Raw genomic sequence first — 141432 nt, 5'->3', positions numbered from 1 at the left:
ACATGGCCTGTGTAGCCCTTTGAGACCGTACCTGTGATTAAGTATCCTGTCATCGCCGCCGCGTTTTAATCATTTGCGTAATAGTCTGGAACCTCCACCCACCGTTCAGAGGGGCGTAATCAAGGGCACGGAACCAAACACCTCCAGACGCGATTGGATACAGGCTAAACCAATCAGAGCATAGCTCGTGGCGTAGCGCCGAGGGCTGCGTCGGGTAATTTAACGTTCACCCAATTATTTCAGAAGTACACACATTGGCACACACATCGTTCTGAAACAACGAAAGCCTTGAGTGCAGATGTTTGTTCTGCTTCTAGAGAAAATAAACGGTCCAGTTTGTTAAATACTTTCTCGGATTCAACTGACCGTCAGCTGACCAAGGCAGCCATCTTGGTCATCTAGCCAATCCTATCAAACTCCCCCCATCGTACCAAACGGTTGTGATTGACCCGGGTCCACTTCTCCTGTCTGAACGGGAACGGGGGGCCGGACCATCTGCCGGAGCAAATTAAACATGAGCTCTCCGATTTGTCTGGTTCCCAGGCCTGTGATTACGGGATTAACAAATAAAATGTACTTGACTTGAGTGACATGGACCCCCCCCACCACCACCACTGTACAGATGCTGACCTGATGGGCCGTACTAGACTTCATCCTCCATTCACTGAACACACCAATACCTCGGTTATCTATGCTGCAGTTGAACTTTGGTGAATTTCATCAGTAGTCACCTGGTGGCTCACGATTCACCTCTAGTCGGGTAATCCAATATGGCAGTTGAAGATTAATTTGTTGTAAAATTGACATCAACAAGATTATAATCAAAGGGAGGCTCTGTAATGTCTAGCCAGAAATGAAAGCGGTCGGTAAACACGACTTAAAGTGACATCCTAGCGTGCTCTATCATTCTGTGTTTTCTCCCATACCGGGACATCCGTCCCATCCATCATCTCAAACGCCTTGAAGGGTCCCAAGCGATGGGGAATACGTCCAGGGGTAGTGAGACTGAACTGCTACCCTCGCCGTATCCGCTTGTGTGTCTCTTCCTCAAGTTCGCCCGTGATTTATAGCCAGACGTTAGCAATAAAAACTAATTAGCCTGTGCGGTGCAACTTAAAGGGGGGAGGGCCAGGCGCTGCAGTAGTGGCTAGGGGGTTCGATTCCCAGCCGTGCTCCCCAGTCGCCTGCTTCAAGGCATCGTTGAGCAAGACGTCTAGCCCCCTGCCCGCTCCTAAATGATATATGTCTCTCGGTTCCACGTCGTTTTGAATAAAAGCATCTGCTAATAGAATAAAAAGCGAACTGATAAGTAATACAATTGGTCCCGCCCTGAAACCCTTCAACAGCCAGAGCATCCGCAGGAAAAAACAAACACCTACCGGCCCCCGGCCTCCCCAGCAACAAGTGAGTGGTGCTGAGGCTGATTATTGTCATGCGGGCCAGTGCTGCGCTCTCCAGGCTGATGGATGGGAGGGTTCGAGCAGCCAGAGTAATCACTCTGTCAGGAAACACTGGATGCTAGAGGTCGCAGGGTTAAATGCATGGAGGATGCACACACACACACACACACACACACACACACAAACGTACACAAATACACACACACTCAAAAACTCACACACACACACTCACAAACGTACACAAACGCACACACACTCACGCGCACACACACAGACTCACACACACACATACACACACACACACACACACACACACACACACACACACACACACACACACACACACACACACACCCACACACACACACACATAGACTCACACACAGCCTTAAGTCTTAAGCGGGTGACTGGAGAGATTCGGATGCTACTGCACTCGAAGTGGGAAGCCATTGCAGTTGTTTGTGCTTCACTGCCGCAGTTCAGTGCTCGCCTCACTAGCGTCTGCAATTGCCTGAAAATCGCATTTCCTGCATGGCCACATGATCTCTGGTCAACTGTGCTTGGGAGAGTTTATTTTTAATGTGTAAAACAGGCCAGCTTGCCGTTGAGCAGTGGCGGAAATATTCCCAGGGCTCGCGCTAAGGCGGTCAGACAGGGGAAATACTGTACGTGCCATTTCTGCGTACATACATCCATAGCACTGGCCGGCCCCACCGGGAATTGAACCTCCAACCCTTGGCAGTGTTATCTCCACGCTCTGCCAGCCCCCGCTAGAGAAGGCGTGGTACAAACAGGGAGTCTTGCATCAATTCGCCACGCTTGCTGACGGCTGGAGTGCTGAACAGGATGTTGACACGGCAAATTAGATTGATTCTGAGTGTAAAAATGTGCTGATCACCATTCCTTTCTTCCACGTCTCAGCCAATCAGTGGGCAGCGCCTGGCAGACCGTAGCGGACCACGTGAAGCAGGAGAGACACACTGTGCTAGGACTCTTCCCCAACACAGTTTATCTGTTCATCGTCCGAGCTGTCAACTCGTACGGCCTCAGCGACCCCAGCCCCATCTCAGAGCCGGTCAGAACCCAGGGTGAGTGGACCGGTGCTGGGGAAGACCAACATCTCTTATTAGTGTTGGATAACCAGACACAGAACAGAGGGCTGGTTTACTGCCACTTTATTCATTATGTGGTAACAAAGTGAATGCATTATTCATATCTTTACAATAGTCAGTAAAACAATAGATCGTCATCACCTACATTTACATTTAGGGCATTAAGCAGACGCATTTATCCAAAGTGACTTACAATAAGTACATTTGTCATAAGAAAGATAAACCAAGTACTAACATTCGCTAGCTGAACCCATTCCCTGTATGCAACAATACTAGCTAGGATAAGATGCCTCACAATGCTAAGTATACATTTTTAAGTGCAAGGAAGTACAACATACAATAAGTGATTCCATTAAGTGCCATTTTATTTAATGCAAAGCAGATTTTCTTTTTTATATAAGATAAAATAAAATGAAAACATTTGCTTAGCACAGACCCTGGCATCTGGCGATGTCAGCCCGTGAGGCTCTGACGTCTCCCCCAGTCCTGAGCAGCGTGCCAGGCTGTGACTCTGGGCGGTGGTGAGCTGCCTTCAGCCTTCAAGCCTGGTTACAGGAAGGCGCTTGTGTTGTGCTTTCAGACGGCAGCCCCACCGAGCAGGGAGTGGACCACAGGCAGGTGCAGAAGGAGCTGGGCCAGGTCTCTGTCTACATGCTGAAGCCCGTGGTGCTGTCCCCTTCCAGCGCCAAGATCTCCTGGACCGTGAGTAGAAACATCTGCTAGGGGGGGGCTCGGCGTCGCCGCGCGTTTCGTTAGCTCACCTCCAGGGTTACCTTCTTCCCTGTTTACACTGTTTATGTAGATTTGAATCCCCCCCAATTCCATTTACATTACATTTACATTCAGGGCATTTAGCAGACGCTTTTATCCAAAGCGACTTATGATAAGTACATCAGTCAGAAGAAAGAGAAACAATATTCTGCTGTCGGTAAAGTAATGATGTTCATAGAACTATGTGACAAGCAGTGCACTGACAATCACCAGGTTAACCCATTCCCCGTATACAACAAAGATAGCTAGGATAAGATGCTACACAATGCTAAGTACTATTTTCAAGTGATATCTGGATGTTTAATGTATGTTAATGTCAAATGTATGTATTTATCGATGTGTCAAATCTCATTATACGATGTCATCATGACCAGGTTGAACCATTTATTCTTCGACCGCTGCTGCGTTTCTAACTCGTCTCGTGTGCTGTGATTGGTCAGGTGGCGCGCCAATCGCGCTACGTGCAGGGCTACCGCGTGTTCTACCGGACCATCGGCAGCTCCTGGTTGGTGCAGGACGTGGAGTCCGCCCCGGAGCAGAGCACCATCCTGGCCGAGCTGCGCGGCAACACCGAGTACGAGGTCAAGATCCGGCCGTACTTCAACGAGCTGCAGGGCGTGGACAGCCTGATGGTGGGCCTGCGGACCCCCGAAGAGGGTGAGGAGAGACGGAGACTAGGAGGAGAGAGAGACAGAGAGAGAGACAGACAGACAGAGAGACAGACAGTGAGACAGAGACAGAGAGGCAGAGACACAGAGACACAGAGACAGACAGAGAGACAGAGAGACAGAGAGACGGAGACACAGGGAGACAGAGAGCCAGAGAGGCAGAGAGACAGACAGAGAGACAGAGAGACAGACAGACAGAGAGACAGAGAGACAAAGAAACAGAGAGAAAGAGGGACAGAGACAGACAGAGAGACAGAGACCGCTCTGCTATAGGAGGAGAGGCAGGGAGACAGAGAGACAGAGAGACAGTGAGGCAGAGAGACAGACAGAGAGGCAGAGAGACAGAGAGAGAGGCAGAGAGACAGAGAGACAAAGAAATGGAGAGACAGAGACAGACAGAGAGGCAGAGAGACAGAGAGACGGAGAGACAGAGAGACGGAGAGACACAGAGACAGACAGAGAGGTAGAGAGACAGAGAGACGGAGAGACAGAGAGACGGAGAGACACAGAGACAGACAGAGAGACAGAGAGACAGAGAGACGGAGAGACGGACGAGACCGCTCTGCTGTCACTGGAGAGGTATACCCTCCACACACAAAGGCTGTGTCCTCTGTAGCACAGTGTGTGTGTGTGTGTGTGTGTGTGTGTGTGTGTGTGTGTGTGTGTGTGTGTGTGTGTGTGTGTGTGTGTGTGCATGAGGGGGATTGTTATGGGTCCGTCCGATCGGATAGGCAGATGGATGGGTGAATGGGTAGATGGATGACTAGGTAGATGGATGGATGAATTAATGATTGAGAGAGAGAGAGAGAGAGAGAGAGAGAGAGAGAGAGAGAGAGAGAGAGAGAGAGAGAGAGAGAGAGAGAGAGAGAGAGAGAGAGACTGATTCACTGACTAGCTGACTGACTGACTGAATGACTGAATGTCTGTCCCTTTCTATCTGATAGACAGATAGAAAGGGACAGATAGATAGAAAGATTGAGAGATAGACAGAAGGATATATATATATATATATATATATATATATATATATATATATATATATATATATATATAGAGAGAGAGAGGGTGAGATAGAGAGGCATGACTTGCGTATTATGCCATCATCAACTGACCTTTCCTTCCCCCTCTCTCTCCCCTCCCTCCCCCTTTCTCCCCCAGTGCTGTGCGTGCCCCCCCAGGCCGTGTCCGTGGTGCAGCTCAGCAACAGCTCAAGCATCAATGTGTCCTGGGAGCCCCCCCCCCACAGCACCCTGACCGGCATCATCCACGAGTACCGGGTGAGACCCCCTCCCTGACTGACTGATGACTGACTGAATGACTGACTGATTAACTGACTAGCTGGCTGACTGACTGACTGTCTGCATGATTAACTGACTAGTTGGCTGACTGACTGAATGACTGAATGACCGACTGATTAACTGACTAGCTGACTGACTGACTGAATGACGGAATGACCGACTGATTAACTGACTAGCTGGCTGACTGACTGAACGACTGACTGATTAACTGACTAGCTGGCTGACTGACTGAGAGACTGACTGACTGAGTGGCTGACTGACTGTCCAACTGACTGGGTGCCTAATTGAGTGACTGACTGACGACCCCTCAAACTGCTAATGTCCCTGAACATGCCATGCATATATATATATATATATATATATATATATACACATATATATTGTAGCGGGCCAGTGTGTGTGGGATTTCCACGCTACCAAGTCGAACAGACAAAATGACACAACACAGAGAGCAGTTCCAGTGCAGAATGGTTTATTCACCTAGCAAACCAAACCAGGGTGGGAAAAGGGTTGTCCACCTCTTCTGTGATACAGTCCAACACTTTCCACATATCTCTTTCCCTTAGGCCGTTCCGTGCTTCCAGGCGATCACACAGATCCTGCCTGTCCTGTCCTGTCCTGTCCTGTCCTGTCCTGTCCTGTCCTGTCCTGTCCTGTCCTGTCCTGTCCTGTCCTGTCCTGTCCTGTCCTGTCCTGTCCTGTCCTGTGCTAGCCCTAGCGCCAGCTCTAGCTCCAGTTCCAACTTCTCCTCACAAGTCTGTTTGCTAGCCCTCTTAAGCCCCAGCACCCCTGGTTAACGATCCGCAGGCTTGCCTCATTAAAAGGAGGAATTCCATAAATGGCTTGGGGGTGGAGCCAGCAGGTTGCCAGACCTACCACTCCCCTCACTCCTCCCTGGCGGCTGCCCAAATATATACTGTATATATATATTTATATATGTGTATAAATATGTGTGTGTGTATATATAGATGAACTGTATATGCTGTTACTATATTAATAGGGTTGAAGCTGGGGTAAAATGCATTTGTATATCATGGGGTTCATTGAAATGCGGGGTCTATTTTGAATAGAGTGGATTAACAGTCATCACTTGCTATTATCTGACCAATGAGCAGTTGACTGTTGAAAGGGAACCAATTTGGTCCTGATATTGTTGACTGAGCACACAGTGTGTGCCCGTCAACTGTTTTGCAGGGGGGGAGGATGACAGAGAGGGAGAGAGAGAGAGACAGAGGGAGATAGATTGTGGGGCAGAGAGAGAGAGAGCGATTGAGATGATTATCTGTCCATTAGTGTGAGAACAGCAGGCATTACTAATCGCTCCATCATCGATGTGAGAAGCATCCACACCGAACACACATTCTGTATTGCTTTCTGTTCCTGTCACATTACTCAACTCATCATCATATTACTACAACAGATCTGGATAAAAAGAAAGCGCAATTTGACCACAAAGATAGTCTTTGTCCCTGTCTGAGAAGGTTCCTAGTGCTGTCTGTGTATGTTTTGGTTCGCTCTTTTTATGTGTAGTTTATGTATAGTCATGTTATTACGACGGAAGGTCTATTAGGGGGAAGATTAACATCATTAACAGCGCCGTGTACAATTATGTTTACTACGTACATCCACAGAGCCACTATGCCTTTGAGGCGAAAAGCGCTGAGATGCAGTCATGCTCAATTAAAGATGATATTGTTGAGCTGAACACACGTGATTTCAAATGCACGGTGAGGGACTTCAAAGTGAGACGTTAAGAAACTATAATGGAGAAGAAATACCTGGACTGTTAGCGTGGAATAATCTGTTTCTTACCGAGGGTGAATAGTGCAACAGGTTGAAACGCATGCAAAGTGGGTGATGCAGTTGAGATGCCATCCAGAAACGACATTTCATCTACTTTCATTTAAACTTGGCTGCCGGCCATTATTTCCTTGGCCGTCACTAATTCATTTCCCTCCATCAAATTGAAAAAACGAAAGAGGATGTTGCTTTCATGGAGTATGAGCTTGTAAACCCCTTTTTTCAGCCGCTAACTGTGATGAACGGCTGGGCAGAAATCCTTGACTTTCCTTGACATCAACTGAAAAACGTTTACAAAATGACAAGTGACATCCATCATGTCCTCCCTTAACCTGATATCAGCAAAGGTCACGGGAAACATTGAGTTGTCTTTGTGCGCGGTACCTCAACCACATACTACATCACCCACCGCCCCCAAAAAAGATATCTCTGACCAAGGCCGTTGCCAGGGTTAGAGATAGTGTGGTCAGGGGGGAGGGGGGTTATGTTGGGGAGGGTGGGGGGGGGGGGGGGGGGGGGGGGACACACGGCGGACACAAAGTAACAAGCCTCAACCGAATTAAGCATTTACCCACCTCGGAAAAAGAGCTCAACCGCTAATTCTGCATACAGTTGCATTTCGGTTCGAATTTCCTTCTCATCTCTGCAAAAAAAAAAAGGTCCTCGGCTGGACCTCGACGACCTCATCGCTGGCTACGGGTGGCATGCTGACCTCTGACCTCTGCTGACCCCTCCTTCCCCCTCCTTCAGGTGTGGTGTCTGGGGGCCTCGGAGAGGGGGGGCCAGATGAACCGCACGGTGGACGGGGCGGTGCTGTCCATCCTGCTGACGGGGCTGCTGCCGGGGGTCCGCTACAGCGTCATGGTGGCGTCCGTCACCGCTCTGGGCGAGGGCCCCCCCAGCCCGCCAGTCGACCTGCTGCTCAGTGAGTGTCACGCGGCTGCCCTTGTTTGCTGATCCCTCCTGCTTTATTCCCTTCTCAGTCTGTCAGGTGCTCCTGATTCGGGGCTGGAGCTGCTACTGCTACTGCCGCTACTTATGGCGTGGCCTGTGTTCCCCCACTGGGCCTCTCACCATTGGCAGCTCCTGTCGTTCTGTTGTCACTTTGTCCTGAGCTGTTTGGGTTCCGTGAATGGAGGGCTGTCAGTATAGGCTCATTTTGTGTTTCTGTTGTTAGTTAGAGAGTCTGGGAGTTGCAGGGTAGGAGGAGGAAGTCGTGGCTTCGACGGCCCAATGCGCGGCTGGCCCAGGCTTCCTCCATCTTTTTGTTTGGGTTAAACAGTCCTCCAGTTGTCGGAGTTTGGGAACAGCATAAGCTTAGTAATGTGTCATTATTATTTAAACTTTAATTCTGGTTCGGTGCACGGGGGGTCTTCAGATCGCCACAGAGACTTAATTCAATGAATTATCATTATTAATTATTAGTATTATTATTACGATTTGTGAATGAATTAAGTGCTGGTGTATGGCTGTGTTAAATGTGGGGGCGAGGAACCAGAGTTCAAACCTCGTTATCTGCTGACCCTCGACCTCGAACTGAGATTTGTGTTGGATGAAAGCATTGGCTAAATGGCACAACAATACGGTATTTAACTTGGTAAAACAAACATTTAACATGAATTATCAATAATGAATTCAATGATATGTCATGTTGACCTCGATATCTTTTATACACCCGACGCTCGCAGCCACCATCTCGGGATAGAGCGATGACTCACCCTGCTCTCTCCTCCTCCTCTCACCCCCAGGTGCTCCGGGGTCCGACCGGACCTCCGTCCCGGGGGAGACGGAGCGGGCGGGGCCGGGCCTGGGGGAGCAGATCACGGGGGTGGTGCGCCAGCCGGCCTTCATGGCGGGGCTGGGGGTGGCGTCCTGGGTGGTGCTGATGGGCTTCAGCGGCTGGCTGTACTGCCGCCACCGCCGGAGGAAACAGCTGGGCCACTACACCACCTCCTTCGCCTACACCCCTGCAGGTGGGGACGGTTCGGCGTGGGTGTGAAGGAACATAGACGGAGGTTTTAGGTGGAGGGTGGTGTGTTATTTTGGGTTTGTGGGCAATGGCTGTTCTGAATCATGCGTTCCAGCGTGGGTCTTTAGCGTTTCCTTTCTCTACTTTTTGTTGTCATTAAACATGGTTTCATGTTGTTTTTGCAGCCTTAACTGCCCATGAATACGGAGACAAAAGAAGGGAAATGATGTGTAGTGTTTGAGTGTATTACTCATTTTAATGAAACGTACATCTGCTCTCAGAACTGCAGACTCAAACAGTGGAGCGTGCATTTAGGTCACCGGCGTACGCCTGATGTAAAATCTGTGTACTTAATAATTAAATCCCAGCTGGGACAGACAGACTTGCTCATTGTGGCCTTGAGAGAAAGAGCTGCGTTTGAAGATACCCAACCAGACTTTAAACTGCCAGTTTGTTCCCTCTTCTGTCCTTCCAGTCGGTTTTCCTCATGGAGAAGGATCCGGAATCATCAACGGAGGGTACAGTTCCCTGTCTCGCTAAATAATACAATATGTAATATAAAACATAACAGTTATATACAATAGAACAGTTACACATAGTACACCATTTACATACAATATAACAGTTACACACAATAGAACAGTTACACAACAGATACTCATCATAGAAACGTTACACAACAGTTTCAAATAGTAGAACCGTTACACAACAGTCACACTTCACCTGGAAAATGTTTTGATGTTTTCCTCTGCTCCCTGTTGTTTGTTCCCAGGCCAGGCATGTTGGGATCAAACATGGGCACCTACCCCTGGCTGGCCGAGTCCTGGCACGCCTCGAATCTAAGCCAGCAGAGCAAGGAGTCTGTCTACCCCTGTTCCAGCAAGCTGGGGCCCCCAGATAGATACTTCACCGGTAAAGGCACAACACAAGCAAACCAAACAAGTAGTATATGAATCAATGGTTATGAGGTGATTCATGATTACTGTCAACAATCACACGGCAGGGGATGATTGCGTTGAACATTTCGCCGGTAACTTCATTAAAAAAGGAATGTGTTCCACTGCACAAAGAGTTGATAGACGCAAAAACATCAGCAACAAACAAATAACTAATTGGTACCGCTACTAATACAGACAATACAACAAAGAACACAACAAACACACAAAAAAACACAAGAACTGCAACGCCAACTGAATTATAAATAAAGCGTTCATTTCCTACTGGGATTCCCTACCGTTGGGGGTAGGAAACGGGCATCATTAGGTGAAAGATGTTTGGAAAAGTTAAAACGTAAACTTATGTACAGGCGGCATTCAGGGGGCTTGTTGCTCAGGAGGTAGAGCGAGTTGGCTGTTAACCGGAAGGTTGCGAGTTCAATCCCCGGCTCCTTCTAGCTGGGTGTCGAGGTGTCCCTGAGCGAGACAGCTCTCCCTAGCTGCTCCTGAAGAGCTGGCTGTCGGCCCTTTCATGGTTGACAACGCCATCGCGAGTGTGAATGTGTGCATGAACGGATGAATGTGAGGCAGTACTGTAAAGCGCTTGGAGTGGCCACTGGTTAGAACAGCGCTGTATAAATGCAGTCCGTTCACTCGGCGCTCCGTATCCCGACCCTCCTCTCCCCACACAGGAGGCGGCCTCCACAACTTCCCCAGCGCCCAGTCGGAGAAGTACAGCTCCAAGTCCAGCGACAGCCCCATCTACAGCACCATCAACACGGCGGCGGAGGAGGACCTGCTCACCTACTACGACACCTACTCCAGCGTGCCCTACTCCCTGGGCCCCGACCCCTACGCCAGCACCCCTGTGCTGACCCACAGCAGCCTGGCGGGGCTGGAGCAGGGCCTGGACCAGTGGACCATCCAGGCCGGTCAGTCGGGGGCCGAGTACGCCAAGCTCCAGTACTCCCGGACGACCAGCGGTGGGTTTTGTCAATATTGTTATATTAATAATATAACAATATTATTAATATTGTTAGTGCGTGCCACTTGGTTCTATGAACATCCTAACTGTACCGACAGAGATATATTGTTGTGTCTCTTTCTTCTGGCAAATGTACTTATTGTACGTCGCTTTGGGTAAGCGTCTGCTAAATGCCCTAAATGTAAATGTATTGATCCCTAATGGGAAATGTGAGCTTGACCGTGGAAAGTACAGGACAGTAGAACTTGTCTAAACTGTGTGGCTGTATACACCATACACTGAGAGTAGTAGACATGCAGATGCAAGAATAAATGTAAACTTAAATGGTTTGCAATGTTTGTTGTAAGGTCTTCATCAAACTCTGACACCCCTGGCCTCTGTTGCTGTGGGCCTTTTCTCGTCCTTTGACACGGGTGGTGTTTTTCCTCTCCTCTCTCAGCCAAAAAGGTGAAGCAACGTTCCAGTCGGCCATCCAAGCCGGCTACCCTGAACTGGGTGGATGTGCTGTCACAGCCCCTCCCCGCGGACAGAGACCTGGGCCAATGCCAGATGAACCCGCAGGACTGTCTCAGGTAACCGCCAGAGCCATTGTCAAGCCCACACATTGTCCCAAACAGGGAGGTCGAGGTGGAGACAAGAGGAGGAACGCCCTCGATCCTGTTACCAGGCTCTGTCTTTGTGCTTATGTCCTCAGGGTAATTATGAAATTAAAAGCTTCTGCTCTGTTTACTTTACTTACTGTTTTAACTTCCCCTCCATAACTAAATGACTTAATTCTGATGGATAGGAGATCAGCCTAATCACGCTGTATGCCTCTAACGCTTCGCACATTGCGCCCGTGTGTGTTTGTGTGCGCGCATGTTTGTGTTGATGTGGTGGGGGTTGTGGTGAGAGGGGTCTGGTTGGGTCTGTGTCTCAAACCACGGTGTGTGTCTGCAGGCTGTGTGTGTGCTTCTGCAGGTTTGTGTCTCCGGGCTGTGTGTGTGTCCGTAGGTGAGTTGTGTGTATGCAGGCGCGTGTCTGCAGAATGGGTTTGTGTCTGAAGGTGTGGGTCTTCAGGGTGTGTGTCTGCAGGTTTGTGTCTACAGGCTAGGTGTGTGTGTGTGTGTGTGGGTGTGTGTGTGTGTGTGTGTGTGTGTGTGTGTGTGTGTGTGTGACGTGTGTGTGTGTGTGTGTGTGTGTGTGTGTGTGTGTGTGTGTGTGTGTGTGTGTGTGTGTGTGTGTGTGACGTGTGTGTGTGTGTGTTTGTGTGTGTGTGTGTGTGTGTGTGTGTGTGTGTGTGTGTGTGTGTGTGTGTGTGTGTGTGTGTGTGTGTGTGTGTGTGTGTGTGTGTCATCTGCAGGTTTGTGTATACAGGCTGGGTGTGTGTCTGTATTGTGCATGTCTGCAGGCCGTGTGTGTAGGGGACTGGCTGTGTGTCTGCAGGCTATGTGTGTGTGTATGTCATGGTGTGTGTGTGTAGGTCTGGGTGGGTGTGTTTATGTCGTGGGGGCTGTTTGTGGGTCCTGGTTGGTTGGAACTCCTCATTGGGGTTACAGAAGGAAACGTCTGCTCTAACGAGGCGTGACAGATTCGATTGTGGGCCTTGCAGGGCAGCTATGGGGTTGTGGGGGGGCTGTTCTGAAGTTGTGGTCCGCCCTTTATAATAACATCCGCCGCCCCTCTGACAGCCTCCATTAGTAGGGAGCGTCGTAGCGACACGGCCGCCATTTAAAACACCGTGGCAGACCTGAAGAAGACAAAGAGGTTGTTCCCCACCTCCTGTTACTGAGTTACCGCTTTACACCAAGACTTGTGGAAGGTTTTTGTATTTAAAATGTCCTGTTTGAATTATTCACTTTGTTTATCAATAATATAATTCATGAACTGCTTTGTTATCAAAGTGAAAATTAGAGATCCTGCGATATATTCTTTATAGGAGGCATCTGAACAGCCTGTGTAATACCTCTCACTCTCTCTCTCTCTCTCTCTCTCTCTCTCTCTGTCTCTCTGTCTCTCTCTCTGTCTCTTTGTCTCTCTGTCTCTCTCTCTGTCTCTCTCTCTCTGTCTCTCTCTCTCTCTCTCTCTCTCTCTCTCTCTCTCTCCCTCTCTGTCTCTGTCTCTCTTTTCTCCTCCTCCTCCCCCTCCCCCTCCTCCTCCTCCTCCTCAGCACCGACGAAGACGAGGAGGACTGGTGCCCCCCCCTCCCGGCCCGTACCTACCTGATGGACGAGGAGCTGGCCCTGAGCCTGCAGCAGTCCGCCGCCTCCCCCTCGCCCTCCCTGTCGCCCTCGCCATCGCCCTCGCCGCCTTCCCCCCTCCCTCCCCAACGCCGTCGGCCCGGCGACCATCCCCCCCGGCAACGGCCCCTGGACCTCCTGGCGGCGCACCACCCTTCCTCCTCCTCCGCCGGCGCCGCCACCAACGCCTCCGTCACCCAGTCCAACCCCGACCTGTTCTCCCCCAAGGAGGTGCTGTCCGTGGGCGAGCTGTACCACACCCTGCGCTGGCCCGGAGACGCGGAGGGGGCGGCGGACGCAGGGAAAGGTATTGTATAATTCAGCAGCGGTGTGTGGCTAAGTGAGGCAGCGCCACCCCCCCCCCCCCCCCCCCCTCCACCCAACCCAACCCCCAACCAACCCCGGCCCCCACCACAAGGGATTTCCCAAAAGTTTAATGCACTGCCAACCCACGCCATGCATAATTCATGGCTACGAGGTGACCTAAGAAGAGAGCGTATTCGCGCATGGAGCATACATAGAGTTCCATTTGTTTTAGTCCCGCCCCCCTCGCAGCCATCCCCCTCCTTGGAGCTGCTCTCGGAGGATGACATCATGTGTTCCTTACCGTCAGGACAATCTTCTCTCTTCGCTGCAGAGTTCAACCCCGCAGTCCAGGCGCATAAATCTAGACCCAAGAAGAAGCCCCAGAGGGACGGCCAGCAGCAACCGAGGAGAGAAGTACACACCCAAGCAGGTAATTCACACACACAAACACACACACACACACACACACACACACACACACAAACATGGACAAACATGCACATACACACTCACACATACTCACACAGAGACACACACATACGCGCACAAGCACACACACACACACACACACACACACACACACACACACACACACACACACACACACACACACACTCACAGGCACACACACACACACACACACATATACACGGACAAACATGCACATACACACAGACACACACAGACGCACGCACACGCACACACAAACACACACACTGTGTTTCACCAGAATCACCATCCTGACTCAGAAACAATGCATAGACAACATGATATTTATTTTTGCTTGTGAGCCAGGATTCCATTGCTAATTCATATTCACACAGACCAGTCCCATCCGCTACTCTGATGGCTACCTCGCCTGCTCCCTGGTCGGCACACACAGTGCATTCTGCTACAGTTTCTGTAGTAGGCAGATCTACATAAACCACAGTGCGTCATGTTAGGAGTTGCTAACGCCTCCGTCCATCTATTCACTATGCAGATCTACATTATCCACAGTGCATTCCGCTACAGTTTCTGGAGTATGCAGATCTACGTTAACCACAGTGTATTCTGCTAGTTTCTGGAGTATGCAGATCTACGTTAACCACAGTGTATTCTGCTAGTTTCTGGAGTATGCAGATCTGCGTTAACCAGTGTATTCTGCTAGTTTCTGGAGTATGCAGATCTAGGTTAACCAGTGTATTCTGCTAGTTTCTGGAGTATGCAGATCTACGTTAACCAGTGGATTCTGCTACAGTTTCTGGAGTAAGCAGATCTACGTTAACCAGTGTATTCTGCTAGTTTCTGGAGTATGCAGATCTACGTTAACCAGTGTATTCTGCTAGTTTCTGGAGTATGCAGATCTACGTTAACCAGTGGATTCTGCTACAGTTTCTGGAGTATGCAGATCTAAGTTAACCAAAGTGTATTCTGCTAGTTTCTGGAGTATGCAGATCTACGTTAAACACAGTGTAATCTGCTACAGTTTCTGGAGTAAGCAGATCTACGTTAACCAGTGTATTCTGCTAGTTTCTGGAGTATGCAGATCTACGTTAACCAGTGTATTCCGCTACAGTTTCTGGAGTAAGCAGATCTACGTTATCCAAAGTGTATTCTACTACAGTTTCTGGAGTATGCAGATCTACGTTAACCACAGTGTAATTTGCTAGGAGCTGCTAACGCTTCCATCTCTCCGTCGTCTATGCAGATCTCCCCCCTCCGCCCACCCCCCCGCCCACAGAGCGGTCGGACGCGGCGGGCGGCGGCGGCGGCCGGGCGACCGAGGGCGATCTGGCGGCGGCGAGCGGGTCGCCCGCCGCCCAGCGGAGGCGCGGGTTGGTCTCGCCCCAGAAGAGAGGGCCCTCCAAGTGGCTGGCACAGGGTACGTCCGCGCCGGCAACACGCTGCAACTTTTATGGGATGACTCCTAGCGCCAATCCCACTCGGCCGGCGTGCGGGGGGGAAGCGGAGCAGTTCTGGGAATGAATTTTTTATTTCGACTCACTTTTGTCGCACGCAGAGGATCTTTCGAGTTTGACTCTTGAACTGGTCGGTCTCCTGTAGAGAGCAGTATTGTTCTTTTTTGAGGGATCTGTGAGGATGATGTGTGCTGTGATATGTCTATAAACGGCTGTTGTTGTTATCTCTGCAGTCCTGAATTGTGATATATTATTCCATGTACCGATCGGTGTAGAAAACACTGTACATTATGAAATACATTACAGTTAACAACATCTGAACGAACTGAATATACAATAGATTATGTGAGACTATGTGAGTCACTATCTTTCTACATCAATGCATTAAATTATTTCAAGTCATTGACCTTCTTTAAACCGCCATAGAGGCTCAATATTCGAGATTAGTGATTGTTTCTTTGTCCTCATTTTCAGATGAGAACGTGATCCTGTGCGGTCAGTCCTGCGCCCTGCCCAAGGTCCAGTCCTCCAGCTACGGGTCCCTCGGTGGGGCCCCTGTTCGGCCCGCCACCAGTCCAAGGGCCCCTGGCTCCGCCGAGAAGAGGAGAGATGAGGTGACGCTTCCGAACTGATCCACTGCAAGAGTTTGCACCCGAGCACACATTGTGGCGGTGCTGTAGAAAAAAAAAGCTTTTTCGCTTGTTTCCCCATTCATTCGCAGACAAAGGAAAAGCTGAAGAGTGCTTTCATAGGGGGAGGTTGATATCTAACACCGACCATCCATTCAGAGTCATAGAGTCAGACAATGGCTTAAAAAAAATACCAAAAACAAAGTTTTCACTAAATATATGACTATCGCAAAAGAAACACATTCATTGTATGTTATTTAACGACACGGTGTGAAGACCTGATACAATTTCGTAGTACGATGTATCAGAGGTGAGATCATTTAGCTTTATATTACCACATAATCTTTTTCTATAAATTAAATCCGGCCACGGCCAAAGTCCATATCAATCAGTAACACACATCTTTAGTCATCAGTATCACAAGGGTCTATCTATCAGTTACATACACAGTCTATCAGTAACACACAGCTTTAGTCATCAGTATCACAAGGGTCTATCTATCAGTAACACACACAGTTTATCAGTAACACACACAGTGTATCAGTCACACACACAGTGTATCAGTAACACACAGCTTTACTCATCAGCATCACACTGGTCTATTAATCAGTAACACACAGCGACAGTCTATCAGTAACACACAGCTACGAACAACAGTAGTATCACACTGGTCTATTTATCAGTAACACATAGCACCGTGTGTCAGTAACACACAGTTTGTATCCATCAGTAACACAAAGTAACATTCATCAGTAACACACAGTCTATCCATCGGTAACACACAGTAGTATCACACAAGCCTGCCTCCGGGCTCGCTGTCGCTCCTCTAATTACGGGCTTTGCTTGTTTTGCTTGCAGAACCTCATTTAAACAGAAACTGATTATGTGACTTGATGGGGCGCCTCTTCTATCCTCTCTGGCTGCTTTTTCGTGAAAACCCATCAGCCTGTTGCCATGGCACCCTGAGAGAAGCGGGAAGATGAAACGGAGGGAACACGCCATGGCTTGCCACCTGCCTTTTTTTACTCACTGCTGTTATTTATATTCAATTTTGGATTTGATAATTTATTCTATTTTTTTGTGTGTTTGTTTATTTATTTATTTATTTATTTATTTTAGCTCTGCCACTGCGTGTATATTAAAAACATCTTGCAATGTGTAAAAGATGTAATCAAATGTGCTACAAAAATGATAAATGACAAAGAAATACAGTATTTTTAGAAAAAATGGACAGAAGTAACTTTTACTATTGTACAGCAAGATTATTGAATGTAGCTTACGTTTGCTGTTTACTAATATGTATTTTTTTTATGATAGATTAAAACATATGGCAAATGGAATAAGTTGCAAAACGCCACTGTGTGTGTGTGTTTGTGTGTGTGTGTGTGTGTGTGTGTGTGTGTGTGTACGTGTGTGTGTGTGTGTGTGTGTGTGTGTGTGTGTGTGTGTGTGTGTGTGTGTGTGTGTGTGTGTGTGTGCGTGCATAGGTTTGTGTTCCCCTGTGCGTGCACATTTGTTTGCGTTAGTGTCTGTTAAAGTTTATATTTGTGTGTAAATGCGTGCTTTGTCCTTCCTAATCACCAATGTGATAGTTCTGTCGAGATTTGTAAACTGTACAATAAAAGATTTGTTACAAAACCGACGCATTTGTTCCTCATCGTGTCCTACAACTGCCCTAATGGTTTTCTCCAGCATGTAAGACATAATGGTATTTATTATCGTGGGCATCTCCCTGCTCGAGGGCTTTCAACTTCTCCCCTATTGAAGACACCGCGCATTGTTTCACGACCAGAGCAGCGGGCAACGTGAACTGGATTCAAAGTATTTATTTATTTATGACATAAAACTGAGTGGATGTGTGTTGCGTTGTGTTAAATCAGTTGCATCACCAACGGCACAGTACAAATAAGAGAGATGGGGGGGGGGGGGGTAGGGGGGGATGGGTTGGCCTGACACACATCAGGAGAAGCACTTGGTTTGAGCTGATTGATAAAGAACGATCTTAGTTAATTATCCTGCATAGTGACATCCAGACCATGTTCAATTAATTACAGAATTACAGACGTTTATGTTAAACGTTAGATTTGAACCGGTTTTTACTAAATGGTCGCACACACATTAAAGGAGCGATTTGAATGTACAGTACTTAGTCATCAAATAAACATGATTTGTCATCAGAGATTAAGGAAAGTAAGAAAAACCGCCATTTTCTCCTTAGAAGTGTCCCTTCCAGGTCGAAAGGCTTGTTTTTGATTTTGTGTTATGATTCACTACTCTACCCTGAAAACCCTGCCAGATATTACCAAAATTGTCACAAAAACACAGTGTGCTGCAGTAATGGAAGTAAAGTAAACAAGCCATCTGGATCAAAATTTTACTAAATTCTACCCGACCTTACAGCCTTATAAGAAGTACCTTGTTCAGAGCCATGCTCAAACACAGATATATCGTGGTGTTACAATTAAAAGATGGAGACAGCTGAAAGCCCAGAAGGATTTTAAGAAGGACTCCACATGAGCCAGTGTATGATTTGCAAACGATAATTGCATTGCAAACTAATATGACGAGTGAAAACTCTCTCCAAAATAATAGATTTGGACTGCAGTATCTATTCAAAAGCTCTGTGTTCGTTAAAAAAAAAAAAAAAACGTTGATGAATTATGTGTATCTTGCTTGACTCCCCCTGTCGAATTGGAATGTTAAAGATGTTTTATGGATGTTTAAGCATATTTGTTATTAAAAATGTCTAAGAAGTCACGGACAATTATGGGATAACCCTCAGAATGGGTAGCCATTGGCCAATGACCACAGAATCCTACCAGGAAGAAGGATAAGGAAAAGCTAATGCACTTAATGCAATGCATGATTAAAAGGCTTATGCAATATACATGTGCGCTACTTGATCAAACACTGTGTATGTATCTACAGTAAATGTGTGTGTGTGTGTGTGTGTGTGTGTGTGTGTGTGTGTGTGTGTGTGTGTGTGTGTGTGTGTGTGTGTGTGTGTGTGTGTGTGTGTGTGCTTGTGTGTGCCTGTGTGTGTGTGTGTGTGTGTGTGTGTGTGTGTGTGTGTGTGTGTGTGTGTGTGTGTGTGTGCGTGTGTGTGTGTGTGTGTGTGTGTGTGTGTGTGTGTGTGTGTGTGCCTTTGAGTGTGTGTGTGTGTGTGTGTGTGTGTGTGTGTGTGTGTGTGTGTGTGTGTGTGTGTGTGTGTGTGTGTGTGTGTGTGTGTGTGTGTGTGTGTGTGTGTATGTGCGTTTGTGTCTTTTTGACTAACATTACATTGTTTGAACTCTAGATTACCCACTGGGACAATCCATAAACTGAATGCTTCCTGTGCGTCTCAGAATGAGATTATTAACATGAGCACAATAATCTATTCGGAATGGGTTTGGGAGAAGTATTTATTGATTTTAATTTCAAAGAAAGATGAACCTGCCCCTTTTTTTTTTTTTCGGTAAATAGGAAGACAAATGTTCCATCAGGCCAACACTTTTCCTTTGTGGTTTTTGCTTGTTTTCGACCCCATAGTTTATGGTTTATAGTGTATCTGTGCTGTCCCCGGTGTCCAGCGCCGTGACAGGGATGGGGTGAGGACGGATTTAGGAAATGAATAAAGCTTGTTTACCATTGAAACAAAGCAATAGATCAACAAAACGCTATCTTACGGACAGATTTCATTTCCCGAGTGGGTTACTGCGTCAAGGATGACTATGCCAGTGGACCAACCCAGTGACTGTATCCTTCCATCTGTGGCGGCAGAGATTAATGCGTGACAATCTGATAATCCTGGAGCAGTCCTATGTGTTTTTCCCTGATAGAAAGGCACAGCCTAGTGGTCATATGGAGGTCCTACCTTATTATTTTAACTCATGGGAATGTGTGGCCAAAAGTGAATGTCCAAGGTCACAAGGTCTACACTATCACTTGAGAAAGGTTTTAATGTTGTTTCTCAGTGTTTTTTGATTGTTTTAATATATATATATATATATATATATATATATAAAATAATAAAAAAACATTATTATATGATATCAAATATATCCCAGGTCATAATTTATTTGTCATTACAATTCTAAATGACTTATGCTATGGTGATTAAATGCCTTGTTTGAATTGTATCACTTTTATTTAAACATAAAATGGCTGTGATGGCTCATTGGGAACATAGTTGAGTACATAGTGCACTACCATGTACTATTTACTCTTGAGACGTTTAGTAGACACTTTAATCCAAAGCGATGACATTGAATTCAAATACTTTAAGGAGCAGTTACGGCCATCTTGCTCAAGATGCCCACAGATAGATCATGGACATGAGGCATCGAACCCAGACTATTACAGCTGAAGGCCACCATGCCAGCTCTGTCTACTGTTCATGATAACCCAGGTTCTTACAAACAAGGTCAAAAACCATAAAAGTGAAGTTAATCTCAGATAATTATTTGGGGTAACTAAAAATGTATATTGTACAAGTCTTATTTTCCTATTTGGTGTTATTCTGTTGTCACTTACTTGTTAAGTTATTTTATCAAATTGCAACAATAAACGTTTGCAGCTTCGGCGTGGTGGAGGCCTGTTGCACATCATCCGCTTAGCTGGGGGGGCCGTGTTACGCGGTGAATCGAAAGCCATGTGTCATCACTATCATAGGGGACTTGCACAGCGCTTTAACAATTTTGTATTTTCAGCAAATTCCCCAAAAAACAAAACTGATCCCCTGTGATTGGCTGGGACTCTGTGCGTGTCCCCCTTTGTCCCGACAGGCAGTGTGTTCGCCCGGTTTCCTATGCCCAAACAAAACTTGTCCACCACCCCGAGGCAATACCGCGCTCCGCCGTGCGTTCACGACCCACGTCATTCAGGAGATTCTCACGTTTACCGTGAGATAACGAAATAAGGTAGACGGTCAATTTATGATTTTTACATGCATTTCACATTCTTGTGTGTGTCATCAATTTTGAAGAAACATTCTTTCTGTGTCATTCTTGTAAATTATTCTTTCAATTAATTTAGAAATGATTTAGGGGCCTACTGTGACCACCTTTTGGCTGTGCAATCCCTTCTCCCCATCTAAACACAGAACAGAGAGAGCCTATAGTGTGTTCTCTTTTTAATTCACGTCCTTCTATCGTTGGCTCGTTTGTTGGCAGGATGTACAGCTTCATGGGTGGAGGGCTGTTCTGTGCCGGCATGGGGAACATACTCCTCATGATCTCCACGGCAACCGACTACTGGATGCAGTACCGTCACTCCAACAACTATATGCACCAGGGCCTCTGGCGATACTGTGTGCCTGGGAAATGCATGACACACACAGATAGCATCGGTAAGGAAGAGTGTGTTTGGCTGACTAGAAGTACTGGTGAGTAGAGTGGCTTGGCTGGTAACCGGAAGGTTGCTGGTTTGAGCCCCAGCTCCTCCTGGCTGAGTGTCGAGGTGTCCTTGAGCAAGACGCCTCACCCTAACTGCTCCGGACAGGTGTGGCGTATAAGCTATGGAAAGGAATCATGATGGCAACCCACCATGACTCCAGAGGAGCCTGGACTTTCTTCTCCAGAAGTACTATCAATAGATCCCTTGGCTTGTCTCTTCCCAGAGTACTGTGTTCAGACCAGGCTTGGAGTGTCAGTCGAAACCAGTGCCGTGGGGAGGTCTTTGAGGTGGTACCGCAGAGAAGGATTTTACCAGAAGATAGAATTAATTTCACCTGTTGGCCATCCGAATGCTTAAATACAATCACTCTGCAAATACAAAAACATAGATAAGCTTGACACAGTCATCAGACATTTGCATCTGAATGTTTTTAGCCAAAGCTAATAGATGACACTTGTGGGGCTTTTGGTTGAAAATAATTATTACCATACATGAATCTCATAGCGGTCATCTCAGTGCCATCTTGGCCCTAAGCGAGCTGAAAGCGGGATTCAGACCCCAGCATCCGGTCATCATCAATCTGCAAATGGTTAGAACCAAGATGGCCACTAGGTGAATATAGGGCCGATAGTGTAGTAGGCTGAACGACAGCTTTGACCTCTCCCTGTGCCGCTCCCGTCCCACAGCTTACTGGGACGCTACCAGAGCCTTCATGATCCTCTCCGTGCTGGCGTGTTTCATTGGGCTCGTCATCGGCGTCATGGCCTTCATCCACTACTCCTCGTTCGATGGATTTGACAAGACCTTCGCAGCTGGTATCTTCTTCTTCATCTCATGTAAGTGATTTTTGGGGAACGTCTTCCATCAAAAAGTGGACCTCTCAGCACTGTAAACAGTGTTGTTGATGTTGATGGTGGGAATTTTGTTCGCAGGCTTCTTTGTACTGCTGGCGATGGCTGTATACACAGGGGTCACGGTGAACTACTTTGGGAAACGCTATGGAAACTGGCGATTTTCCTGGTCCTACATTATGGGCTGGGTGGCCGTGGTACTCACTTTCTTCTCAGGTGTGTATGACAATGGCCGCTCTTCATCACTAGGAGGTGCTCGAACCTCTTGTTCATGTTCAGTTTGGCTTAAATTTGTATCGGCATTGAATATCAGTGTTGGTCATTACTGGTGATGTTAATCGTGTTATATGATTATTTTCAGGTATCTTCTACATGTGTGCCTACCGAATGCATGAATGCCCAAGAAACACCAACTCGCGCTGAGCTGTGCCAAGGCATTTCACCGTTCCTTCCCTGGTCTTTTAAATTATGACTTTAGGAGGAAGCATTTTGTTCTTGGACACACACGATTTGCTTTAATCTAGACGACTTGCAAATATGCTAAATAAATGAGAATAAAAAAATATAATGGTTTGTCATCATTTTGGAAAAAGAGTTGAAAATTGTTAAGATGGACTGTATAAAATCTGTCATGGTGTCAGTCTCGCAACAGGAAGCATGTTTGTGATGTCATGAGCATCGAGGTCAAAGGTCACATAAATCCAAATTTGTCTGTCATTTTGAAAAGCTACATAGAATAAACTTTTAAGGGTATGTTAAGCACACAGCGTATGATAGTGATAAACAATTTAATACCAATTCTGTAACTTAAGTCGAAGAGGTGGAGTGAACACCATTTCCCCATTTGCTTACAAGAAACACCAAAAACCCATTTAGGCACCAAGACACTCTGTGAGTCATTGAATTTGGCTTTGAATTAGTCGACATGTCCGGATCATAAACTTTAGTAGGGCAATTTTACATTCATTCCGTGTTTTTTTTCTTAAAATATCCCAACAGTCTTCGGTAACATCCAAGGCTTAACACATCAGCACAGCATCCAACACAAAGACAAAGACATAACATACTCTGAGCCTTGTCTGGATAAAGCTCAGAATACACCCATTGTTGTGGTAGTGCAATGAAAGGAATGAAGGGAATTGAAGGGAATTTTAAGAAAAGGTTAAAGTTGCCCCTGTGTTCAACTCTCTGTGGTTTGACTAAACAAAAGATTACATGGAAGAAGACACTACTTTCGAGACACAAACACAGGTCATTTCATCGTGAGACCAGTGTGGGCAGTGTGGCCAGCATGGGATCAACTGTAATGTCGGGGAGCAACATCTGCGTAGATATAACAATAAATATTTGGTTAAACTATAAATTATATCAGACACATTTCTTCTCCCAACAAGCTGTTTGACGCCCTGCATCGTTGACACCGCCATCGGTGTGTGCATTTGTGAATGTGTGAATGGCTGAAAGTTAGGCAATGTTAGGCGCTATATAAATGCACTCCATTTACTCTAACGGAGGAACGGACAACTTGGCGCACGCCAGGTAAACCCTACTTGGGCCTTTTCGCACCGTTTCCTTGTTCACTTTACGCTGAACATGTCTGGAGACATGACTAATGACTAATAATTATATATATATATTTTAAAGAACTTAGACAACCAGAATTTGTTCACCTCGGCGGTTTGGAGGAGGGAAACACAGTTAGCATCAGGACGATCCAGGGGATGTTCACCTCGGCGGTTTGGAGGAGGGAAACACAGTTAGCATCAAGACGATCCAGGGGATGGCGGTTTGGAGGAGGGAAACACAGTTAGCATCAGGACGATCCAGGGGATGGCGGTTGACGAAGAGGAGGACGGAACCGAGGAAGACTTGAGCCATCAGACAGAGCACAGGTGAGTGAGACAGATGTGTGGAAACGCTGGATGCTTCATTGGTTCTCAATCGCCTCTCAAATGTCGTATTACAACCGAACACTAACGGGCTGAAACGCAAGTGAGAAGCGCCAACCCCAAGTAGCTTTGTGGGCGGTTCTATGGCGATGTTGTTATTTTACCGGTGGATATATGACTCTTGCGCCCGACGCAAACCCAAAAAGGGTTGGTCTGAAGTAGCCTTATTACCCGTAGGTGTGGTTTGGGCGTAACGTGCAATAAACCAATGAGAGTGCCATCTTCCATCCCCTTTAAGAGCCATGAGCACATTTCAATCTGACGAGTTGATATTTTGACAGCGCGTTGGCAGTCTCTGATGAGACAGATCCATGGCCACATGAATTTTATACTTCCAATGGCTCAGTTTATGGCCAAATAATATGGCCCAATTCACACATGGAATAGCCTTTTCTTCCACAACTTCAGAAATACTGAGTCCTCAAATAAATTCCGGCAAGAAAACTTAACACACATATGATATGCGGTAACTGTCTATTTAATGAATACGCAATACATTAACAAATGTCGTTTTTATACCAGTATTGTATGAGTTATCGTTATCGACTTGTGTTTCTAATATGCATGTGTCCCCCCGTTAATATACATTGCAATGGACTGTATTATGCGTTACGTGTTTAGTTTGCGTGTGTTTAAAAAGATGGATGCACACAAGCGCCCCCGCATTCATTAATTGTTTTTAACACTCAGTCGCGGTAAAACAATGTTTTCTCACGATCAAATACTCATCAATCCAAAAAGTTATGGGCTTGTACGCAATGTCTGTGTTAAGAAAATATGTGTTTGCTGTACGGTGTTTGCAGATGCATTGATTTAAAAGTACAACTTATTACCGCTGTATCGGCTGTTCTTTCCCATATAATTTACCAAGAATGTGTGGCTAGGTAGATGAGAGAAGCAAAGAGTATGCGCGAGGTGCACAAGCAACATTATGCATGCGCCTTTTAATAGCATGTGAACAACGTGCCACTGCCTTTAAACCAGGTATTTCCTGGTTTGTGGCGGAATTGTTTTCTGAAACTGCAAAATAGCACCAGGGAACGTTTGCGCCACAACACACCTCCTCCTTTCGCCGAACCGCCCCTTGGGGCGCAAGATCATTCCCTAATTTAGCAACGCGTGGCGTGGAGGGAAAAGAACGCTCTGCGCCAGTTGCAAATTAATAACGATACATGCGTCAGTGCAGAAAGTAAATTGCGCTGGATGCAAGATAGGGCCGTGTGGAAGAAAATTTTTCCTAAGAAAATGTTGGTGTCGGATTGAAGCAGTAAATATCCACGGTCAGGGCTAACATAATTGAGCACCGCTTCTCGCTCGGACAAAGGTCGCCAATATTTCGCAGTGATGGCCGAAGCGAACACCTGGATGAGAAACTCGTTCGGCAATCGAAACCTCCATAATGCCAGAGGACTTCAGTGTTGGGGAGCAGGAGATTTCAACAGAATTGTCATGCAACGAAACATTGAAGTCTGCTTTCAGAAGTCGACCTAGGTTGGACTTTTGGAGACAGCAACACAGCAAATACCGTAAGCTTTTTTTTTTACCGTAACGCCATTGATCTTCATACTGAAAAGTCACACACATGTAACATCAGTGCTTTCTAATTTTCTAGCATCTTCTCAACTAGAATGCAATGTACTCGCTGTGAATTTGTGTTAGTAATAAGGTAACACTGATTTGATAGGACACCTTGAATCTTCCCTTAGGGTATCGATAATCATAATAATGAAAAGATCCTTTCATTATTTTGCACAAAAGGGCCAAGGGAACTACAATGAGATCTTTATCACTGGATTTAAAATCAGAAAAGTGAAATGGTGTCATCAGAGGATTTACAAATCTGACCTCGGATTAATATCTACATGGCAGACTGCTCAGACTCACTGTCTCACTATCTTTCAAAACATTTTTGTTTCTACCAATCATGTTGCTGGATGCAGGGATTTGTAAGTGTGTGATATGATTGTTGAAAGAAAATAAACTCGGCCAGAACGAGTAAACTCTATAAAATTGTTTTTTAAGTTTTCCAGTAAACACCCTATCAAGATCGGCCAGTGTAGCAACACATTCATTAAAATCCCTGTCCGAAAGCTACATTCACTCGTGCAAATTAGTTTTCATTTGTTAAATATCTCCGTAATGAAACAGGACATAAGGCGTTACTCCGCCCCTTTCGTTTTTGGTTTCCGGCCCAGGTTTGTGTAATCTCTCCTAAGAAGTTTGGCTGTAACATAGTAGGATTAAAATGGCTTGACCAATAAAAAAAAAAATAATGAACTTGAAATGGTGAGGGGGACTTGGTGCCGTGTCTGTTGTTTGTTAATTATTCACAGATAGTCCAGACTTGTTTAGTCGTGGTGAACTAGGAGTACTCCACTCCCCAACTGGGGGCCAATGGCCCACAACACACAACACACAAGCCCACAACACTTGTAGAACAGTGCAGGGAATGGATACGTCACAAAACAAGCTAGAGAAATTACAAATATCACATCCAATAATCAGCCGACCCCGGATAAGCGGTTGAAGATGAGGGAGGGCATCCGATAATCAGTGTGCAAACAAGAACAATACAAATGCGTGCAATAAAAGTTTTTTTTTTAAAAAACATTTTGATTTTTATTCACAAGCTCAAATCCTACAAACTGCCCTGTTTATTTGGGTAAGCCAATCAAATGTGTTTGGATTGTGTACCCCGCCCCCCTGAACCTTCCAAACATTAATATACCTTGCTTTATGACTGAGTTAATGCTTATTTCTGGACTGCATAATAACACAAACTGGAAGTAAATTTTGGATGGTTGTTCGTAAAAACATACTTGAATCCACTTAGTTAGAAATCAAATGTTTGTGTCATAGAATTATGTGTCAAAGATAAAACTGTTTTATAAAAGCCATATTCAATCTTCTTCTCAGTGTTGCGTAAAGGTTTTAATATTTTTGGCATTTGCAAATTCCTGTGACCTTAATATTTGAAGAAGACAAACAGCTCAGGTTACTCTATTGTCTATGATCATCCCACTCACACCCTTTTGCTCCTCTGTGGCACATATAAATGGATGGACAATGCAACTGATATTGTATCAAGAAGTAACAGAAGAATAACAGGTGAGTCAACTGGTTGCGAGTAACTGCGCCGCAAATGTTGACCTTTTTTAATCTATTTAAATACGTCTCAGTTTAACTATTTCTGTTTTCATTATATTGCTATCTGTTTTTTGCTATTGGGCTACTTTTACTTGCATTTGGACCAGACATGATTTGATTACGCGTCAGTTTAGTTCTTTAAAATCCCTACAGCTAAGGATTGTTTAATATGTCATTATTTACATTAAACTGATTGTATTTGAATGTAAGGATATTGTTTATTGGGAGTCCCTCTCTCACAAAACAACAGTCTTTTTTTCTTTCTTTCCTCGCTTTCTAGAACAATGTGGCTGTTTATCCTTGTGCTCCAGCTTTGGTTAGTGAACGCACAGGAGACACTGCCGGATTCACCGTGTCTTACGCATGTAACAAACAGACCTCCAGGTTCGTAGTAGTCTCCACAATTGAAGAAACAAACATAATTACAATAATTACATAATTACATCAAATGTATTCCTATTTATGTTTTTCAATTACTTTATTTTGCTTACTAGAAAATGACGACATAGAGGTGACCTGTAACCCAGAATACATGGAGTTGAGCATCTTTATCTGCCCTATTTACCAATCTCTTTATGACGAAAATAATATGGCTCTGAATGGAGAGTTTGGCAAGGAAGTGTGCCGTGGGATACCAGACTGGGATGCCGATCCGCCTGTACTGAGATTCAGAGTCTCCATGAATGAAAGTGAAGAAAGTTACTGCAATTGCTATACCGAGGTACTCGGATAAGACCGTTTTATGCTTGTTCCACATTGAGAACAGTAATAAATAGAAAAAAATAGAACTGTCTCCATTATGATGGTGAGACCGATGTCTTACAAATGTGTGTAAACCATAGTATATGAAAAAGATTTAAAAAGAACGCCGGCATTATCCCTTAACATAATTGAAACTGCACCTTTAAAATAAAAATGTGAAACCAGACTTAACAATTATTGTTGACAGGTAATCACTGAGATCGGTACAGGACTGTTTTCCGACTTCTCAAATGTACAATATGTAAAAGTCATGGGATCCATCGCTTCCCATGACCCTTCTGCTGGAGTCATCACATATCGGAAGCAGATAAAATACCAGTTTCTTTGCCAATTTCCCTTGCAATATTTGGTGAACCACACGGAACTTGCAGTGTGAGTACACCGACCCAGTTGGGGGGTCATTTATTTTAATAGTGTTCCATTATGCATATTGTAATGTAACATAACTGCTGGGTGTTCTGTTCTAAATGTTTGTATGTATCTGTGTTTATTTATTATAGATTGGGTGTGAGTTATGCCGTAAATGAGAATAACGGTAGCTTCATCAGCACTTTGAATATGGCACTATACAGCGTAAGTTTTGCTCTAGCCCTTCGGCTCAGTATTCCTGTCAAGGATTTGATAGCCTGATAGCATTCCTTCTTTTCTGTGGAATAGGATGAAAGCTACACCAATCCCCTAGTTGTTCCAACTTCGGGGATAACCCTGAAGACCAGGATTTTTGTGATGGTTAGGGCGACAAATTTAACAGAAAGGTAATTCAGGGATGGTTCCATCCCTAACATTAATGATAGATAGATACTTTTGTGATTTATGATTGTCTGTACTTCTTTCCTTCCTTCCTAAGGTTTAATGTGCTACTCGACCGATGTTTTGCAACTACCACTGACTCGCCCACAAACAACACCTTTTATGATCTTTTCGTAGGGTGAGTCTTCTTATCGGCTATGCAGTATATTTTTATTTCTAACTTTGAAACATTGTTTCCATAGGTCAGTGTTTCGCAAAATGTTACTATCAGAGCAGGAAATTTAACCGCAAAACATTAAATTAATTTATTTTCATAGATTCTGCAATTCATGAAAACGTTAGCTGGTTGCACAGCCAGAACACCTTTGGTATGTGAACCAAATAGATTTAGGCTGGATTTGAGAGGATAGCTGCAATCCTCTGCCTTTGGAGAGAAACTGACACACTTCCTTGTGGACAAAAGATGTACTGCAGATGAAAACAATCAAAGACTTGGCCAATGTATTTGGCGACTCAATTCAAATCCTTTGTGACCCACCGGCAGGGTTGCGACCAAGTTTTCCGAAATGCTGCTCTAGGTCAGCCTTAGTGCTTTTGTTCTGTTCCTGCCAATGAGCAATCCCAAGACTTATGTGCTTTTTCTCATTCAAGATGTATCAAGGATGGACAAACAGTGGTGGGCTCGAACGGGTTTGAGCAGACAGCATTCTTCTCCTTCGAGGCATTCAGATTTGTGGAACACAATAATGATACTGTCTCCAGGTTCTTCCTCCACTGTGTCACCCGGCTTTGTGAGGTGGACAACTGCCCCAATTTAGTGCCTGTAAGTAGCACAGTAACAATCAGATTGACGGATAGATCAAACATACATATCAGACAGACAGACATCAGACACCGACATACAGATATATGGAAGGCATCAGACAGCATACACAGGCGTATCAGTCAGACAGATAGAAACACAGACAGACAGACAGACCTGAAATTCCCCTGAATGTTATAGGAATCTGTTTTTTTTAGAACTGTGACGAAGAATCAAGGAGTGATACCAGGTCAGGGGGAGATACCACCGACGACCCGCCACAGGATTCCGTTGACGAACTGCCGCCAGCGGTAGTCAGCTCTCCCGTTATTCTGGTGTCGCAGTTTACCAGTGAGTCCCAAAGTACAGTTGTTCAGTACAAAAACATCTCTCGGCGTCATTCAGTGTGGACAACAAAGAATAAGACATCATGATTGTTAAACTCCTAATGTATGTGGTGCAACAAACCTGCATTACATGTGAACCTGCATTTGAAGCAACCCCCCCCCCCCCCCCGACCCAGCAGGGTGGCAGCTGGAAGACTGTAGAACTAGACGTAGAACTAGGAGTCTCAGGTTCCCACACTCCCTCTCTCATGTGTCCCTAATGAATAATTGAGCGTGGCAAAAATGGATAATCCTGTAGTCAAAATATTAATGCATACATATACAGCCATGTACAAATTATTTTAACACAATGTCCTCCTCTGTATGTGTTTTAGAGTCCTCAGCTCCTCGGGCGCAGATCAATGCACTGAGAAGCACCGCGATTGGATTAGGGATTGCTTTTAGTGTCCTCACTCTTCTCGCGGTGTCCGTCGTCCTGATCCTCAGGAGAAGGAAGAATAAGAAATAGACGCTTTCGTCTGTTTCAACCGTTCCCCTTTCTGTACTCTTTCTGTATCGCTCTCATATAACTGATGTATCTTTCCATCCCTAATATCATACAGCTAGGAAAACAGTGACCACAGAGAGAAAGGGAGATTTATATGATTTTATTAAATATTTTGTTGTTGTACTATACAGATGTAGGCCGTTTTGGAGGCATACCGGAAAACAATCATTAACATACAAATATAGTACATAAATCCGATGTATAGTGTGAGAAAAATGGTCTATATTTTTTATTATTGAGGTTTTAAAATGCATTGATGGGGATTCAAACAATGACAATCAAATAAAGTTTTTTGCTCTTATTTGATGATAGCGTTTGATCGATTTGCACAACCCTCTACTGTGTTATATCTATTAGCGTGAAATAAGCCCAATGACTACAATTGGGCCACTTGAGCATTTTCTATTGACATAAACTGCATTGTCTTTGCTCAGTAAAAATAAATCACAGGTGTGTATATATAATTGAAACTCTTTACTTCCACTTGTAAATATATTCCACAAAAATAAATCAGAGACAAATAAATAATTATATTATGTCATATGGAATGGGTTATTGTACTGTGACTACTTTGGACGAGCTGGCTGTCACCTTGCACGGTTTACCCTGCCAAGGCACTTTGATAAAAGCGTCTGCTAAATGCCCTAAATGTAAAAATGTCAATGCCATAACTGTATTATTCTCTAAACCGGCTTTATCTTAGAGGAGATCTTCTCTTAACAAGTCATAACGGCTTCTCATTTCAGTGCTGTTTTGGCGGAGGTCAGCCTCCTTAAAGGGAGCAACTCCTCCACCCATTCATTGGGGGAAGCCATCATTCGCTCCCACAGCCTCACCTCACACAGACTCGAATCCATCCAGTTCACCACCGCACCATAGCTTCTGCCTACATCGAGAAAAAGAGCAAACCACTTTGATTAATATCTACATTATACTTACTACGGTGATTAGTCGTTCAGCAGATGCTTATATTATAGCAACTGACTAGAGTGGATTGAGATACATGTCATGTTTTGCATGTGTACCTGTGCCAAGGCCTAGTCTTAAGCCCCCAAGCAGATTGCTAGCCAGCCTGTCGCGGTCCCAGACTGTCAGTTCGACACAGGCTTCCGTCAGGTCTGCTTGTTTGATGCCGTCGTAGACCATTGTGTGGTTAAAGATCGGATTTGTCGTTCTGCGCAATACCCGCGTCTTCTGACGGCCTTTCCGACTTGTGTCCGGCAGCACAAAGCTTTAAGAATGAAGGAAAATCAGAAAAAAATACAGAAATTGGAAAATACTGAACCAGTTAACCAATACCGAACCATTTAATTAAAGCAAATCTGCAAAGCATGCAACCAAGTACAAAGTTCCAATCCGTGGAGGAATCGATGGTACAGATGAAGAACGCCATACCATTTAACATAAGGATCCATTGTGGCTCGGATCAGAGGAAGGTTGTTGCACTCTTTCACCCAAATGTGTACTTCACCCGTGGGTGGGCCGTGCATCATCACAGCTGTGCAGCAAAAAGCACAGAGAAACGTTTCAATACCAGACCATAAGGTAATGAATCTAATATACCTAATTCTGGTCTCGAGTTAAAACCTGTTTATAAACGACACACTGACCCTTACTGGTTGTCACTTGTGGGAGAAATCGTATTGCCAGTCTCATCTCGCCTCTGTTGTCAGAAGGCGTCACACTGGACGGCATCTGACAAAGATAGTTGTGATGATGAAGACTCCATTTTGTAACCAATCGATCAGAAAATACCACAGACATTATCTTTACCATTATTATACAATATATCCATATAGTAATTGCACTTGGGTAATTAACTGGTTGTTGTCATTTGAAAGATGGTGTGTCTTTTAATGTAAGCTTTGTCAAAGACACATATCTGTCAAGGTTAATAGGTGAATGATAAAACATTACACCCATTATTCCCTTTTGTTTTATCAAAATATTCTGTCAACTTCAAATGTATTCTCAGTGAATCTTGTGTGGGTAGTACGTAAATCTCCTCGCAGATTTTGTCCATATCGTTGTGTGTCTGTTTTGTCCATATCGTTGTGTGTCACTCATGTTTGTGAGTGCTAGTGTGAAGGCATTTGTATTTTCCTGAAGCAGATTGTGTGCTTCATGCGTCATTGCTTTTGTCCTCTCTATGCGTGTGTGTCCGTATAGATGTGTGAAGGGGTTTGTTCTGTACCCGGGCTCTGAGGTCCAAGTAATTCATCTGGGTGTGGTCGAAGTCCCAGGTAGATAGGTCCAGGTCTACCTCACCCAAGAAGCTGTTCTTGCCAAACGTATCATGATGCCACACTGAAAGAATGAGCGTCTGGGTCCTCAGATACTCCTTGTGAACCCGATACTGTAATGGAGGCACAAAGGAGCCATTTGTGGTTGCTTCTTTGCATGGCATTGTTCGAACAAGCGATGTTATTAGTTCATTTCAGATCTGGCGAATGCGCACAACACGCCCGCGATACTCACCCTCAGGATTTCATTGAACGTCGGGTTGAGTGTCTTCTTTTTCACCGCAGTCTTCCTCTTCCCGAGACTGGCTTTGTCCGGGACAAGATAACTTTTCACGTATCTAACAAAAGAAAAAAAAAAAGATTGTAGCGATAAGCTTGATTAAGAACACTGAAACAATTCGGGTTTGTTCTGATTTGGGCCACCAGTGTTGTTACTAAGGTTTAAAATATGGAAACAGAAAAAATAAATCAATAATAAATATATTTAGAGATATATGTCTCTATATGTGTACTCACGGGTCGGAACGACCCCTTTTTGGATCAACAGCCGCCAGTCCTTGGCACTGCGCCACAAAGATGTGGAACTCTGTGAGCTTCTGGACATAGTTGATGGAGAACTGGATGTTTCCAGTGACGTCCACATTGCCAATTTCCCCGCTGTACATGGTCATCACACTGCCACTCCGCTGGGGACAAACAGGCAAGCACAAATAAATACACACACACACACATACACATCACATCGTATTGAGTACCTGTTGCTGTAGGTGAGGTTTGAATTAGAAAAGGTAAAGCAAGAAGCAATTGCCTTGCGTTTATTTGTTGCCTAATCGATCAAGATAGATGGGAATGGATACTGGGAACAAAACAATCCCAGCAGGCTTATTTGAGTTTACCGCAGGTGAGAGGAATCAAGAGCATGCTTTGACCAGCTGCACCCGCTGGGCTTACCTCCTTCTGGAGAAAAGAGGGCACTGATTTGCTCATGTTTTTCATATGATCTGGATCGGAGAATGAGGCCGTGGAAGCAGTTGAGATGGATGTGGCTGTGTAACAAAAACAAAAAGGTTTTTAATTAACTTGACATAGTGACATTCCTAATTAAAAACAATGTTAACCAAATGTTCACCATTCTTGCTTCGTCTCATATCACTTGGATCTGGTCTTCGTTCTTGCCCTGTAGAATACAATTATATAATTGTATTGGATGCACTAAAAATGCCAAATTATCCAAATCTATATAAATAAATACGTTTTCCTTACATGTAGAAGAGCCAAATGATGTTATGTCCTCCAAGCTCTTGGTCTTATTTTTAAGTTCAGCTCGTCTGAGAGCTCTCTTCACGGGGTTTTGGTCCTCGCTGTCGTTCTCCCCTAAACAAACACACAATCAAAACAGCCAGACAACCAGTGAGTCTTTTTAAGTCATTGAATTTCAAAGCCTCTTTAACATGTTATACTGCCACAACAGGTTGGTATGCCGAACACAGCCTAGTGACACTATGCCATTTTGTTTAAGGACAATATTGATTACGTTCCAGAATAATGTTGAAAATCTAATTTCAACATAATTCTATTCCTTTCAGAACTCTTTATACCTCTGAAGATGTATTCTTTGTCACTTAATTTGATCCCTCGGGATTAATAAAGCATTTCTGAATCTGAAAAACATGGCATCTTCAACATGGCCTTTGATGAGGGTCATAATCCCCAGGTGTGGTTCACTTTCTATTCTTTTATGTATATATATTGCATCCAAATAAAGGTACGGTTCAATGTCACCACTCAGTACAGTTGGTGAAAATTTACTGCACAATGAAGCCAACACTTATGCGCTGTCCAGCCCACAAATCAAACAAGGAGGATAAGGAATTACACGTAATGTTGACACAAGAGAGAATTAATGTCCTGCCAAGAGAGGCAGATATAGATGGATCATACAAGGATGTCCCTTGATACATCCTTCTTCATAACGTTGACACAGCACCAGTCGTCAGTATCTTCAACATTCAACAGTTTTCAGCAAGATTCAACCCTCTTCAACACTGGACTTTATTTATAAAGACAATAAGATGAACAGATTATAGATGTCCCAGGAAGACATGGTTTTGTGCGTTAACGTTTCATTGGTGTTCATATTTTATAATGCATGCATATTCAGGCATTGCAGGCATTGCTTAAAGATATAATTTTTGTAGCTGCTAATTAACTGTATTAAATAGCATTAAAAGCTGCTTACAATTGGAACTGGTCCTTGAGTTGCTCCGGGTTTCTGATGCTGTGCTGCTTAAAGACGATTCTCTTCCTGTGTCTGAACTGCTGTTATTCACCCGCTGGGATGCTTTGCCTCCCGTCCTGCCATAACGCTCCTCTGAGCCCACCGGGGAAGTCTCTCTTGCCGGACCACACAGGTCAAAGTCATAGGCCTTGCCGTCTGACCCCTGTTCGCTCACAACCGGGGCAAGGGAGTTATGGACGCTGGACTTCTCGGTCATGCCGAGGTAATGCCGATAGTCTCGCGGAACAAACGCACGAGCCCGCAATGCTTGAGATTCGGAATTAACCGACGGTCTCCGGGTACTTGAGACTCTGCCGTCGCTTTGCCTTCTGTGTTGAGACTTGTCAGCACTCTGTCTCATTACTCCTTCTTGAGACTTTTTACCACAGTCTTGTTCTTTGCTGACATTCAGCGAGAACATGCTGGTGGAACGGCGCATGGCACTTGTACGGCTGCTTATGTTGCCGAAACTGTCGGTCCTCGCCTTGGGAGACTGTATCTTCTTTCCAACGTTGCTTTGCAGCTTGGTTGAGGTTTCCTCCTCTCTAGGATTTTCCTTCAATTCAATCCGGTTGTCTTTGTGCTGACCGGAATTAACCGGTCTAAAGCTGCTCTTCTCTGTGACAGCAGAAGGCTGCAACTCTGAACTCAGGGACTGTGAATCTAAGATTTCTCTATTTTTGTGGGTATTGGCCTTTTCAGCCATAAACGAGCCCCTACGACTAAAATTGGAACTACCCCAAAATTCACGGAGATTGTTAAATTGTGAGCTATTTGTGCCAAGACTTGGGTTTGATGTTTCCTGTCTCTGTGTAAAATTCAGCATATTCCCATTGGAATCTTCTAGGTCATTGTCTGTATCCTTGCCCATTGACCTTAGGTTATATTCAGACTTTGAAAATCTTTTAGATTTAGAAAGATTTGAAGTAGAGATCATTTTGCCATCACCTCCATCTTTGGATTTAACATTCAACAACACTTGTTTGTTCATTTCCTTCTCCCATAATGACTTAAGCTCCCTTATCCTCTCTACTTTGCTTTCCTGACGTCCGAGCGGAAGTCTTGAAGTGACTCTATTCTGCATAAAGTCTTTTTTAGGAGCCATGCCTGTTTTCACAGCTCCATCTTCAATTACTTTGCTTTTTGTGTCTTCATTTCCATGACTCTTCGTTTGCGGCTTAGTGGTTGAAAGCGCATTGCCTCCACTCCGCTTGTAATCCATTGACGGGCTGGGAATCGCCTGACGGAGTTTGTCATGGTCTGGAATGTCCTTCATTTGCAGGGTTGTCTCTAGTGGAGCCTTGAGGAACTCATCCTCCTGTGGGGTTGTTATAGAGGATGATAATAACGTCAATGACGGTTTGTCTGGTAGGGGGCTTGCTCTGTATTGAGAGGCTTTCAGAGCAGACTGCAGGTCATTCTCTGAACCTCGTCTGTCGAGGACTTCGGGGTTTGTTTGTAATATTAAAAGATCTGCTGCATAATTAGGCCGATCCTTTCTAGTGTTATTGGGCTTATTTCTATGGTTTGTGAGTGAAGGATAAATCAGAGGTTCGGGATGGATGGAGGTATCTTTCTTATTTGTGTGATCTGGCTGTTTGTGTTTAATATCCTCTGTTTGGATGTTATGCCCACTACTTATGAGGAAATCTGTCTCTCCTTGGCTGTTAGATGTGGGTGTCTGTTTCGTTTCGTTTTTGAAAGTGCTTTTATTATATTTTACTCTCTCAGGGGCAGAAGCCAAATGTTCAACTATTTGATCATTTGTTTCTTTTTGCCTCAGTTCATCCATTTGGAGGATTTCAGGTTTCTGCCGTTTGTCACTGATCGCTCGGTCTGATATGATATTGAGGATTTTGGGACCTGGTAACTTGGCATTAGATATTTTGCCTGCCAAATTTCCATCTCCCTTGTCCTCGATGCTCAGCGCCTTTGCTTCTTGCCTTGCATTCTTCTTCACATCTTCTCGCACCACTCTCGACTCCCTTTTCTTTTCCATATTCTCCTTCACTTCATTTGACTCCTTGACTAAGTGGTCTTTCTTCATCTCGACTACGTGAGATCCATGATCATCCCTCATTCTGTCTTCAAGGGTTCCTTTAACCTTGACATCCTCCTTCCTGTCCAGGTTAATCACGGTGGGTTGGCTGTCCTCTATGTCCAGCCAATCATTGCTGTCCGTACTGCGGCTGAACCACTCCAGGACCTTGGCTATGGAGCCCTCCTCCCCCTCACTGGCAGTGGAGATCTGATGGGATAATTTGGGCTTTGGAACGGACGACGGAGCCGTGTGCTGATAAGCCTTCTCAATTAAATTGAGGTCATAGCGTACAGGTTGATCTGAAAAGAAATTAAGTTTGGAAATAATTATACCATGAGGATAATACGGAAGGTGCCTACACAAGAAAAGCTGTTGTTCGGCTTACCCACAACGCTTTGCGTCATGCTTAGATCTTCATCTCTGGGTGCTGAAGCACTGGATGATCCACCGTTGCTGACTTTCCGCCTCTCTGGTTCCTTTGTTTCATTTGTAGACAGAGAGGTAGTGAGGGAGTCCCCATATTCCTTTGGCTTTGCATCCCTGGTCTTTTTCGGGCTGACTCTTCCGATGGCATTCGGCCCATCACGCTTGGTGTTTGCGATATTACTGAAATCACAGAAATAAAAATTTAACAGTGTTAACGGCAACTTCTCACTTCAACTGGTTTTAGTTATGTATAAGTCTATATCATTTGTGACTGACGTTTCCGGTGTTACAGAAGGAATGTTCTTTGTCAAATCTTCAGCTGGCTCCTCTTTACGGAGCTCCTCAGTGGGACGCTGAAGAGACTTAGCAGCAACAACATGAGGGGAAAACCGAGACACCTGAGACACTTCAGTTCCCTGAGCAGGTGATTCCACGCTTCTGTCACTGGAGGGGCTCGCCACAACGCTCTGGGAAGCATATTTGAGGCTCAACCTTGGTGCCGGGACCATGACCTTTGTGTCTCCGGGAAGGTCGTGCCCAGGAGCATTGTTAGACAAAGTGCTGCTATGCCTAGAGGCAAATGTTCTCATCTTGGGCACAGGTCTGACACCTGTAGAAGACGCTTCAGAGGTGAGAGAGCCCCCTGGTGTTGAGTGACATGCAGTTGGATCCTTCAAGGGAGCCATGGGTTCTATGGACAGAGAGCACAGAAGACAGCGATGAAGGAACAGTGACACGGGATTAGTATTACTTGCAAACACCTTTGTGCAATGGTTTTGTCTATTCCCTCCCTCCTTTCATGAAATGCCAATGGCGGTAGTGTACATCCCTTGCACATATCCGTGACCATTGTGTGTGGATTTTATTTTTGTGTGTCTTATTATTTTCCTCATGTTTATCTAAAATATGGATCCAGACCTGTGTCAGGTGACTTCTGAGGCCTCTGGTCCCCAGTGACGATAGGTTCTTCCGTCTTTTCATTCGGTTCCACAACAATAAAGGAAGCACGATTAAAGGGGTTGCGTCTCGGCTGAAATCAAAGGCAGGGTAACTGAATGACAAAGAAGCAACCCCAAATAACCTTTGTCTAACAGTAGCTATTCGCTTCACATTAATGCCTACCCTTCCTGGCGACTGGGATGCTGCCTGGGTTTGGTTGCTCTCTGCATCCAGAACTCTATAAGATGGATACATAGGTCGATTATATTAGTATGAGTATGAGTAATGGCATATCATACGGCATCCTGCAATGGGGTCAGCTGCAACTACTCTATTGTACTGGGTTGCATTCCAAGGTTGTACCGCCTATGTTGACTTACTCACCAAGCAAACACACGCAGGTAAACAGAGTGTACTTCAAATGTTTGCTATATGAAGTCGCTGCTCCAATTAATCCCACTGCAACAGGTGACCTGACGGAGGGAGTTGCGTCTAACACAGTTGCTCCAAGTTTACTTCACTGTTTTCGTGACTCTTTGAGGTTATGGTGTGCTTGATACAATTTGTACAATATCTGTATGATCATGTATGAGCAGCTGGTAGATTAAATTCATAATTTTACTAAAAGAAAGAAACAGTGAAAGAGAGAGGAAATAAAGGAAAAATTAATTAGATGAAAGACAGACAGGCAGAGGTTTACCTCTTCTTCACAAGAAGGGGTGTATCTAAGAGTCTGGCAGGTTTCGGTGGGGGGGCTAGGCTGTGAGAAACTCTTGGACTGGATAAGCTGGGCTTTACTGAGGCCTCTGCCGTAGACAGGGTCAAATCTTGATAAAAAAAAACAGAAAAAGAGATGTGTTATGTACAGCGATGTCAGTATTTCATCGAGCAATACTGTGTTGGTACCATATGACCTGTTTTATATTTTTATAATTGGTTCATAAATAATCAGCGAAGGAGAATAAACCTTAAGAAAAACTCCAGGTGAATCTAATGGTTGCTCGTGGCATTGGTTGCTACTTCCGTCATTGTATCCCGTCTACGTACCTACGTTGCTTTTTCTCCTCTGTTTCATGGATGCCAGTATGATTTCGGACCCGTGAATCCTGTCTTTGTGTCTCCGAGACTTTTCCTCATAAAACCATTCTCCTGTGAGGTACTTGAGTTTGGTTTCCGATTGCTTGCCCCGATCCAGTAATTTCTGCAGATTGCTGGAGGAAAGAAGCACCCAGATGGCCTGTATAGTTAGAGTCCACTCCACAATAACTGCACATTATATGATATATACTTATAACATACTATATGTTTTCCTTTACAATCTATTGATGGTTATCAATAGATTCATCGCAAATTGTATTATTTAATTCTTTCAATGCATAAAGTCTTCAGAAAATGACACCAGTTGGATTAATTCCCGTGAATACAAATGAGCTCAAACATCAAAGTTAACAACAGCAAGGCAAATTGTTCCGTATGAGCTGCTTTCTCAAAAACAAAAAACCGGACGACAAAAACTCTAGGTTATTTCCCACAAAATGTATCATCGTGATTTGGTAACAGTTTCAAATGATTTCAAAGATAGCGACTGGAGCCTCTGCCTCCAATCTGTTTGAAGTTAATGGGAATCATGTGCCCGGGAATGACCATTCCGGCTCATCGTTTCCTTATGAAAGAAAAAGGCCAGTGGTCATGTGAAATACGGGTAGCACATTAGACACACGATTGGCCTAATCCTTTTACACTCTGTACAGAACAGCAATTCACTCTAGAACTGATGGGGGCTAATTCCATTACTTGGAAGCAAAGGCAAATAGCTTCGTGCTTTTCTAAAATCAACAAAAGATCTCCTGAAAAGACAATGCTGCTGTTGACTTTGGGGATTGCTACCTTTTATTTTTTACTTTGTATTCATTTAAGCCTGCCACAGAAGTGTATGACTGTATTTAACCTCACAATCAATCTGAACCTCTTGTTTTTGCTTTAAAGTGACTTATGGTAGGTTAAATAGGCCTACGGTGTCAGGTCATTCTGTTTGCAGACTTACTGCATATGGATTCAACAGAACTTCTGTGTGGCTGTGACATGTTTTCCAACTATATCGCTCCATATCTTCTTAAAAGCAAGGTAGTTCTCGCTCTCTCTCTCTCTGTTCTGTTTAATTTGTTTTCATTCCAGCGAGGCTAAAACAATCTTTCACCCAATGCGTCGAGTTAAAATACACTGTTATCGAATAGTCTCATGTGAGGAGGTTATTTGGGCGATAAAGGCCGAATTAGGTTATTCTATTTTGGCCACGCAAACATCCCCCCGTCTACCCTACCCCTTTTCAGTCTAGGATGTTTTTTTTCTTCTCATGCAAGAAAAGAAGTTGACTCTGGGGGGATTGCTGTGATTGAAGAAAGGACGTAACTATGCAACACTACTTAGACAGGAAACTATCCCTAGACGCGTTGGATGAATTGTCTTTAGATCCACGGCCATTAAGAGCAGGGGGTTGTGGTGAGGTGGTGGTCTTGGTAAGAGGGGTTTTCTACAGGTAGACCTCCGAAATTGGGGATATAATACAGTATTTTCTTGCGGACGTGTTTTATCCAAAGCAAATTACAGTGAATTATGTTGATGTTGTAGAGGAGCAGGTTGGGGTTAGAGTCGGTAGGGATTTGACATTGGCGGTCAAAACCCAAGAACCTTTTGGAGGGCAGTGAAAGGCCCTAGCCACTAGACCCTCTTGCCCCATTACATGGGTATGAGGTTAATCATGAATGTGACGTGATGGATGTACCTGACCCTCTCCTCCTCGTGTCTCTTGAGCTCTGTGTCTCTGTTCAGCACCTTCAGGATCCTCTCCTGTTCCTCGTCCGTGAGGTGGCTCAGGTCTATCATGATGCCTCTCTCCTTGTCCTCCACCTCCTCACAGGCAGCACAGTAGATTCATAAACCAGAGCTCCAGCGTTAAACCACCGGTGAGGTGGATCAAGAAGTCTGTAAGGGTGTTAGAGTGAAAAAAAACAGAACAGTTGTTTTGTCGTCAAAACAATATTCTGTGGTTCGGAAATAGTGATTCAGAAAGCAGGAAATTATGTGATCTCTTACAATGTAATTAGTAGTTATATCTTGTCACATGGCTTAGTCGTTTACGCAAACAGTTCCTAAAAAAACAACAACTATAAAAACATTTCTGTCTCAATTTTCCATGTCTTTAAATAATAAAAAAGCAAACAAAAACTCAAGAAAACTCTTTCAAGGTTGGCTGGTTGCAGTAGCATGTAAGCAGTTCATTAAACAGTGAAACAATGAACTATTCGTTAAACGGTCCCCTTAATATTATATTCGGAATGCTTCTGTAGCCCACTAGAATAAACTATTCAAACTCTTAGAGTAAAAGAACAAATGTCGTTTTCGACTTATCTGAACAAAACTACAACTAGAATCTACAATTATAGCCTCATAATACAAAATGTACTGTCATGAATCCTGAAACAATGTAGCCTGATAAGTAGCATGATAAAAAAAATGAAAGAAAATGTCTCTGTTGTGTGATCCATTCTTCTGTCGTCAGTCGAGCCGATAAACGAAAACAAAATAACAAGAAATATTTCCAGTCGTACAGGTGAGGTTAGTTATAGTTACTTCACTATCAAATGCATGGTACCTTAACGCCACATTGTAAAAGTCGTGGCTGTAAAACATGGGACCGTTGAAAATATATATCTTGCAGTGACGCACAATAACAGCAAAAGACTAATGGGCCATCTTACCTTAGTTCTGCAGAGTTTGTGTCTACTGTCTGGAGACAGATGGCACACGGATGTAATAATCGCTTCTGTAGCCATGCAGCAGTCAGCTGAGCGCCACTGTACAGAAGAACACACCCCTAAACGTTAACGAGATTCTTCCTGTTCGCAAAGCAATGCCATTTATTATGTGACCCATGTTTGGAAAAGCAGTGTAGTGAGCGTAAGAGTGTATGAACTGTTATAGATTAACAACCACCTGAACACATACTGCATGGTTTGAAATAATAGGTGAGCAAAGGGCGCACATCGTCCAGCAGGTGTCCCTAGAGTTGGGAGTTTAACTGTGTTTGTCAAGTGGGTGGGTCACCTTTGGTATCCAAAAGGGAGGCGTGCATAATCACGGTGTGTCATTAAGAAAACTCATTTTTCTCTCAGTAATTCGACTGTGTGAACATAACGTGAGGATAATGAACCAAAATTATGGAAGGATAAATACATGAGATGGAAGTCCTTGCCAGAGGCTTTAGTGACGCATTTGTTGTCTTTTCCTAAATCAAATGTAAACAGACGGCCTACCGTGCTGTCTAGTGAGCAAACGGTTAGGTAATCCCATCCGTCACCTGAACAGGTCAGGTGACACTGGCAATGATTAAATGTATTTTAATATCAAACTGTAAACGTGCCTCTGGGGACTATAATAGGACCAATAATGTTCCAAATGTGATTAAAAAAAAAGGCTATCCCTCACACACAAACAAATAACACATGGACATCATCTGTGGAAGCTGCTCTTTATTTGAAAAAGAAAGAAAAGACCTCAGTCATCGTTTTGCTACACATTCTAATTACATAAAGAAAAATAGCTGCGTTAAGACCAACGCAGAGAATCCTGAATCCAACTTAGGTAGAGTCAAATTTGATTGAATTGCTTTCATATTTCATACATCTTTCCATCCCCGCTGAGTGAACAGTCATTATTTTTTTAATATATACAAAGAGCACCGATCAACAGTGCTCCGCCCCGCCCTGTTCCACTGGATCTCTATACAATTAAATTTACATCCAAACTGTGACCCCTTCCTCCATCCCGACGTCCCACGACCATATTCGGCCTTTCCCCTTCCGCCGACTCCTCCAGCGGGGGTCGGCGAGAAGAGGGGCGTGGCCGACGCAGAAAGATGTGTGCAACATGAAGACAACTCTTTCACATTCAGAGTAAAAGGCAGCCATGAGTACGGTCAGTGAGTCAATGGCATGCCAAGCTTAAAGCAAAACGGAGCCCACCCATTTCCCCATTGTGATGCTTCTGATATCGTGGATGACGTATCTCCCCCCCCCCCCCCTCCCCGCTCCCCACTAGACAGAAAATGTTTCCATTGCAAAAAACCCTAGGCACAGAATTGTCTATATACTGTAGGTAACTGACTCAAACTCTACACCCTGCACTCGAAGTACAACGGAGATGGTGAAATATTTTTATCTAGTAAAAATTGTCCTTAACACAAAAACTGGAGAATATTTAGTGCTCTATCATTCCGCTTAATAGGTGTAATTTAATATAATAGCTATTTTTTTTTTACTCTACCTCTCAATAATACAGTCTGAGATCCATATTTAAAGGTGAAGCAACCCCACAGGTGTTCAATGTAGTGTACATTTTACAGCCCCAGCCCCGCCCCCCCCCCCCCCCCCCCACCCCCAAAGTCTTAAATCAATAATCATAAATAAATACAAACAACACACAAGGAATGTCTACTGTAAACACGGTAAAAAAGACAAAAACTAAACAGGTGTAAACGTCATTAGCATCACTACTCGGTGACAGTTAAATTACCGGAGGAGGAAATCGATGATGATGACGATGATGGAGTTCTGATGAAGAAAGGTTAAAAGGGGACTCCGCTTGATTTTCCCGCCACATCCCTCCTCCTCAGCGTCACCCCTTCCCCCCCCCCCTCCCCCTCCCTTTCCCGCTTAAGGAGAACAACAAGCTTTTTTTTTTTGTCCAACCAACACCGTATACATAAACATGATAAACAGTTTCTCAGCACCCATAACTATCTTTACAGGTTACACTGTAAAATGGGTGAGGAGCGACCCTCAACATTGGGGAGGGGAGGGGAGGGGAGGGGTAGAGGGGGAGAGGGGAGCAGGTGGAGGGGGCGGTTGGACAGCAGCATCACTTGAAGTCTTGGGGACAAATTTGCGTAATAATCGAACGGGCCAGCAGGGGTTTTGTCCAATATGTCGTTCGGAGACGGTTGCCATGGTTTCGGACAGTCATTGCCGACCACTCTGTTCGTGACATGTCTTGTATTCGAAAGTGTGTGTGTGCGTGTGTGTGTGTGTGTGTGTGTGTGTGTGTGTGTGTGTGTGTATGTGTTAATGTGTGTGTGTGTGTGTGTGTGTGTGTGTGTGTGTGTGTGTGTGTGTGTGTGTGTGTGTGTGTGTCGGTGTGTGTCGGTGTGTGTGTGTGTGTGGGTCGGGTTGGAGGAGGTTTCTCTGAAGAGTTGGACAGCGTCGTAGACAGAGCCCGGCACTAAGTGCTTGGTCCTCACAGAGACTCTCCCAGCCACCATTACATGAACTGCATCTGGGGAGAGGGGAGACATTAGGTCACACTTATTTAATAGACATTGGCTGATTTCTTATATGGCTTAATCAATTGCGTACCATTTTCTTTCGTCACAAATGTGACACAAAAATTGTGATAGGGTTTTCTAAGTCTAATCAATTAATGTATAATATGGCCAATAAGACTAGCTAGCAAAGTTGTACATTGATCATTGTGTTTGGATATTAGTTGGATATTAGTTGAAAATGTAGTGGCTTTGTAATAGACAATGATCTGAAATGTTCCAAAACGAGAATAAAACACAAACGAAAACACAACCAGGTGAGACATTAACGATAACGATAAAACAAGGTTTGAGTAAAAAATGTGGAGGTTGAAAGACAGGAAGTAACGAGGAGAAACGAAAGGAGAGAAGATAAAGAGCATGAGCAATCCCATGCGTTCGAGTGCGTCAGCGCGAGAGAGAGAGAGAGAGAGAGAGAGAGCGAGAGAGCGAGAGAGCGAGAGAGAGAGAGAGAATGAGCGAGAGAGAGAGAGAGAGCGAGAGAGGGAGAGAATGCGTGAGAGAGAGAGAGCGAGAGAGAGAGCTGTACCTAGAGAGAGACGGGTCTACAAGAAATCCTTGAGAGAGAGCTGTGCAAATGGGTCCTGTCCCGGAGCGCGGAGAGGACTCTGGCTGGAGGGACTAGAGGCCGCAGAAGGCTACGACAGCAGGAAAGAAGGAGGAAACGAGGGGGCATAGAGGGGGGGAGGGAGAGGGAGGCGACGGGGAGGGGGGCGACGGGGGGGCAACAGCAGTCAGTTAAAAATACATATGTATAAAGGGGGCGGAGCCAAGAGATTAGTCAGGAGTACGGACGCCATGGTGACAACACGAGAAGACAGAAGGCAGAAAGGAAGTGAAGGAGAGATAAACAAGGGTAGTCAAGACGAAGGACGGATGGACGATCCAGCGCTTCCTTCTCCGGAGGAGGGAATAAAGGGGCCCAGTGTTGGGGTTAGCGTCGGAGGCCACATCATACACACTCACACCACCACACACACTGGGCTGTCACCACGATGGGATCATGACACGTGACACCAGTGAACACAGGGCAAACGAACCGGTCAACGATGGACAATCCTGGCCCTTTTTTTTTTTTAACAGACGTTCACCACGGCAACCGAACGTGTGAAGGTGTCCTGAGCCAAAGTGCTCACTCGTACCTGCGCGCTGGACACAGAGCCGAATGGGTTAGGGGGCCGCATGATGGGCTGGCTGTACATCATGGTGGATTGGGTCATCATCCCCATGGAGCCCATGGGTGGGGGCTGCGGCAGAGGGAGGGCAGAGGGGGGGGGGAGGTTAGTGCTGATGTTTTACATTTCCCTGTGTTTCTCTGTGTCATCCGATCCTGGTTTTATGACGTTGCATTGTAACGGAGCCTTGTTATTTGTTAGCATGAAAAGTGGGCTTTAGAGTTGGCTTTTGTCAAAATAATGCAAACAAGACTTAATTTGTGCAGCCCTTAATCAAAGGTACAGTCTCAAAGGGCTTAACATGCCGTGTGTTTATGATGCCCCCGACACTAAAAAAAAAAACATGAAACAGATTAATCGAAACAAACATTGATTTGTTAAATGACGATAACTGTTAGGGGTGACAGTGTGTGAACCGTGGTGGCGGGGGGGGTGAACGCCACTTACCATGCCGTATCCCATCATGTTCGTTGGCGTCGTGGCGGGGTAGGCCATGACAGACGTGGGCTACCGGAGAGAGACACAACACAATACAGCCGATAAGGAGACACACTCGTGGCACAGAACGTTCTGTCACACCAACAAAAGCCTCGGAAAAAACGGCGCCATCGGCGAAGGCCGTAGCGTCCTTCTTTCTCAGACGATAGTTAATGTATAGCGCGGGGAGGGGGGGGGGGAGGGCTGCTACGATGACAGGGGCCTTTGTGTGATCACCATGGAGACGGGGTTCCAGGTCGTGGAGGGCGCAGCCTTGGGCTGCCAGTTGGTGCCTCCCGTCAGCCTCTTCTCCCCCGGCTGACTCCAGTGGATGTCACTGTGGGTTCAGACATGCTAATATTAGCCACGGCTCCGGGCTAGCTGCAGCTCCCGGACGCTGGCCCACAGCGCTGATGTTTGTTTGTTTGTATGTTGTCGCGTAGCTAAGCGACGGCGGAATAAAAAAAAGGTCACACTCGTGACACTATTTATATGGTCGTTGGGGGGGTTGCGTGTGTGCGTGTGTGTTTGCATGTGTCCTTGCATGAGCTTGGGCAGTCAAGCGTGTGTGTGTGTGTGTGTGTGTGTGTGTGTGTGTGTTTGTGTGTGTGTGTGCGCATGTGCGTGTATGTGTTTTTGCCCATGTATGTGTGTGTGTGTGTGTGTGTCAATTCATGAATGTGTGTCCAACCATATATGTGTGTATTTGTGTTGACATGTGTGTTTTTCTTTGTGTCCACTCATGTCTTTGGGGTGCCACTTACTTTTTCGAGGTTCCATTTCCGATGCCGAGGTCTGTGGGAAGAGAGCGAGGTGTGAGCAGAGTGATGGTCTTTGGACGTGACAGCACGGTGTGATTTGTTTATCGTGATTTGTTGGTCTGCTGACATGGATTATGTAACACGATGTTGCGCATCATACGATAATCTCCGCTTATCGTCTCCTCTCCTACGCGCGTCCACTGAGATTGCTTTGATAGTGTGGCGTTTAAAAAAGAATGTACTATCATATTACCCTTAATACAAAAACAGATATATCACGGTACGGAGACGTTCAGTGCCATTATCAAGATAAGAATGTGGGAAGAGAGATATAAAACATCCCTTGACAGAAAGACAAGGATAAAGGGAATGGTAAATCACAGGAACTAGACTCGGATACTCACTGCCCACGAGGTTAGCCAGGGAGGAGTCAAGGTCGTCTGACACCAGCCGGTCTTGGTTCGTCATGGAACACAGACCCTGGCTGGACCCCGCAAGAGTTGGCTTCAGGATGCTCCCGGAGATATCTGGCAAGGTAACAGATGGTGGTTCTAACACATATATATATATATATACATATAAACCAGCGGCAACACATCAGCCATGACAGGCTAATGTATATATGTATCCTAATTGGCTAAATACAGTGCCGCTTCGACGATCAGGAAGCCTGTACCATTGCTCAGGAAGGACAGCAATTCATATCTTAATCTTTGGTGTTAATGTTTGTGCGTGCATTGGGTGGATGTGCGTTTACATAATTTGCATAGATGAATATGCGTTTCCTGGAGTGTATTCAACGTTGGGCTGACACGACGCCCTGGCCTGACTATCAAGGTCGTGACCCATTTCTCAAAATATGACAAAACAACAAACAACCGTGACTTCATTTAAATACTGTTACGTGACCCTCTCCCTTTGGAAAACATGTTTTTGTATCGACTGCGGTGAGACGGAATGGGGCCTGGAATCTGCCCTGTTTGAACTCAAACAACCTGGAGCCCTACCTCGAGTACACAGAAACCACATTAAATATTAAACCCCATGTCAGTTCCAGGGCTCTCTCCCTGGGTGTGTGTCTGAGGCCCCGTTCACACGAAGCCGATTTCATGGCGAAACCGCAAAGGTCTTGTACGGTTCAGCCTTCCGTACAAACGAAGCCGGTGAATCCGCTGACCGAAACCGCAAACTTCTGAAACCACCCTCGGAGGTGGTTTCAAATCTACCCGGTTTCGTTTTGGATTCGTGTGTACGCCTGAAACCGACTGAAACCGCAAACCATGATGTCATCGCCCCACCCCTCGACCTCCTAGCCAATGGCTCTTAAGCCCGCGGAGTCTCAGAAATCACATGCGAGCATGCGCATAAGGGCAGCCTTTATGCGCATGCTCGCCTCTTCTTCTTATTTCATTTCTTCTGGATTTCTGTACCAGAAGAGGCGCCCCTTATGGGCCTGGAATGTGTACTACAGCGTTTCTACAGATCTACCCGGTTTCGCTTGGCTTCGTCTTTACGGAGATACTTCGAAACCGGATAGATCGAAACCGTAACGGTTTCGCCCGTTTCGGCTTCGTGTGAACGGGGCCCGAGTGTGTCCTCACCGTCAGAAACCAGGACGTTGCCGCCGGCCGCTTTGGCTCCAAACACCGACTCAAAGTCGACCTGCAGGCCCCCGGACGGGGTGGGCTGCTGGGAGGCAGGCTGTGGCGTGGAGTACCCTTTAGGGGAGCGAGAGACACAGCAGGAGGGGGTGAGGGAACGCCGTTAGAAAACCACCACCGGCGCACCATTTCAGAATAAATCTCAAGACGTCATGGATGGATGCTAGTCATGGATGCTATCAGGGCTGGGCGAATTTTGATCGCGATTTCGATCATAGCGTCAAACGATCACAAAATTAACATAATCTAGTTATTTATTTTTGTATATATTTTCTTTTATTTAATGTTTATAGAAAGGGCAGAACAGCTGGATACATATCTGTATTTTAGATTTTCTTTTTAAGGCGATTTTCAAAGTTCCTTTTGTTATTTTGTGTATTTTTTTAAGGCGAATTTTCAAGGTTCTCAGTTCCAAAGTTTTTTTGGGGAGAGACATGCTGAATAAATACAACATGTTTTCAAACTCAAAAATAATCGTTTGAATAATCGTGATTTCAATATTGACCAAAATAATCGTGTTTATGATTTTTCCCATAACCGAGCAGCCCTAGATGCTATGTACATAGACAACAGCGACCTACGACCTAGCCACTGGATTATAACCACCTGACTGGGGTTGTTTTAAACCAGGCTGCTGTGTGTGTCACTCTCTGTACTCTGTGTTATGAGGGGTAACAAATCACAGCTGAGCTTTAAAAATAAACTGGGATGGCCGTGATTAAAGTGAACCCCTCCGACGTGGGGCTTCTACCCCTCTCCTAGGGGAGGTCTGGCTGGAGCTCTGTCCTGGGCGTACAGCTAGGTACAATACCTCTGAATAGACCTGCTACGGCAGAGGACTCGGTGGGGTAGGGAGGCTGGTGGTGGTGCTGGGGACCTGGCGCTGGACCACAGAAGGAGTCTGACGCCGGAAGCAGAAAGTAGGAAGTAGAAAGAAAGAGGAGACAGACCAATAGAGAAGGGATTTCAGGACAGTGCCGGTAAACGAGCCAGGGCAGAAAGAAAAACAGCGGGAGAAGATAATTAAATAAGGGAAGGCTGATTTTAATTCAAGGTTTAAGATCAATTTGGTTAATTTTAAGTAGCAGAGACAGAATAGCCTATGGGAGGGAGGATATCAGGGATTTATATCCAGTTCTGCAATCAATTAAGGGATAGCAAAGGCAGGTTAAACCACCTAGATGAGGGTTGTATCAAAACGTTTTATAAGGTCCATGGGATTGTATTGGGTAAAACAAAATAAAGAAACACCCTATGTTTACCAAGTGGGGAAACATAGGCTTAGATGGGGGTCCATCAAAGTACCTGACATGGAGTGTTCTATCCGCACTGTACGTTTGTAATTGGTTGAAACGGACGAGTTTGTGTCAATAAAGGGATTGTAACGATCTGGAGGATCAAACATAGTGTTGGTCAAAGAAAAAACAGATTTCAACTTATTACCTCTATGGTTATTGCTTTATATTTCTATAGATCTAGATCTATATTTCTGCATATATCACGTTGTGTCGTATGGCCGGAGATGGGAGGGTAGGAGGGGTTCTACTGGGAGTTGGTACACGCCCACATGTCTTTCTGATTGGCTGAATGCACAGTATTCTGTGACCATTAAAATTGGCATGAATTATTAAATAAATATAAATAACATTAAAGACGAGGAAGAAAGAGATAATAATAATAAGATAATAACCAGGAAAACTTTACACACAGATATAGCTTATTAACGCTCCAAATCGAGCTTCACACATTAACCATGCATGTGAGACACTGAGCATTGCTACGGACAAGTAACACCAGTGGGGCTACAGGAGAGACAAGAGGGGTTTTGGGGGGATAGACAAAAAAAAGGCCTTTTACCGCCAAACATTTCATGGGCGGACGTCCTAGAGGGAAAGCTAACACCGTCCGAAGACACGACAGGTATGTGCGCGGCATCGACAACGATTTTTGAGAGGAAAGGGTTAAGGTTTGGCATGGAGTCGTCCCCAGCTTCGGCAGAGGTGAAAGGATCTAGGAAGGCACAGAGAGGAAGGGAGGACACAGAGAGAGAGAGCGAGTGAGAGAGACAGGCAGAAGTAAACGAGAAGGTAAGAGGGGTGGACATCAGAGAGCATGCACAACAGGTCAGAGTAGATCAGTAGGAGGGCTGGTTGAAGTTGATTGTGGAGATGGGGGGGTGTTGCGACGTGGTGGGGCATGGGTCCTTACCTGCCCAGGCAGTCGCTACTGGGAGGCCCGCAGAGCCAGACTGCATGGAGGGCTGGAAGGTGGACTGCAGGTCGAACAGGTCGCTCTCCATCTTCAGAGCACTGCGGGAAGGAAAACGCCCTGTCACCTCAACCGTCGATCAAAACACCCATGATATCATTTGGAATTGGTTAGAAATAAGAAAACTAAAGCTAAGTACAATGTAAGATGTGGCGTTATTAAGTATTATATGGTGCGCTTAAGAGCCACAGTTTCATAAAAAAAAAGCTTTTACTCAAGATTTATATATGGACATAAAGAGTGCATGCAACCACCGAAATATTCCCGGATTTTCATCGGCATAAATCAAGTAAATACCTTTCAGGCAAGTGTTAAATCGCGAATCTTTCGCTTTAAAAAGCACAAACGATCGATTCTATCTACAGAGCCACTAATGAGTGTACCCGTTGGAGCAGCTGGGGGTGGAGAAGAGGTCGATGGCCGGGGCTGTGCTGATGGTGCCCCCTGTGGTGGAGACGGGCGACGTGTCGGTCGTGGCGAAAGAGGGCCTCTTAGACAGCTCCTTCAGCCTCTGTTCCTAAGAAAAGGACAAGTTTCAGAACCTCCAACGAAAGCCACCATGGCGGTCGCGTTTTGACGCCCTTGTTATTGTGTACTGCGGTTGCTATGGGGTGTCGTGTGGTTGTTTGTTTGTTTTCCTGGTTAAACTCACGCCGAGTGACACACTTTGGATTACTTTCCCCTCCCTTGTGATCTGTTGAACTTTAATTATGCATATTACATTGCAAATACTGCTGCAAATACCGTATTTGTATTCCTATTGATTGTCTCATACCCTTTGTTGCATATTTGTATTTATTGCCCTGAATAAATGCTAACAGCTGCACCAAGATGAAAACCCTGAACAATTTATACTTTGGCAAAAAAAACAGTTCTGAGTCCTTTCAACCACGGCCGTACCTTAAGCGCTTTGAGCCGAGCCTGCTCTTCCTCCAGAGCCGCTTGCTTCTCCCGCTCGTCTACCTTAGTGAACGACATCCCCGTGCTCGCTAGAGACGACACCGCGTTGGACAGGGTGCTCGCCCTGGAGACCAAAAAACACATTTGTATAACATTTGTGTATTTGAGGACTGAATTGTGAATACTGTATTGGAGAGTGTCCCAACACCATCTCTCTAGTAAATTGCTTATGACATTAACGTTAACATTTAGCATACGATTTTATCAAAAGCGACCTACAAAAAGTACATTTGTCAGAAGAGAAACAATATATTGCTGTCGGTACAGTAAGGATGTTCATAGAACCAAGTGCCAAGCACTAACAATTGTTAGGTTAACCCCTGTATACAACAAAGGGTTGTATACAGGGTAGGAGAAGATGCTACACAATGCTATGTACTATTTTTAAGTGCAAGTGTACGCACACAATAAGTGCGCACATTAAGTACCAGGACGTACAACATACAATAAGTGCATTGGAGTGGTGTGAGCTCATTCCTTGTTTAACAGCACAAAATGTTAGGATGGTCCTGGGCCAAAAAGGTTCAGGGAACTGAAGCCGGAGACCGGAGAAGCACCTACCTGCTGGCAGCGGTGGAGTCTTTGACCTTCTTGCCCTCTAAGGAGGCCAAGTGCTGCTCCAGGGCTTCCAGGAGACTGCTGGGAGCCTGGCGGGCCAAGAGCACCAAGTTAGCATCGATCTCACACCATGAACATCTGTCTGTTTGGGCATCAAGAACTGCTGAGCCAGGGGTGGGCAAGGCAATGTTAGGGGGTTTCTATGTAGTTCTTCTAAGGACTAAAGACTAAAAATGCTACACTATACTAACAACGTGTTGACAAGTGACTATGGTGCCCTTCTGTGCATTGAAGTCAAGTTAAATGTTAAGAAATGGCAAAAACGTTGAGTTATGAGTTAGCCCACCGCTGTGCAATGATTGCATTCCAGCTGAGAAGCCACTTTGGATGAGCGAGGAAGACGACGTATGTGAAATGAGGCACCTCACAACTTGGCCATCACGGAGCCGATCCAATGTCCAAGCAGCGTGGCTCGGACATTGGTCGCTGTAACAATGCCCATTGGGGCAGCCATTGTCAACATGAGCTACATGGGGGGGGGGGGGTACACCTCATGGGACACAAAGTGAATTACATGATTTACCACGGAGAGACTTTTTTCCTTCAACTGTTTTTCACCACGATGTAGGAGAGACAGAGTCAGAGCAGGAGCATGCAAAGAGACAACACTAAAGCAAGTCACAGACACCGAAAGAAGAGTGAGATGATAGTACTTACACAAACTGTGAACTAAAGTGGAAAGATAAAGGGAAAATACAGAATATAAAGGTGGTGACTAGCAGTGACCAGTTATGTGTGTGTGCGTGTGTGTGCGAGTGTTTGTGTGTGCCTGTGTCGTTGTTACAGTATGGGATAGAGGGTGACTTGTTTAAACTTACAATTGACATACCCCAATATGTACACTTCGATTAGAATGTAGGGCTTGTAATACACATGGTGAAGACACACAAGTTCTGACTGCAGTAGCAGGCCTTCTCATCTGAATTAGTCAGCTCACCGAAAGCTTGCCTTTATCACCTTTATTTAATGTAAAAAGGTGGAAGAGAGAGAGCGCTAAAAGACACAAACAAATAGAAAAGAAGTAGAGGAAGACTTGGAGGAAAAAGGGTCTTTGTTGGCGACATGCGATAAAGAATATCATGCAGTGTCTTATCTTGAAGGAACATTTGTACAGGGTGGGGTGTATGCATTTTGTTCAGTATGTAGACTGTTTCTAGGCAAACGTTCTAGGCAAAATAATTGAAAGAAACATAGAGTGAAAGAAAGAGGTTCTGCCTTATCTTTGTACAGCCCAAAAGAAAAAGGTACTAGGCAGCATATCGCTGTACGTTGCCTGTGTAGGCCTGCTGCAAGTCTGATACCAACTACTGCTCCGGCGTTTTTATGCTTACCTGAGAAAGATCCGGAATGTCCCCTCGATCAATTCCCACCTGCTGTTAAACGGAAAACAGAATTGATTGATATATATTGGCTTAGCATCATCACACAATCAATGTACTGTTCCCTTTTCTAGCCAAGTAATAATGGCATCTAAATTTCATTTATACAATTCATTTATACGTTCAATAAAACCTAAGAGCATCGTTTGATAGCTACCTCCGCTACTTTGAGGAACTCTGATATCCGGGTCATTCTGGTGAGAAACTTCTTGTAGATGTCCAAGCCTTCTTTACACTGGGTCTTCTTCATGTCAAAGTATTTTTCTGCATTTGTAACAAACAAAGGTACTTCTTAGTCTTTGGAACATACAACATGGATATGTCTTAGTGTATTACTAAGAGGCAATGTCCACTTTGACTTAATAGAACAAAAGTTGGTTAATGGGGGGATAAAAGCTATCCTGTAATTACTCTTACCAAGCAGGTTGATAATCCCTTCGTTGTACGCAGCGAAGAGCCGGATTGAGTCTTTGAACAGGAGCATGAACGCAGCATTGATGACTCCATTAGTGAGCTCATTGGCATTGACCTGAAGGAGAGGAGACCAGAGTGAGTTCACAATCAGCTTGTGCATTTGCAGTCTTTGCAGACAGAATTACAGAGCAAGGGTGATCGAAAAACCACTGACTCACAGAAACTCTTATCAGACTATTTTTACCATCTTGAATCCCTGGAAATACTATCTCTAATAACAATTCCTGACTCATTTTAACAATGAAATTAACATTTTGTTTGTACATTAATGTAGTCTACAATTAAATCTATATTACTTCCCTATCCATTACGAATGATTATTTATTAATATTTATTTGTCTGTCAAAAATAGTTTGACATATGATTGCCTTATAATTACAGTGCCGCCAACCCTAGGGAAGAACGGAATCCAAATGTATTTTGACTTATGTAGCATGCCTTGCAAAGACGCCAATGGCGTAAAGAATATATATTTAAACTTCATGCAAATGAACCTTGCCCAGTGGTTGGGAACTTAAAAAAAGAACTCATGCAGTAGCATCTGGTTTCTCCTTACACTACTCACGTTGAAGTCCAGTAGGGCATCCATCTGGTTCTGGATGATAGGGATGGTCTTGAGCAGCTTTTCTGTGTTCATCATCCTCATCACTCCATCCACCCTGCATAGAGTAGAAGTAGTAGTGGAAGAGTGGGTGGGAAGGGGTCAGGAGAGAAGACACGCCCACCAGATAAAGGTAGCAAAGAGAGTAAGAGAGAGAGGGGATTGAGAAATATTCAGCATCAGACAATTTTTTTGTTGTACCCATATTTATAAGTAAATATCATTGACTCAAAAGCTAAAAATCTTTTAAAAGCCATTAAGTGTTTTGTAGTTTTCAATTCTTACCCTCGCTTTACTTTGGTGAAGTCAAAGGCCACCTGTCGATAGGAGACTGCCTTCTCGTTGAGGTAGCGACTATACCTCCGGATAAATGTGGACATGTCATACCCTGCAAGAGACATCACAGATATTAGTCCCTCTGACTCCAAAACGACTCATGCATGCACTTAACTGTATAACAAGTAAACATCCGGAAGCTAATTGATTGATTGAAGATGAGTGTGTCGTTTACCTTGTAGCCCACTTTTATCCAAAAAATTACTGAGGTTGAACAATGTATTCCTTGAAGCCAAGTACTGGACAAAACGCTGTTACGAAACAAAAATAAAATGACAGCCATTGATTATAGTTTAGTTTTCTGTAAGCTATGGTGCTTTTGATGATATACTTGGCAGTTGACATTTTAGATACAGCAAGCAGTAAAAATCGGACAGTAAATACTCGTTGTATTGACCGGGCTCACCTCATTGCCATAGACCATGAGGTGTTGTGTGGTGATGAGGGACTTGAAGACCACCACCCAGCTGGTGTTGGTGGTCCGCTCAAACAGTGAGTCCGCCAGCTGAGGAATGTTCACATTCATCTCGTTGGTGCAGTGGATCAGATCTGAGTAACAACACAATGGCCAGGAACTTAGTGCTTTGTAAACAGGAGAATAGTTACACGGTGATTCACCAGTTCTCATTTTAAATAGGCCCAATTGTTCATTATATCATGGACGTCATGGATCATCATGTGATGTGCCTCTCCAAAAAAAATCTCACTTTAGTCTCAGAAATTTGCTTGTTACAAGGCTGGACACCCGCCCATCACATCATCGCAAACACATATTATATGCCCGTTTATTACTGGTCTTTGAACCCTGGCCAGGAACTAAATTAGTATCACCCCAATTCATGTAGGCCTAGCACAAATAACCCAATATCCTGATAATCATAAAATAACTTTATGTCCAGGTCATAATGCAGGGCCTTAGATTAGTGTGCAGTCCAAACATCCAGAATAGACACAATATATCTGTGCCTGGGAAACCTTATTAAACCAAGCATTATCTTTCATATCAGTGTTGTTGCAAGGTCAGGGAACATATATATACATAATACATATATTATTGTCGTATATTAATATACTGATATGCAGCCTTAATCATTATTAGACTAAATGATTAAAAAATTCCACAGAGGGTTTTGATTCCTACCATTTGCATTCTGCCATATCACCTGGCCCACTCGTTAATAAATGTCCTATACCGATGCATGGACATTTTTTGAAAGCAATAGGAATAGAATGAATTCAGATTAGGATGGAATGAGTTAACTTTTTTTAATTGATTGCCACTCACTAGTAGTAATTACTGCTCTAGAAACTATGGCTGTCATAATGTATAGCTGTGTCGTGTCATCAAACGCATGTCACCATCAGAACAAGGGATGTCAAAAACTCCCTAAAGATGAGTACATCATTACAATGATTATGTTGAGAATGCCATAGCATTTGATGTCTGGAAGACAAGTGCATTAATGTGTCATAATGCATGGCTTTTCTAATGCCAGTTCCTCCTTACAAAAAAACATATTTTCTCTTTGCGTTCATCCCAAAGAGTGCTAGTTTATCGATGCGAGCACGAACAGCAAATCCAGGGGGGCTGCTATTGGCCCTGCCAGTCACTGCTGTGACAGGATTGACAGTGTAATTGGGCCTCACTTTCTGCCCTATATTTGCCAGTTTTCTGGAGTCAAAGCAGGATTTAAAGTAGGACAGGATAACCTTCCGGAATAGTAGCAGGATGAGGAGGATAGATGCCTGAATGACCCAGAGAGGGTAGCAAGCAGAGGCAGGCAGTAGGTCTATCTAAGGTTCTCAAAGTCATGCCTGTATGAGCTTGCTCTCCCAATGAACATTGAAAGCTGTTTAGTATATTAATGAGGCTAATGGAACATACACTTACACAAGATCTTGGTACTGATTTGTGTTTTCAACTGAGTGTCTTCAAGGGGTGGGCTGCCTGTTACTGTACCTGCGGACTAAACCCTGGAACAGTTTCCCATTGAGACACAGACTGTGTCAACCAACCTCATAAAAAATGTCCCTAACAACTTTTTTATACACATTGTCTCATTTTTGTCCATGCAATAAATATGTAAACTTCAGCTGCAGCCATTGTGATGTCTAATTTTACTGCATTTAGTCACATCACCTGATAAAAAACATTTGTGATTTTAAGGAGCACTGTGTTGTGTTGTATCTAAGCACAGGAATTAAGCAAAAACAAATTGCATGATCATTCATGAATTAAAACGCATTTTTTGTATAGTGAGTCCAGGAAAGAGATTTCCATTATGCAGGGCTGGGTGAGACTATAAAATTTAATTTCAATCAATATTTATATATTTCCCATCCAAATATATTGCTCTGACAAATATAAAAAATTTTAAAATTAAAATATTCTAGAAGAAAACGTAATGATAAATCAATACCTTTCCAACAACATTTCTTTAAAACTAGTGGTTTGCAACACAGCGGTGCTGACAGTGACCTAAACCCATTGTACTGTGTATGCATGAACAAGAGAGAATGGTTGTATACAGGCTCTCTGTTCTCTGTGTATAAGTAGGAGGGAGTGAGTTCGAGTCACACATTGAGTGGATAGCTATGTTTGGCTGGACCAACAATATTTCAACGCTTTGCCAGCTCCCCCTAACTCATCCCAGCCACAGCAGAGAAGACCTGCTTGGGCCAACAGGTGTGGAGGTATATCAATAGAGACTAAAGCCCTGCCACTTTAAAATACATCATGCTTGGTTTAGATAAACCACTTTCTTCAATCGCTTATCCAGTTATTCAAGTTCAATAACATTTCCTCACATTTATAGCTGCTATGTATGGAGGGTTTAAATACAGACACCACAGGCCAACGTCTTAAAAGAGAGTAGGTCAGTGACGATGAATGCATCTATATATCTATATCTATCTATATACGTTGGGACCATTCGAGTCCCAGGACATCATCTATGTCTATCACGAGCAGACTAAAATAATGTTAACTTTCTATTATGAATACCATCCTGTGGTCCTCTGACATCGTCTTAACCTGGGTAATGTGTGGTGGGGGTAGAAGAATCCTACATGTAAATAGGGAAATAATGCAATAATACTGCATAACGGATTACACCAATTTGGCCCTTGTATATAACGAGATCATAATGAGAAATGTGTCATACAGGCCGTAGCTTTATTTAGTCTGTAAAAAACAATTATGTATCTGATTGCCCCAATCACAGTGGCAACAGCTATAGATAATAATGAATAATGATGGAAGTGGAACCGGCATAGATCGCATTGTAACTTTTAATTCTAGGCCCATAACGGGCCCTGTCGGCAACTCTACATCTTAGCATCCCAAACAGCCTGTTCTGTTGTATAACAATGAGCAAAAAAGAGTCTCCTTACATTGTATACGACAAGAATGCACCAAATGCAGTCAAATTGTCATGCAATATTGTGTTATAATAAAAAAAGAACAAATCTGGTCAGTCATTGTAGACAGCGCTAAACGACTGCTACGTTAGCTAACCTGAGTTTGACAGCGATTGAATGGGGGGAATTCAACTAACGCGAACTACTTCTTACGAATACGTGACGATAATATCTTTAAGGTCGGTGTTATAAGCACTATTGCTGGGTTTACTTCAGTATTTGTAGTTTATATGGTACACAACCTCGCTTTAAAAGGGCGATTTCGCATCAAGAGTCAACAGCATAGCCTACTCTGTCGAGGCTTTGGGGCCCTGTTGGTACCGTCGCAATAACTCTGCTGTTATGCGTTTAATCCGCAGAATGGCCACACATTGGGGTTTTATTCGGGATACTTACAGTCCAAATGTTTCTTTTTGGGACCCATGATTTCGTGGGTCGTGGCCTTGCATACTGTTTTGGACACAGCCGAGCCCGTTACACTGTGCTGGGCTGCGGTGATCCGGTCCGTAATGCTCTGCCCCGACATCTTCCTTTATGGATGCAACAAAGAATTACAGACACAGCGACACACCGGCTCTCCTTCTTCTGCTGCTTTCAAAACGATCCAGGAGAACTATCCAAGCCTCCAAACCCCCGACCCCTTTCCCACCTTGGGAAATATAATGGTAAAAAAAAAAAAAAACAAGACGAACGACCAGACGAGAACCAGAGGAGGGCGTAAGAAAGAGAAGCGATCCACATAAATATGAATAAATATATAAGCTCGGCCGCTCCGTTTCCTACAATTCAAACTCCGCTTGCGAATAAATTATATTTCATAAAGCTATGGCGGTACATTTGGCAGCACAGGGTCCACTCGCTGACTCATTCGCCCCGCCGTCTCTGTCTATCGCTCATTCCGATCTCTAGATCCCGGTGCGTTTCGGTCCGTGTCGGTAGTCGCCACTCCTGCTGCTGGCTTTAAAGTGCTACATGCAGTCAGGGAAATGGCGGGCCTGCTCTGCTCTCATAGCGTAAGGGTGTTGGGTAGATGAGTGTATGACGTTCAGCACACCGGAGCCAGACTTTAGACTCTAGTATTGACTGACTCCCCTGCAATTATCTTTGGTGAAGGTGTACATTGTAATTATCCTTGAATGTGGGCCTGCACACACAATAGGCTTACACATGGGAACTTTTGGATAATGATATCCCTTCTGTGGTTGACCTATTTGTAAATGACCTCAATTCCCATACAAGAAAATCATTTGCATTAGCTCTTCACACACATGACAAAACGCACGCTACACGCTAACGATTTGTACAGACTAAGTACAGGAACACTTCCAAAAAACATTTCCAAAATCTCCAAAACAACAGTTGGTCAACAGCTGTTGCACAATCATTTACCAAATAGGGTTCTTGGACTATCAAAATTCACCGATAGTTTTGGAAACGTCAACACTTATAAGAGGACTAAATGTTATGAATAATGAAATCATATTAGTAAGGAGAGCCACAGGCTTTTCTAAAGGCAAACTACCTAGGCAATTATAGGGCGCAACCTGCCCCTGTATATATTCACAAGCAGCAAACAGGTTGTTTAGATGAACATTTTTATTCGTTGCTCATTATTGTAGACCATAACCACGATGAACATGTACTCTTATTTACTTAACACTTTTCAGCTCTCTCTCTCTCTACCCTAACCCTATCTCAGCTCCCCAAGGCCCGCCTCCTCCTTCTGAACACACCCAATCATTACCCTAACACTGAACCCCCCCCTCCCCTCAAGAAAGTCCTTCGTCCCCGAGGGGGCAAACAAAGTCTTCAAACCAGCTGGGAGACGGTGGCCTATGCCCCAGCTGGGGAATGGCAAAACTGTCTTGAGACGCCGGGTTCCTCTCTGGTGTAGCGGCAGGGGGCTGCGGGGGGACAGGGGAAGGGGGGCTCGGAGTTCGGTGTCAGGGGAGCCCCACCTCGTAAGGGGCAAGCCTCTCCCTATGCAGTGCCACTTTTCTGCCTCTAGGCGGAGGCTGATCACTGTACACCACCTCCCCAATCATTTCTAACACTCTACAGGGGCCGACCCAGTGGAAGTCCAACTGAGGCCAATGTCCCTTCTTCCTGCGGGGGCGTTATACCCATATTAGCTCCCCGGCCTAATAGAGCCGCCAGAGTCAAGCTGTTGATGTCCCTACATGCTCCCCTAGGGACATCAACTCTTTGTATGTGCCGGCTCAGGTCAGGGATGTTGTTGGTCTTTGTCCCCGAGCTCTTGCGCCTGCAGACTCGGAAGAGGACTCGGAGGTTCCATTCTTCATCCACCCTCCTCACATCAAGGCAGATAGCTTCAATGCCTCATTCCCCCTTGACCCTCAGAGGACATTGAGGGCTGACCAATTTGAAATATCCTGTGCACCCAAGCGAGTCAAAAGAGACACTACCCAGCAGTACACTATTGACATCATAAGCAAAGACCTTGCGGAGGGAAGGCTGGCCAACAGAGTCTCAGCTTCCCTCTGGAAGATGATTGTGTTCCAGCCTCTGCTTGACTACACTCATCAGAGCCATCCTTGGAAGGGATGACATCAAAGGAACCCGCCTCAATGCAGATCTCCTGGTATATTGGCCCTGTGACAAAGTCCTTGACAATTCCTTCCATGGGAGAACCAGACGCTCTGTCCTCCTGTAAGAAGAGGAAACATTGGCATGTTCATGAACCCCTACACTTCTGACTTCACCAAGGGGGTCTAGCGGTAGGTTTGTCCTGATCAATACAGAAGAGGGCACCTATCTAGGCTGCATTGCTTCAAATCAAGCCCCAACCGAGGTTCACACCTCAAAGAGCACCCTGCAACACGAGGAAGCAGTGGGCAATGAGGACATCCTCCACAACCTCAGGCTAGCTGTCCATTACGGAGACATCAAAATGGGCTCTGGCATGGAACGGGGTGCAATGCCGGACCCCCACTTTGTGGACTCCCCTTCGTAGGGGTCTAAAGGGGGCTTGTGGCTGATGTGGTTGAAATGTAGAAAACCCTGCTTTTATTCGCACAAGCAATACAAAGGTTGTTTAAATGAATTATTTGATTTGTTCCTTAACACTTGTTACCATGTTGTACCCACTGAACTGTCAACACTTTCTCTCTGTCACTCTCTCTCTTTCTACCTTACCCGCTTCTCTCCTCCCTTAGGACCATACCCTCCTGCTGAGCTCCAAAAACACAACACAACTCCAGCAACGCATATAAAAAACAAAGAAGAAAAAAAAAACTGTTTTCCCTGTTTTCCCCAAATTTCTCTTTATGTATTATGCATATTTATTTTTAAATATATTTTTAATAACTGCACCAATAGGATGGGTCTCCTTTATTGTTGACCTTTTGGCACAGCTGCTGTTGCAGTTTCATTTATTTTTTTGCCGTGTTTATAATAGTAGGCTATAATTAAAAAAGGTGTTATTTCCCCTGAGCAACCACACAGTTACCATCGATTTAACATAAAACCATGTGAGTTAGCAAAATTAGTCGTGTTTTTCCATATGGCACATGCCCGGACAAGTGTTGATTTTTTTTGTACCACCAATGTAATGCGGTACAAATAAATAAAGGGTATTACCCAATAGAGCCACCTGCGTTGTTGCACATGGATAACACAAGGGGGCAGCCCATTTCCATGGTAACACAGTTCAATCAATTTAATCCTTTGTTTTTGTTGAATTTAATCTGTGATCATTAAGTGTGTAATCCACCACAATTGTGACAACATGTGTATTTGATGTATCTATGTCTATATCCCCTAGGCTGTTTTTTATTCTGTTTTCGATGAGGATGTTTTGTCAGTTGTTGCACATAGAGCCCTTTGTGGGGCTTCTACTGTACCAACATCTATGTGTCACAGACCATTCGATATTGTAAAATAAGTAGCTTTATGTCGTCAACTACTTTATCCCTCCCCCATGTTCAATAGTAGTATCTATCTCTAGACTGTCATCATTAACCTATTTACTTCCTGATGCTATTCATAGCGCTGTTGTGTGTCAGATACCTTACGTTATTCCACATGGTTTGGGTTACGAACATCAACAAAAGCCATCCAGCTGCCGTCGTTTTCCCACCTATGTAATTTGTTCAAGCTTCCTTAACGAAAGAAAAAACACCGCCCTTACTCTTTACCGGGCCTTTAGGTTAGTAAGTAAGAATGCAAACAAACAATCAGACCCCTTGTGTGTACTTAAAGCATTACCTCATGCTCCTCAATCCAATTATCCAATCCTTCAACACTTATTTCTGTGTAATGTGTACACACATTAACAACTTTTTATTTACCCAAAACTAAAACGATGAATATGTTTTACATCAGTGTAAACATTGCATCCCAGTATTCAGAGTCAATATGAACATCAAAGTAAATATTGATTTTATCAAATGTAGTGGGGCTTGTGATTCCCTTACAATATTGTTCAAATATAAATGGTACATACTTGAAATGTTTGAAGAGAGAAAAGCCTACTTCAGCCACGTTGCCTAGGTACACCATTATTACCTCCATTTAATAAATATATATTCCATACAATCAGCTTGCTTTCTATGTGCATAATGGTCATGTGGGTGGATTGAAGACGGTTTGATTGGCTCCTAACAGCAGGTGGACAGTGATAGAACTGTTGATTGTTAATTAACTAATATAACAGAATCAGTGGTAAGCATCTGTTTTCCCTTCCTGGCTATGTTTAAACCTTGCGTGTCCTATAGCAGCTCTCCTGGGGTCGGGCGGACAGCAGAGATGTATGAGACATGCGTGTGTTTGTTGTATCAGAGAGCTGCAGGTTGATCAGATAGGCTAGATTCAATCTGCCAGGTATTACCTGTGCCAGCTGGCCATGGCGGTGGAAAGTCCCTGAACACACAATATATAGGGAACACACACGCGGTCGCATACACACACCCGCACACACACACACACACACACACACACACACACACACTAGCACACACACCGCGCACACACGCACAACGCATGACGCACAAACACACAGACACACACACCAATACACACAGGGATACACAAGCATACAAACTATTCAGACAAATGCATACTGACAAAAACACGCACCCACACACCAACACACACACAGACACACACACACAAACACACACACAATAATCCATAGGGGATATATTTGTTTTCATAGAGAACAAAACAGGAGAAAGAAGTCAGAGGGGAGTAGGAGATGAAAGAAAGAGATATGATAGTATCACATGGTATTACTATAGTAAAAGTATTACATAGTGAAGCATAGTGTAATATGATTTATTAACTTCTATTTCTGCTTTCTTTTGTCTTTTTCTTCTTTCTGAATTACAAGTGCAATCGGTGCAATAATCAAAATTAAACTTTTCCGAAACAGATTTTGTCCTGAAATAGAAGAATATCCTGCATCGATCGAAAAATACTGGATGAAATCAACGTCATTGAACGTTCTCAAATTTTCAACAATGTTATTTTGCAGGTCAGGTAAGGGCCCATCAATAAGCTAATCCTGTTTTTGAAGAAGCACAGACGTTGAGCGCATTCTATGTGCAAGTCAACTAGGTCATCGAGTGGGTGGGATGTTTAAAGTAAGCTGGTGCGGGTTTGCTTACCATTACCATCTATTCTTTACAGGTGAATGCAGCCATCCTGTGGGCTCTGAATAGCGCTGGTCTGCTTGTACGTGCGTGTCCTATTTGATTTCAGCTCTTCCTCATCGGGAAGGATGCAAGGGAGTATAGAATACCGGTCTCCCTGAGCTTGTTGTGTTTCCCAGAGCCTGATGTTCAGAGTCACACAAAACCCTGTGACACGTGAGGACCAATCAAGTCGGGCCGTCTGTTGAGAGAGTCACGCACAAACTTCACATATGATCACATGCATCCAGCAGCAAGTCATAGAGGACATTCACTGGAAGCAAAGGGTGATGACTCACACAGATATACGTACACTGGCACATACATGACCTCAGATATATTCACATCCACATATAAACACACACAGAGACACACAGAAGAGACAGGGTACAGAGATGTACTCTGAAGAAGTCTCTGCTATAAATTTATCTAGTTTAAGTTATATATGGTTACTATACGTTTTATTCGCTATGCCCTATGATAAAATACAAAAAACATGTAAACTGAATCAAGAAAAGACGCTGGCTACGTTGATCCCAGATTCATTTTAATAGGAAACTCATCAACCATGCATCCAGTTTAAAAAACGTAATAAAAGAGGTGGAAGATAATACGACATTATTGACAGAAGCCGTTGTGAGAATCCTCAGACAAAGCCTTTTAATGTGCAATTAGTAACTACATCTTTATGAAAGGGCGATCCTATGTAATCCTTCAGGGAAAACGAGGCATTGTGCCTCAGGATTGCCTACGCGCAGCCCAGCCGTGGACACTGGGCCGTGGTACCTCTGTGTGAATGCAGGCTGTGGTTCGCCTGCTGTACCTGCTGATGACAGCTTAATTGAGGACCCCTGGCCCCCACCGCGGAGGCCTTCCGTTTGTCCGCGCTGACAGAAGGCGATCAGACCGCGGGGAGATGAGTGGGAACTCTGGGAGATCCAACCTGGGTTTCTGTGGGCACCCTGAAAAGACTGGCCCCGGCCTTTCAGACCGGACACAGGTTCCCATGTTACACAGGGTTTGCAACAGGATTGCACACAAGCCCAAGCACGCACACACTCACTGATGCACAAATACAGACACACACACACACACACACACACACACACACACACACACACACAATTGTGCGCATACACACACACACACACTCATGCACACTTGCTCTCTCGCACACCCATGTGCACAAAATACAGACACACACACACACACACACACACTTGTGCCCATACACAAGACACACATGAATGCACACTTTCTCTCACACACCCACACATACAGACAAACACACACACACACACACACACACACACGCACACACACACACACACACAGACACACACACTTCTGCGTATACACACACACACACACACACACGCATGCACACTTGCTCTTTCTCTCTCTCACACACACACACACACACACACACACACACACACACACACACACACACATACACGCACACACACACACACACACAGACACACACACACACACACACACACACACACACACACACACACACACACACACACACACAAGCATATTGAGTTGATTTTGCAATAAGACTCCCCAATCCCGTCCATCTATCTAAACGGGCTCCAGATTTATCTAGATTGAAAGAGGCCCTTTTAATGATTCTTCATGCGTCCCGCCGCTGATCCGGACTCTCGCTACAAACTCCTGATGACAGACAAGTACAATGGATTACTAGATCCATCAGAAGCCCATTTAGACAGACCGACAGGATGGGGAGGGTTAGGCGGGGACGGGAGAGTCATAGTGGGGAGAGGAGACGGGGTTAGGTGGGTAAGGCCCCAACATGAGTCTAAATAGGGTTTGATAAAAGGTTTTCAGGGGACTGGAGCGGGGGGGGGGGGGTAAGTGGGACTCAGGTGCATTAGAGCAAAGTTTTCAGATTAGCGGGGAACCCTGTAGCACACGGACAGCGGGGAGGACAAGGAGTGTACTCGAGTAGAAAATAGAGGCCAGACAGCAGGCTATCACGGCCACATATCCTCTGAAGTCCAAGCTGTGTGTTTTTAAATTCCCTTCATTGCCTAAGGGATGTTGTGGAGTGAAAGCAGACATTTTGAGGATGATTGGATATAAGTGTGTCCCACAAACTGAAATGAGGGCCCTGATTCTGTTCTGTCTTCTGATGAGTAATACCAGTTCGAGCCTCGCACAATTCAACGGATACAACTGCGACGCCAACTTCCACAGCCGATTCCCTGGTAAGAAAACTTTGGCTGTCTTACCTGTCTCGAGATCCGGCTTTCGCTCCTCACTAAACTGCATTCAAAATATATATTTATGTCTTCAACCTCCTCTGTGTCATCCCCTATCTCTGCTTCAAGACTTTTGCTAAATAGTATTTACCACTTAGTTGTGTTTTGAGGTTAGGCTACTTGCTCAAGGACGCCTACATGTGGTTACCAGGCGTCAAACCCACAACCTTTATGCAAATGCAGAGAGGTGTACACCCTAGCCAGTAGCCAGAAGCATCGAGGCCTCCAGGTTCTCCCCTCTCCTCCTCCTCTCCTCCTCCTGGTTCTCCCCTGTCTCCCCTCTCCTCCACCTCCTCCTGGTTCTCCCCTCTCCTCCTCCTCTCCTCCTCCTGGTTCTCCCCTGTCTCCCCTCTCCTCCTCCTGGTTCTCCCCTCTCCTCCTCCTCCTCCTGGTTCTCCCCTGTCTCCCCTCTCCTCCTCCTCCTCCTGGTTCTCCCCTGTCTCCCCTCTCCTCTCCTCCTCCTGGTTCTCCCCTGTGTTCCCTTCTCCTCCTCCGCTCCTCCTCTCCTCCTCCTGGTTCTCCCCTCTCCTCCTCCTCCTCCTCCTCCTGGTTCCGCCCTCTCCTCCTCCTCCTGGTTCTCCCCTCTCCTCCTCCTGGTTCTCCCCTGTGTTCCCTTCTCCTCCTCCGCTCCTCCTCCTCCTGGTTCTCCCCTCTCCTCCTCCTCCTCCTCCTCCTCCTGGTTCTCCCCTCTCCTCCTCCTCCTCCTCCTGGTTCTCCCCTCTCCTCCTCCTCCTCCTGGTTCTCCCCTCTTCTCCTCCTCCTCCTCCTCCTCCTGGTTCTCCCCTCTCTTCCTCCTCTCCTCCTCCTGGTTCTCCCCTCTCCTCCTCCTCTCCTCCTCCTGGTTCTCCTCTGTGTTCCCTTCTCCTCCTCTGCTCCTCCACTCATCCTCCTCCTCTCCCCCCTGCTCTTTTTCCATTGGTTTTCCCATCGGTTCTCTCAGCGGAGCGGGATGTCAGCGTGTACTGCGGCGTTCAGACCATCACGCTGAAGATCAACTTCTGCCCCGTGCTGTACTCGGGCTACACCGAGGCCGACCTCGCTCTCAACGGTCGCCACGGCGACGCCCAGTGCCGGGGGTTCGTCAACAACAACACCTTCCCCACGGCGGTGCTGTTCAGCATCAGCCTCAACACCCTGGAGGCCTGTGACAACAGTCTGGTCGTAAGGACACCCACTCACACGCGCACACACACGCAAGCGAACATGCACTTGTGCGCACAACTGGGCACACACACAAACAAACGTACACACGCGTGCGCGCCCCGCATGCACATGTGCGCACACATGGGCACAGGTAAACACAAAGGCTTGCGAGTTCATGAGCAGAGAACGAGCAGTGATCATGGGTTATACATCAATGTTATATTCTGGTCAGAAGGGGAGGGGGAGGATAGTATCAGTACATTTATTTAGCTTATGCTTTTATCCAAAGCAACTTACAATGTGGGCATGCCAGTACATACAAAGAACATAAGAAGCAAACTGCTTTAAGTGTTACAGTTTAAAAACAGTAGGTCGAGAATTGTTATTGTTTCTTATTATTTTTTATTGCATTTCTCCTGCCCCGAGATGCACTCTGAACTGATCATTTCCCAGTCTCTGACGGTAGATGTGTAGGGCTTCTGCTGTCCTGCCAGGTTAGTAGGGATAACGATGTTTCATTCCAGCCCAAAGGCATCGGGTTCGACCCCAATGTCTACACCTGATCGTGGCCTAAATCGTCTGTTAAATAACTAATTAGTAGTCATTGCAATGTCACTTCCTATGTTGTGTACGTGTCCGATTGAGTGGATTGAACCACACCGTTCTGCTCCTCACAGGTCACCACAGCCTATGGATCTAACGCCTATGGCAACACTTCCCTCGTTCAAATCGGAAATATCTCGGGATATCTCGACACCCCTGAACCAGCAACGGTAATCAGCTACCTGCCTGGCCTGCTGTACAAGTTCAGCTGCAGCTACCCCCTGGAGTACCTGGTCAACAACTCTCAGGTGGCGTCGTGAGTACACCCGAGAGGACGCACAGGGGACTGGATGTTTTACGTTTCCAGGAGTGGATCTTCCTGGACAAGATGTATCTCTATATATATGTATATATGCATGAGTGGTATCATTATTGATGTCGTGATTATAGGCGTGTAAACCAACAGATAAACCGTGTGTACTTTCTTGTAAGTATAAAACTTACGATTGTAAGCTTATAAGTACATGCAAGTACACACGGCTTATTTTTCCATGATGAATGTCAACGCGAATGGGGAATGAATGATGAATGATGAATGATGGTTTTGAATGATGAATGATGAATGTCAATGATTTCCAGACACTTTTTTTTGGTTGCTCTATTATTGGTTGTGAGGTTTGGCTCTGGTCAGCCTGACTTGCATATCACTTTGCATAAAAGCCTCCGCCAGGTGACGTCAATGTTAACATAGACGACAGACAGTCTGCCTACATTGATAGAATACATACAGATTTTCCTTCTCTAATCTAATAGTTGACAATGACACCTGTATCATGTCTCTTCCCCACAGTTCATCTGCGGCCATTTCAGTCAAGGACAATAATGGTACATTTGTGAGCACAATGAGTATGATGTTGTACAACGTAAGTATTTACTGTACACTGTGCTAATATTGACATTGCATTTCCTTCATTGAAATCTTAAGTTTAAACAAGGGCTGTGATTCAAAAGTGTAACTCAACACTCGTTTAGATATATAAAATTAACCTTTTCGTCATTTGTTTGTTCATCTCTTCCAGGACTCAACGTATAACCAACCTCTGTCCATCCCCACGGCTGGCCTGGCTCTGAAAACTAGAGTATTCGCTGCGGTTAAAGCCACAAACCTGGACAAACGGTGCTAGATAACATTTGAATATTGATTCCAAACCTACATTAATGCTGTATCTATTGCTTAAACTCTGATAACTGAGTATGTGTGTCAAACAGCATTCAGACCATCATGTCATTATAGTCACTTTAACTGTTCCACTCATTCACATCACTGCCCTGCCTCGCCCCAAAAATATTATCTCATCTAATCAACTCAGTCGCCATCCTCCATGTATCAAACCATTATGTGACTGCAGGTCTTGAAGGCGCCAGTCAGGAGCAGAGCAGGGCAGATTAGTCATTCTCATTCCCCCTGTGAGGTTAGATCTCTATCCCGGCCCTCCAATAGGCTCTCATGGTTGAGTGTGTCTCCTGCAGATGGAACATCTTGATGGACTACTGTTACACCACCCCCTCAGGGAACCCAAACGACGAGCTACGCTATGACCTATTCTTCGGGTAATCTCGCCGGTTTCTCCTCTGCTTCTTTCCCAGACCATGAATGGCTGATCAACCATACAAGTGGAGGGCCTCTCCTTGCTTATTATCCTTTTCAATTCGCAATGTGGGCCCCTTAAGAAATGTGGTCTGGATTTAAGAGATTTGACCTGAACAATCACCTTGTTTCTCTCTGAGTAAACTTACAGACAGCTAGTTCTTGTTTCAATGTCATCATTTAACAGATGATTTGGTTCAAAGCGACTTAGAGGGGGTTTTGGGGCAGATACATCAAAAGGGAGCAGGTAGGGTATCTGGCTCTAGGATTTCTAGAGGACATTTGTGTGTGAGTTTGATCACCCTGACCACTACACTACCCTGCCCCCCAGATAAAACATGTTTCTGTGTAAACAAATGAATGCCTGGACTCTCCTTACGGTTAACCGGCCAGCACCCCCCCACTGATTTAAAAATGTTTTACCTGTATGCATGTATGTATGTATGTATGTGAATTATGGCCCCCATTGCACCCATGGTCATCCCTGGAAGGAGATGGTCAACGCTGCGTTCCTTCTCAAGATTTCTTCCTTGCTTATTAAGGGAGTTTGTCTTGCCCTCTTGGGGGGCTAGGGTCGGGGGGGGGTCAGGGAGTCATAGACACATGGCCTGTTAACCCCTTAAACTCTTAAAGACTGTACCTGTGATTAAGGGCTACAAAAATAAAATCGAACTGAATCGAATCAAAGACGCACAAACGTTTACATCTGTATATGTGGTGCCCTCTGGGTGGTCTATGGTTGAGGGGGGGGGGGGGGGGGGGGGGGGGGGGGGGGGGTGTCATAAACACACGGCCGTCTAAGCACTTTGAGACTGTACCTGTGATTAAGTGCTACCCAAATAAAGTTTAGTTGAATCGGTGCTTTCCAGGTGCAACAAGGACCCCCAGACTACGGTGTTCGAGAACGGGCGGAGTCAGTCGGGACGCTTCGCCTTCGAGGTGTTCCGCTTCGTGAAGCACCGGCACCAGAAGATGTCCACCGTGTTCCTGCACTGCGTGACCAAGCTGTGCCGCGCCGACGACTGCATCCTGCTGATGCCCGTAAGGAGGAGATAGGACCACCGGCCGATACAAACACAGTTAGCGGTAGATCTGAATCGGGTGTGGTGACGTGTGAACGTGATGGATTCTGGTTTATTGACGATGTGATTGGATAGATCTGTGGTCGGCGAAGACGACGAGAGGAGGAAGGAAGCCAAGAATCCAGCCTCGCCTCGTCTGATAAGGCGGTCCTCTCAGCGGGGCCTATCATCACCAGGAGTGGTATGGTTCTCTCTCCTCTCTCTCTGTGCTGCTCTACCTCTCTCCACCACCATCTCTCTCTCTCTCTCTCTCTTTCCCTCTCTCTCTCTCTCTCTCTCTCCACCACCATCTCTCTCTCTCTCTCTCTGTCTGTCTCTCTCTCTGTGTCTGTCTCTCTCTCTCTCGCTCTCTCTCTGTCTGTCTGTCTGTCTGTCTGTCTGTCTGTCTGTCTGTCTGTCTGTCTGTCTGTCTGTCTGTCTCTCTCTCTCTCTCTCTCTGTGCTGCTCTACCTCTCTCCACCACCATCTCTCTGTCACTCTTTCTACTCCCTCTCACTCTCTCTCTCTCTGTACTGCCCTGCCTCTCTCGCTCTCTTTCACTTGTCTTAAAGCATACACTATCTGTGCAGTACTTTTGTATCAACCTGGTTCATTTTTTCAACGTGCTTTGTAAATAAAATAATCTGTCCACAGATGAAACTCCAGCCACTAATTCACAACTTGGTGAGTCCTTCTATGTATCCTACATCTAGATAGTGACATATAACATTACAAAATATTTACCAGCCTACATATGGATTGTATTGGTCGGCAATGAAGCACTTTACAAGGTTGATACACATGTTCATGTTTTCTTCTTGTTGTTTTTTATCAAGCAGGATCAAACGACTCTTCGCTGCCAATCAACCCAGCGACCAGCGCCCTCATATCGGGCGTGGTCATCCTGGGCGGGACCAGCCTCGCCTTTGTCCTGGTTGCGCTCCGCCTCCTTCGGAGGTCCCGCCACCCAACGATGACATCATCAGGGGTTTGGAACCCAACCTTCAAATGAATTGATCATAGGAGTACACTGTACACTGTACACTGTATGTAAGCATGTGTGTCACCATTATATCCATATGTGTGTGTACTCTTTGAATGTAAAACTAGGATAGTCGGTGCTAGAATGTTATATACTATATATACTCATATACTATATAAACTGTATACTTGTTCTTGCCTGCATATTTCTTTGCTATTCATTGGTATTATCAAACATAAGTACTGTAACATTTTTCTTTATATTTTATGTTAATGTGAATTATTAAAATTGTATCAAGAATACTAAACAAGAAGTAGAAGCAAAAAAATGGCAGATTAAAAAAAATCCAAATGGGAGATATATATACAAAAGTTTGCATTGGGCCATATTATAAATATGTATTATTTCATCAAATAAAATGTGCGTGTGCTGATTTTCATTTTTCTATGGTTTCAAATTTCAGTATGAATTTAAAATATATAAGTTATTCCATTACATTCAATAAAAATGAATCACAAAATCTGAAGGAATCTATTTTGAAAGGTGTGGTTATAATTTCTGCCTTTAGTACAACCTCTGCATTGACTGACTACTGAGATTAGAACCATAAATAAAACCCTTGTTGGGTCTCAGTTCAGCCCCATGACTTGTGATAAAAATTGACTTAATGAATATTTCCACATATCGACTTCTCATGTGGAAATATAAACACATATTATTGATACCGAATCAAACCTTTGATCCAAATCAGGCGAGGCCGTCTTTATCAGGGTGATGGTGTGCATGACATCAAGCCCAAATTCACCTTTCAAAATGAGATTAGGAGTCAATATGTTTTTCACTGTGACCCGATTTAAATGTTCTGTGAGTACGTGTGTATATCTGTGCATGAAGGTTGTAGATTGCGTGTCACAGCCTGGGTTGGTCTGAAACTCCTTTTCTTCTGAGGTCGACTGAGCTCAACAAACAGCCACACCCATGGTCAGGTCTGACCCCGATCACAGACCACACTCACCTCACCGGGTCACCTTACACAAATACAATCTTTTGGTTTATTACCCCCCTCTCGCATCAAAGGCTGCTTTTGACGTTTGAGATTGTACTGGTTAATGACAGACCACTGAAAACATTGAAACTTGTGTATCATAGTTTTAAGAGCTTTTACGATCATCCAACACACGTGACTAGACTAAACTAATTATTGAATATTATCTAGTTTACCTTAAATAAAAAAAATCACATTTGCTTTTAAATTCAAAACATGTACGACATAATTGTTTTTTTAATTGCAGCCAGGACTTATCTTCAAGATTAATAGAAAAATGTGTTGTTTTGAGAACATACAATCACCAACCCTAAACCTTTGATCCAAGGATTATGCAACAAATGGATGAAGTAAAAAACAACATTTCATATCTAAAATTACTTTCAATGACAGGCTTGTGTAAAATGCGACCCGCCTTTTACACAAGCCCCACCTGCATTTTACACAAGCCCCTTTTGGGGAGAATTGGACCTAATTTCTCATTGTTGTGTATGTCCCGCGAGACAAACAACCATGCACTCTCTTACTTTATTAAGTTTCATATACTCACCCAAAGGGGGGTTTTCTGCCCCACAAAATCCACAAAGACGTATGGGCTACGGTCTCACCATGTTACTTTGAAGACTAGGGTTTCAGGATTTGCCTCCAGGAAATGGTCCACTAAACCTAAGCCACAAAAGAGAATTGTTCTAAGGCACCCAGGGTAGCCCCACCAAAGTGACACAGACCCTGTTTCCATCCAATTCTATAGAATACAGACACACTATATAGTTCTTCTCCGTGTCGCATATATACTGCACCCGCAGCCCCCACTAATTAAATCAGAAAACAGATGCAAGAGGTAAGAGCTCGAGAATTAGTTCAAATAACTCGGACCGTAGACAGAGTCAACCAAAATTGCCCTCTCTTGCTTGACCTCATTGGATTCTACATCTTAATTTGGACCATATTCCATTCTTTTACAGCTGACCACCCTGGACCCTACAGATATTCTGCTCTGCATGATTTGGGGTTTCCAGCCTATGCTTCCACTGATGCTATTGGTTTTCTTTATATTTTGACTCCAGCTTTCTATAGAGCCTGATGGGGGCGATGGCTCTTATCAGCTTGCTCGGCCTGACGTCCCTCTTTATTGCGGGCCACGAGGCCCTCTCCTTATCTGAATGTGGACCGTTTGGTAGAAGACCCGGTAAAACGCTGAATTTATTCTCATTGGCTTTTTCTGCTTTCTTATCTCGGCCCACAGCCTCAAGCCACACTTGCTTGCTAAACTTTTTTCTTTTTTTTCAGCTTTGAATCACTGTAATCCCCTACGTTTAGATTTTTTGGCTGCAGCCTAAATTGTAGTTGTTTACCGGAAGGACACTTTTAAATACATTCAGCTCCCAACAGAAGGATATTTAAATTGAATAGGGTCTTAGCGGCTATCAAGATGTTTAGGTAATCCCACATAACAGTTGTTGAGACATTAAAAGACTTCATATTATATTGATGGTGGTGGGCTTAAGACCAAGAGGGTGTTATAAAGGGAGGAAAATGCAGTCAACACTGCATGTACTCAAACAGTCCCACCGAAGAGCAGGTGGTCTATTGATGGAAGAAGTAGGCCTAAAGGACTGTACTTTCTACAGTGAATACCACCCCTGTTCCTATGAGAAAAGTGAAATAAATCATTCAATCAACAGTTTCTGTTGAGGCGCTATGTGGCTCAGGAGGTAAGGCAGGTTTGCTGCTAAACGGAAGGTTGCTCGTTCGATTGTCAAGGTGTCCCTGAGCAAGGCACCTCACCCTAACTGCTCCCGACGTGCTGGCTGTCGCCTTGCATGGCTGACACCGCCGTCGGTGCATGAATGTTAGCATGAATGGGTGATTGGTAGGCAATATTGTAAAGCGCTTTGAGTGGCCACTGGTTAGAAAAGCCCTACATAAATGCAATCCATTTAATATTACCTTTGAGGTGATGACATGTCCTGCCTCCCTCATCCTCTGGCCAGAATACACTGATATCTCCGTGGTGTGTGGGACCTCGGCCATCGAGCTGGCCATTCAGATCTGCCCCGCCATCTACACGGGCTACAACGAGAGCCTGCTTCTCCTGAACCTCGTCAACGACAACAACACCTGCAAGGGGACCCTGGATGTCTGGGCGGTGCCCCCGGTTCTGAAGTTCTCCTTCCCCATCAGGGACGGCAACGCCTGTGGGAGCAACTTTCAGGTGGGTCGAGAACCAGTGTTGCCCGATTGGGCCAGATTTCCTGCCCAATCTGGCAACCCATAACACGCGATGTACAGAACACGCGATTCTTGACAGGTGTTATACAGGGCGAAAACAATTTATAGGAATTTGAGTAAATTTGCACAAATCCGACAACCTTTGAGAAGAACTGATCTGGAAGAGTTTAGATGAGACATGGGTTGTCTAGTGGGGGGCTGCAAGGTCTTGTGGTTAGGGTATTGGACTTCTACCCCAAAGCTACTGGGTCCTTAATTATAAGCCATCAAAGTCACTTTGAAGTCAAATGTATGCCAAATGACTAAAAAGGTGATCATCATTTGAGTTGGACTTCGGATGTTTAGACCCTTAACCTGACACATCTCCAGGTATTTTATTCTGGCTCCCTTTTACAAAAAAGTCTCATAAGCAACATTCCCAAAAAACTATTTTTTTCCTCAGACCACCAACTCACCCGGGACAGGGATCTTTTCCGACTATTCCAACACCCAAAATGTCAACGTGAGTGGCATAGTCCAGTCCTTCGACCCCACCATCGGAACCATCACCTACAACGCCGAGCTCAAGTACTACTACTCCTGTGCCTACCCCCTGGAGTACCTCGTCAACAACACACAAGTAGACGTGTGAGTAAGAAGTCATCTTTGGCATCCACCACTTTAGCACTAACTTGGAGCTTTGGTAAGCGTCAGAATACTAGTGTAAACCCTAAAGAAGGAAAATATTATATATGTATTATTACAAATAGAACATGGTAACACTTTACAATATGGGTTGAATAATTAACCATTAATTAACATTAGTAGATTAAATTAATTCTTATATTATACAGCACAAACATAGGTTAGGATAGTAGGGTATTATTTACCCTCGGCTAAGAGGTAGAGCATTTGTCTTGTAACCGAAAGGTTGCTAGTTCGATCCCCAGCTCCTCCTAGCTGAGTGTTGATGTGTCCCTGAGCAAGACACTTAACCCTAACTGCTCCTGACGATCTGGCTGTCGCCTTACATGGTTGACTCTGCCGTCGGTGTGTCAATGTGTGTATTAACCGATGAAAGTTGCTTTGGATAAAAGCGTCTGCTAAATGCCCTAATTTGAATTGTATTTAACACTATTAAATCCTGTATAAATGAATACCTCAGTTAACATGAACCCTGTGCATAAATGATTAGTAGTCCATTATTGAACTTTTAAATTACTGTTAGTTTATACTTATTGCTGTAGGCACTAATGCTGATTAATGGTTTATAAATGTACCCTGATTGTGAAATGTTACCTAGGACTGTCATCCGATGGCTAATAGGGTTTAGGGTTCTGTGTGTGACCTTTGACCCTTCTGATCCCCGTGTTTGACCTCCTCCTTCACAGGTCAGCCTCTTCCGTCGCCTTGAAGGACAAAAATGGGAGCTTCGTCAGCACCCTGCGCATGGAGCTGTTTGACGTGAGGAGACGATGTCCCTGCGCTTAAAAATAGCATCTAATCCTAGCTATCTTTGTTGTATACAGGCAATGGGTTAACCTAGCTATGAACATCCTAACTGTACCGACAGAGACATATTGTTTCAAATTCTTCTGACAAATGTTGTTGTAAATCGCTGCGGATAAAAGAGTCTGCTAAGTGCCCTGAGTGTAAATGTCAATGTAAAGACAAACACAGCACTCTCTCTTTTGTTTGATTTATTTGACCAGGATGCCAACTATGAGTCTCCCCTGATCATCCCCAGTCTGGGGGTGGAACTGAGAACCAAGATCTACGTCCAGGTGGTCGCATCCAACCTCACGTCCCAGTAAGAACGTTTATTGAGATGCTATACGCTGATGAAGGAAAGAGAGAGAGAGAGAGAGAGAGAGAGAGAGAGAGAGAGAGAGAGAGAGAGAGAGAGAGAGAGAGAGAGAGAGAGAGAGAGAGAGAGAGAGAATGAGTGAGTTCGCGAGTGAGAGAGAGAGAAAGAGAGAGAGAGAGAATGAGTGAGTTCGCGAGTGAGAGAGAGAGAAAGAGAGAGAGAGAATGAGTGAGTTCGCGAGTGAGAGCGTGAGAGAGAGAGAGAGAGAGAGAAAGAGAGAAAGAGGGGGGGGGGGAGAGAGAGAGATGGAGGACTGCCTGTGATCCTGAACCCGCTCCTGTCCCACAGGTTCCATGTTTTCCTGGACCGCTGCTACGCCTCCATCTCTCCAGGGCCCTCCGACTCCACCTTCTTCAACCTCTTTGTCCCGTAAGTCATGATAACTGAACACGTAACAGCGTTATGTAACATATGCCTTAAGGGTGATGTATACCACCAGGTGTGAGTGTGATCAGCCATTAACAGCCGTTTTGAAAATCTGCCTCTTCTGACATCACAATTGGGCGTGTCCACCTACATGTGTGCTGGATTGATCAGTCTACTAGCCTACCCTGTGGACTGCAGCAAACGTTGGTCATCTATCCGTCATACATCTAGGTGGACACGCCCACTTGTGATATCACTAGAGGCAGATTATCAAAGCCTTGATAATGGCTATCACACTCACACCTGGTGGTATATTATGGGACCTTTAAAGAAAAATGCTTTGTATTATGCAAATTCCTCAAGGAGCTGGCCCTTTAACTAAATCTTTGAAAATGATTATTATCGTTATTATTATTACTAACAAATCGTCGTCTGTATTTACGCGATGCGCCCCAAGGTGCTCAATCGACCCGCTGACCACCATGATGGAGAACGGCGACAGCCAGACGGCACGCTTCTCCTTCTCCGCCTTCCGCTTCATCGAGCAGCAGAACGAGACCGTGTCCACCTACTACCTGCACTGCATCACCCGGCTCTGCGAGAACGCTGCCTGCAGCACCTTCCAGGTGAGTGACGGCCCTACCCAACAGGCACAGGTGAGGGTGTGTTCGAGATGCATCTTACACCACCCGCACGAGTTGCTCTTGTGATGACATTTCCTCGCTCGTAGTACTTACAGCGTTCCTGTTTGTCTTTGTGGGCATCGCATGTCGGGGAAGAACAGTCGTTGGATCTTCATTGTTATGGTTAGCTACATTAGCCTTATCAAGGGGCTGTATTTAAAGCCCCTTGATAAATAGAAAAATAATACAAATAAAAAAAATTATAAAAAATTCAACGCAACTCTGACATTGCCCAGCTGGTGGGGGGGCAATGACGTCATCGTTTGCGTTTCAGGCGCCACACAAACCCTACACGCATATATTTGAAACCACCCTGGGACATGGTTTCAGAAATGTGCGGTTTCGGGATCCGCCGGCTCCGTCTGGATGGTCAGCCGAAACGCACAAGATTCAAGGCCCATTCACACCCTACGATAAATACGGATACGGACCGTTTCGTCCGGTCCCGGAGGTGATTCGTCCGTAAATTGGTCCGTCGCCTCTGAGCTTACGAATCCGGTGTGCTCCGGGAGAACCGGAGCAATACCACCGGAAATCGAGGCGGCAGTATAGAGTCAAAAGTCAGACCATTCGCGAAAATAGATAGTAGTATAATATCTGATATATATATAGGCCTATATATATATTGTATTTGACGTTTTGTACTTATATTATACTATATACCTGACATTTTTATTTTATTGTTTATTGTTATTGTTCCCCTGCTTTGGCAATGAGTTGTAACTGGTCATTTAACTACATTTTGAGGAGAGATCTGCGGTTTGGTGAGGGGTGTCACATATGCCACCGCACACTTTTTGCACTTTTTTTTGCCGATTTCGGATGACGCAAAGAGAAATCATCTCTACAGATGTCATGTTTGCGATTGTCGATGCCGTTAATTTGTGAAACGACTGTCACTGCCCTCTAGAGGATTTATTGCGTAACATCCATAACAACGCTGAAACTAGACGGAGGTATGAAGGGTAGTTCCGGGGGCAACGTTTGGGGCGACGGACGATTTTCGTCCGGATCCGGAGGTATGGATCGGCCTTTAACACCTCGTTTCCACATACGTACATTCTCGTATGCGATCCAACCGTCTCCGACCGAAAGTCCATTCATTCCTATGTGATTCTCCGTGATGTCCGTTTTTCCTCCGAGACTCCTCCCCTCCGTAAAATTTCTGTCCGGTATGTTCGTAAAACACGTTCAAAAAATGTAACTTTCGCCGTCGTTTTACGGAGATACCGTATGAAAGTTTTTAGGTTTTTTACCAAAACATGTAAGTACCTGGCAGGCCAAACTCCTCGCCGATCTCTTTCCAAGCCTGGTTGGTTTTGTTTTTATCTCTGTATATGTCGATCCTCATGTTCCAAAATACCGGTCTCCTAAAAACGGCCATTATCATACATTCCCCAATCTTTTTGGCCGACCGTAAATAAATTCATGTCCGTACGTAAAACACTAGCGACCCCTTCAGTAAATTTACGGAAGCACGGATACGAAAAACATACGTATGTGGAAACGAGGCGTTACGTTTGAGTTGTAACTGGTCGCTCCCGACGTGCTGGCTGTAACCGGTTGTAACTGGTTATTTAACAACATTTTGAGGAGATAATCTGCGGGTTGGTGAGGGGTGTCAAATGACACCGCACACTTTTTGCACTTTTTTTTTGCCGATTTCGGATGACACAAAGTAAAATCATCTCTACAGATGTCATGTTTGCGATTGTCGATGCTGTTTGGGGCGACGGACGAATTTCGTCCTGATCCGGAGGTATGAATCGGCCTTCATGCGGTTTCACCAAAAAATCTGCTCCGTGTGGATGGGGCCTAAGAATCCCAAGATATGACGACCCAAATGTGTAACCTGGTGAAATGCCACAAGAAAGCCTCAGCGATTTCCCAATTTTGCAGCTCGTCCGGGTGGTGTACGAGGCATCTCGAACACACACGCCTCGTGCCCACTGCCTCCGTCCGTTGACTGATCCCCATTGACTTTGAATGGGGACGGACGAGCAATGCATTGTGGATCCGTGCGCTGAAGGCTCCGTCAAAGGCGGCGACGGATCCGTCATCCAATCAGATCACGTATGCAAATGTAAGCACTGTGCACTACTCGGGCTCTGACGACCCTGGAAACCTCCCCCATCCGTCAGCCACGCCTTCTGAGTCCTTTGACTGACGGTGCAGTGGGCATGACGCCTCATGCCCACTGCACCGTCAGTCAAAGGACGTGGGAAGGCGTGGCTGACGGATGGGGGAGTAGTCTTTGCTGAGGCATCCGTCAGCCAATCAAATCGCTTCCCGCTAACAACAACAAAGCCGGGTTCTTCCCGCTTCTTCCTGCTTGTTGCGATGCAAGATGACCCGCTTTCCCGCTTTCCAGTATCGTCAGAGCCTGAGTCGCGTCACAGTGCTTAAATTTGCATACGCGATCTGATTGGTTGACGGATCCGTCGCTGCCGAAAAAGTTGAACATTTTTCAACTTTTTGACGGAGCCAAAGGCTCCAACGGAACGGACGGATCCACAATGCATTGCGCGTCCGTCCCCATTCAAAGTCAATGGGGATCAGTCAACGGACGGAGGTAGTGGGCACGAGGCGTGAGGCGGCTGGTGTATAGTCCTCTGTAAAGTGCTGTTCGTAGACACGGAGAGCCCTCTCCGTTGCTGGGGAGCCTGTCGGAGACCCTCTCCGTTGCTTACGTGCGCATCCAATATTTTTAACTAACCGTCAACGCAACGGAGACGGCAAGGGCTGTGATTGGTCCTCTAACAAAATAATTCCGGAATCACTTTTCCCGCTTTGACTTTGCACCTTATTTACTTTGTACATTGTTTACTTTGCACATTAAGGACCAATAAACACCAAATAAGATTTGAAAAGCTTTGGACGTTTATTTACAACACTATTTCCATGGTTTGTAGATCGATAGGACCGCGAATGGTATTGCGTAACCGACATCCCGACGGAAAACTATGAATGCTCGAGGGATCTCCGTAGTTACGGAGTCAGATTGCGGATTACAGAGTCGGAGTGGTATACTTTGGCCCTCACGCGTGCCTGTTGGGTTCTGTGCCCTCAGACGTGCAATGAGAGGAGGAGGAGGAGCGTGACCACCGCAGTGGTGCAGGAGGGGCTGACGGAGCCGTCCCTTCTCACAGTGCCTATTAAGACCAAGGCGGAGGGCAGTACGTATCCCGCCACAAACTGCTCAATCACTTCACTTCAATTCCACTTCATTCAGTTCAATTCAGTTCATATCAAATCGATTCGATTAAATTAAATTAAATTCAGTTCGATTAAATTTAATTAAATTCAGTTCTGTCCAGTTTAATTCGATTCGATTCGATTGAATCCAATACAATTCAATTCAGGTCTAGATTGGCATGGGAAAGCTATATTTACATTAAAGAATGCTATAAGTAAAGCAAGATTTTTTAAATTACAATATCACAATAATTGAAAAGTGGATCTAGTCTACGGATAAACAAAGAATGTGTGTGTGTGTGTGTGTGTGTGTGTGTGTGTGTGTGTGTGTGTGTGTGTGTGTGTGTGTGTGTGTGTGTGTGTGTGTGTGTGTGTGTGTGTGTGTGTGCAGGGCCGACGGACTGCGGGGACAAAGGGGACAGTTGTGGGGGGGCCCAAGGCAGAGGGGGGGGCCCATGAAAAAAAAAAAAAAAAAAAAAAAAATTATAATCATAATAATTACGTATCGGCCACGTCCCCCCCCCCCCCCCCGTCAACAACTTAGCGCAGGGGGGCCCATTAGTACCTATAGTATAGGGGCCCAGGATTTGGTGCTACGGCCCTGTGTGTGTGTGTGTGTGTGTGTGTGTGTGTGTGTGTGTGTGTGTGTGTGTGTGTGTGTGTGTGTGTGTGTGTGTGTGTGTGTGTGTGTGTGTGTGTGTGTGTGTGTTTGTGTGTGATAGACTGTGAGAGAGAGAGAAAGAAAGAAAGAAAGAAAGAAAGAAAGAAAGAAAGAAAGAAAGAAAGAAAGAAAGAAAGAAAGAAAGAAAGAAAGAAAGAAAGAAAGAAAGAAAGAAAGAAAGAAAGAAAGAAAGAAAGAAAGAAAGAAAGAAAGAAAGAAAGAAAGAAAGAAAGAAAGAAAGAAAGAAAGAGAGAGAGAGAGAGAGAGATATCATGTGTCACTCGTGTGCTATTGTCTTACAACTGATCACATTAACTTTCATTTATTCAGCCTTAATCGCATTTTTGTCTCAAAGGGCCTCACAAGCTAAAATTCTTTGACACCAATGATTTAATCTCTTCTCTGTGGCCTATTATACTTGTTACATCATAATTTGATGCAATTTCCATTTACTTACACTGCTTATATCTTTTCTAGCCACTACGACCAAAGAAGAGGGTAAGCATGTTTTCTCAAAAAACGCCACCAAAATTATTACAATTGTTGTGATTTGATCACGAATTTAAATTATGCATGATATGACATGTATGATTGTTTCACGACGTATTGATTAAGATTTTATTGTTCGCTCACAGAGCACCCTAGTGGCCAGGGTCAGAACGGCGGGTCCATCGGTCTTGGCATCGCCGTAGGGGTCCTGCTACTTGTCGGAGCCGCGGCGATGCTGACGGCTGCAACCTTCTACCGAAGAATGAGACGGTTGAGCTAGACGACGTCTCAAAGATCCAGGACTGGGAGAAAGTATAGAGATATGTTATGCTTGCTGGCATAATGTAGCACTTTATGTGGAATTATTGGACTATAGCTGTAGGTCTGAGTTACTGTGTCAATACAACTGTTTAAAAGTCCATTATAACTAAATGGAAAGGGGAAGATAAATGAATAAAGAAGATCAACTGCCATACTACATTGGAGATTGATAAAGACGAAATGATAGAAAGAAAGGTGTAATGAAAATGAACCATTATGTACTGTACATTTTCATTGTAGTTGTGAAAGATTCCAGGGTAATGTGTGTGCTAACTAATCGTCATGTTTGGAGCTTGCTGAGAACAGCTGGTCTTCTACTATATTAGCAAAGTCCTCCATCTCCTGTTTTCTCTGTCATTCTTGTTGCATGTTGCTTGCAGATATCATGCATGATTAAATGTTTGAAACATATGCTGTGCTACTGTCTTGAATTCTGTTTTCCCCCCATCGGCCTAACCCAACGAACTCAGACTGTTTTTTGGAGGAACATTTGTGTGAATTTTTTTTGCCATGCAGCTGAGTCATATCATTCTTTAATCCAGCAATCACACTATTACAATATCAGGACAAATAAGAAAGCACAAAGTCCTCATGAATAAATATAAAGTAATTAGTAAGATACTTGGGCAAAACGCACAAATTGCGTCGTTACCTCCTCCTCCACCAGGGGGAGCCTGAACACAATCTTTCACTTTCGACTCTAAACAAAGAAGTTTACTTGTGCATATTTCCAATAATATCACGCTTAATGGGAGAGGATGAAATGCATTATAGCTTACCACTGTAAAGACGATATTTTGCAGCCTACGTCATTATGTTAGGGAGTGTTGGTGCCAGCTCTTTTTACATGTGGGCGTGTGGACCTGGGGAGGGGATGACTTTACGTCCGTTAATCTTTTGTCTTCCAACCTGTGAGATGTTTTCCGATGGGTGGTGAGATGTCTTCATTATGTAAAGGAGAGACAAGCAGCCACCATCAATATAATCCTCATAATATTAAGTATTGTAAAGTAGGCCATGACTACTAACTAATGACTAGTAGATTACCCACTTGACGCATGACTTGATGATTGCGGGTATATATATCTATATATAGATATATAGATATAGAGAGAGAGAGAGAGAGAGAGAGAGAGAGAGAGAGAGAGAGAGAGAGAGAGTATATAAAAAAAGTTAGTTGATTGCGGAGTATATATATGTATATACTTATATACTCCCCAATCAACTAACTTTTAGTGATTTTCCCCAATTTAATTAAAATAATAGAGATGAGAGCGTGCTCTCGCCCTCTATCTAATGGCGCGGACATTAACCTTAAGAACCAGCTGGCGGTTTTCCTTATATGGTGATATCCGGAGAGCCCTCTGGGAGCGAGGAGCCTGTAACTACACCCCTGTTGCTATACCCTACTGGCCAAATAGATTAATATGAACCACGTTAACACACTATTTACTCATGTTTCCATTTGATTATTACACCTAGCCATATCATCACAGTTCAGGGTCCCCTGTGTTGGGTGAAAAAAACGAAAACAAAGTTATAATAAACGTTAGAAGTTGAAATCTCCATCCAGGCTTGGTTGGACTTCCCACTCGCTAGTGTTTTTTTGGCTTCGTAATTTACCGGTCTTTTCTAATTAATATTCATTGAGTCAGTCTGTCGGCTATAGATTTGATTTAGCAGGCAGGGGGACAATTATTAAAAAATTGATGAAGCAGCTTTCTTTAAATTAGGTCAGGCATATGAACTTGAAGTGTATTGTTATGATTAAATAAAGCCTGCGGTTGCTTTAATTTCCCCTCAGACTCAGACAACCAAGAGTGCTGCTTCACTGTGGACAATATCGCCTTTGGTCCAAGGCAGATAGTGTTGCAAATATTCCTCAACACAATAGGCTGCACAACACAGCCGCAGGTGGAGACGCACGACACAAAGGCGAGGAGGTATAAGCGAATGAGACGTTTTCCTTAAAGGTCACACGGCATGAAAATCACTTTATTATGGCCGTGATAATACATACTATATCTATGTATAATATGATACTATTTAGATATAGAGCTCCAGGACTCCCTAAAAGCTGTGTGCGCCTCCGGATGATATTATGAATCGGAGCCATTGCGATGCATCCACTGTAAACACGAACGCATGGTACCGTGGCCGCAAGCTGCTCAGGGCCACACCCCAACCCTCCACATTGACACGCCTTTAAATAACGGCACTCTTGTGGAAAGCTCATTGTGGGACTGGCTCGTAGTGGCTGTAATTCTGCACCAAGGCTGAATTCCTTGAACGTTTTCAGATACTGTATTAGGGGCCCACTAATACCTACATAAAAGCATCCATAAAGTAGCATGCCATGGGACCTTTAAACACACCGCCTCTTTGGGGTATCGACGCATGGTGTGTGAGACTGGACGAGTGGAGTGCAACAGTATTTGTAGTGCAGGCTATAAAGTGAGTGAGTGTGTGTTGATCTGTAACGAGAGGCGTGACGAGTGTGTGGAGAGGTATCAGGGGCCCAGCTGCCTATAGCTGGGATGTTCTAGCTGTAGGGCTCATACTGTGAAACATCTGTGATGGGCGGTGGCTTGCCCCAATTACACACCGGTATCTGGCCCATCCTCCTTATGTCTCACACGCTACCATCTTTTATTCATACCTCCATGCAGCCATACCTTTTGGCTCACAATTTAAAAAAAACACTTCCTCGGTAAAACAGATTGAGCCTATTAATTAATTGTGGAATTATCATGACAAAGGAAGCGGGGGAAAATGGCGTATTATCTAATTGGATGTTGACGTGTGCTTGAACCTACAATTAAAGCTTGTGGCCTGCAATTAAGCTATCTTTCAATGGCGAATGAAGTGTTCTGCATATTCTAATCAGCTTGGCATGGAGCTAATGTCTCCATGCCAGAACGCTGCTGTCTGCAAGGCACCTGGGCAGAATCGTTGTTCTACCTTTTATCCTTTTAGAAATAGTGTAAGTTGTAACTTATATTATGCAACTGAAAGAAATTGCGTAATGCTTTGGAGTTACCATACATGCTGCGGTGGGAGAAACCCAAGTACCTCAAAAGGAGAGAGGCAATCGCACGCAATTGGGAGAAAACTCCCCCCTTCCTCCCTTCTCCCCGCCCTGTCTTGCCGATCTCCGCACCTTCTCGCTGCGGTTGAGTCGCTCTCTAAAAGGCACTAGCCTGGCGTGTTGAAAGAAGACAAATATAGCTGGGTTTAAGGTTTCCTTCTCTGTGCAAACAGTGGGCAGGATAAATACAGATAGGATGGCAAATCCCACAATAGACAAGCATAATCCAGCCCGGGATGAGCGGGCCGCTTCCTGCATCGCTTCAAATCCTCTCCCCTTTTTTTGGGGGGGTTGTTTTCTCCCCCTGGCTTCTAGATTATCATAGAAGGGCGCAGCTGGGTAAGTACGGATAGAAAGCCAGAGGAATTTCCAAATAACGAACCGGCCACCCAAGAGAATGGTATTAAGTGCGATCAGCAGCAGCAGTGGTTCAGACGCTCTAAAGAGCTCAGAGGAGAATCCTCTCCTGGAGTCTTCTCTAAAGCCCTCAGAGAGAGGGAGAGAGGGAGAGAGAGGGAGGGGGAGAGAGAGAGGGGGGAGAGAGAGGGAGGGGGGAGAGAGAGAGGGGGGAGAGAGAGAAAGGGAGAGGGGGGAGAGAGAGGGGGGAGAGAAAGAGAGGGGGGAGAGAGGGGGGGGGGAGAGAGGGAGAGAGAGAGGGGGGGGGCGAGAGAGGGGAAAAGAGGAGCAAGAGAGAGGGGGGGGGGGGGAGAGGGAGAGAGAGGGGGGAAGAGAGAGGGGACAGAGAATGAGAAAGAAAGGAGAGAGAGATGGGGGAGAGAGATAGAGAGAGGAGACAGAGAGAGGATAGAGAGAGGAGGGAGAGAGGGGGGGAGAGGGAGAGAGAGGGGGGAAGAGAGAGGGGACAGAGAAAGAGAAAGAGAGGAGAGAGAGAGGGGGGAGAGAGATGTAGAGAGAGGAGACAGAGAGAGAGGATAGAGAGAGGAGAGAGAGAGGGAGAGAGAGAGAGAGACGGGGTGGAGATATAGGAGAGAGAGGGAGAGAGGAAAGAAAGGAGACAGACAGAGCACAGAAAGAGTTCAGATAGCGGAAGAGAGAAAAGAGAAAGAGGAGAGAGCGGGTGAGCAAGAGACACTACTCTGAGAGACCTCTCGGTCTTCAGCATCCTGCCAATTTCCGTGCCTTTTTTTTTTTCTTCTTTCTTTTCACACACTTCCACCGGCGGCAACATCTGCGGAGCTCCATTGTGTGTGCTTGAACAAATAAGCTCTACTTAGAGAAAAAAGTCCTCAGTCTGAGGTCTCCTTGCCTCACCTCCAATTATTTGCCGAGCTGTCCGTCATCCATTCAACAGGGGGCTACTTGTTAATGATTGATACGACACCTCCTAATGTGATGGATGGGCTCCGCTGCCGCTCCGCCAGCGAGGGGGGGGGGCGGGGACACGGGGGGTGTGTCACCTTCGCCTCCCCCTCCCCCTCCCCCTCCCCCTCGCCCATCCCCATCGCCCCCGGCGCCCCACCCACCACTCTGCATCTCACCACCCTGCCCCTCCTCCGCCCCACCCTCCCCCCCTCCCCCCTCCCCTCCCCTCCTCCCTCCGCCCTCTCCACCTCCCTCCCCCCTCCCCACCTCCCTCCCCCCTCCCCTCCCTTCCCTCCCCTCCCCTCCCCACTCTCGCCCTCCCCTCCTCCCTTCCTCCCCTCCCTCCCCTCCCACTCCCTCCCCGCCTCCCTCCCCTCCCTTCCTTTTCTCCCCTCCCTCCCTCCCTTCCTCCCCTCCCCTTCCCTCTTTTTGTGGGGTGGAGGAAGAGGGGCGAGGAAGGGGGGGAGGAGGAAGGGGAGGGGGGGGGACACACGCCTGGTGTCTTACCGAGGTCTGGGTGGAACAAAGCCACATTCAATTTAAGCCCCATTAATAATGTACTGCCAAGAGTGTGTGGGGGGGGGGGGGGGGGGGGGCGACCCATTTCGCCAAAGCAGCCCCACCCCTCCTTGTATGTACTCGGAGGCACGGAAGCGTGAAGCACGCGCGTGCGTGTGCGTGTGTGTGTGTGTTTTCCCGTACAGTAGAACATTACCCCAGGGTTTGCTCACTGACTCAACTCAATGACTCGAACCACTGACTCATCCCTGCCTTGACTCATCTGTTTTTCCCGGCATTGTGATGAGTCTGAGCTCATCGGCTGCATGGGAGGATGGGGATGATCTGGTGTGTATCCAGGAAGTAGAGGTAGTGTTTATGGTGTGCATACAGGATGTACAGGTAGTGGTTATGGTGTGTACACAGGAAGTAGGGGTAGTGTTTATGGTGTGTGTATACAGGAAGTAGAGGTAGTGTTTATGGTGTGTATACAGGAAGTAGAGGTAGTGTTTATGGTGTGTATACAGGAAGTACAATTAGTGTTTGTGGTGTTTATACAGGAAATGCACTTAGTATTAAAAGTGTATAAACAGGAAATACAGCTGGTGTTAGCGTTACTATGACTGTCCATAAATCCACTCTGTTTACTGTTTCTGCCAACATAGAGCTGTAGAGTAGATAGAGATGGTGTTGGGGCCACAAAGGTGCAATTTCTATGAGACAAAAAGCATGCATTTAAATGTGAAAAACAGGATCTGCTGCAGTTCCCAAAATATCAACAAATAGTGTTGGCAAAATATTTTTGGAGCAGCCCATACAACAACAACGAGACAAACACTAAACTGGTTGGAGGCAGGAACTGATTTGGCAGTGAAGGGCGGCCCAATTAGGAACAGCAAACAGAAACCAGAGCCTTTTGTAGTCGAGGAATGCCTGTCGACCCAGCCTCAGCTCTCATAGGCTGGCACTAATGCAGTCCTACGGGTGCGGAGCAGACCCGTCTGCACATCCCACTTAGACGGACCAGTGTTCCCACTCACGCTCGTACAAATGCCCTCTGACACAACTCTGCTGAGATGGTCCGATTTCCCCCCCTCCATCTGTGGCCGCAGGGGACTGGCGTTTCATAATTTATTGGAAGGAGTCAGACAGCCAGAAGTAAGGGGACAGACAGCCCCAGACAGACAAGCCTTTAGCTGAGACCTGCCAGCCCCCTGCATCATGCATGAGATATACAACTCAAATTATTGCAACCAAAATGTGGTGGTAATCCACATATGGCATACTTAAATATGTATAATAGATTTATATATATATATATATATATATATATATATATATATATATATATGTATACAGTATATATCGATATATATTGTAAATACATATTTGTAGTGAATAGATATGCTATTTAATGCTATTCTCTACCGATTGCGAAATATTGATGTTCCCTTTCTTCTGACTGTGAGTCGCTTTGGATAAAAGCCTCTGCTAAATGCCCTCAATGTAATTGTCAATGTAATGCTGCAATGGAGTGGACAGGCTCCACATTATATAATCCAACTGTTACCCATGTAGAAGGGCAAAGTTGTTTTGTTGGAGTCAGAGTGTTATTGGGAAGAATGAGTAAGCAAATTGCTGGAATTTAAATGACTAGCAAACAGAAGGGGTTGGACGATTCCAGTCTTGCCGTTGGACTCTGATTCCATGGAGTCCAAGTGGATCATTTTAATTGCAAAACTTTACGCTGATAGAATAAAGCACATATTTTGATAAGGAGAACATGTGTGGGAGGATTCGCTTATTAGACTTGATTGTTCGCCGCAAGATTCTTTAAGATGTGTGAGTTAATAGACGAGCTTAACAAATAATATACTTCTGAAACTGAAAAATGTAAGATATTGGTAAGATAAATCAGAGTAATGTGAAGTCTTCTTGGGTGCTTGTAAGAATCTCGGCTCTGGGGAAAAGAGCAACATTAAAATATGCGTACAGATCCATATTTTGCGGGCTAATCCGTATTCAACCATATTTAGAAACACTATGCAAATGACATGGTGTTCCCACCTCTGGCGTATACGGTGAATCAAGACATAATATAGGATTCTCATATTCTTCATTTGTAATTTTCTCTTTGGGGCCTTGATGAATGAATCCCTTGGGGAGTGTATGCAGATGATCTGGTAATGTTTCAGAGTAAAATTGATTAACTGTAAGCCCCATTGTTCTCAGTTCTAATAGACACTACCTCCGCTGCTGGTGTTTGGTGGTAGCGCCCATGTGTATGCTTGGGCTTCATTTGATGTGGAGATGAGTCTTGAACTGATGTGCATAGACTGAATTCTCAGGATGCCAATTATTAAAATCCTCAAGCAAAACAACAACAACGAACAAAATGATTTCATCCCAAGTGACAGACTATTTTACCCCTTCCATGACCAAATGGAAACTTCCGCTTCAGGGTATTCTATAAACTCTTTAAACGATAAAAGTGAGACATAAACATAGTCTTCAAACAGACAACCGCACAGAAAAACCTCTAAACACAACATTGTTATATTATTAATCTTTTTCTTCCCTTTTTAAAATAACTAAAAGATCTCCCCGCTGAGCTTTATGCGTTGAAGACTCAGGAATGACAATTACTTTTTAGTTTCCCCGCAATTTCAAAAATACTCTCTCCCCACTGAACTGAGAACAACTCCAGAGGTACGAAAACCACCAGAAACGGCCGCTGGCGAAATGATAATCATTGTGCTTCTCCTGTTCCTCTGTGCCGACTTCGATGTCCTTTATTAAGATGCTGGGAGAGTTCTGGTGGTCCCCTGGGAACCCTCTCAAAAAAAGAGACCCCAAAAGGCTGCTGCTTCAGCGCTTCCAGAGCCAACCTGTCCTCAGTGACACTTTGGGAAAGAGAGGGAGAGAGAGAGAGAGGGTGGGGGAGAGAGAGAAGGGGGAAAGAGAGAGAGGGTGGGGGGGAGAAAGAGAGACAGAAGGAGAGAGAGGGTGGGGGGAGAGAGAGAGAGATGGAGTGAGAGACGGAGTGAGAGACGGAGTTAGAGAGAGTGCAGGAGAGAGAGAAAGAGAGAGAGAGAAAGAGAGAGGGAGAGAGAGAGAGAGATAGAGAAAGAGAGAGAGAAAGAGAGAGAGGGATAGAGAAAGAGAGAGAGAGAGAGAGAGGGAGAGAGAGAGAGAGAGAGAGAGAGAGAGAGAGAGAGATTGAGAGAGAGAGAGAGAGAAAGAGAGAGAGGGAGAGAGAGGGAGAGAGAGAGAGAGAGAGAGAGAGATGGAGAGAGAGAGAAAGTGTGAGAGTGATAGAGAAAGAGAAAGAGAGAGAGAGTGTGAGGGAGTGAGAGACGGAGTGAGGGACTGAGACGGAGAGAGAGAGCGCAAGAGAGAAAGAGAGAGCAAGAGATAGAGAGAATGATAGAGAGAGAGCGAGAGAGAATGAGGGTTTATCCCGTGTGGGAGAAATGGGCCAGATCTGAAATCATGGCATCCATTCCCTCTCGGTGCCAGCCCCAGAGGGGTGGTAGCCAACTGCTGTGTGATTAAAGATTTATACCTTTTCAGAAAGATGTTTCCCTCACATATTCACTGGTATTCTAGTTTGCTTTATCTCCGGCTGCATGCGGTGGAGGGCTGTTCAGGACTTGGGGGCATCTGGCTGGGCTGCTGGCTAGATGGGGCGTCCTCTGGTATCGACGCGCAGAGCCACAGCGATGCACGGTGGCTCTTAATCACATTCGTCCACGACGACTTATTCAGAATGGTAAATAAAGTCAGAGAAGAACACGGGCGGTCGATGGCGGTGGGATTGATTTTCCCATCATTGCTATTTTTCCAAACATGTACTCTCCTTGAGAGAGAGAGAGAGAGAGAGAGAGAGAGAGAGAGAGAGAGAGAGAGAGAGAGAGAGAGAGAGAGAGAGAGAGAGAGAGAGAGAGAGAGAGAGAGAGAGAGAGGGCTTAGATTACCCCCATGAGTGGACAAGATGTGACCCTGATCCATTCTTCATCACACACACCCCTTCACACCCCTCAGCAAACCAAGTGTTGATCTGCATGTAATGAACTGCCGTCTTAGCTGCAGTCGTGTTACCGCACTAGGCAATGGGCAAATATACTCTCTATTTTCAATATTTTAATACCCCCGCGGATCAAGAAGACTAATTATTTGGAAACCCTTACCAAATACCTCATGGCTTCTGCTGTTATTCACAGTGCGTAAGACCCCCATCCAATGACCCCTATACACTCTGTAATGAAACCTTTGCATGACATCCTTGCTTACTTATTCCTACAACCCTGCTCTCCTGAACCAAACGAGAGACCTTTAATTGGTCCCTCTGTTGGAGATTGAACCAAAGCTCTCTAAATTCCACACCCGTCGAGGAAATAAAGAAATAAACACTCTGGGTTTTATAAGTACATCAAATATACATGACTTAGTGATGGGAAGAAGGTGCAATCTTTGAAATTATGAATTCAAATAGGTCATCTAATCCACGACTGGCAGTGGAAAAAAATGAATTGAGGACCAATTAGTAAACTCTCCGGTGGATGTCTCTCTGTCTGGGAACCGACCCAAAGACAGAGGCAGAGGCTGGGTGAGAGAGAGCCGGATCCCTGAAGGAGCCTCTGAATCCTCTGTGGGCCTGATAGTCTAGTCTGGTGGATGAGTCGATCCACTCCTCCAAGCCGGAGGGCTGTGGTCTCGATCCCACAATGTCCTCAGCCCAAATCGGGGGATAGGCCTCACTGAGCAGGCGGCCTAACCTTGCAACCCGCCTCCTTAATGACCACATGATTCTGAATCCACGTAGGTCGCGTGTGACATCACAACGTGTGACATCACAACGTGTGACATCACAACGTGTGACTATTGAAGTGTTAGAATGTGTGACTGTTTAAACGTCAAAACGTAGGACTATTGAAATGTCAGAACGTGTGACTATTGAGGCGTTAGAATGTGTGACTATTGGAACGTCAGAACGTGTGACCATTGAAACGCCAGAATGAGTGACTATTGAAACGTCAAAACGTGTGACTGTTGAAATGTCAGAACGAGTGACTGTTGAACCGTCAGTGTGTTAGAATGTGTGACAATTGAAACATCAAAACGTCTGACCATTGTTGAAACATCATAGCGTTTGACACTAGAAACATCAAAACGTGTGACTATTGGAACGTCTGAACGCGTGACTATTGAATTGTAATTGGTAAACGGACTGCGTTTATATCGCGCTTTTCTAACCAGTGGCCACTCAAAGTGCTTTACAATATTGCCTCAGATTCACCCATTCATAATGCCACAGCGGTGTCAACCATGCAGGGCTACAGCCAGCTCGTCAGGAGCAGTACGGATGAGGCTTCTTGCTCAGGGACACCTCAACACTCAATTAGGAGGAGCGAACCAGCAACTCTCCGGTCCCAAGCCAACCCACTCCAGCTCCTGAGCCACCTGCCGCCCCTATTGAAACGTGCTGTCTCTGTGTTTGGCTGAGTGTGACTCGGTCTGGGCCACACTGAACTTGTGGGGCATTGAGGGAATACAGGAGCGAATCGGTGTTACAGTAATTGGGATTGGGTTACATCGTCATGGGGAACACGAGGGACGGACACACAAACACATCTTTGTTGCCGGGCGATCTGCGGCGTAGTGTCTTTGAAAGGGAGAGGGTGGGAACCCCAGAAGGGCCCCAGGGCTGGTGGAAGGGCCCAGGGGATGACCCTTGACCTTCCGGTATTGAATGTGGCCTGTGTTGGGAAGACACAGTCACGTTCAACGGGATCAGACGCCTCTGGAAATGTACCCCAGTGGTTTAGGACGAGTGGGTTGGATTACATTATAGGATCTGACAGACAGACGGCTGCAAGTATAGATACATAGAAAGAGAGAGAGACAGAGAGAGAGAGAGAGAGAGAGAGAGAGAGAGAGAGAGAGAGAGAGAGAGAGAGAGAGAGAGAGAGAGAGAGAGAGAGAGAGAGACAGAGAGAGAGAGACAGAGAGAGATACATACATACATACATACATACATACATACATACATACATACATACATACATACATACATACATACATACATACATACAGTATGCGTCATACGGGGGGGTCCGGGGGGGCTCGACCCCCCCGATTTACCAATGAGACCCCCTGAAAGCCTCAAAAGCAACATTTGAGGGGAGTCTCAAATTAAAAAAAAAATATATATATATATATATATATATATAGTCTATATATTTTATTGTCACTTATGGGCACTTAAATGTTTTTAAGCTCACCATGTCCAGTATTCAGAATTCAAAACATTTATTCACAAATATGTTACTTTTTGCCATGCGGAGCCAGCCAGTCCTGAAAGACGTGATGTTGAAAAGTCATACTAAAAACGGCTAGCAAGGGAAAGCTAAACCAGAGTGTTTCACTCACACACTTTGGGTCTATTCTAAAAGGTAAGAGGCTATCTTTTACATCTTTGCACAGTGACTGAATTGTGATGATAGAACTGGGACATAGGGTGCGCTGTGCACAAGATGAGTGTGCGCGACTGTGTGCATGCATGTCCTTTCCGGCTTCGGCATACCACATGGTTATGAAGGCGTTGTAGTTGGTTAAGGTCCGACTGTGTGCGTGCATGTCCTTTCTGGCTCGGCATACTGCATGGTTGGTTATGAAGGCGTTGTGGTTGGTTGTGGTCTTAGTGAAGCAGCTAGTCTTGCAAGTTGGAGTTGTAGGCCTAATTGTTTACGTAGGCTATGTGCAAGAGCGAGAGAGAGAGAGCGTGAGAGAGAGAGAGCGCACCTGCCGTGGTGATGTTTGGCTTGTTGCGTGAAATGTTGTCTGCATCCGCCGTGGTTGGACGAATGTGCTTTGCGTATGTGTTCAATGATGTATCTGTCTGATCGTATTTGCTGTAAATGCATGGTAAAAAATAATGTCACACGATCGGTCATACTGCAGTAGAGCCCGACCGATAAAGGATTTTTAAGGCCGATACCAATACGAATATTTGGTGTCTTAAAAATCAGATATTCCGGTATATCGGCCGATATATATTTAAAAAATAAATTCCAGAAATGCGTTACAAAACTTAAACAGATTTCCCTAACATTGGTTATTTGTAGTTATTTATGAGTCCTCACTAAAATAATAAGGTAATGCATTTTAAAAATGAACTTTATTTTATTGTTTTATTGTCACAACAGAAAAGTCGAAATCGATATTTATAAAAGTTCAGATAAATAAAATGAATAAATACAAACTTAAGATATGAATCTCAAAGTCCTTTGAACGAAAACACAATAACCCCCCCAAAAAAAACATCAGCAGATCTTTTTTTATCAGCCCATACTGATAGTTTGGAAAATGGCTAATATCGGCCCGCCGATATATCGGTCGGGCTCTATACTGCAGGCTTTCATTCGCAAGTGCAGTGATTGCCGGTCTTGCTCTTCTGAGTGCGCCATATTGGTGCCAATTATTGTTGTGTTTGCATTGTAATGCACAACTTACCCTATGCTTGTTATAAAACATCGTGCATCCAAACAACTCAGCCAGCTAACTCAGCCAATGCAGCCTCCTATGTCAGCACTGACATAGGAGGCTGCATTGGCTGAAGTGTTGCTTTACGAATAGGCTACTATAGCATATTGGATTATCGACAATTGTTGTGTGAGTGTGTGTGTTGTCATGTAGGCTATAGACTGATTGCTTGCATCGATGAAATATTGTAATGTTATAGGTCCACTGCATATTGAGATCATTTAGATCGGTATTCCGCAACAATCAGGGGATGGGACCCCCCCGAATATTGACGGGTATTTCGCACACTGCTAAATACATACATACATACACACATACATACATACACACATACATACATACATACACACACACATACATACATACATACATACATACATACATACATACATGCATACATGCATGCACGCACGCACGCACGCACGCACGCACGCACGCACGCACGCACGCACGCACGCACGCACGCACGCACGCACGCACGCACACACACACACACACACACACATACATACATACATACATACATGCATACATAAATGGAGAGATAGAGAAAAAGATAGATAGATAGATAGATAGATAGATAGATAGATAGATAGATAGATAGATAGATAGATAGATAGATAGATAGATAGATAGATAGGTAGGTAGGTAGGTAGGTAGGTAGGTAGGTAGGTAGGTAGGTAGGTAGGTAGGTAGGTAGGTAGGTAGGTAGGTAGGTCGGTCGGTCGGTCGGTCGGTCGGTCGGTCGGTCGGTCGGTCGGTCGGTCGGTCGGTCGGTCGGTCGGTCGGTGGATGGATGGATGGATGGATGGATGGATGGATGGATGGATGGATGGATGGATGGATGGATGGATGGATGGATGGATGGATGGATGGATGCATTTATAGATTGATAGATTGGTAGATAGGTAGGTATGTACATATATAGAGATAGATATAGAAAAATAAATAGATGGATAGATAAGTATGTTGATAGAGTGAATGAAAGGGAGATAGATAGATAGCTAGAAAGAGAGAGTGCCGTTACGTAATGCACATCCCTGGAAGGGATTACCACAGCTTTCCAGAGAACTACAGCTAAAAGGTTGAGGGTTCGATCCCCACGGTCCACAGTCTACTTGAAGGCCTTTGTGAGCAAACTCTCTTTTGATCCATGTCTCTTCGATCCAACGCTCTCCCTGCTAAATAAAAGAATAGTAATGATTCATCGGACTCATATAATACACTGCAATGAGGTTATGCATTCTAACAGAACATGGAGGAGTCTGGCTGTATGTCAGACCCCGAGTCGCGGCTCCACCATTAGGCATCAGCCCCAACGGAGAGCTTCCATTATGTTGTCCACACACTGGGTTAGATTAATGAGTTGTTGTTCCTGTGCCACTTGGCACGGCGGAAGGAAGTTGAAAAATGAAAAGTGACTTTGTGGAGCGGAGGAAAGGTTAGACGGAGGAAGAGACATCTAAAGAGGCCGTCTAATTGATATTGGGAATGACAGTCCCGTTCAATACCGGGGGATTTAGAGTTCCTCTCCATGACATGGAGATAACCCAATGAATAAATAAATAAATCTCAGAACCATGAACAGGCGTGCCAGCACTTTTAAACATTAGCATGGAAGAGTTCTATGAATGTAAACATCTCAATTTAGGTTGATTTATATGCAGATTCTTTACCATACAGTCTACGCATGCACATTTTTCTAGACTACAATGTTATGTCTTTCAAATCTTCCCTTGCTGTTTAAAAATGAGGGGTTATTTAGCGTAGTCGGCTAGATAATCTCATGTTACTATGACCAGAATGCACCTTAGTGCCTTGTGTGGTCCTGCTGAGGCTCAGCACAGTCGGTGGCTCTGTGCGGAGTGGCCTGTGATGTCCATTTAAATTGATTCTGGAGCTCCGAATCCATACCGAAGTCAACTCTCCCCCTCCCTTTCTCGCCTGCATTGAGGTAGGTAGGGAGGACAATTAGACTCTGGCCGCAGAACACTTTTAAACTAGACCACTGCTTGTACGATGTTGAACCCTTCATATATAATGCGTGTAGATTTGGGACAGAATATAAGGTTTCTTTTGAAGTGCAAATAAATGCCTGACTGGGTTTTATTAAAAGCTAACCAGATTTAACGTGACAGGCCCTGTGTTAAAAATCTGTACTGCTCACCTTTGACAGTGAATTAAATCAGAGAAGGCTTATTTATAAACACTCAATGTCAGTGACGATGATGAAAAACACAGTTTGATTCTTCTTAATATAGAGGATGAATGAAACGCAGTGTCTGATGGAGAAGTCCTTTCATACGCACTACTGGGATATGAAATTAGTCTTTTCACTCTTACGTACCTTGTCCCTCAAGAAGAAGCAGCAGAGACTTTCTGGGTAATTAGATTAAACCACCCTGGTTACACAACTGGTATATATATATATATATATATATATATATATATATATATATATGAAACGCTATAAGAGTTTGATGTGACACAGAAGGAACATAATGTGGAAAGAAAGCAAAAGTAGGACAGTTTCCTTAATCCGGCATTCAATGCAAAACTCAAACAAAGCTACAAATGCCTTGTGAACGAATTTGACAGTAACTGCTCTGTCATTAAATTGTTGGCCTGTTCTATAATCCGCCTACACTCTTCCATATAGGGCCCCGTATACAATAACAAAAACCATAAAAAAACCACCAGAAAGCCTCGGGATTGCACTCGGACAGGAGACGGGTGAATATTACATTTCCATTATCCCTATATGAGAAGTGAATTCACAAGCAGAGGAATAATGAGTTGAGGCTGAGATGAGTTGTTGTCATGATAACACTGGTATACAGGGACTCCTCCGTCGACAGGAGCTGCATCACTCTATAAATGGCTCCGGCAGTTGGTTCTGTTCTCACTCAACGTCGGTTACTAAGGAGCTATAATGCTACCAGCATTAATTTATTTTAGCTGCCCTCGATAGATTTCCAAATTAGAATAATCCTATCAAAGACAGTTTTTTCCCCCGGTGAATAAAACTGTTTTTCAACTAAATAGGACCACATATGATAATACCATCACCAGAATATAACGATATGATCTAATAATGATTAATGAGTGTTTTTGGTTACACGATAATTAAGTGTCTGTATATAGAGGTACCTTTTTTCTTTCTAGGTCAATGCGATATTCGCGCACATTACTCAAACAGGATAGGGACCCTAGTGCAGCAGGGAATAGCTTGACTAACATGATATTCAGCAGGGAGAATGTGTACAAAACATGCGTAATATATACAACATATACACAATCCACAATAGGACCGGAGAGACAACTCTGTGGCCTTTCCGATTGGATCATTAAAATTCAAACCCAAGTGTCATATTTCAACCACTCCGAGCGCCATCTGGGTTATACTGCGAGCTCACATTGTCATGGGCACAGCATGGGGCTACCAGGGGACATTTGCCTGAAAACAGCATTTACTGCTATGTTAATGCAAACTTGTTTGGAGGTGTGGTGTAAAAGGGGGCGTTGCTCCCTTTCCTTTCTCTGCCGCCCGCTGGTGGGCCCTGGAAGCTATGGTCACCGTGTTGTTATTCAGAAGCCCAGGGGCCGTTGTACACACAATGGCAGCCTGGCTGGAGCCTTGCCCTTCCCAGTCCCCCTTTACATAGAAACTCCCTGGCTGCTGGTTGTACCTGTAAACAAACCCCCCCCCCCCCGGACCTATAGACCCCGGGAAGGGTTTAGTGCAACACATCCCATACAGCCTCGCCCAATCTGCCCTGTTGGGTCGGCTGGCTCCGGGTGTAATTGGGTCAGATCAGATCTGTGTGATGAACTGTTGACAGAGGGCAAGGTCCTTATCTCCACTGTTATCTCCCATCAAACATGCCCCGGTCTCTGTCCGCAGCATCGGTGCAGCGGGTTTGTCTGTGTTTGGAGGTAAAACAAGTGGTTATGGGTGCAGGTGGGTCAATGAGAGGCAAGAATGGTGGAGCCCTTATCAAGGTTTGGTGGAACCCCCTAATGATCATGCATTCCATAACTGCAGATATCAACGAAACATTCTAACAATAATAGAGCCATTTCCTTTTTATCTTGAATAATACTGGTTATCTGTGTTTATGTCCATGGTTACGCACAGCAATTGGGCGAAGGAATCCTTATTCTGCATTCTGAAGTCAGCTGGCGGCCAGAAAAAATACATTGCAAAAGATTTGTTTTGCACACGTGGCAATTTCTGTTTGATCACGGCCCACTTGGATCAAGTTATCCCGTTTTTCCATAATACAATATAATTTCCACCTCACAGGTCGCATTAGTAGGTGAAAAGCAGGCTAAATGGCCCAGCATCTGGCTCTGCTGTCGAAAAAATCGGATCTCATTGGCATTCAGACACCGCATCTGTTTCGAGAAATTCAAAATACAGGAAACCACAAACTATTTATAGGCCACTAGGAATATGCTGCTTAGAAACACTTGGAATATGCTTCTCAAGAACAACAGCATTCATCAAAGCTCTCGTGTTTGGAAACTCTTCAACTGTAATTGTAAGAAAATAAACGACAAGCATACGTGGGCCAAAAAAACCACACCATCGTACCCAGTAGAGAGAATACGATTTGAATATATTTTGTGACTCAGAGTCGCAGCCTGTAGTTGATGAGAGGAAAGATTATCACTGTGTTTTATTGATTCAATCTCAACAAAGCCCCAAACACAACCTGACTGGAGTGTTAAGTTTTGTGGTGGTGAAAGGATATTTTACCGTCAAGACCTGTTTCGGTTAACCGTCATACAATCTTAAATGTTCCTAATGGGGGAACAAGCAAGGACATCACTTAGGAGCCGGATGTGAAACGCTGAGGACACAGAATCTTAACTACTGGTTTGAACTTCTGTTGTTTATGTTGCCGTTAAAATGCCATTGTAACTTTGTCACTCTTACAAATGTTTCTTTGGCTTGTTTAAACTTGCAGCGTGGGCGTATGTTTCCTTGAAGACTGTGTGAAATTACATTCAAAGCAATTCCTCCTTATCGCAATATGACGTCATGCACAATTAAAATGCATAATTAGAGGGACGGGACAAAGCACAGACTGTCATTTGAGCCTTGGGGATTCAGTTGGATCATGCAAAAGTGACAAACCGCACTTGCCAGCTGTCTGACAAGTGTGTTCATCGTAGCATTCATGAGCTCAAAAAAATATAATGTTAAAGTATGATATATATTGAGGTATATGATGTCAGGATATAATTGTTTGAATTGTTTACCCTGCCATTGTGCGGTCAAGTTGTTGTGGTTGGTGTTGCTGTTGTTGTTATTGATGCTGTGGTTGGATTTATCCTGCGTATCTGGAAACCTGTTCCTCCACTAGATTCCATCTCAGCTTTCACTTCAGCATACGCATCACAGAAACCGAAATGCTACATGAATACGAGTAAGGGCAATGTTAGGGCTGGGCCAGGCAAACAATAGGCTACAAATACAATCTAGACCTGTTTGCTCTTTGCGGAGCCTACAGAGCTTAAAACACACCGTAGTAAAGCTTTGGCCCTAATCTTTAACCACAGTGCTGGATTCACCATGATAATAGGCTGAATGTAAATAGGTCCCCTTTTGTTTAATTTCAGAAATATTATCATCAGATATTTGGTTTGAATGTAGACAGCCAAACTACAAACGTCCCTGTTATTCGTTTCAGGCAAATGGTCACCATGGGGTTGGTCTTATTGTTTTTCCTAAATAACATGTTGATTTAGTCATTTTATCATCATCAGATTATCATCTTCACATATTTTACGCAGAGGTCCCGAACGTCAGGTCATGATTGGTCTGATCTTCTAAACATGACCTTTTAACCCTCAAATACATGGAGACATTGTTTATGCTCCTGATGGTTATCTCTCTCTCTCTCTCTCTCTCTCTCTCTCTCTCTCTCTCTCTCCCTCTCTCTCTCTCTCTCTCTCTCTCTCTCTCTCTCTCTCTCTCTCTCTCTCTTTCTCTCTCTCTCTCTCTCTCTCTCTCTCTCTCTCTCTCTCTCTCTCTCTCTCTCTCTCTCTCTCTCTCTCTCTCTCTCTCTCTCTCTCTCTCTCCATCTCTCTCTCTCTCTCTCCCTCTCTCTATCAAGATCAAGAGGGTAATATAATCTGACCGTGCTTCACCAGAGCGAACCGTTGACAAACGGAGTATTCAACCACTGGCACATAGAGAAAAAACTATCGAACATAGCCTTTGAATTCAGACGACGCAACTGGAATACGTTGGATAACAAAATCAATTGAAATAATATCATTTTTTAAATAAAAGTGCTGACTGAAGAAACCAAATCTGCTGTTCAGTTGATTTCCAAGGTGGATTTCCAAGCACACCGCAGAAGGCATCCAGTAGTGTTGATACCACAGGCACTGGCCGATTAGCTGACAAATCAACAGATCATTTCAGGCTTGAGAGAATCATAAAAACATGCAGACAGCCAACAGCTGTCTGCATTGTAGCACATTGGCCTATGTCTTCATGAATAATTTCTCTGCCTTCTCTCCCTGCAATGGAAATCCGTTGATGCATATGCAGCATCTAGGTAACCACAGGGGAAAAAACACAACATACACAGTTACAAACTCACAACCAGTCTAACATCCAGCCTTACGAATGGGGGCATGGCTTGACCAAAATGTACGGCTTATATTGTAACACATTGTAACACATAACACATAAAATTCTGTCCAATATTATAACATTCAGCCCAACATTGTCCCTTTCTGTCGGACACTGCAACATATGTTTTAACGATGAAGCAGTCTATCCTAACACCCTAACGTCCTAATATTCTCAGTTTCCGTTTCCCATAAGGCCTCTCAAAGAGCAACAAAACAGAGCATTTTTTCATTTATTCATGAGAGAAATATGACCTTGTTAACGGGCCTCATTAATTAACATGTCATAGCCCCACAATACAGGTTTGACTAAGGCATGTAATGTGAGCTGTCATGTTGTAACGTCGTGACATATCCTCTGACATCTTTACAGCATATTATAAAAGGTTAAGTATTTTAAGCATTTACGTATAACGTTAGCTCAAGCATACATTCAGAACGGAAGAATGTTCAAGGTAATAGGTCTGGCATCACTGCATTAAGCAACATTTTTAAACACCAAATTATTACCCAAATTAGTATTAGTACATTAAGTTGTGAAGTGGGCATTAGTTTAGAGGAGAACGTGTACTGAAGTAGGTTCGAATAACAGTAAGGCACCTTGAATAGCTACCAAAGATACACATGCTTATCATGGATGTTCTGGTCTTTTAAAAGCACATTTTAGTTTGTCTGAGATTAGATACAGGTATCAGATCAGATTTCACTATGCAGCTGACCTGCCGGGGAGCATTCCTGATCATTTAAAAACAGAAAGGCCACCTATTGGGATAAATGATTCATGAGCCTAGGTTCATCAGTTTTCATGTTTTCTAATAGCTTGTGGTTCAAAGACATAATACAAATGGCATTTGGAATCAATGCAATTACTTTACACTCGTCGACATACAAATGATTCCCTCCCATTTCCCTGGATCCGTTCCGGTCATCAAAGAAAGGTTTAATGTCGTTAGAGACATCTCTTTTCTATATGTAAAAAAAGCTCGAAAATAATTCAAGCTGCTTTCCAAGTATTTTAAGGTCCAGCCGGGATGTGGTCAAAGAAATTAAACTCCAAAGTCCTCTGATCGATTCTGTCCCCCGCCCCCAGAGACACAGGCTAACGGGGTAACTTAGCATCGACTAACAAGGCGCTCCAACAGCCAAACTGATTAACTAATGAAGCAATCATTGATCGTCAGCGCGCCACGGCCTGCCAGCCGGGGCAGGACGGGCCCATTAAGGGACTCCTTGCCTTCCTCCCCGCACGCTAAAAATGTCAGGGTCATTTAGTGCGGGCCGCTCCGCTCTAAAACCCATTCTGTTGACCACTCATAAATCATCCCCCAGACCGCGGGAGGGGCGTTGGGACGGCCCAGTGGTTCTGTTTGGGTTCTGCGTGGGTGGAAGTGCGGGGGGGGGGGGGGGGATTCACACCATTGCATCGTTTTTGAGTTTGCTACATCACTTGAAGGTACATACATGGCCCTGAATCCAATGTGGCAGGCTCAGCTTTTACATGCGGGGTGATGTAGTTATAGTGTGTTATATATTAGCTACCAGAGGGTTAACTTTGGCAATACAGTTACATTTTTAGTGCATTTAGCAGACGCTTTTATACTCTTGTATACATGTTTAGTGTAGTTAGGCTAACGATTCGGTGTGATTCTACGCATTAATAACTTAACGAGAACGGAAACAGTGTTGTACAATAAGTCGTCTTTCAGCATTATCGTTTTAAGATATCCATGCCTTCCTACATTAAAGCAAGGATACATAAGTATGCAGCAGGCCCAATAGAGAGAACGATAAAACAAACAGTTCACATATCTGTCAGTTTGCTGCATGAATGCCATGCGTACTCTTTCTTCCCCCAAACGCATGAAACGCTCTTTGCATCCGTCCTGCCAGCAGGAACTGTTGTCAAAAGAGGAACAGTCCTTCTTTCATCAAATGAAAGACACTGGAGACTGTTGCGTTGTCACCGATATGATGTGATGTATTGTAATTCATTATTCACCGTGGTATCTCCCTTCCCAGACCTGAAAATCCTCTCTCCCTCTCTCCATAAATGCATTGTCTCAACCGGCCGGGGCTTTCAGATGCATTTGTGTTTCCATCCGAGACCAAGTGCATTGCATGCGCCGTGTTGTTTGTAAGTGTTATGATATAAACAGCCCCTAACATCCATGTGCAGTTGTCCAGCCACTCTCATCTCATCGCGACTGCTCTATTTGGGGTCAAGGCATGGTCATCGTTCAGTCTGAACACTCACACTTTTTTACTCTTTGGCACAAAATCCAGTCCCAACACACATATAAAACACACTAATGTACACACAGAGGCACTCACCACACTCACACACACAGACATACACTGTGGCACACACACACACACGAACACACACTGTGGCAGGCACGAACACACACTGTGGCAGGCACGCACACACACACACACACACACACACACACACACACACACACACACACACACACACACACACACACACACACACACACACACACACACTGTGTCACGCGGGGACAACCACGCACTGAACAGAGATAAAAGTCTTCCCAACGGGAATGGAATTCCCCTCATGGTGTGAACTTTATATGACATAAGCTCTCTGCCTCTGTAACATCTGAGGGCGGCTAGGATTCACGACGTGGTGCTCAGCGTCGCCAACACAAGACTGATTTAAGTGATGGAAGATAGGAGGGAGTTGGACAACCAGAAACGTCTGTGTAGGCGCATGGTGGAATGGAGATGGAAAATAATAATATGTAAATGAAGGCATTAAAAATAACGAGGAGTCGCTTGCTTATAGCCTTTAGGACCCGTAAGATTCAAGAAGTTGGACGTCGGGGTCGTTTATGGGCCAGGCGTTAATGGTGCAAGAAGTGGCGCTCTCTACAGCAGGGGGCTGGGTCTGGATTTAGTGCGTTCAAACCAAAAGCGAATATTTTCGCATTGTCGCGTGTTTGCTTGCGCGAGAAAAAAAATCGCCTCTGTACGCGTCTTTGCATTGACTTTGTACGGATGCGCGCGGCCCCTTATTTTTTTGGTGTGAACGCAGCATAGGCGGAGTTGCAGGCAGAGGTCTCCGCCCTCCTCATCCGCTCCGCTGTTACCTGTTCTGCACTACTGCTGCCAGGGACTTCAGTGACTACACGTTACACAGGGAGAAGAATAAGGCTCAGCATACCTCGATGATCATCTAAAGCCCTGAGATTCCCTGGAAGTAAAAAAAGAAAAGAAAACCTAGTTAAAAGCTGCGCTGATTGTGGAAGGCGTTTAAACAGAAAACCCGCACGTTTAACCACACAGTGAAGAGTCTGCGATACTTGCAAGGATGCACTTGTTGTCTGCCGGCGCGGTGGCTGTCCTGCTCTTCGGGATCGTCTATCAAGGTAAGTTCTGGGCTCACTCAGTGTGGTGGAGGTGCACATCCGTCCTAAATTACATATTGGCTGTTGTGCATTGGTGTCCGTTACTTTTTTGGGGTGCATAACACAGCACACGCATTGTAACTTATGGGCCGATTCAAACTAGAGACGAGGGCGTCATCGCCACGCCGGGATATCAGAAAGCAGGTCTCTAGGCTAGGATAGATCTCCTCAATAACTCCAGGCTGAAGTGTTGTTTAAACTTCTCTTATAATCAGCTGGGGCATCTGGATAGTCACACTATACGTACAGATCCCCATGACTTGACCATTCAACCAAACACATGTTGGTTGGGTGTGAATGTGATGCAGCACCTATTGTCCATTTCCTGCCATCTCACCGTTAGTAACATGATGGGTGAGAGATAGCACTGCCTTCCCTCCATTTCGCACTCACACGTGTTACCCCATACAGACTATGTGGTTACCCTTTAGTGCGCCGTTGGGTTCTAGCTAATTGGAAGCTATAGAAGAGCAACGGTTTCCTACTAGATTTTTGTAATATTTTGTTATTTCTCGTTTGGTCCATTCTGGAAACTTTGCCAGCTACAATTAAAGGTGGAGGCGGCGGCCCAGTGGCGCCACGTGATATCACAGCCGTTCGGTGGACATTAGTCAGTGGTGGTGGAAAACACAATGGGGTTTGCATAATGGCGAGATATATTTATCTAAATATATATTTATATATCGATTAATACATTATTACATTTTTAGATATTTATTTATGTACATGTACCAAAATTGTTTTATTTTGTAAAAATGAAGAGGTTTTTTTTTTAAACGTGGGCTGCATCGCCCCTAACAACAGGTAGGTATTCCAGTTGTCGTATTGCTGCCCTGCCGTTTTAGATGCAGAAGCTATACTCAAGCAGATAGCGGCCGGTAGAGAGGGAGAGAGAGAGGGGGCGGAAAGGTGGAGCACTCTACTTTAGTTTTCCCTCTCCCCGTCTGACACCTTTCCCCACGACAGGCACCGCTGTCGTAAATTAATACCATGCCACACCTGTCACTACTCCCGCTCGGGGGCCTGGTTGTTTCGAGATGGAGAACACGAGTAATGGTTTTAAAGCGTTTCCGACTCCCTGTGACTCACCCTGTCCACCCCGGGCTCTTGTGTTGTGTACTAGTGCGCACTATACCGTTGTTGATGTTTCTGCACACGACCAAAAAAAATGGTAGCACGTCTTCTTTCTTTTTTTTAATCATAGGAGACCGTAAGTCTACTGCTTATGTCTTTCGTTGACCAAGAAAACATCCTGATGATCCCCCCACATGCCCGTCTAACACGGGAACATGGGAGGCTACAGCCCTTTATTCCTTATTGAATTATCAGGCCTGGGGAACGTCTTGCTGGGACAGTTTATTGGGTTAGCAATTCAAGCCATATCAATACATTGTGGGTTGGGGTGGGGGGGGGGCAGGAGTGGGCGAGGGGGGCCGGCTCCTCTTGTACTGGGGGGCACGACCCTGAGTCACACAGATAATACACAGCGGCCCTGAAAGGCTTGAAGAACAAATAGTCTGCAAAGATGCATCTGGTTTTTCCTCTCCACTCTCTCCATCCCTCCCCCCTCTCTCTCTCTCTCTGTCCACCGCCGCCACCCCCTCCTCCGCACTCACACAGCCTCTCCCTCCTACCCCAGCCTCCCCTCCCTCTCCTCTCCTCTCTCCCCCTCCCCCCCTCGCTGTCTCTCACCAACCCCTCCCCGCGCTCAGCCAACCCCCCCTCCCGCCTGAATAGACAGCCCTCAGTGTTCCAGCTGGTATTACCAGTCCGGCCAGCGGGTCTCTCACTTTGCTAATGCACTAATCGAGTGTGTGTGTGCATTTGCGCGTGTCTGTGTGTGTGTGTGTGTGTGTGTGGTGTGTGTGTGTGTGTGTGCGCATCTGTGTGTGTGTGTGTAGGGTGTGGAACTTTAGAGGGGAGGGGGGAGAGAGAGAGAGACTGGGGGGGGGGGGGGGGGGGGGGGGGAGGTGGGGGAGAATCAGAACATTTCACCTGATAGTTACGCCTTCCTCCCGCTCACCCATAACTAGTTTATGTCGAAACCTGACATGTGACGGCGTAATGGCGGCATCCTGGTGAGGCGGGCTGGCTTTGTGTCTCTGGTTTGCATCGCGGACGCACACCATTGTGTATCTATGCGCCCCTGCGTGTCTGGTCTTGTTTGCATGGAGAATTATCTCCACCTGGGGAGGCTGTGATCCCCCTGCCAGGAGGGGATTCCTTTGTGTCTGTTATCGAATAGTTAGATCCACTTTTTTTTTGTCATATTGAGAAGCGTTATTAAGGTCCAGCCGGGATGTGGTCATGAATACAAACACCACCAGCCCTCTTGTTTAATTGCCTGGTGCTGCAGCGCTTGTTAATTTGGGGATAATTATCCAAAGCTTTCCAGAGGACTTGAATGGGGGACACACAAAGCAATCCCAAAGATCCAATATTTTGTGGCGCACGATAAGGATTCACAGAGTTTTTCTGCTATTATTATAATCTTTAAACTTTCCAAAGTGGCACAATATTTTAGTACCTGTTGGTTGAGCTCACCATCCGAAAAACTATCAACTTACTGCTATCCACGCAGATGTAAACAGTTTTTTCGGTTTGAGTACATTATGTCTGGAGTGGTATTATCTTTCCCCATTTTGCAGCTCACGCACCATGCGGTTGGGCTTGTGCAGTTTATGGTCTTGTGCCTCTGTGTTGTAAAATGGATGACTGAACAGGTGGGTAGCTGTCGGTTGTCAGGCTGGGATTGTGCGAGCTCTTGTGCTTCCTTATTGTCTCCCGGTAACCCAGACGTTCTGCCCAGATGTTCAATTTAGGAGTCAGGAGGAGAGACCCATTGAACCGGTGTCGAATCAAAACCAAGAATGAATGATCCAACTTGAACCATTTGACAGCCCTAAATAGCACAGACAGAAGTGCAGAGCTATCATAATAGCCATCACACAAAGTGGCTGTACTTCCTGTGAGTGACACATAAAAGAGGTATAATTCGGGGTCTGGCTCACATTGAGTAAAAGCAATGGTATGACGGACTCCATCTCTGGAGAACATGGAAGCGCTCTGAAAGCGAGTGCAGTAGCAACCATGACTCCATGATGGTATAAGTCCATTGTCCTCTTGTGTCAGTTTTACTCTCCTTAGGCATCAGTAAAACAGCAGTAACAGACTGTTAATTGTACCGCTGCGATCCTCCCTCCATCCACTCTCACATAAAAGCACCGATAACTATTGTGCTTCAAGTGTTCACACTTGAATATTTTAAGGATAATTAGGGGGTATTTATTTTAATAATTTATCAGTTGTAAAACAATATCCCCTGTTCGCCTTTTCAGTTGAGAAATGAAGCGTGGAGCAGTGCTGTGCCACAGGAAAGCAGTTCTTTATTTAGTTGTATTCAGGGGAGGGCTGCAATGAGAGTGGCATTGTCTCAGCCCTGAAGAGGGAGAATTAACATCAGGATAGAAGTGACTGGGGCTCCATGCAGCACCACTTCTATTGTGCAGGGCTCCCCCCTTCCCCCATTGTAATGCGTGAAGGTAACCCCTGGTTTTGGGGAAAGGGCGACGGCATTCTCCAATAGACCCGGGCCCTAGTGTTAAGACAAAAAGTGAGTTTGTTTCGCTCCTTTGTCATTAATGCGGTCCCCCGCTGTCCCCCACTGGACTCCTGTGGACGCCCGCTGACTGTTTTGTGAAGCAGTCTCTTTTTTTAAAACAAATGGATGTGTGATGGTGACTTCTCCTTTCCCGCTCCCCTCTCTCTCCCTCTCCCTCTCCCTCTCTCTCTCTCTCTCTCTCTCTCTCTCTCTCTCTCTCTCTCCCTCCCTCTCTCTCTCTCTCTCTCTCTCTCTCTCTCTCTCTCTCTCTCTCTCTCTCTCTCTCTCTCTCTCTCTCTCTCTCTCTCTCCCTTTGTCATGAATATGGAACGGCACACACCCACGCACTCGCGTACGCACACAGACACGCACACACAGAGACACGCCCCTCCGCGAGGGTGAAGACTCACACACATACACACACACACACACACAGGCACACAGCAAAACACACACACACACACACACACACACACACACGCACACACAGAGATACGCCCCTCCGCGAGGGTAAAGACTCACACTCACATACACTCACACACACACACACACACACACACACACACACACACACACACACACACACACACACACACACACACACACAGAGGCACGCCCCTCCACGAGGGCGCAGACTCTGTGCTGCCTGTTCTCATGTGTGCCACCGGAGGAGGGGGGGGGAGAAGGGGGGGGCGTTCCCCCAACCACCTACCATATGAAAAGCGGGGCGGCCACACCCATTTTTAACAAGGCCCGGGATCTTAGTGGAAAAAAAATCCCCGGCGCATCTCCATTGTCTTTAATGAATTCTCTGAGTGCCTCTTGTTTGTTATCTGGGTTGATAATCTAATGGCTCTGAGAGAGAGAGAGCGAGAGAGAGAGAGAGAGCCCCCCAGGGAGGAGAAGGGTGAGCCTCACAGTGCCGTCGTCAAGCCCCCGTCCCACGGGGGGATCTTTGTGGGCTTGAGATTTATTAATGATTTTATTATTTCCATTCTCATTGTAATGTCGGTGGAAAGACACAGCCGTCATCATGTTCCATTAGGGCCGATGGGAGCCATTACTGGGAGTACACTGTGGCCCCTTTGGGGCCCTGCTTCCATGAAGCCCCCTCCTGACCCCCAGGAGAGGTCAGAGGTGGGGGTTCACCCCAGTGTTCACTCCCTGCAAAGTCATAATTCCTGCCCCTCTCAGAAAACCTGCAAATCACGGAATAGGGAGCGTACATGTTTGGCGAATTGTTCCCGGTCGAGGGGAGACTGAAAGAGGCTTTTGTACAATAGGGGATAGTATTGGGTCGGTGCTTTGGGAAGGCAGAGAGTAAAACGCAATGTTTTCATTCTATTTATTTCTGAATTGCTTTCTGTTGGTTCTAAAACAGCCTCCCGATACTGAGTGGTGCCTATTCATTCAAACTCTCTTTAGCTTTCGCTTTCCCCCCCCCCCCATGTTTTTCTCTCCGTCTTCGTTCCTGTCATGAAAGCGTAGTCGTAGGGCTCTTCGCCCGGAGGACTCGACAGCACGGCTTTTTGTCCGCGGCTGACCTTCGCTTCCACAGTCTGGTCATTTTAAAAGCTGGTGCTTTGTGCTCCGCTGATGCCTCCCATCTTTCTCCCTCCCTGGTATGCCGCAGCACCCCACGGTGCCCCCGAGCTATCTATGATTACATGCGGCTCCGGCTGAACTTGGGAGCCGACAGGAGCGCTCATTCAGAAGGGAGCCTCCTTTTCACGAGGGGACGGGCAGGCAAACGTATGTCTGCTGGTGCGCAAGCTGGGCATGCAATAAATACCGAAGGGCTCACATCCAATACATGGTCCGAATCTCAAGGCAGAGGCGCTTTTTTAAGGGGTTTTTACTCCGCCTCGTGCTTATCTGTGTTTGTGCGATTCTGTGTGTGTGCCAACAAATTCGGGAGTATACCGAAGACTTTGTGACCTGCAGTTGTATGCTGCTATCACAATACCGTGCACCGTTTTTACTTTGAAAGCTACACTGACAGATGAAACGCCTCCCAACAGGTCATCGTGTTAAGGAGCCCATCACACGTTTAATAACGCTGCGAGGGTATTCCTCAGCAATGAGATGTATCTCCCAGCCATCATCAGCCACCCCGGCCACACTGTTTTGCATTCATTTATATTCAGAGAGCCCGAGAGCCGGCCATTACACCACTAGACATGAGAAGTTAGGCCGTGAAGTTGCCCCTTCACAGCTCTGAGGGTGCACCCGCCCCGCAGCCCGAGCACTCGCAGAAGGTGAAGTGCACCGTCTTCCAGTAATTGGACGCGATGCTCAGCTCTGCCCTATCGCCCTCCTTATCAGCAAGGAGCGAGGTTTCCGGGGGGAACGTGCACAACTGTAACTCTCCAACGGGTCTGGTTTACCAGCGACCTTTGCTCTCCCCTCCCCTCCAATTTTTTTTTTATAAAGCCGTAAAAGCTTGCATGTACAAGAGTGAAGTCATGCTCTTTAAAGATCAAGTCTTTTATTGGTAAATGGGAGCACCCCCGAGGGGGGGGGGGGGGGGGTACTTCACGGGGTCTGACGGACCGCCGTGTCCTATGTCCCTGTTAAGCACATCTTCCATGATTGTCATCTTAGGGAGTCTGCCCACGTGATCCATGCAGCGGGACATTATGAAATTAACTCCTGAGTGATTTCATCTGAGTAATGGGGTTGCTGTAGCCAATAAGGGCACTGTTCTTTCGCATGTCGTTTATAATATGAACGTGGAGAGGACATGTTCTCTCTACTCTGGTTACCTATTGTGAAGGAGACATCATTTATAGAAAATGTTATTCAGAGGGGCTTCAGAATAGCCTTCAAGGGTTCAAGGGGGGGGTCACGTTATTATTGGAAGACGGATGGCCTTGACGGCACTGCCGGCTAAATGCATTTAACCGAGGCAATCACAGCGGAAAAGGGAAAAGCTATTCACTAAAGAATGGTAGCAACTAAGCAATAAGAGGAAACCACAATTAAAACCCTGATTTGTTTCATGTACCTTTTTTTGGTTAAATATCGAATTGAATTAATTTCCAATCTTTTAAATAATTTTTTTTATGAAATGCAACAAAAGCAATAGCAACCAAATCCAATTTTGGAAGGTTTGGAAAGTAGAAACTGGCAATTATCAGAAAAGAGCAGAGCTGCTCTTCTGTATAAATCCACCTCCATTCATCATTCAAATAATTTCCCGATGGCATTTTCTTAAAATCATACATTCAAATCTCCAGCCTGTCATAAAGCAGCCTGTATGGGGGAACATGTTGATCTGTAGGAATTAAGCTGGCCTCTCATTCATTCTGTGTATCGTCGTCCAATCCTTTTTTGGTTTTGTCTTGGCTTCGGATACCTCCAGGGACAGCCATGGGAGAAGGAGTCATGAGCAGAGACAGGGACCTGTGTTGGAGGAATCGACTAGATGCCCCCTCCAGAGTCTGAGGGGGAGCTCATTGAAATGGAGCAGGCAGCGTGGGGCAGGAATGTCAGGGTTCGAAGGTCAGGGTTGTCATGACGGCCGCGGTGTAGCGCGCCAGGACTCTTCCCTGCCTCCACCGACGTGAGCCAGTGGGCTGGGCTGCATCACGTATCAAAGTTGAGGGTATGATGAGGTGTCTGCTTAAGCAATGACAGAGAGTCCTGCCTGATTAAATATGGGTCCCTCGGATACCAGGATAATACGGAATTATACTGAGATCCATTATTGATGTCGTGTCAACTTAGTCTCTGCCTCTTGCTCCGGCAATAATAATAAAACTTCAGCCCGCGCTAAGTAAACCCTGGACCATTAATCATTCATTTGTTTCTTGGAAATATTAGTGCCAGCCCATGCACCATGTAATGAGCCTCTTTCAGATCAATAAGTGGATGCATTTGGAGTACACACACATACACACACACATACACACACACACACACACACACAGAAGAAGCGATGCACGTTGGAGCTTAATGTCTCTCTCCCTTCCTTCCCCTCCCTCCCCTCACCTCCGGGCCAGGGTGTTGGCTCACTCCCTGTCGGCTCGGGAGACACCGCTTGGCTTAGCCCAAACAGAGCCGTGTTATGTCACCAGGGCTGATTGGGATCTGCGGGGCCGCTGACCTCTGTGCAGTCGGAGCAACTGATGCTACGCTGGCCCCCTCCAGGACTTATGCAAATGCACAAGGCTGCTGCTTTCATTCTTGGAATTTGTGTGTGTGTGTGTGTGTGTGTGTGTGTGTGTCTGGTTGAGAGGGGGACTTGTGAGGGATAAGGAACGCCCCGGGGACTTTGATAGAGGTAGCTCAGCCACCCGATCTGTAGGCTGGTGATATCGCCGGTGTTTTAGTGGGTTTCTTAAAGTTTGTTTTGGCAACGGTCACAGTGTTGCGCGCTGTTGGATCCGCCACAGCCTCAGAGCTTATTCACACTGTCACAAACAGCGTTTGGCTGTTATTATCCATATTTATGTTATTATATTTGTCAAATTGAGAAGTGTTCCTAGCTTAAGCCGTAACAGAATTCAAGGAGATAAAGTAGAAGTTTTTTATACTTTTATTTGTGATGTGCACCGAACATCTCCCCGGCCCGCCACGGGAGTTCAGGGTGCGTAGTTGTGCGTTGTGTGGGTTAGTCTATGGTCGGATCCATTGACTGTATAGGCTCTGTGTCTGCCGGCAGACGTCCTTGTGCACGGATGTGTGTGATGTGCACGATGCGTTGGAAGGCGATTCATAACCATCCAATGTGATGAGCATGGTGCTTTGAATGGCGATTCTTAACCGTATTTTTCCCTTTTTTGGACGAACAATAGCACCAATGTGTTTCACTGCCGAGAGATTTCATCCGAACTCATCCCAATGTTCAAACCCCCTTATTTGCAAGTCTTCAAAAACATCTTGGCTAAGTTGGAGCTCAGTGGTCACAGAGTAAGAGAAGGAACCCTGCGTGGATTCAAACGCCCCTGACTTACACTCAGCAGGAGATTTTGTAGTTCAGCTCCTTTGCGCTAATGAGTTATTATTAAATAACACGTCACGTAATAAAATTAAAAAAAGGAAAAACAATTAGTCGATATTAATGGGATTCTGCTGCTGTGGTCCCACCGGCCCTGAATCAGGCAGGGAAAGATACGCACTGTTCCTTACGGTGTTCTTCCACAACCGCCGGTGTAGAGTGTGTCCACACCGGTGCAGAGCAAACACCAATATATTTTAACATTTAAAGTTAACATTTCTGTACTTTCCCTTATCATATTTACTGATTGTCTCCTTTATATTTTATTCTGCGTGTTATACTTTGTTGTCGCTAATTTGACCACGTGGGGTCTCTGGACGGTACCCTTATTACACGGCTACACGTTCGAATGCCTGACGGGCAAATTATGCAATTAAAAATATAAGTGTTTGTCAGTCTGCCATGCAGGGAAGAAATACTTCCTGTTTTCGCTCCTGTAATGTAGTTGGCTTCGCTCCAGGCCAGAGAGACATGTTATTTTACGGCCTATTTGCCAAGCGATAGATGTCCCCTTTAATGTGGTACCTACGGAAGGGGGGTTGGGGGAGGGGGGACTGAGGATGCTTTGATGATGCGAATGCTGCTTTCATTTTATGTATTCTGAAAAGCCTCTAGGTTTCGAAAAACAACGTCAGTCTGAATGAATAAATTGTAAATGATCTATTGCCTAAGTTAGGCTGATGGTGAGTCTGTGTCAGTGAACTTTATTTCAAAGGTTGCGACGATTTATTAGATTTACTAAGTTTCATCAAAAAGTGTAATATGTATATTACTATATAATCCAATAATACAGCTACTTCATTTTAATACACAAGTTACATAACCCATTAATTTGGGTGTGGCCCCTTGGAAACCGAGCCAAATGAAGTCATCGGCAAAACAAGGACCTTTGAATTAGATTAGCTGCGGTTAATGGACCAGTAGGAAGCGGTGTGGCTGTTCTTTGCTAATGGCCTAATGCTGCAGCTTTAATGGCAGGTTGTCAGTGCGAGGGATGTGTGTGTGTGTGTGTGTGTGTGTGTGTGTGTGTGTGTGTGTGTGTGTGTGTGTGTGTGTGTGTGTGTGACCCTATAGTGGGCATAGGACCGGGGGGCTCTCCTTTGAAGCCGTCCGGTCGGCCCGGTAGGAATCCCATCACCACTCTCCCCTTCCTGGGGTCCCCGGCCCCAGCACCCTCAAATACATAATTCACCACATAATGGGGGGGATTTCTTCTGAGTGCACTTACCTCCCCTCACACTCTACAAGACCGGTGGTGTTTTAAAAGCCATTCTGTTACCCCCCCCCCCCTCGCAGCTTATCTATGGATTGAATTTATGACGCGGTAAAGATTTTTTTTTTGTATGCTTGGGGTTCACAGGGTTGAGTGTGTGCGTTGAGGATACCATTTGACAGACTAATGATCATACCACAGGATCAATTTCAAACCAAAAGTGTACGGCTTGCTCCATTTAGAGTGATTATCCGTTTCCTTCATAATAAGGCTTTTATGATTTCCTTCCTTGTCCTGGTGGCGTAATGAAGATCTAATGCCCGAGACTTACATAATATCAAAATGTCTATTGTTTTGTTTCCATGTCCTCCGCTCTCCTCTTTCCTGAACCTGAATGACACACTTTCTCAGAGTCCTTGTCTGGAAATATGTTCAATCATACCCCAACTAAATACTAAATACCCATTGTGTATTCGTCCGTTTAAAAACCTTTATTTCCGCGCGTCATCGACCACTTTCAAGCAGTTCCCCCTGAAGTGAGTCTATTCATTCTTCCTCTCGTCTGCTGCGAGCCTTCTGTGATTTCATCGGACTATTGAGTCTTTACAAAATAGCTGAACAAAAAATGTCTGTGGACCTCTACTGTGGAGTAGAACTCATCGCTCTACTCGTGCTGTGAGACTCGAACGTCACCAACACGGCCCAAGTCCATTAGGAATGCGAAGATGCATTTTTCATAATTTGATTTGCCAGAAGAAGAGTCCTTGGGGGAAAGGGACTGAGAAAAAGAAAAAAGAATCACCTGCAAACAAACTACATAGTCTTCTGCAGATTTCCCCCATTACTCGCTGATGGCTTCCTTTGAGCTCGGCATGGGAGATAAAATGGCACATTTTATCATTCTGAGTGGCTCCACACGGTTTTGTTTGCTTGCCTATTCACTTCCACGAGAAAAAAGAAAAAAACACAACATCTTTTCGGCAGGCTAAACGTGAACACTTGGAAAGAAGGTTGTCCTTTATTTCTCCACCTGAGCCATGTCATTATCTCCTGTCTTCCCCGCCATCGCATTCTCCTGAAAGGGAACCGAGTCTGAAAGGCGACCCCGAGGCAGGAGACGTTCTGCCCTGATGTTACTAGCGCAACTGCCTGGTCGGCTGTGAAAAAACTGGCAAACTGGGAGTCTGCGTTTCAGCGCCCCGGCAACAATAGAATCCGAGCAGGTGGTAGCGCTGCCAGTTGCCCTAGCCCCCCCCATCCCCCATCTCCCATCCCCCACCCACCTTGTGTGTGTGGCTCCAGGTGTGGTCGGTGAACACACACAGGCTGCCCCGGTCGGGGTGGGGGGTGGGGTATTAAGATGTTATCAGTCTTCTACTTTTTTGTGTTGATGGATTTGTGTCTTCGGTCTGGAGTGTGCGCAGGTTGTGTTATTTCTGTGTGGGGATAGGGAGGAAGGCCTTTGTTTCTCTATCCCCTGTTTTCTCTGTGTGTCTTTGTTCTCGCTTATGTTGTGAGACTTTGGACAAAGACATCATTGATTTTGCTGGTTTTAGCTAAATAACTTTAAATCTGGAAATGAGGCTCATAAAAAAGACCTGGACTCAACAATTTAAATAAAATGTATAACTTTCTACTCATCTAGGGTATACTTTCAATGTTGCTTCAATTAACTATTGATTTATTCCTGGGAAATCTATAGATTTTGAGCGATAATTGAAACCGCATAAAGAATTTCAAAGTTCGGGCCAAGACATGTCATGTAATTGATTCTTCTGCTTTATTTGTGTGGTGTAAGACGCTGATGAGTTTTTAGGGCTGGTTTCCAATCCATACCTACTTCTCAGGAAGGCCCTACAGCCTTTCAACGTGTTGTAACAGGCTAGACCGTAATACGAGCTCAAAGCGAAAACGGAACACAGACAGCCATCCTAGGTTTGGAGGCGCACCTTTTGCCCAGCCACAGCAAAATAATCCTTATCCGATTGAGATTCATTCCCCCTTTTCCCTTCCCAGAACAGAAGAGACATAGGTAAATACATTCACCCATTAGACTGACTAGAACAGAGCGACATAAGAGCTTCCCCGAACTGCAGCATCAAGATTAGATGGCTTGTATTTAAAACAAATTATCGGTCTAATGGACGTCCCAGCCTGCGTCCATACCCTCCCAGACGGGGACTGCATTAGTGCGAGGGGCTGGTCTGGGGGGGCAGAGAGGGGCTGGGGGAGAATAAGGAGTGTCTTCCACGCGCTGGACGAATGTCGCGGAGCCCTCCCACATAAGAGGCCTGTGGGAGGAGGGTTCGAGCAGGTCCGCTGTCAGTAACCTCTCAGTCAGCGACAGAGATTCCCCCCCAGAGGCGAGGGGAAAGAGGAAAGGCTCACACGTAGTGAACACAGACAGTTGACGTACTGCCGCTTCTTATTCTCTAACCCGCTCGACTCGTTCACTCATTCATGTGTAGGGCAGTTCACGTTTTTTCTTTTTAAATTGAGACTGGCCGAGCATCGGCTGCGGTACAATAGTATGCATGCTTTGAGCTGCGGTTGCATGCACTTCAATATGTAAAGTAGGATTTGCATTTGTGGGCATTGTTGGTTCACAGACCGAGGTGACGGTCCAGGCTATGCCATCGAGAATCACGCTGTCGTATCTCAACCGACGGCGGACATCTGTTTCCTACCCCCCCGTGCCCTCCCTCCCCTCCTCCAGTCAGCAACTCCTTGCGCAAACCTCATTTCCTCATGAGGAACTCAATAAGTTTCAATGTTGTTTCACTTACGATTCTTTTTTCACTTACGAAATTTTCGAAACCCGAAAATGAGAAGAGGAGAGGTTTTGTGAGGTGGTGGTGGGGGCGTGGCAGGTCACCTGGTAGATAAACCGGGCTCTGAATAATGGGAGGGATTGATGGAGGAGGAGAACAGATAATTTCCCTGGTGGGTCGACCAGTGAGCAGCCCCCGTCTCCCCTCTCTTACCTGTCTCTTACTCTCTCTGCAACAAACCACGTTAATCAGTATCACGCGGGCGAGACAGCTTCCTCCCCTGCTCGATACGGGGCCTCCTCTCTGTCTGGCTCTGGGGTTTGATTGGCTCGTTCTCTGGTTGCTACCGGTTTGCGTGCATCAATGCTCAGGATCGTTTTGGGTCAACCCTCCAGACTAATGCCGCTCATTGCCCATCAGGAAAAAAACGGGTTCTATTTTAGTCTGAATGATGATGTTTTTTTTTTGGTTCTTTTGTGTAGCCTACTCTATCTACGTATGTGAGCGGTCACCTCGTACTGTTGTGTGGGAGGATTAACTTTATCTCCGGGAGCGGGGCATTGTGTCGGTGCCTCATTCAACAATTGTGATTGGTCCTCATTGTGCTCCGCCCTAATCTGTGGAGGAGGAGCCTCACTCCGTAGCGCTCCGGCCCGCCGAGAGGCTCGGGCTCAGCCTGGTTTGAATATTCAAAACGGGCACATTTGAATTTATATCCCAAGTTGCCCCTCTTTTATGTAAAGTAAATTTGATAACCTTTGCCCCCCCTCCCTAATAGGTTTGAACGTACTTGAGTCGCTGCAGTGTATAAGGAGCACTTGGTAGCACAGAGACACTGATCTTTAAGTGAATGAGTGTTATCTTGCGGACATAATGGCAACCAGTTGCTCATACAATTCTGCCTTCACATTGCTATGGTTTCCACACGCACCGCACTGGGCGGAGGACAGATGATGGAAATCAATATTAAACATGTGTTTTTCTGCCTCCTGGATTCCGGAGACCTAGATCTAGATTGGCCATGATAACAGTTTCCGGGCATAATATTGATGCCAGCTCTTGCTCAGCACGGCTAGTTAGATAAGTCATTGTATTGCTCCTGCAACCAGACACATTGAACACTGCAGTATATGGTTGAATACTGCAATGTGTGGTTCAATGGGGTTACTACAAGATGTGCTGCAGTAGATGCACTGTCCTACAACAGTTGTCATTTCCTGTCCCATTGTGTTAAGACTATGCCTTGTCAGTCTTCACAATGCATGTAAATCGATCCCTAAAGTGCATGTGGAACGGGTGGTGATTTTCACACCAGGACCCTCTGAACAACAGTTGCCACTGTAAAAGCATTTCCACTGTTTCCGGGATTACAAACGGTGGGACGCATGATAAAGGAAATACGTCCTGTCACTTTGGTAGATTGCTGCTGTTATTTAAAAGTAGATAACACTGTAAAAAGGCAATCAATCAAGTTTTCAGTTCAGCCTCATATGACATGAAATCTGTGATCAAAATCGGGATGAATAAATGAATGGTGTTATGTCTATATATATATCTGACAAACACATTCAAACACAAGGCAGGCAATGTGGCATTTTACTTAGAAAAATGTGTTGATTAATCTCCATGTTGTTCAATGTGACATATAGATTGATATTGTATGGCATTAAGGTGTCAAGTGTTATGATAAATTATGATGGATTTCATCCATTTTGCTCAAAGCGGTGTTGCACTGTGCGTCTAAAATTTATAATCAAAGAAATCGTGGCTTGGGTGGATGTGTTGACAACAACATCTAAGAAGTATTCTGTATTTTCCTCCTGTAGCAAACAAAATAGAAGTTCAATTTTTCACTCCTTCAATCTTATACATTTCCAATGGACTGCCTCCTACTCTTTCGGACCGCAGACCCCCCCTTGAGTGTTTGCCTCTCAGGACGAATCCATCACACCTCGGTTGAAGAGGCACGCCATATGAATTCTGTTCATGACAACACATAACTTTCATTTCTCTCCCCACCCCTGTGACTGCTCACCGACATCTCCTTGAAACGAGTGTGTCATGCCGACTCACTGCCGAGTGTCTTCTCAGATACCCCCCCCCCCTCTACAATCCCCCCACCTCCCCGCCTCCAACCTTCTCCCTCACAGCCCTTCCTCCTCCTCCTCCTCCTCCTCCTCCTCCTCCTCCTCCTCCCACCTCTATCTCCCTCTCTCAAGCCTGTAAGTCTCCATGGAAATGTTTTCGAATTAAATTCAGGCCGCTACAGGATTCAAAAGGGAAGCAAGTTGCGATAGCAGCAGGGAAGGATGTCCCCTAAAAGTTATTTTGCTGTGTTTTCAAGAAGACACTCATCTGTTTGAATAAAAAGTCATCATTCTGCTTATTCATTACAAAAAAAAAATGAATTTTGCGCAGAGATTTGCAAGTGTTCCAAAGACGGTCCCCAAAAGCAATTGAAAAATAAATGCATTTTCCTCTCCGTCTCTTCCTCAGTGAGCAGCACGGTGACTGTGATCGGGACCTACGGGGAGACGCTCGAGCTGCCCTGCAACAACGGATCCCCCCCACCAGACGACGTCATGTTCATCCAATGGAAACTCGTAAGTTGATTATTTCATCCCTTGGCTCGCTTCGACGGTGCGATGTGGCCGAGACACGCAATTACCCAGCTGTTGGTTCCCTGTGGAGTGTTGTGTGCACCCGGTTCGCTGCTCCACGCTGTACTGCGGCAGTAGCCCAGGAGGTAGAGCGGGTTGACTGGTAACCCTCCACCTATCTGAGTGTCGAAGTGACTCTGAGTAAGACGCCTCACCCTAACTGCTCCTATTGAGCTGCCTGTCGCCCTGCGCGGTCGACCCCGCCGTCGGTGTGTGAATGTTTGAAGAAAATGTTGTTAGCCACTTTGGATAAAAGCATCAGCAGCACCACCTAAATGTGAGAATGTGTAGTGTCCAATCCTTCCTGGGCGTGGCCGTGACGTTGTTATGCTGCTGCGTCTTCCTCCAGAACCCCTCTGAGTCGGGCATGATGATCAAGAAGCTGAAGGGTAAGCCCTTCGAGGTCCTGGCCAAGGATGGGTACAGCAGTCGCGTGAGCATGATGGACAACGGCAGCATGTTCCTGGAGGCGCTGACCCTGGAGGACCAGAAGGTCTTCATCTGCATGCTGGTGACCCTACAAGGCCTCTTAGAGCGCCACGTCAAAGTGGTGGTCCACAGTGAGTGCAAGCCTCCATTACAGGGGTCATGCATTGACGGGGGGGGGGGGGAATCCTGCGTTTGGGGGATTTGTGTGTTTGCTGTTGTAATCTGACTCATAATCGGTGAAGGTAAACTGGTTTCATAACAGTTCTTCTTCTTTCGATGCATTGCAGAGGATCCCACAAATCTGGAGCTCTTAGAACAGGCGGCTGAACTTGAGATCGGGAAACTCGCTAAGGTAACGTTCTGATGGTGTGCGTGTGTTTCTGCCTACACTATTTTACACAGTCAACTGTCTGGGGAAATCCTTGACTGGGGCTCATGTACCTTGAGGCATTTTCTAGATGGTTCCACGGGAGCCAAGAGTTCTTTGAAGTGATTCTCATGAATTTGTGAGAAGAATCCCCCCCCCCCCCCTGCGACCCCACACACCATCTGCAATTAAAACATCCAGAAGATCTGACGGAGAGGGGCTTTAGAATTGCTGTGGGCATGCATTTCATGGTCTGTCGCCTAAAACAGCACTAGCAAATTCAATAGATGCACTCAAAGATTTCGCAAATTCGCAATATGAAAACGTACCACGGCAAACATGTTGGCTTTTTCAAAATGGGATATTGAAAGTTCAATCGTTTTCAAATGTCCATTTTAAAACCGTTTCTTTTTCTCTTGTGTGTACTTTTCTCTCGTCTAGATAGGGCAATGTAACGCAATAGACGCCAATCCAGCCGCCAATATCACTTGGTTCAAGAACAACAAGACCCTGTCCCATGACGGCGAAGGTATGTCGGCATTCACAGGGGTTGTATTGATCCAGATATTCCACATTTGCACACTAATCGTTGGTGTTCCAGCGACTATTTTGTTCTTTCGGCTGCGCACTTTCCTTCCGCTGCGAACGGTCGTTATCCCGTTGATCGGTTCCGTCTTTGTTAAGCTGTTGCATCTTTGTTAAGCTTAATGTTCCCCCCCCCCCCCTCCCTCCTCCCAGGCATCGTGATCGATGACTCTGTGCAGGTGCACGCCGTCACAGGGCTCTCCACCACCTCCTCCACCCTGAGGTACTCAGCGGGGAAGGGAGACGCAGACGCCAGCTTCACCTGCGGCACGCTGGACCTGGCGGGTCAGCCCAGGGTGTCCCTTCCGGTGACCTTCACCATCACATGTAAGGCAGCAGCCCCCCCCCCCCCCCCCCCCCCAGTCTCAGATGGCTCCCTGCGGCCAACCCAACCCACACAAAAGCGTGGCCAGACTTAGAGTTCTCTATCCACTGTTGAAAAGGCCCCTGCTCCTTTCAGTGGATCCAGAATGTCAAGGACTTCTGGGTGCTCTATGGATAGTTGTGTCTTGCTTTTTACAAGTGAAGGCGCACGTTGCGAATAAGAGCGGATTTGTCGTTCGCTTGCATGTTCTTTGAGTTGATTAAGGAGGGCGCTGTCCGTGCAGCCAGGTCTGGGTTCGACCCTGTTGTTGCTCCCAGTTTTAATCAACAAGGTTCTGGGGGTCCAGTTGTGCAACGCACAAGCTCAGGTGAGCCTGCAAAAACGGTAGAGTTCAGTTAACATCATCGACCATCGATGAGGAGGAGGAAAACAGCGAGGAAATGACAGAGGGTGAAAACTACAGGAAAGGAAGAGACAGGATACAGTCATGGAAAGTGCTCGTCATTGTATTTATGTCTATATTGAATCTAACGGTTTCAAAGCGATTAGCAGTGCAGGTCGATTATACTCGGTTTCCTTTCCAAAGAACTGCAGCTGTTGGCTTATTATGGAGCACGGGGAGTGCATACATTAGGAGCGCTTCATTCACTTGGCTGCTAGACCCTGTTTGAACAGGATGAGAGTCAAGCACAGTCAGAGCGGAAATATGGACCATTTGTCTCATCTGTGGAGTTCAACGTTGATGTCGTTTCCACCGGAGCCTGGGGCTGAGACAGCTACCCAAATGTGTCCTTGGCTCCATGATGCTATACAGCAGGAATACTATGAAGGCATACAAACTCTCTGGACCACAGAGGCTTTTCACCACAATCGTTACGCCCTGGGCTCATTCTGCTCATCACAAAGAATGACTTTCACAGTGTCTTCCTTTTCCTTCTCGTTTTTTTTTTTTCCTACCCGACTTTCCTCCGTTCCCACTTGTATGTCATTTCCTTTGTTTGTCTTGGTTCTTACCTTATATCTCACCTTCCTTCTATCACACCCTCCTCCCTTCTCCGCCCCTCCCTTCCTCCCCCGCATCCTCTCCCGTCCTCCCTCGCCCCCCTGCTCACCGCGCGCGCGCATGTGTGTGTGTGTGTTCCTCCATCAGACCCCACCGAGAACGTCAGCCTCAAGGTGCTCTCCGAGGGGGTCCTGCTGGAAGGGGACAACGTCACCCTCAGGTGCGTTGCCGACGGCAACCCAGCTCCCACCACTTTCAACTTCTTCATCAAGGTGAGCAGCCAATCAATCGTCCACGTCACCGATCCACGTGATATTAATCAGGTCATTACCACCCCCCCGTCCCCTTCCCCATCCCCTTCCGGTAATGCATCTTAGCATAACCTAATTGCGCCGAAGCCATTAATAAATCTAATCCGTCTGAGTATTATCATCGGTCAATCTTTGATGGCCTGGATATATTCCATTATGTCTTTGCAGGGGGAGGTAAAGAACGTGGTGGACTCAGACAGTTACACCATGACGAATATCAACAGAGACGCCACCGGAGAGTACAAGTGCTCTCTGGCGGAGAAGCCCTCGCTGGAGGCCTCTATCAACCTGACTGTCAGCTGTGAGTTACTGCATCACACACTGCTGCCCGCTTCATAGCAGCACACCGTTGGGCTAGTATGATGTAAGGGAGAAGGCCTTGGTGAAATGGTGGGCAGTTTTGATTAAGGTGTGATTTCATTTCATGCCTTGAAGAATTGCGGGTGTTAAAAAATACGTGGAGGCACACTGAGTTTGTGGGAAACAAAAAAATAAGCACTGGGTTTGGCTTTCAGCGGTGAACTACCAAAGCTCCTTGGTAAAGGAGCTGCAGAGCTGGCGATGTTATCTTTGCGGTTTTAAAGGAATTCTCCTTCATTTCCGGCAATTTTGGAGCCGCATGGTTGACCGCTACTTCCTCTCTCTCCTCCAGACCTGAACGTGGACCTGTCGCCCTCTGAGGAGGTCGTGAAGAAGGCGGGGGACACTCTGGTGGTGGCCCTGAAGGTCGACTCCTCCGGAGACCACAAGGTGTCCTGGACCAAGGTACAAAGGTCCCCAAGGGCACAGACACTCACCACCTGTTCCTCATCACATTGGGTTACAACCTATTTCACTTTCTTTATTTAATTGCTTCCACTGGCATCGGTTCAGTTCAGTTCAGTTCATTTAAGCTTGGTTCAGTTCAGTTCAGTTCATTTCAGTACTTTTTATGTCCCGTAAGGGAAATTGGGTTTACAGCAGTGGTAAAGACAGAAATACAACATATAAAAATACATTAAACAAAACAAACTGAAATACAACCAATAAAATAAAATGAAGAAAAAAACATAGGTCGCTAATGAAAGTCTATTACATCTAAATTCTCTATTAAATGGCATCCTCTCTGCGTGCTTCTACTTCCTGTCCCTGGGCCTCATCACATTGGGTTTCAACCTGTTTCACTTTATTCACTGAATCCCTTCCTCGGACGTCCCCTGCGTGTGGTTCTCTGTATCTCTCCAGGATAACGGACTCCTCAAGGCAGACCAGGTGCCCACCTTCAAGAACCTGACGTACTCTGACGCCGGTGTCTACGAGGGTCAGGTGACCCTGGGCCCACTGCGCCGCGTCGTCTCCTTCCAGCTCGTCGTCGAAGGTAAGAACTTCTGTCACGCGACTCGTATCCCTTTCTTTTACTTATGGTCACATGACCGGAAGTGGCCTGACGTCTAACAAACACACGAGCCATAACTTCAAGGGTATACAAATGAACCGTGGATAAGATTTCTTTATTTTTTACGATTTTTTCTTGCATTTTTTTGCTTTTATGATAGATTGAGATAGACAGGAAGGTATGGGAGATAGAGGGGAGGACACGCAGCAAATTACCACGGCAAGAATCAAACCCGGGTCTCTGCGATCAGAACCAAGCTTTAATGGTACGCGCTCAACCCGGTGAACAACTGGAGCGCCCCAGCTTTAGATAAGATAAGATAAAAACTTTTTGGTCGTGTCCATTTTGATAGTCCGACCTGGGCACCATCTAACACCCCCTAACTAAATCGTATTCCCATTTCACCTTATGTTTTTAAATATTTAACAGAAGCCAACGCAAGCCAACATAGCGAGTATTTAAGTTAAAATCAATGATTAAATCCTGACGTGTGGACGGTTTGGATGACGGTTGCTCCTTCCTGCCGCAGGCGCTCCCGTCATCACTCTACTGACCAAGCGCCTCGGAGAAGACGGCCGGCACAAGGTCCTCACCTGCGAGGCGGAGGGCTACCCCAAGCCCACCATCACCTGGAGCGTCAACGGCACCTGGGTAAGCACCCCCCCCCTGTCCCCCTCTATTATTTATGATCCTTCACTGTAAGGCTGTGTTGTGTGTTATAGATGTACTCGGAGGTCCGTGTTCATTTCCGCCCGAGCGCGCTGGGCTGAAGGCCCTCGTTTGTTATCGGGGGTTTGGGTTTGACTGAGGGGGGGGGGGGATATGAAACATGCAACACCCCAGACTCCTCATCATGGGGTATTACATAAGCCGCATGAAAAACACATTTTCCACTAAAATTGGAAATATTTACTCTGATTATGTAGTATATGCGAGTAAAGTGTTGAAAAGGCTGAAGTTCTATTATTCATTATTCTGCGAGGCTCTGGTACCTTTCAACCGTAACCGCTGGAGTGTGTCTCATAAATATCCTATTTTTTTGTTGCGTGAATTGTAATTGGGGTGGGGGAAAAAAAAGGGCGTGGCAGATCGCTTAGTGTCTGTGATTAATGTAGTGCCGGAAAGAAACAGGATATCATTAACAATGTCCCCTCCTTCAAAAATATATATAAATATATGTTTATTATTTAAATATTATAATTCCTATTGTGTTCATCAAGTGATGGGTGATCGATGTGTCGGAGTGCGAGAGACGCCTGAAGTCTTTATAATGAGATCCTCGTTCTACACGTTACCATCGTGTTCTCCCACCCCCTCCTCTAGCGCCTGCCTCTCCTTCCCCTTGATCCTCAGACTTTTCCTTTAATTAAACTTTCTAGTCATTAAGAGAGCGCACCATTCCTCATGTGGTGATGGTGTTTTCACTCCCGTTTGTAATGCGCCACTGGGTGAGGAGGCAAAAAATCCCCCGGTTTGATTCATTGTGTGTAGGGTAACAAAGCTGCACAATAAGCTAGTTTGAAATGATATGCAGACCACACATGGGCGTGGCCCAAGCCTGTGGATGGGGTAGGATTTTCCTCAAAACCGGTCTCCACAGAGCTATTTACAAATCAGTTTTCTGCTGAATTGATGTATGTAAATCTACACCGAGCACCAAGATAAACACCTACTGCATATTTGAATCACTTTTAAACTCTTAAACAGTGGGTGGGAGGGCCTGGGACGGGATCCACTGTTCACCTGAAGTGTATACCTCCATCCCTCATGCAAACAAAGGAAACGATGCCAAACCACTGCCCTCCATAAAGCATGCACCTAGAGAACAACACAAGACATTAAATTACAGATGGCTTGTTAGGAGGCAGCCACCTTGTGTTTGGAAGTGCTGAGAAAGGGGTGTTAGCAGTTTGTCATTGTGTCTAGGGTGATCCCCTTGAGACCACAGCTTCTTTGTCCCAGAAGCACACGTTCTCTCTTTGTTAAACACAGGCAGGCGCAGCCAGGCTCGACACTGACCCCTAGTGGTGTGAATTGGTAGCGCACAACGATGTATTCTTTGTCGTTGGCCCAGTTTACAACAGCTGCGATTATACGTGCTTTTTCATGTTGATGATTCCCTGGATACATCTAGATTTAGAATTTGTTTAGATTAAGTGTTTGAGTTATGACAGGTCGTTAAAGGTTTGACACTAGGGGCCGGCAAACCGTCACACACTCCTTTACTCTAGGGACGGGTTTGGTTCCAAGTCAGGAAGATTGTCTCGGGGAAAGCAATACATATGTAAATCGATCTAAAAATAAAATAAGTAGATAAAGTTGATGTAAATCGACACAGCAGCAATCAATGCAAAATGAGCATACCAAGTAGGCTCAAAGTTCACCAAATGCTAACGGTAAAATAATTATTCTTCTGATATTCAGCTTGAAGAGACCCCCTACATCAACGGGAAGGTGTCCCAGAAAATCACCGTGGTGCCCAGCGCCAACCTCACCGTCTACTGCACCGTCTCCAACCAGTTCAGCCAGCAAATCCAGAGCATCAATGTTTCATCCCGTAAGTACCTTAGAGGTGGTGCTCTGACCTCTGACCTCTGACCTTCCTTCACCCGCCACCTCCCGTTCCACGGCCTGTTGTTAAACTCACAGTCCTCTTAGTCCCCGGTCGGGGGGAAGGATGTTGTGCTGTTGGTGCTCTCCTCTCTGTTTCTCTATCTCCAATCTTTCTCTCTCTTTCTCTCTATTTTTCTCTCTCCCTATCTTTCTCTCTCTCTCTCTGTTTCTCTCTCACTGTTTCAATCCCACTCTCTGTGTATTTCTCTCTCTCACTCTCTGTTTCTCTCTCTCTCTCTCTCTCTCTCTCTCTCTCTCTCTCTCTCTCTCTCTCTCTCTCTCTCTCTCTCCCTCTCTCTCTCTCTCTCTCTCTCTCTCTCTCCCTCTCTCTCTCTCTCTCTCTCTCTCTCTCTCTCTCTATTTCCCTCTCTCTATCTTTCTCTCTCCCTCTTGCATGCTCTCACTCTCCATCTTTCTCTCTCTATCTTCCTCCCCTTCCTTCTCTTCCTCTCTCTTTTGCATGCTTTCTCTCTCTGTCTCTCTCTCTCTGCATGTGGTCTTCTTATCAAAATGGTGGTTTACCTGCGGGAGCTTCTCTTCAGACACTGGGTGTCCCGTCTGCATGCCCGGGAGCACAGCTCCTCATTAGAACGGTGGTCTCGGTGTTCAGTTCTGTCCTTCACTCGTTCTCATCTTGTGTGCGATTAAGACAACCCATCACATCTCCTCTCCGATCACTCTTTTTGTTCGTGTACTTCGGGATGCTGGACTCTAAATCTTTCCCTTTTGATTATGATGATGACTGATTGTTTATTCGTGCATGGGGTGAGTAGAGGTAGATGAGCTCTCGCCGAGGAAGCCTTCCGTCATTTGCGTCTGTCCGTTTATTTCTTCGGCGCAAGAAACAGTTTGACATTTTGGTTGGACGTTAATTTTATTTCATATCTTATTTCAGTATTTGAGGAGGTGAGAATGGATAAACAAGGTAAGTTCTAGACTCTTTTCTTCATGGGTGAAGTGGGCAAGAAGAAAGACGTAATGTTATCTTCTTTTTCGGTTCTTCTCTGAATGATTTAAGCAAGCCTTTCGGATCAGTGCTTAAAGGCTACGCTGTCATGAGGAACAACAATGCCACATGGGGCACAAGGGTACAGACACTCAACCTACACCTTGGCTTTGATGTCATTGTGGCTCACTGGAAAAGAAGAGGTCCTCGGTTTAAACCAGACACAGGGAAAGTCTTCCAGGGGTTCAGCTGGTGAACGCAGAGTCACGTGGTACCGTTCATGGGAAGGCATCAAACACAGAGCCCGATTCTGATCCTATGAAAAACTCTGGAGGCATGGGAAGACTAGAGCTGCCAGCATCCTGAAAGATCCTCTGTGTTGTCCATAAGCCGCTCACTAACGAGAGAAATGGAAAGAAAATATAAACTAAAATCACAAAAAAGCACTCATAATCCCTTACAGAGTGTCCATGACTCAACATGTCATGTTTCATTAACACCTTTTCATCCTTGCATAGATAAACGTTGATTATGCAATCATGGTGTCTGTATTTCACCTCGTCTCCAAAGTGTTGCTAGTGTTTGCTCATCCATGTTGTGTTCCTCTCCTTTACAGACCAGTCGGACAACGGCGACCAGACCAAACTTGCGATTGGCATCGTGGCGGGTCTGCTGCTGGTTGGCGTCATCGTCGGCCTGGCATACTGGATATACATGAAGAGATCCAAGTAAGGACGCCTGCCGTTCCTCCAAATGATCCTGCAAATCCTCAGAGTCAATGCACACAACATAGATCATGTCACCACCGTCGGTTTTTGAATTTGTGCATGAATGTGTGAACGTTAGACAATATTCTAAAGTACTTTTGAGTGGTTAGAAAAGTGCTACATAAATGCAGTCCACTGACATTTGTCTGAAAAGTAAGAAAAGGGGTGGACCGTTTGCTAAACAAGAAGTCTGTCAAAGCAAGGCATGAGTAGCCAGTAGGGGTATTGCAAAGTACACACCCAAAGAGTAATCAAGACATTGTACCTTTGATTAAACAGGCAGGGGAGCTGGAAGACCGGAGAGCTGGAGAACGGTTCCTCTGAAGAGGAGAAGAAGCTGGAGGAGAAGGTTGAGGAGAACAGCCAAAAAGCAGAAATGTAGACAGGACACCGTCTCGTGGGAATGTGGACGGTGAGACAGCAGACATTCAACCACCCAGTTCGGTTCATTACTAATATACATATGCAGTATATACATACATACGTTTCATGTTCTCTATGTCTAACGTTCTACTTTTCCTGTTTTTCTTCCTCTGCAGTGACAAAGTGGTAACAAGAAGCTATTGCACATTTCTGTTTGCTGTTCGCTTTGGACAAAACTACCGTATATTTGGATGAAGCCCTATTGGATTTAGATTCTAAAAATTAATTCCACTCGAATATTTTCTCCTTCTTTGAAAAAATGAAGGGATATGTGAAATACATAATTGTCTGCACTACTGATACTTGCCTGTTATTACATTCAGTTTGGAAATATGTAAGAAGGGAAATTGGATTTGGGGATTAGAAACTGCAGTTATTTGTTTTGTTTTTGTTTGTTGAGTGCTAATCTGAACCGCTGCTGTCTTTGGGTGAGAGAAGAGAGCAAATAGTCACAAACGTACCTGCATTTTGGGCAGAAAGGAAGGGTTAGAGTAACATAGCTGTTGTTGCTACAGAGGGTAACGAGTCACATCATGTCGATCTTTTTATTTATGTACTTTACGCATTCAGGTTTACCACTTTGGCCACAAATTGATATGCTGAATTTGAGGAGGCAATGCTGCAAAGGCTATGGACAGATTGCTGACTTCTTAAGGGACAGGAAGTAGGAAGAATGGGGGCATGAGTGCATGGCAGATCATAATCTCTCTTGTCTGTTCATGTCAGGAAAATATTGTTGTTGTTTCATTATTCAGCCTTAAGTAAAATTTGATTGAACCAACCGCATTGCATATTGACTGGTAGATTTTAGAAAGGATGTTAAAGAAACACCAAGATAACATATAGAAACATGTACAAAAGTTGTGTGTAATAACACACCATTTCTGACTGGCATTAGTGTAATTACGGTAATACAGGTGCATTCAGTTTACTTTTTCTGTACTTTAACAAAAACATTTTGCTGATTATTTAGCGTCTGATGCATTGTAAACGTCTGAGTGCTTATCGCTGACAAATTAATTGCCTCTCCTTTCATTTCATCAGTGTGGGTAATCATTTTAACGAAACGTCTTATAAACCACTTTGCCTTCTTTTGAAAATCTACCCATACAAGCTTGAGTTGTGTAAAGTGCCCGAAGGTTGGTGTTTTAAGGCAGGTTTCTGTAGAATGACACAGAGTATTGACTCTGTTTGTACATATATACCAGTTTTGTCAGGGTTGTCATTTAGCCTATATTACTGAATCTGTAGGATCTGTTACTGAATATTAAACCTCACTCTGTAAACAACACATGGTCATCGTCACTGTCCACCTGCTTTGGATGAACCTAAACAGAACTACCAAAATGTTATCCTCAGAAGTTACGGATGCTGTGGCGGTGTTCCAACACCTTGCTTGAGAATCAGCTAGTGATCCTGACGGGCGAAGTTTTAAATGATGTGACCTACTGAAATGAACATCCCTAGCAGGGGGAGGTGTCTGTCCTCGGGGGACGGTCAGTAACCGGAGTGTGAACCCACACCATGCGGTGATTACGGATTGTAGGTTTAAGTCTATCCAGCGTGGATGTTATTGTGACTGTATGTGATTATTTTTTCTTTTGGTTATTTATATTGTTCAAGGGTTAATGTTAGCTTAAAATGCTTGTCACACACACACCTCACCAATAAGTTGAAAGTAAACAGCTACACAATTACTTGCAAAGTTCACATGAAGTAGTTTCATTCAGACATTTGTCGGGTGTTCATAGTCTGGTTGACCGCTTAGATTCAATTTAAGATATCTTGGGGTGTCAGTGCTGTTTGATCCCCTACATTGGGTTGAACTTCAAATTGGATATATGACCAAAGAAATGAACATTGCCATGCAAGTATTGTAAATATCTTGACATTCGTTTTTTGTACTTTTGTTTAAAATAAAGTGTACATTTAAAAAATGCATCCTCAAAGAATATTAATGTTGGTCTAAAGTGTTTTTTTTTCACATTGTAAGAATACGTTATTAACCTAAAGTCAATGGATATTGCTTAAAAAGTCCACATATTCGTGTAAGTCATATCTTAATGTATTTTTTAAGATCAATACATGTGTTGGCCAACTATAATGGTCTACCGATCAAATATAGTACAGTAATACATAAAGAATGAATGTAAATATAGTAGCACTATATTTGGTTTATTCATCGTTTTCACCTTGTAAAACTGTTCTTGAGCATTGATGACGAAACAAATCAAATACATAAAGGTCTTAAGAAACTAAAGATTCACATTGAAAATAATATAGTGATTGATATATAAAATAATAAAAACAATAACCTCTAATCATGTCTGTGTGTGTTGGACATTCCAACACACTTAAACACCTCTAATTTATGTTTAAGTAATACTCCCATTATATGATTGTATTTCCACGCCTGTTAGTCATGAATGTTGTAGCCTACATAATGTTGGAACAGATAGACAATGCACATTCGCTATTTGGACCGCAATGATTCCTTTCTCTCCTCATAAACAATTTGACTTTGGTCAACTATGGAACCAGTGGGTGAAAATAATCTAAAGGCCATTATGAGACCGGAGCACAGATTTAATTAAACTTTATTTGTTTTTCCATTGATCATAACTTCCTCGCTCCAGGTTCCGGAGGGGCCGCCACGGTGGACGTGGACAGCATGTCCTACCCCTAAAACCTTCACGCACAATGGCAGCGGCACTAAAAAGTAATGGGGGATCATAAATTCCAAGCATCTGCTGTTAGTGTGTGGAGCTGTTTCAAAACCACTTAGACCAGAGGCACTGCTAATGGTTTGGGTATGAGTTTGTTGTGACCAGGAAACACACTACACGGTAAGCGCTGTGCGGAGGGCAACTTATGGATCTCCAGTGAACCCATTGATCAATGTGAAACACGTTTCTTTTGATCACTTCTTTCCGATTTCTGGCTTTTAAATTTCCTTTGTACAATTTGCCAGCCAGCTGTTCGAGATGAACGCGATTTAGGTGGACGCCATCAGACATGAGATCCCTGGGAATTGAGCTCACACTTGGAAATATAGAGAGCATATCACCCTTAAGAATGACAAATTGACAATATAAAAACTGCAGAAAGATTTATCCAGCCATGAATACTTTCGCAAGGGTCAACTTTTTTCATGGTTATTGGACTCATAATAAAGTTCTTAAGGTGTAGTTATAGCCTACACCTTTGGAGCGTGAGAAGATCTCATGCACTTCGGTGCCCCATGTTATGTGATGAAACCAAATGTCTGAGATGAAGTGACATTTCCGCTTTCTTCCGGCTGGCCTATTCTGAAATAACATAAATGTATACATAATGTATTTACTGGAAGTAAATACATTATGGATGAGTTAGACGCATGTCAAGGAAAGCAGCAATATTGCCTACACAGGCAATAATTATTTTTTATAAAAAAAAACATTTGGAATGCAAGAAAGAGGCATGAATATGTCGGTACAAAAATATTAAAATAATTTTTGCCTATAAACCAGGCTTTCTTTGTGTTTATTTTGTTTTTGTGTAATATGCGCAAAGGATTCAACTCAAAATGTGCCAAAATAAGAGTTATAGTGCCCTCTTCTGGGCGAAGAAAATTACAAATTTGTCAGGTAAATCGTGGAGAAGTAGGCTATATATATTACATGATATTTCATGGATCCGCCTTTTAAGCAATAACTATGATGGAAGTATAATGGTGTGAGTCCGACTTTTCCCAATCCTTCAAGGGAACCACCTTTCACCCGTGGTTTCTTTGATTGGATTTGGCAGCCGGGATACAAAAGTTTTTGGCTGCGTCATCACAAAGCACAGAGTTCATGACCCCAATAAATGAAGTTGTCCAAAAAATGTCCAAAATATAAAATGAGATAATTATATTTGATAATTCATTAAAGGGTTTGCAGTCATTTTCTTTATTAGCGGTTAATAGAAAGATACATACTGTACATTTCTCCATGCCAACTTTAAACATTTTATAACCCACATTAGCAATTGTGTCTGGAGCTTTTGACCAAAGAACTTTGCGCGCCTTTGTAGGCCAACAAGAAGAGAGGGTAGCAAACGGCACTAACTGAATGGCTATCTAATCAGGGTAAAACATTCAAACGTGTTGAAGAAATGTAGAATTTAAAATCCATTTAATCAATTAACAACATATCACCAAGGCAAGCCCAAAAAAATCGTATCTATACAAACACATACAATATACATATATTTAAAATCTTTATATATCACTATATTTATATATATATATATATATATATATATATATATATATATATATATATATATATATATATATATATATATATATATATAGCCTATATATATATATATATATATATATATATATATATATATATATATATATATATATATATATATATATATATAGGAAGAAAGTAAGAATCAACATATCCACAAACATGGAAAATAATATTTAATGGCATTGAAATAAATCCTATAAATCAAGGTTACAATTAAGGGGGTCATTCCAACACACAGGTCATTTGGGAGATAAATGCCATTCCTGGGCTCACATATAGGATGTAGTTTATTTATTGGGCTGCTGGTCATCTTGGCCATGAGGCTCATCATGACAGCTCCAGATGGAACACTTCTGTCTTACCATTTTAGAAATGTTCTGCATACGTGTTCTGAAGGCAAACAAATAAGTGATTAAAGTAGAAGTAACAACATCATTCTTTTTTAATAAACCCTTCAGATTGAGGTGCAGGGACATGTCAGAGCCATTCTTATGTCCAAAGCCACTCAAATGAAGGCCTATCAATAAGGCCTTAATAATATAATAATAAATGTTCCCTTTTTTTCATCAAATAGTAAAGTTGGTTTTGGAATATCTTAATTGTATTGTTCGGGCCAGGGCAATACATCCCTTTTAAAGAGTATTTGAATCTGGGAATGAGCCATCAAACACTTAAATCATAGGCCTACCTCAGCGATAGCGCCACAGGAGGCGATCAAACGCAAGCAGTTTGGCAGAGTGACACCCCCTGTTCCAATTTTAACCTTTTAGAAAGAGCAATTGTAATGACCGGTGTTTCACCAGTGATGGCACTGTTTCAACGGATTGATTTCAGTGTTTGGCCTCCACTGTTCTCTCTTCCTAGTGATCACCAAATGGTAGAAATATATTATAACCGTAATTATGTCTGTGTCCATTCATTTTTTTTTTTTTTTTTTTTACTGCTTTTGGTAGGCCTATCTGGTGAAATCACGTTGAAATTGTAGGTTTGGTAAGCCATTACAGGCAGGCCTAAACACACCCACCCACCCACCCACACACACACACACACACACACACACACACACACACACACACACACACACACACACACACACACACACACACACACACACACACACACACACACACACACACACACACACACACACACACACACACACACACACACAAACTACATGGCAAGCATGCATGCATACCCTTAGATTTTTTTTTTACATTCGTTGGGATATTCCATTGTTAGAACATGAATAAATGCTTAATCAACTAGGGACATCCATGAAAACAAACACGGTCCGAATCTTCAGATCTCTTCATTTGGCGTCAGAACAAGGAGCAAAAAAAACAGAGTTATGATGTGAGACTACAACTCTGTGGCTCTGTGCATAGTTAGATTTTTATTCGTCATTGGTACATCCGGGGTATTTTAATTTTTGATTGACAGTTGCCATGGTAACAAGCCAGAGCATCGCCATTTTGTCAGAAGGGTTTTTTTCCCCCCCAGCCTCAGTCTTTTCAAATCTTCTCCCTTCCCGCCGGAATAATGCTGTCACTGGATATATGTTTGACATTTTTCGATAAAGAAACGCGTCGAGTGGAACGGATCATGAAAATCAAGAGGCAAACGATCTATTAAGAGTTAAGGCGGTTAGGCGGCGGCGGCGGCGGTCCGCGTCTCCGGTCCACCGGGCCGGTTCACTGCGCAGGTTTGGACCGCGCGCCATTTTGTGAAAATTGACATAAAATTCTTATCCAAAAAATTATCAGAGGACACGCTTTTTGCGACGCGATCCAGACCTCCGGGATTCAGCCGAGCGGTCACGTCTGTCGAAAAGATACCCGTCGCGGAAACTAGCACTAGAGACACGACAAATCGGAATTTACGACGAGGTTTATTTAGCGGGCAGCTCCTAATCGTTAGCTCGGAGGAAAGGAGCTAAAGCTAGCAAACGGGGCTAATGCTAGCCGCGTTCATTTTGTCAACTCGCTAGCCTAGCCCGTTCGGCTAAGGTTAGCTAGTGAGTAATGCGTGCTAGTTAACGTTAGCGGGCAGCTAGTCACCAGCTGATTGTTCTCAAAGACGCCTTGAGTGGCCCGTTCGGATTCTGAGCAAACTTAGTGCGCTGGGCATGGTGGAGTAGCCGGCCGCGGATGGTTCTAGACCTCGCCGGGGTGAAGAGGAAGGGGAATCGGGTTTAACGTCCCTGGCTAACAGCGCAGGGAGGGGAGAATCTCAAACTGGATAAGTTGCCTCATCATACAGGTTATTGGACTTTAAATGAAGATCGTGCCATCAGGGGTAAGTGCAATCTTAACCATTTTTAAACCACGCTGTTGTCCAACTTATTCATTTTTTCCCCAGCCCTTGACGAGTCCGCCTGTCTTGACCGTAGACGGAGCGGCTCGGAGGGGCGACGGCACCGTCTGCCGACAGTCACATAGCGCTGCTGGTCAGGGATATGACAGCCAGCTTACATTTACCGTCCCCACCGTCGTCCCTGTGGCTGGTGGTACCGGTCCGTCCAGGCAGTAGGTCAACGAACCATTGTTAACACTGGACAGGACAAGCCCGGGCGCTAGGTAGCTAGCAGTCAGCCCCATCGCGCTGTGGGTTGACGGGCACCGCTCACCTTGCGATCTATGAGATCATTTTTTTAATGATAGCCGATGTGCTGTGGGCTATATGTCTCGGTACTTTCACTGTTGCCGTGTGTGTTTTCACTGTGGAGGTGAGCCCACAGCCACCTTTGCTAATTTGGCTAACCATCGGGCTAACCTGGCTAGTGGTGGAGGCTGGCTTGTTGACGAGCCCGCTGAAAGGGCCCGTAACCCGCTGGCTGCTGGGCACATCGTCACTAGCTGCACGGTGGAGGGCTGAGAGGTGGACTACTCGCTTGTCCCGCAGATTTGAGCTTGACGGTTAACGGCGCTGGCTAACGTTGAGTGGAAGCGGCCCCGTACCCCTGATTCGTGGAAATCTAGCTGTTTTTGCAGGTTAAAATATTGCAATATTGCGATATTTACACACGGTATGTAGCGGATGGAGACGGGAAAGAGGCTGAATATGCTTTCTGAATTCCAGCCATGACGAGATCTAGCCCATCGACTGTAAGTACAGTGCTGCCATGGAGCCCGATGCTCATGAATTACGTCTATGGATGATTTTGGCCTTTGCATGTTTATTTGGCGTTTAAATGGTTGTTAATATATGCCTGGTGTGAGAATGCGAGGTAAAGAGTGTTAAAGATGTGATTTGGTCCTGATACGTGACGGCTAATAATAGCTAGCTAGCTATATTTACACATATTTAGGCCCCGGTGATGCTGTGGTGAATAGACGGTACAGAGGGAACTGTTCATAAGTCGGTACTGAAAACGGAAAATGATCTCAACATGTATGCTGTGGTGGATGTATTATTGCATTGTAGATTGTGTCTGTGTTCAGACGAATTGGAGATTCCTCGGGTTTGTGTTGGTACTTATTGAACTTTGGTGGAGCATTGTTGGAGCATTTTCAATTACTGCCACAAAGAATGTATCCTAACAACTATTCTAAATGGGATATATATTTTTGTTTGATCCCTATCAGATCGTGATATCTTCACCGACTGACACCTTTTTAACATTTAAAATCAGACATGCTCAGGGGAGGCATCCAGTGATGTTAAATCCACAACATTTGTCTTTCTGATGACCATTGCCTTCTTCAGGCCGCTTCATTTCATATATTTAACTTTCTTTTAGAAATAGCCCACATTTTGTGTTCAAGAACATTCCAGGGAACAAATGCTATTAACGGGAGAAAAAGTAAACAGCTCTCTGACTGCCTGGCTTCTTTGACCTGCCTGACATCTATAAACATATTACATGACACATTTTAAATGTATATTGTTAGGTTTACCTAACAGCCTATGAACTAAAGTTGAACCACAACAAAGTAAAATCCAAGCAAAGATTACCATGGATAATATTTTGTTTTTACTTTTTGTAGTCGGTTGAGGTTCGCTGCTGGACTCTCGTCCCAGGATGATATGAAATTAATGCAGGACAAGATGCATCCAGATTAGCTGTCAAGTACATCAACCTTTGGAGGGAAGGCACAATAATATTTAAACCAATAATTATAACTTCTTTGGTGGACACAATGTTTAATCTTCTAAAAACGGAGTGGCTACAACATGCACATTTCTATATTAAACTGTAAATCTACAAATTGGTATATTGTGTCCTAGGTATGGGTTTGATGGCCTTTCACCCCTTCATACATATACATAGATGTATGCTTACTTTATGGCTGTCGCCTCCTCCTAACCTTAAATTAAGCATTGTTGACATTCTGGGCATGAAATTGCGTTTAAGGAAGTGGGTTACAATCCCATGTCTGTCTGTTAACTTGATAATACTGCAATTCATTTATGTTAAAAGAGCGTTTAAATCATACATACATATATACTTTTGTGAAATGCTTTGTAAAATTATCCATCTCAAATTCAATGAAAATTTCTGCTTTTTAATTTTTTATATATAAATATACACAATTCAAATACAAATATTTTAATATATACAATTATTTCTTATTTATAAATATATATTTATGGGACAATTTGACATTGTACATCTATCTTTCCATTCCACAGTCTGCTCCTTGCCTCTTATAAATCCTTTATTTCCTTCACTGGACCTGTATTCTTCCCCTTTCCTCAGCTGGGTCAGCTTTCTAACGTTTTCTAACGCTCTCAGATGGAGTGCAGGTTTTGGGCTGTGCTGCTATTTTGCTGTCAGGCTCTTGTGTTGAAAGCAGCGTCTAAGTGTGCCAAAGTTCAATTTTATTTCTTGTTTATTTCTTGTTTTCTCATTGGAAAATGGGAGCAGCTCTGCCCTGGCAACAAAAGTAGGCTATTTGCATACTGCGTTGTGATTGGTCTGTGCATTGATGGGCTTGCCAAATCACGCTGTATCTCTGTGGTGATAGGCTATGCTAATTAGGTGCTGTTGCTGGGATTCTGAATAGTGGTTACTGTGTAGCACTGGTGAATTGTGTTGTCTGGAGAGAGATGCTGATAGCTGAACATGCTATTTAATATTTTTTTTATTCCTTCTGGCTTAAAATGAAGGATGATTCACTGTACAGTGTGGATAGGTTTTATTTTCATCCCTTTTTACTGTTAAAGCCACTCCTTTGGTCCTTTTTTCATGCAAAGGTTGATTTATATGTCTTATTTTCTATTATGTGATCATTCTTTAATGCATTAATGTATTTATTTATTGTAAATTACAGGAAAATAATGATCTTATTTCATTATTTGCTCTTAAAACAATGCAGTTTAATATGCTTAGGATTACTGTTGTGTATTCAAACTGTAAAGCTTGATATGCTAACATTTATGCATGCATGTATGTATATACTGTAAATTAGATCTCCTACAGGCATTTGATTCTTTAAACCTAGCTATTTGTCATACAAAAGCCAGTACAGGCACTTCATAGTAACATGGATATCCTTAATGGTTTTACGCGTATTCTTATTTGTTCTGAGATGTCTTGAAGGACAGTGATCTGCCTAATGATGTCTAGCACAGAAAAACCCATAGACCTGTTCTCTAAACACACACAGAAACCCTGCTGCGCGGCTCGTCCAGTGTTCTCCTGTAGCCCACATTGAATTGAGTTAACGTGCAACTCATGATGATCCTAATTCCCTTCAGGAGGAGAGACTTCAGCATGCAAACCTTCGTCCGTCCGGCTTGCGCCCTCTTTTTCTTTCCACACTGCTGGTCTTCAGATGGCTGCTCCAATGCCCCATACGCACCAGCAGTACAGTGACCGCCACCAGCCAAGCACTGACCAATCTGTTGCGGTCTTACCGTACAGCGACCAGACCCAACAGCTCACTGCCAATCAGGTAGAACCCGCGCTCCTTAATGAACGGCTGTTGGTCACATTCTGCCGGTGCACCATAATAATAATAAGCTGATATCATATAATTGACATTGTTGCATTTTACCCGGAGCAAGGCTATTTTCTGTACAATACTGTCATGATAACAAAACGAGCGACCGGACTACTGTCGATTATTGTAATTATTTTTGATAAGTGAGGGATTTATGAAGAATGAAATGCTTTGTAACAAGTTGTCGTCTCCCCCCCCCCACGTAAAGGGGACATTTGATTGCAGTGTCTGTGTGGACATGCTATTAATACGAAGCGTACCTCTGACCTCGGCCTCTTCTGTTCTTCTTCTTCAGAGGCACATGCCCCAGTGCTTTCGTGACCCAACTTCGGCTCCCTTGAGGAAGCTCTCCATTGACCTTATCAAAACATACAAACACATCAATGAGGTTTGTGTAAACTTTTGGATTTCAATTAGTTTACACAATGACACTTGTGTTAAAAAGCTCACAAAGGAGGATTACTGTTTTTCGCTGACCGCCTCTCCTCCGGTTTTACCGCCACAGGTTTATTATGCAAAGAAGAAGCGTCGCCACCAACAGGGGCAGGGCGAGGACTCCAGCCACAAGAAGGAGAGGAAGGTCTTCAACGATGGCTACGACGATGACAACTATGACTACATCGTCAAGAACGGGGAGAAGTGGATGGACCGCTATGAGATCGACTCCTTGATAGGGAAGGGGTCTTTCGGACAGGTGCGTCGCCGAGCTCGTGGACATTAAGATGCTCATTCTGAAGTTTCTTTGATTTGCATTGTCCTTCCTGTAATTCTATTTTTGATTGGTCCTGATGTCATTAAATAAAGTTTCCAGTGAAATATTTCACGATTTTAATCTGTGTTTTCCCTCTTCCCCTCTGATGTCTGCAGGTTGTGAAGGCTTATGACCGTGCAGAGCAAGAATGGGTTGCCATTAAAATAATTAAGAACAAGAAAGCTTTCCTCAATCAAGCCCAGATTGAAGTGCGGCTCCTAGAGCTCATGAACAAACATGATACCGAGATGAAGTACTACATAGGTAAGAGGAAATAAAAACCTTTAATATCTTTACTGTATCCAGGGAAACCTGCAGCTTTGTCACACATCGTTCCTGCAAACGGTCATTGTTTACTCCTCTCCTCCCCAACAGTCCACCTGAAGCGTCACTTCATGTTCCGGAACCACCT

At 45.0% G+C, this 141432-nt stretch overlaps 9 protein-coding genes across 32 annotated transcripts in view; 7 read left to right on the top strand and 2 right to left on the bottom strand.

Annotated features, from left to right (window-relative positions):
* zgc:77784 (Ig1_Robo domain-containing protein) overlaps positions 1–17635 on the top strand; it is a 52488-nt gene extending 34853 nt beyond the window's left edge. Inside the window, exons 12-26 of one of the 2 annotated variants that reach the window (XM_030380938.1) lie at positions 2322–2488; positions 3093–3214; positions 3724–3940; positions 5110–5228; positions 7800–7974; positions 8798–9022; positions 9494–9536; positions 9791–9930; positions 10646–10936; positions 11378–11510; positions 13088–13464; positions 13795–13893; positions 15154–15327; positions 15839–15978; positions 16939–17635. In XM_030380938.1, the coding sequence (XP_030236798.1) occupies positions 2322–2488; positions 3093–3214; positions 3724–3940; positions 5110–5228; positions 7800–7974; positions 8798–9022; positions 9494–9536; positions 9791–9930; positions 10646–10936; positions 11378–11510; positions 13088–13464; positions 13795–13893; positions 15154–15327; positions 15839–15978; positions 16939–16959 (2443 nt within the window). In that variant the 3' untranslated portion in view covers positions 16960–17635. Of the gene's footprint in view, positions 1–2321; positions 2489–3092; positions 3215–3723; positions 3941–5109; positions 5229–7799; positions 7975–8797; positions 9023–9493; positions 9537–9790; positions 9931–10645; positions 10937–11377; positions 11511–13087; positions 13465–13794; positions 13894–15153; positions 15328–15838; positions 15979–16851 lie in introns of both variants that reach the window. The other variant, XM_030380939.1, reaches the window with a different exon arrangement.
* A 3106-nt stretch (positions 17636–20741) lies between these two features.
* lim2.3 (lens intrinsic membrane protein 2.3) lies at positions 20742–22772 on the top strand. The gene is made up of 5 exons (XM_030380937.1): positions 20742–20891; positions 21144–21319; positions 22053–22202; positions 22299–22433; positions 22579–22772. Exons 2-5 carry the CDS (start codon positions 21145–21147, stop codon positions 22638–22640), a joined length of 522 nt encoding a protein of 173 aa, XP_030236797.1. The 5' UTR covers positions 20742–20891; position 21144; the 3' UTR covers positions 22641–22772.
* A 5130-nt stretch (positions 22773–27902) lies between these two features.
* On the top strand, positions 27903–30821 carry LOC115561184 (zona pellucida-like domain-containing protein 1). The gene is made up of 8 exons (XM_030381012.1): positions 27903–27971; positions 28263–28447; positions 28576–28648; positions 28733–28830; positions 28923–29003; positions 29477–29648; positions 29846–29978; positions 30349–30821. Exons 1-8 carry the CDS (start codon positions 27903–27905, stop codon positions 30480–30482), a joined length of 945 nt encoding a protein of 314 aa, XP_030236872.1. The 3' UTR covers positions 30483–30821.
* sytl2b (synaptotagmin-like 2b) lies at positions 30607–42331 on the bottom strand. 2 transcript variants are annotated; one of them, XM_030380934.1, is made up of 19 exons: positions 42207–42331; positions 41231–41430; positions 39496–39659; positions 39149–39275; positions 38632–38686; positions 38428–38539; positions 37786–38200; positions 37469–37689; positions 35004–37382; positions 34028–34138; positions 33894–33941; positions 33716–33810; positions 33281–33450; positions 33000–33102; positions 32716–32877; positions 32132–32216; positions 31917–32019; positions 31547–31752; positions 30607–31407 (listed from the first exon to the last, which is right to left on the bottom strand). In XM_030380934.1, exons 2-19 carry the CDS (start codon positions 41329–41331, stop codon positions 31259–31261), a joined length of 4806 nt encoding a protein of 1601 aa, XP_030236794.1. In that variant the 5' UTR covers positions 41332–41430; positions 42207–42331; the 3' UTR covers positions 30607–31258. The 2 variants fall into 2 exon arrangements, with proteins under 2 accessions (XP_030236794.1, XP_030236796.1); XM_030380936.1 differs by having other exon boundaries at positions 32138–32216.
* A 629-nt stretch (positions 42332–42960) lies between these two features.
* Positions 42961–59976, bottom strand: picalmb (phosphatidylinositol binding clathrin assembly protein b). 18 transcript variants are annotated; one of them, XM_030380916.1, is made up of 24 exons: positions 59351–59976; positions 55941–56083; positions 55710–55785; positions 55484–55586; positions 55154–55256; positions 54541–54652; positions 54281–54387; positions 54076–54117; positions 53402–53413; positions 52688–52773; positions 52067–52190; positions 51550–51677; positions 51107–51207; positions 50756–50908; positions 50204–50287; positions 49710–49799; positions 48839–48955; positions 47642–47764; positions 47241–47271; positions 46714–46813; positions 46447–46506; positions 45967–46071; positions 45354–45462; positions 42961–44778 (listed from the first exon to the last, which is right to left on the bottom strand). In XM_030380916.1, the coding sequence occupies exons 1-23, from the start codon at positions 59478–59480 to the stop codon at positions 45370–45372; spliced, it is 2223 nt and encodes a 740-aa protein (XP_030236776.1). In that variant the 5' UTR covers positions 59481–59976; the 3' UTR covers positions 42961–44778; positions 45354–45369. The 18 variants fall into 18 exon arrangements, with proteins under 18 accessions (XP_030236776.1, XP_030236775.1, XP_030236777.1 ...); XM_030380915.1 differs by having other exon boundaries at positions 51550–51683; positions 59351–59975; XM_030380917.1 differs by having other exon boundaries at positions 51550–51683; positions 55163–55256; positions 59351–59974.
* Positions 59977–66540: 6564 nt separating this feature from the next.
* Positions 66541–72694, top strand: zpld1b (zona pellucida-like domain containing 1b). 2 transcript variants are annotated; one of them, XM_030381800.1, is made up of 10 exons: positions 66541–66842; positions 67837–68057; positions 68717–68898; positions 69433–69505; positions 69662–69759; positions 70113–70193; positions 71100–71271; positions 71388–71493; positions 71946–71975; positions 72131–72694. In XM_030381800.1, the coding sequence occupies exons 1-10, from the start codon at positions 66704–66706 to the stop codon at positions 72301–72303; spliced, it is 1275 nt and encodes a 424-aa protein (XP_030237660.1). In that variant the 5' UTR covers positions 66541–66703; the 3' UTR covers positions 72304–72694. The 2 variants fall into 2 exon arrangements, with proteins under 2 accessions (XP_030237660.1, XP_030237659.1); XM_030381799.1 differs by having other exon boundaries at positions 72128–72694.
* Positions 72695–74067: 1373 nt separating this feature from the next.
* si:ch211-229d2.5 (zona pellucida-like domain-containing protein 1) lies at positions 74068–83305 on the top strand. Of its 2 annotated transcripts, none has more exons than XM_030380327.1 (11): positions 74068–74159; positions 74386–74507; positions 75313–75533; positions 75993–76177; positions 76921–76993; positions 77242–77339; positions 77685–77765; positions 78220–78388; positions 81516–81621; positions 82779–82799; positions 82937–83305. In XM_030380327.1, exons 2-11 carry the CDS (start codon positions 74402–74404, stop codon positions 83068–83070), a joined length of 1194 nt encoding a protein of 397 aa, XP_030236187.1. In that variant the 5' UTR covers positions 74068–74159; positions 74386–74401; the 3' UTR covers positions 83071–83305. The 2 variants fall into 2 exon arrangements, with proteins under 2 accessions (XP_030236187.1, XP_030236189.1); XM_030380329.1 differs by having other exon boundaries at positions 74106–74159; positions 74284–74507.
* A 21993-nt stretch (positions 83306–105298) lies between these two features.
* Positions 105299–131996, top strand: LOC115561628 (CD166 antigen homolog). 2 transcript variants are annotated; one of them, XM_030381775.1, is made up of 16 exons: positions 105299–105608; positions 120731–120837; positions 121244–121454; positions 121611–121675; positions 122132–122219; positions 122429–122602; positions 123751–123875; positions 124083–124215; positions 124567–124679; positions 125139–125271; positions 125819–125940; positions 127714–127846; positions 128798–128827; positions 129465–129576; positions 129895–130027; positions 130155–131996. In XM_030381775.1, exons 1-15 carry the CDS (start codon positions 105551–105553, stop codon positions 129995–129997), a joined length of 1707 nt encoding a protein of 568 aa, XP_030237635.1. In that variant the 5' UTR covers positions 105299–105550; the 3' UTR covers positions 129998–130027; positions 130155–131996. The 2 variants fall into 2 exon arrangements, with proteins under 2 accessions (XP_030237635.1, XP_030237636.1); XM_030381776.1 differs by lacking the exon at positions 128798–128827 and having other exon boundaries at positions 105300–105608.
* A 3778-nt stretch (positions 131997–135774) lies between these two features.
* Positions 135775–141432, top strand: part of dyrk1ab (dual-specificity tyrosine-(Y)-phosphorylation regulated kinase 1A, b) — an 11964-nt gene continuing 6306 nt past the window's right edge. The window contains exons 1-6 of one of the 2 annotated variants that reach the window (XM_030380442.1): positions 135775–136619; positions 140025–140221; positions 140565–140657; positions 140775–140963; positions 141137–141284; positions 141396–141432. The exon at positions 141396–141432 is cut by the window's right edge and continues 250 nt beyond it. In XM_030380442.1, the coding sequence (XP_030236302.1) occupies positions 140102–140221; positions 140565–140657; positions 140775–140963; positions 141137–141284; positions 141396–141432 (587 nt within the window). In that variant the 5' untranslated portion in view covers positions 135775–136619; positions 140025–140101. Of the gene's footprint in view, positions 136620–136666; positions 137429–140024; positions 140222–140564; positions 140658–140774; positions 140964–141136; positions 141285–141395 lie in introns of those variants that run through there. The other variant, XM_030380441.1, reaches the window with a different exon arrangement.

The sequence above is a fragment of the Gadus morhua genome, chromosome 16 (assembly GCF_902167405.1).
Source record: "Gadus morhua chromosome 16, gadMor3.0, whole genome shotgun sequence".
Classification (NCBI taxonomy): Eukaryota; Metazoa; Chordata; class Actinopteri; order Gadiformes; family Gadidae; genus Gadus; species Gadus morhua.
This window is presented reverse-complemented; position numbering and strand designations above follow the sequence as displayed.

Coding starts and splice junctions, on each gene's coding strand:
- lim2.3 (XM_030380937.1), top strand. CDS start 21,145: ATGTACAGCTTCATGGGTGGAGGGCTGTTCTGTGCCGGCATGGGGAAC. Junction 21,320..22,052: donor GACACACACAGATAGCATCG/GTAAGGAAGAGT, acceptor CCCGTCCCACAG/CTTACTGGGACGCTACCAGA. Junction 22,434..22,578: donor GGTACTCACTTTCTTCTCAG/GTGTGTATGACA, acceptor GATTATTTTCAG/GTATCTTCTACATGTGTGCC.
- LOC115561184 (XM_030381012.1), top strand. CDS start 27,903: ATGGCTCTGAATGGAGAGTTTGGCAAGGAAGTGTGCCGTGGGATACCA. Junction 29,004..29,476: donor TTTTATGATCTTTTCGTAGG/GTGAGTCTTCTT, acceptor TTCTCATTCAAG/ATGTATCAAGGATGGACAAA. Junction 29,649..29,845: donor ACTGCCCCAATTTAGTGCCT/GTAAGTAGCACA, acceptor TGTTTTTTTTAG/AACTGTGACGAAGAATCAAG.
- sytl2b (XM_030380934.1), bottom strand. CDS start 41,331: ATGATAGACCTGAGCCACCTCACGGACGAGGAACAGGAGAGGATCCTG. Junction 39,660..41,230: donor CACGAGGAGGAGAGGGTCAG/GTACATCCATCA, acceptor TCTTTCCTCCAG/CAATCTGCAGAAATTACTGG. Junction 33,811..33,893: donor TATGAGACGAAGCAAGAATG/GTGAACATTTGG, acceptor TTTGTTACACAG/CCACATCCATCTCAACTGCT.
- picalmb (XM_030380915.1), bottom strand. CDS start 59,480: ATGTCGGGGCAGAGCATTACGGACCGGATCACCGCAGCCCAGCACAGT. Junction 54,118..54,280: donor AGTTCCTCAAAGTAGCGGAG/GTAGCTATCAAA, acceptor TCCGTTTAACAG/CAGGTGGGAATTGATCGAGG. Junction 46,072..46,446: donor ACATGATGGGATACGGCATG/GTAAGTGGCGTT, acceptor CCTCTGCCGCAG/CCCCCACCCATGGGCTCCAT.
- zpld1b (XM_030381799.1), top strand. CDS start 66,704: ATGATTGGATATAAGTGTGTCCCACAAACTGAAATGAGGGCCCTGATT. Junction 68,058..68,716: donor CCTGTGACAACAGTCTGGTC/GTAAGGACACCC, acceptor TGCTCCTCACAG/GTCACCACAGCCTATGGATC. Junction 70,194..71,099: donor CGCTATGACCTATTCTTCGG/GTAATCTCGCCG, acceptor GGTGCTTTCCAG/GTGCAACAAGGACCCCCAGA.
- si:ch211-229d2.5 (XM_030380327.1), top strand. CDS start 74,402: ATGGGGGCGATGGCTCTTATCAGCTTGCTCGGCCTGACGTCCCTCTTT. Junction 74,508..75,312: donor ACCGTTTGGTAGAAGACCCG/GTAAAACGCTGA, acceptor TCCTCTGGCCAG/AATACACTGATATCTCCGTG. Junction 77,340..77,684: donor GCATCCAACCTCACGTCCCA/GTAAGAACGTTT, acceptor CCTGTCCCACAG/GTTCCATGTTTTCCTGGACC.
- LOC115561628 (XM_030381775.1), top strand. CDS start 105,551: ATGCACTTGTTGTCTGCCGGCGCGGTGGCTGTCCTGCTCTTCGGGATC. Junction 121,676..122,131: donor AGATCGGGAAACTCGCTAAG/GTAACGTTCTGA, acceptor TCTCTCGTCTAG/ATAGGGCAATGTAACGCAAT. Junction 122,220..122,428: donor CCTGTCCCATGACGGCGAAG/GTATGTCGGCAT, acceptor CCCTCCTCCCAG/GCATCGTGATCGATGACTCT.